The following is a 102058-nucleotide window of genomic DNA, read 5'->3' as shown; positions in this document are numbered from 1 at the left end:
ATGATTATACATGACAAACCACATGTTACTGGATATACAGGAGTTTAATGTAATGAATTAATACATGACAAACCACATTTACTGGATAGACAGGAGTTTAATGTTAAGTGATTAATACATGACAAACCACATGTTACTGATTAGACAGGAGGTTTAATATGTAATGATTATACATGACAAACCACAGTTACTGGATAGACAGCAGTTTATGTAAGATTATACATGACCAAACACATGTTACTGGATAGACAGGAGGATTAATGTAATGATTATACATGACAAAACCTACCATGTTGACTGGATAGACAGGAGTTAATGGAATGATTATACAGAACAAACCACATGTTACTGGATAGACAGGAGGAGTTATACATGACAACCACATGTTACTGGATAGACAGGAGTTTAATGTAATGATTATACATGACAAACCACATGTTACTGGATAGACAGGAGTTTAATGTAATGATTATACATGACAAACCACATGTTACTGGATAGACAGGAGTTTAATGTAATGATTATACATGACAAACCACATGTTACTGGATAGACAGGAGGAGTTTAATGTAATGATTATACATGACAAACCACATGTTACTGGATAGACAGGAGTTTAATGTAATGATTATACATGACAAACCACATGTTACTGGATAGACAGGAGTTTAATGTAATGATTATACATGACAAACCACATGTTACTGGATAGACAGGAGTTTAATGTAATGATTATACATGACAAACCACATGTTACTGGATAGACAGGAGTTTAATGTAATGATTATACATGACAAACCACATGTTACTGGATAGACAGGAGTTTAATGTAATGATTATACATGACAAACCACATGTTACTGGATAGACAGGAGTTTAATGTAATGATTATACATGACAAACCACATGTTATAGACAGGAGTTTAATGTAATGATTATACATGACAAACCACATGTTACTGGATAGACAGGAGTTTAATGTAATGATTATACATGACAAACCACATGTTACTGGATAGACAGGAGTTTAATGTAATGATTATACATGACAAACCACATGTTACTGGATAGACAGGAGTTTAATGTAATGATTATACATGACAAACCACATGTTACTGGATAGACAGGAGTTTAATGTAATGATTATACATGACAAACCACATGTTACTGGATAGACAGGAGTTTAATGTAATGATTATACATGACAAACCACATGTTACTGGATAGACAGGAGGAGTTTAATGTAATGATTATACATGACAAACACATGTTACTGGATAGACAGGAGTTTAATGTAATGATTATACATGACAAACCACATGTTACTGGATAGACAGGAGTTTAATGTAATGATTATACATGACAAACCACATGTTACTGGATAGACAGGAGTTTAATGTAATGATTATACATGACAAACCACATGTTACTGGATAGACAGGAGTTTAATGTAATGATTATACATGACAACCACATGTTACTGGATAGACAGGAGTTTAATGTAATGATTATACATGACAAACCACATGTTACTGGATAGACAGGAGTTTAATGTAATGATTATACATGACAAACCACATGTTACTGGATAGACAGGAGTTTAATGTAATGATTATACATGACAAACCACATGTTACTGGATAGACAGGAGTTTAATGTAATGATTATACATGACAAACCACATGTTACTGGATAGACAGGAGTTTAATGTAATGATATACATGACAAACCACATGTTACTGGATAGACAGGAGTTTAATGTAATGATTATACATGACAAACCACATGTTACTGGATAGACAGGAGTTTAATGTAATGATTATACATGACAAACCACATGTTACTGGATAGACAGGAGTTTAATGTAATGATTATACATGACAAACCACATGTTACTGGATAGACAGGAGTTTAATGTAATGATTATACATGACAAACCACATGTTACTGGATAGACAGGAGTTAATGTAATGATTAATACATGACAAACCACATGTTACTGGATAGACAGGAGTTTAATGTAATGATATACATGACAAACCACATGTACTGGATAGACAGGAGAGTTTAATGTAATGATTATACATGACAAACCACATGTTACTGGATAGACAGGAGGAGTTTAATGTAATGATTATACATGACAAACCACATGTTACTGGATAGACAGGAGGAGTTTAATGTAATGATTATACATGCACAACCACATGTTACTGGATAGACAGGGAGTTTAATGTAATGATTATACATGACAAACCACATGTTACTGGATAGACAGGAGTTTAATGTAATGATTATACATGACAAACCACATGTTACTGGATAGACAGGAGTTTAATGTAATGATTATACATGACAAACCACATGTTACTGGATAGACAGGAGTTTAATGTAATGATTATACATGACAAACCACATGTTACTGGATAGACAGGAGTTTAATGGAATGATTATACATGACAAACCACATGTTACTGGATAGACAGGAGGAGTTTAATGTAATGATTATACATGACAAACCACATGTTACTGGATAGACAGGAGTTTAATGTAATGATTATACATGACAAACCACATGTTACTGGATAGACAGGAGGAGTTTAATGTAATTGATTATACATGACAAACCACATGTTACTGGATAGACAGGAGTTTAATGTAATGATTATACATGACAAACCACATGTTACTGGATAGACAGGAGTTTAATGTAATGATTATACATGACAAACCACATGTTACTGGATAGACAGGAGTTTAATGTAATGATTATACATGACAAACCACATGTTACTGGATAGACAGGAGTTTAATGTAATGATTATACATGACAAACCACATGTTACTGGATAGACAGGAGTTTAATGTAATGATTATACATGACAAACCACATGTTACTGGATAGACAGGAGTTTAATGTAATGATTATACATGACAAACCACATGTTACTGGATAGACAGGAGTTTAATGTAATGATTATACATGACAAACCACATGTTACTGGATAGACAGGAGGAGTTTAATGTAATGATTATACATGACAAACCACATGTTACTGGATAGACAGGAGTTTAATGTAATGATTATACATGACAAACCACATGTTACTGGATAGACAGGAGTTTAATGTAATGATTATACATGACAAACCACATGTTACTGGATAGACAGGAGTTTAATGTAATGATTATACATGACAAACCACATGTTACTGGATAGACAGGAGTTTAATGTAATGATTATACATGACAAACCACATGTTACTGGATAGACAGGAGGAGTTTAATGTAATGATTATACATGACAAATCCACATGTTACTGGATAGACAGGAGTTTAATGTAATGATTATACATGACAAACCACATGTACTGGATAGACAGGAGTTTAATGTAATGATTATACATGACAAACCACATGTTACTGGATAGACAGGAGTTTAATGTAATGATTATACATGACAAACCACATGTTACTGGATAGACAGGAGTTTAATATAATGATAATACATGACAAACCACATGTTACTGGATAGACAGGAGGAGTTTAATGTAATGATTATACATGACAAACCACATGTTACTGGATAGACAGGAGTTTAATGTAATGATTATACATGACAAACCACATGTTACTGGATAGACAGGAGGAGTTTAATGTAATGATTATACATGACAAACCACATGTTACTGGATAGACAGGAGTTTAATGTAATGATTATACATGACAAACCACATGTTACTGGATAGACAGGAGTTTAATGCAATGATAATACATGACAAACCACATGTTACTGGATAGACAGGAGTTTAATGTAATGATTATACATGACAAACCACATGTTACTGGATAGACAGGAGGAGTTTAATGTAATGATTATACATGACAAACCACATGTTACTGGATAGACAGGAGGAGTTTAATGTAATGATATACATGACAAAGCCACATGTTACTGGATAGACAGGAGTTTAATGTAATGATTATACATGACAAACCACATGTTACTGGATAGACAGGAGTTTAATGTAATGATAATACATGACAAACCACATGTTACTGGATAGACAGGAGTTTAATGTAATGATTATACATGACAAACCACATGTTACTGGATAGACAGGAGTTTAATGTAATGATTATACATGACAAACCACATGTTACTGGATAGACAGGAGTTTAATGTAATGATTATACATGACAAACCACATGTTACTGGATAGACAGGAGTTTAATGTAATGATTATACATGACAAACCACATGTTACTGGATAGACAGGAGTTTAATGTAATGATTATACATGACAAACCACATGTTACTGGATAGACAGGAGTTTAATGTAATGATTATACATGACAAACCACATGTTACTGGATAGACAGGAGGAGTTTAATGGAATGATTATACATGACAAACCACATGTTACTGGATAGACAGGAGGAGTTTAATGTAATGATTATACATGACAAACCACATGTTACTGGATAGACAGGAGTTTAATGTAATGATTATACATGACAAACCACATGTTACTGGATAGACAGGAGTTTAATGTAATGATTATACATGACAAACCACATGTTACTGGATAGACAGGAGTTTAATGTAATGATTATACATGACAAACCACATGTTACTGGATAGACAGGAGGAGTTTAATGTAATGATTATACATGACAAACCACCATGTTTACTGGATAGACAGGAGTTTAATGTAATGATTATACATGACAACCACATGTTACTGGATAGACAGGAGATTTAATGTAATGATTATACATGACAAACCACATGTTACTGGATAGACAGGAGGAGTTTAATGTAATGATTATACATGACAAACCACATGTTACTGGATAGACAGGAGTTTAATGTAATGATTATACATGACAAACCACATGTTACTGGATAGACAGGAGGAGTTTAATGTAATGATTATACATGACAAACACATGTTACTGGATAGACAAGGAGTTTAATGTAATGATTATACATGACAAACCACATGTTACTGGATAGACAGGAGTTTAATGTAATGATTATACATGACAAACCACATGTTACTGGATAGACAGGAGTTTAATGTAATGATTATACATGACAAACCACATGTTACTGGATAGACAGGAGGAGTTTAATGTAATGATTATACATGACAAACCACATGTTACTGGATAGACAGGAGTTTAATGTAATGATTATACATGACAAACCACATGTTACTGGATAGACAGGAGTTTAATGTAATGATTATACATGACAACCACATGTTACTGGATAGACAGGAGTTTAATGTAATGATTATACATGACAAACCACATGTTACTGGATAGACAGGAGTTTAATGTAATGATTATACATGACAAACCACATGTTACTGGATAGACAGGAGTTTAATGTAATGATTATACATGACAAACCACATGTTACTGGATAGACAGGAGTTTAATGTAATGATTATACATGACAAACCACATGTTACTGGATAGACAGGAGTTTAATGTAATGATTATACATGACAAACCACATGTTACTGGATAGACAGGGAGTTTAATGTAATGATTATACATGACAAACCACATGTTACTGGATAGACAGGAGTTTAATGTAATGATTATACATGACCAAACCACATGTTACTGGATAGACAGGAGTTTAATGTAATGATTATACATGACAAACCACATGTTACTGGATAGACAGGAGTTTAATGTAATGATTATACATGACAAACCACATGTTACTGGATAGACAGGAGTTTAATGTAATGATTATACATGACAAACCACATGTTACTGGATAGACAGGAGTTTAATGTAATGATTATACATGACAAACCACATGTTACTGGATAGACAGGAGTTTAATGTAATGATTATACATGACAAACCACATGTTACTGGATAGACAGGAGTTTAATGTAATGATTATACATGACAAACCACATGTTACTGGATAGACAGGAGTTTAATGTAATGATTATACATGACAAACCACATGTTACTGGATAGACAGGAGTTTAATGTAATGATATACATGACAAACCACATGTTACTGGATAGACAGGAGTTTAATGTAATGATTATACATGACAAACCACATGTTACTGGATAGACAGGAGTTTAATGTAATGATTATACATGACAAACCACATGTTACTGGATAGACAGGGAGTTTAATGTAATGATTATACATGACAAACCACATGTTACTGGATAGACAGGAGTTTAATGTAATGATTATACATGACAAACCACATGTTACTGGATAGACAGGAGTTTAATGTAATGATAATACATGACAAACCACATGTTACTGGATAGACAGGAGTTTAATGTAATGATTATACATGACAAACCACATGTTACTGGATAGACAGGAGTTTAATGTAATGATTATACATGACAAACCACATGTTACTGGATAGACAGGAGGAGTTTAATGTAATGATTATACATGACAAACCACATGTTACTGGATAGACAGGAGTTTAATGTAATGATTATACATGACAAACCACATGTTACTGGATAGACAGGAGTTTAATGTAATGATAATACATGACAAACCACATGTTACTGGATAGACAGGAGTTTAATGTAATGATTATACATGACAAACCACATGTTACTGGATAGACAGGAGGAGTTTAATGTAATGATTATACATGACAAACCACATGTTACTGGATAGACAGGAGTTTAATGTAATGATTATACATGACAAACCACATGTTACTGGATAGACAGGAGTTTAATGTAATGATTATACATGACAAACCACATGTTACTGGATAGACAGGAGTTTAATGTAATGATTATACATGACAAACCACATGTTACGGATAGGAGTTTAATGTATATGAACATTGGATAGACAGGAGTTTAATGTAATGATTATACATGACAAACCACATGTTACTGGATAGACAGGAGTTTAATGTAATGATTATACATGACAAACCACATGTTACTGGATAGACAGGAGTTTAATGTAATGATTATACATGACAAACCACATGTTACTGGATAGACAGGAGTTTAATGTAATGATTATACATGACAAACCACATGTTACTGGATAGACAGGAGTTTAATGTAATGATTATACATGACAAACCACATGTTACTGGATAGACAGGAGTTTAATGTAATGATTATACATGACAAACCACATGTTACTGGATAGACAGGAGTTTAATGTAATGATTATACATGACAAACCACATGTTACTGGATAGACAGGAGTTTAATGTAATGATTATACATGACAAACCACATGTTACTGGATAGACAGGAGTTTAATGTAATGATTATACATGACAAACCACATGTTACTGGATAGACAGGAGTTTAATGTAATGATTATACATGACAAACCACATGTTACTGGATAGACAGGAGTTTAATGTAATGATTATACATGACAAACCACATGTTACTGGATAGACAGGAGTTTTAATGTAATGATTATACATGACAAACCACATGTTACTGGATAGACAGGAGTTTAATGTAATGATATACATGACAAACCACATGTTACTGGATAGACAGGAGTTTAATGTAATGATTATACATGACAAACCACATGTTACTGGATAGACAGGAGGAGTTTAATGTAATGATATACATGACAACCACATGTTACTGGATAGACAGGAGTTTAATGTAATGATTATACATGACAAACCACATGTTACTGGATAGACAGGAGTTTAATGTAATGATTATACATGACAAACCACATGTTACTGGATAGACAGAGAGTTTAATGTAATGATTATACATGACAAACCACATGTTACTGGATAGACAGGAGTTTAATGTAATGATTATACATGACAAACCACATGTTACTGGATAGACAGGAGTTAATGTAATGATTATACATGACAAACCACATGTTACTGGATAGACAGGAGTTTAATGTAATGATTATACATGACAAACCACATGTTACTGGATAGACAGGAGTTAATGTAATGATTATACATGACAAACCACATGTTACTGGATAGACAGGAGGAGTTTAATGTAATGATTATACATGACAAACCACATGTTACTGGATAGACAGGAGTTTAATGTAATGATTATACATGACAAACCACATGTTACTGGATAGACAGGAGTTTAATGTAATGATTATACATGACAAACCACATGTTACTGGATAGACAGGAGGAGTTTAATGTAATGATAATACATGACAAACCACATGTTACTGGATAGACAGGAGTTTAATGTAATGATTATACATGACAAACCACATGTTACTGGATAGACAGGAGGAGTTTAATGTAATGATTATACATGACAAACCACATGTTACTGGATAGACAGGAGTTTAATGTAATGATTATACATGACAAACCACATGTTACTGGATAGACAGGAGTTTAATGTAATGATTATACATGACAAACCACATGTTACTGGATAGACAGGAGTTTAATGTAATGATTATACATGACCAACCACATGTTACTGGATAGACAGGAGGAGTTTAATGTAATGATTATACATGACAAACCACATGTTACTGGATAGACAGGAGTTTAATGTAATGATTATACATGACAAACCACATGTTACTGGATAGACAGGAGTTTAATGTAATGATTATACATGACAAACCACATGTTACTGGATAGATAGGAGTTTAATGTAATGATTATACATGACAAACCACATGTTACTGGATAGACAGGAGTTTAATGTAATGATTATACATGACAAACACATGTTACTGGATAGACAGGAGGAGTTTAATGTAATGATTATACATGACAAACCACATGTTACTGGATAGACAGGAGTTTAATGTAATGATTATACATGACAAACCACATGTTACTGGATAGACGGGAGGAGTTTAATGTAATGATTATACATGACAAACCACATGTTACTGGATAGACAGGTGTTTAATTTAATGATTATACATGACAAACCACATGTTACTGGATAGACAGGAGTTTAATGTAATGATTATACATGACAAACCACATGTTACTGGATAGACAGGAGGAGTTTACTGTAATGATTATACATGACAAACCACATGTTACTGGATAGGACAGGAGTTTAATGTAATGATTATACATTGACAAACCCACATGTTACTGGATAGACAGGAGTTTAATGTAATGATTATACATGACAAACCACATGTTACTGGATAGACAGGAGTTTAATGCAATGATTATACATGACAAACCACATGTTACTGGATAGACAGGAGGTTTAATGTAATGATTATACATGACAAACCACATGTTACTGGATAGACAGGAGTTTAATGTAATGATTATACATGACAAACCACATGTTACTGGATAGACAGGAGTTTAATGTAATGATTATACATGACAAACCACATGTTACTGGATAGACAGGAGGAGTTTAATGTAATGATTATACATGACAAACCACATGTTACTGGATAGACAGGAGTTTAATGTAATGATTATACATGACAAACCACATGTTACTGGATAGACAGGAGTTTAATGTAATGATTATACATGACAAACCACATGTTACTGGATAGACAGGAGTTTAATGTAATGATTATACATGACAAACCACATGTTACTGGATAGACAGGAGTTTAATGTAATGATTATACATGACAAACCACATGTTACTGGATAGACAGGAGTTTAATGTAATGATTATACATGACAAACCACATGTTACTGGATAGACAGAGGAGTTTAATGTAATGATTATACATGACAAACCACATGTTACTGGATAGACAGGAGTTTAATGTAATGATTATACATGACAAACCACATGTTACTGGATAGACAGGAGTTTAATGTAATGATTATACATGACAAACCACATGTTACTGGATAGACAGGAGTTTAATGTAATGATTATACATGACAAACCACATGTTACTGGATAGACAGGAGTTTAATGTAATGATTATACATGACAAACCACATGTTACTGGATAGACAGGAGTTTAATGTAATGATTATACATGACAAACCACATGTTACTGGATAAACAGGAGTTTAATGTAATGATTATACATGACAAACCACATGTTACTGGATAGACAGGAGTTTAATGTAATGATTATTCATGACAAACCACATGTTACTGGATAGACAGGAGGAGTTTAATGTAATGATTATACATGTCAAACCACATGTTACTGGATAGACAGGAGTTTAATGTAATGATTATACATGACAAACCACATGTTACTGGATAGACAGGAGGAGTTTAATGTAATGATAATACATGACAAACCACATGTTACTGGATAGACAGGAGTTTAATGTAATGATTATACATGACAAACCACATGTTACTGGATAGACAGGAGGAGTTAATGTAATGATTATACATGACAAACCACATGTTACTGGATAGACAGGAGTTTAATGTAATGATAATACATGACAAACCACATGTTACTGTATAGACAGGAGTTTAATGTAAAGATTATACATGACAAAGCACATGTTACTGGATAGACAGGAGTTTAATGTAATGATAATACATGACAAACCACATGTTACTGGATAGACAGGAGTTTAATGTAATGATTATACATGACCAACCACATGTTACTGGATAGACAGGAGGAGTTTAATGTAATGATTATACATGACAAACCACATGTTACTGGATAGACAGGAGTTTAATGTAATGATTATACATGACAAACCACATGTTACTGGATAGACAGGAGGAGTTTAATGTAATGATTATACATGACAAACCACATGTTACTGGATAGATAGGAGTTTAATGTAATGATTATACATGACAAACCACATGTTACTGGATAGACAGGAGTTTAATGTAATGATTATACATGACAAACCACATGTTACTGGATAGACAGGAGGAGTTTAATGTAATGATTATACATGACAAACCACATGTTACTGGATAGACAGGAGTTTAATGTAATGATTATACATGACAAACCACATGTTACTGGATAGACGGGAGGAGTTTAATGTAATGATTATTCATGACAAACCACATGTTACTGGATAGACAGGAGGAGTTTAATGTAATGATTATACATGACAAACCACATGTTACTGGATAGACAGGAGTTTAATGTAATGATTATACATGACAAACCACATGTTACTGGATAGACAGGAGTTTAATGTAATGATTATACATGATAAACCACATGTTACTGGATAGACAGGAGGAGTTTAATGTAATGATTATACATGACAAACCACATGATACTGGATAGACAGGAGTTTAATGTAATGATTATACATGACAAACCACATGTTACTGGATAGACAGGAGGAGTTTAATGTAATGATTATACATGACAAACCACATGTTACTGGATAGACAGGAGTCTCAAGAGGATTAAAAAAACAAAAAGGAATAGGAGCATTTCCTGTTTGAGAAACAGTTAGTTATGGAATACAAGATCCTTCACCTGATTGAGTAAGTTAGAAACAAAAACATCATCAGGACCATACTGTATATGGAGCTGGTAGAAGTTTCACCTAACCACTGGTCCTGGGTCAGATCTTTTTGCATCCTCCCCACAGGAAGTTGGTGGCACCTTCATTGGGGAGGAAGGGCTCGTTCTAATGGCTGGAGCAGAATAAGTGGAATGGTATCAAATACATCTAACACATGGTTTCCATATGTTTGATACCATATAATTTGGAGTTGGCTAATCTGATCCTAGATCTCGTGTTAGGGGCAACTTCTCCCTCAAGCATGTGATAAATTATGCCTCTGAATATGACAACACCGTCTACTACTGAGGTCATAGAAAAACGAGAGGAATATTCAACTACAGGAAGTCTAACTGTTTGGACATTGAAATCAGACATTAATGAATGCAACACATAAACAATCAGAAGTATTTACACACAACGTTACCAACTACAGCCATTCAGGGAGATCAGTAGAAAAAGATAAATACGATCCATCCCTTCCCATGGCTTTGACAGGAGAGAGAAAAAACAGTAGCATAGAATATCAGTTTGTGTTTTTTATGACATCGCAATGCCGTTGAGAGGCACAGGGTATGCCACAGCGCAGAATCCCTGGAGCAATTTGTTGGAGCAGTAGAGAGTCTTGCTGTAGGGCACAACGGCAGATGGTAGCTGGGAACGGACACCAACAACCTCAGGTTACTGGCCTAAACCTCAAGGCTAACTGCCGCCAAATAAAGAGTCCAGTTTTGAGCACCCCCCCAAGAAAGTCCAGTTTATTTGAAACGAGAGAGAAGAGCTTGTCCAGTTCACATTTGAAAGAAGCGACAGTCCCATCCAAGGTAGATAGCATCTTCAGGAATACAAAACGTGGTATTAGATATTCGATAACAGCTTTTGAACAACAGCTTATATATTTCTTTTTTTACCACTGGTTAAGGAATAACAGATCATTCTGGACAAACTTCACATTCAAATAGGGCATCACAAGAAACTCAACCCAACTGTCAGAGAAATTACTACCTAAGCATGTCGTCTAGCTAAACATTATCACTACAGCACCTCCCCTCCCAGACACACATATGATACACACACAGATGGCACACATACATACTTGAATGCACACACCCCATAGCTAGTGTAATACACATGCACACACCCCATAGCTAGTGTAATACACATGCACACACCCCATAGCTAGTGTAATACACATGCACACACCCCATAGCCAGTGTAATACACATGCACACACCCCATAGCTAGTGTAATACACATGCACACACCCCATAGCTAGTGTAATACACATGCACACACCCCATAGCTTGTGTAATACACATGCACACACCCCATAGCTAGTGTAATACACATGCACACACCCCATAGCTAGTGTAATACACATGCACACACCCCATAGCTAGTGTAATACACATGCACACACCCCATAGCTAGAGTAATACACATGCACACACCCCATAGCTAGTGTAATACACATGCACACACCCCATAGCTAGTGTAATACACATGCACACACCCCATAGCTAGTGTAATACACATGCACACACCCCATAGCTAGTGTAATACACATGCACACACCCCATAGCTAGTGTAATACACATGCACACACAAGTCTATATGGTCAGGGGGGCAGAGGAAGATCTCTTCTCGTTCTTCTTCTCTTGTTGTATTTTTCCTCTTTCTCTCCCTCCTTTTCCAACATGTACTCCTCCTCTTCCATCATCTATCCTTCCTCCTCTTCCTCTGACAGTCACATGACACGGCCGGTGAGCTAATGGCGTGTCCTGGATCAGACGAGTGTGTGTGTGTTTATTGTGAGTGTGTGTATGCTGATTTTGTGTGTGTTCATTGTGATCGTGTATGTATATTTCTGTGCTGATCGTGTGTGTGTATGAATTGATCGTCAGTGTGTTTGTTTCAACTCGTCATGATTGTGTGTGTGTGACTTCCTCGATCCAGCCCCGGAACCGTCTGACCCGTGTGTAGAGCGCCGGGGTTGAGGGGTCGCTGCAACCGTAACCCCCGGAGACGATCCCGGTCAACACCCATCGCCCTCCCTCCCCCTGGCATACCAGCCCACCGCCCCAGTTGCCCTGGCAACCGTTGTTCCCGTGGAGACGACGTGTGTCAGGGGGGCTGCCGGCGCACAGCGTGCCGTGGGAGGAGTAACCATCGCCATAACGCTTCTTACACTGCCATGACGTCAGGAGGGGTACCCAGGACTGGAGCACAGCATCTGAGGGGGAAGAGGATATGTACAGTAGGGAGGAATAGGTTACTAACGTCTCAGCACTAAACCATATATCCTAAGAGGTTGTAGTTAAGAGGTAGTGGAAAGGGAGGCGTACCTGGGCCGTCCCAGCCAGCGGTAACCGCGGCAATGCAGGACAAGGGGGTCTTTCCCCCCGCAGCGTCCGGGGTGGGGAGGCAGGCGGCGTTGGTGTGAGGGTCAAAGGTCAAACAGTGATCCTTGGGGCTGGGCAGCCTCAGCAGGGCCAGGTCATGACCCCCAGGGCCCTGATCTGCTCTGAACTTTCTATGGACCACCACTCGCTCCGGGGTCAGAATTCGGTCAGAACCCCCCACGCGCACCACATACTGAGACGGGCCAATACCAAACCTGGGAGGGGGAAAGGGAGAGATAGCAGGTGTAAGTGTTTGGAAAACGGGGACATAAAATTAGATGGAAAGAAATGAAGGCTGAAAAAGAAGGTGTGAGCACTGAAAGTAGAAGAAAGGAATGACTAAAAAAAGGAAAGGAGAAAGGAAAAGGAGAGGAGGTCTCACCTGGTGAAGCAGTGAGCGGAGGCCAGGGCCCAGCAGGGAGAGATCAGAGTACCACTACAGATAGGATGGCCATCTTTCCCCTCAGAACCCAACCACACTGACACCTGCCATGGCCACGATGTCCTAGAGGAGAGGGGGAGGGGGGAGTGTCTGTGTGTGGTGGGTGTGCGCGTTAACTTATGTCTTCTCATGAGTCGTGTGATATTCTGTGTATCTACGCTGTACGTAAACCTTCTCTTACCTGAGTACATTCTCTCTTCCTCCTCCTCCACTCTTCCTCTCGTTCCCTTCCTCCACAATCTTCCTCACTCCACAGGTGAGCTCACTTGGCCTGGCCTTGCCCTCTGTTGCCCGGGGGGCGTGGTCACAGCTCACCCCTGCATCCTGTCTCCATCTGCAGCCGTCACGGCCCCGGCCCAGAGACGGACACTCCCCCAGGAAGTCCTCCTTCCCGGTACACCTCACCTGGTCCAGGTGGACAGGACCCTTCCCCCGACCGAACCCACCTGCTGCTACAGCATGACCACTGAGGTGGGAGGAGGAGGACAGGATGAAAAGGAGAACAGGAAAAGGGGGAAGAGTGTGAGAGTGAAAGACGGAGATCTAGAGAGATATTACAAATGCTGTATTAATTGAAGCTACAACACTCTTCAACACAAAGGTCTGTGGACACACACAGACACACTCACCTGTGGCCCAGCTGTCTGCAGACCACGGCAGCGTTCAGATCGTTCCAGCCTGAGTCACAGATACTCCCCCAGTCTCCATGGAGATAGACTTCCACACGACCTTCGTTATGGCTACCACCCCCAACCAGACGCAACAGAGGACCTGCAACACAAACATACTCGTACAAGCTAATGAAAAGGCCTGATGGTCGCTTGGCCGTATTGCTGTCGGAGTAAGCCTCACCTGTGGCAGGTGCAACAGCCGGCACCTCATTGGTCTCTTCCTCTTTAGCTCCGGCCCTGCATCGCACGCCCACGTCCTCTCCATGGGAACAATCGCTATGGCCCCAGGTGCCATGGCGACAGTCCAGCAGAGACGACTCCGTCCCCTCACAACGCACATCGTCCAACAGGACGATACCAGAACCCTCGCCAAACGTTCTGTCAGTCACCACCTCAGCATGCCCTCTAGAGGTGAAGATGAAATGACATCAACTTAAAAAGGTACAATGTGGTAGTTGTTGATGTGTAAACTGTTTACGATGATGTCACATTACTGAGTCTACATTTTAAACAGCTTTCTGGTTACAGGAATCATCAACGAGACTCTTCCCAGTGTAATCCCTAGGGCTGTGGCGGTCATGAAATTTAGTCAACCGGTTATTGTCATGCCCAAGACTGCCGGTCTCACGGTAAATGACCGTTAATTAACGTAGACAGTTAAGTGCCTCTGCGCATACAAGCCGCTGATGCAGACCTTTGAAACATTTACATTTTAAAAAGTTGAATAAATCTATTTAATATATACTATCACAATAAATCCTTGATTTATTTTATTCAGGTCTAAAGAAACATTATGACATGAAGAAAATGTGTTTCAGAAGAACAGAATATGGGTTGGCCTACTGTATGTTATCTGGCTATGCTCCATGCCATAGGCACTGGGACACAGGGCTTGTTCATTTAGCTGACATGATATGCTTATAAGTCCCGTGGCATTATTTTATATTATATGATTTTATAGTAAGAAGAATTTAATTGAACTTAACTTTCGGAGCAGAGTGAGCATATGAAGTGTCTACGTTGAGTGTAAAAGTGAACATTTGAACCAGGTCCTATATGCTATATTTACAGTTATTTGGCAACTATGTGAATGATACAAACCTTAGAATGTCTTAGAAATCAAAACATATATGGGCTGCATGATGTGACTATAGGCTATTCTTGCCCTTTGTGCTGTTGTCTGTGCTCAATAATGTTTGTACCATGTTTTGTGCTTCTACCATGTTGTGTTGCTACCATGTTGTTGTCATGTTGTGTTGCTACCATGCTGTGTTGTCATGTGTTGCTGCCATGTTGTGTTGCTACCATGTTGTTGTCATGTGTTGCTACCATGCTGTGTTGTCATGTGTTGCTGCCATGTCGTGTTACGACCATGTTGTTGTCAGGTGTTGCTACCATGCTGTGTTGTCATGTGTTGCTGCCATGCTGTGTTGCTACCATGTTGTTGTTATGTTGTGTTGCTACCATGCTGTGTGATCATGTGTTGCTGCCATGTTATGTTGCTACCATGTTGTTGTCATGTGTTGCTACCATGCTGTGTTGTCATGTGCTGCTGCCATGCTGTGTTGCTACCATGTTGTTGTCATGTGTTGCTACCATGCTGTGTTGTCATGTGCTGCTGCCATGCTGTGTTGCTACCATGTTGTTGTTATGTTGTGTTGCTACCATGCTGTGTGATCATGTGTTGCTGCTATGCTTTGTTGTCATCTTAGGTCTCTCTTTATGTAGTGTTGTGGTGTCTCTCGTCGTGATGTGTGGTTTGTCCTATATTTATTTTTTATTTTTAATCCCAGCCCCCGTCCCGCAGGAGGCCTTTTGCCTCTTGGTAGGCCGTCACTGTAAATAAGAATTTGTTCTTAACTGACTTGCCTAGTTAAATGAAGATTAAATAAAAATTAAAAAAATTAAAAATATTGGGCTCTGTTCCTTGCCCCAGGCCACACACGCTCTTCTGTCATCAAATTATCATATTTTCACTATTCTCAATTTAATCTTGTCTTTACTAATATGTCAAATTTGTTTCGATTTAGAATGGCCCATTATCAAATGGGCAGGAACAGGGCAGGGGAAAAACAACATGTCATTCATATGCACTGGAATAGCGAATGGAGGACGCTTTCCTGCTGGTTCAATACTCCTGCTCCGTGAGAGCGCTCTAACTCTGTACTAACTCTGTACTAACTCTGTACTAACTCTGTACTAACGCTGTACTAACTCTGTACGCCATGAGAGCGCTCTAACTCTGTACTAACTCTGTACTAACTCTGTACTAGCTCTGTACGCCGTGAGAGCGCTCTAACTCTGTACTAACTCTGTACTAACTCTGTACTAACTCTGTACTAACTCTGTACGCCGTGAGAGCGCTCTAACTCTGTACTAACTCTGTACTAACTCTGTACTAACTCTGTACGCCGTGAGAGCGCTCTAACTCTGTACTAACTCTGTACTAACTCTGTACTAGCTCTGTATGCCGTGAGAGCGCTCTAACTCTGTACTAACTCTGTACTAACTCTGTACTAGCTCTGTACGCCGTGAGAGCGCTCTAACTCTGTACTAACTCTGTACTAACTCTGTACTAGCTCTGTACGCCGTGAGAGCGCTCTAACTATGTACTAACTCTGTACTAACTCTGTACTAACTCTGTACGCCGTGAGAGCGCTCTAACTCTGTACTAACTCTGTACTAACTCTGTACTAACTCTGTACGCCGTGAGAGCGCTCTAACTCTGTACTAACTCTGTACTAACTCTGTACTAACTCTGTACACCGTGAGAGCGCTCTAACTCTGTACTAACTCTGTACTAACTCTGTACTAACTCTGTACGCCGTGAGAGCGCTCTAACTCTGTACTAACTCTGTACGCCGTGAGAGCGCTCTAACTCTGTACTAACTCTGTACTAACTCTGTACTAACTCTGTACGCCGTGAGAGCGCTCTAACTCTGTACTAACGCTGTACGCCGTGAGAGCGCTCTAACTCTGTACTAACTCTGTACGCCGTGAGAGCGCTCTAACTCTGTACTAACTCTGTACGCCGTGAGAGCGCTCTAACTCTGTACTAACTCTGTACGCCGTGAGAGCGCTCTAACTCTGTACTAACGCTGTACGTCGTGAGAGCGCTCTAACTCTGTACTAACTCTGTACGCCGTGAGAGCGCTCTAACTTTGTACTAACGCTGTACGTCGTGAGAGCGCTCTAACTCTGTACTAACTCTGTACGCCGTGAGAGCGCTCTAAATCTGTACTAACTCTGTACGCCGTGAGAGCGCTCTAACTCTGTACTAACTCTGTACGCCGTGAGAGCGCTCTAAATCTGTACTAACGCTGTACGCCGTGAGGGCGCTCTAAATCTGTACTAACGATGTACTAACGCTGTACGCCGTGAGAGCGCTCTAACTCTGTACTAACGCTGTACGCCGTGAGAGCGCTCTAACTCTGTACTAACGCTGTACGCCGTGAGAGCGCTCTAACTCTGTACTAACTCTGTACGCCGTGAGAGGGCTCTAACTCTGTACTAACTCTGTACGCCGTGAGAGCGCTCTAACTCTGTACTAACTCTGTACGCCGTGAGAGCGCTCTAACTCTGTACTAACGCTGTACGTCGTGAGAGCGCTCTAACTCTGTACTAACGCTGTACGTCGTGAGAGCGCTCTAACTCTGTACTAACTCTGTACGCCGTGAGAGCGCTCTAAATCTGTACTAACTCTACGCCGTGAGAGCGCTCTAACTCTGTACTAACTTTGTACGCCGTGAGAGCGCTCTAAATCTGTACTAACGCTGTACGCCGTGAGGGCGCTCTAAATCTGTACTAACGCTGTACTAACGCTGTACGCCGTGAGAGCGCTCTAACTCTGTACTAATGCTGTACGCCGTGAGAGCGCTCTAACTCTGTACTAACTCTGTACGCCGTGAGAGCGCTCTAACTCTGTACTAACGCTGTACGCCGTGAGAGCGCTCTAACTCTGTACTAACTCTGTACGCCGTGAGAGCGCTCTAACTCTGTACTAACTCTGTACGCCGTGAGAGCGCTCTAACTCTGTACTAACGCTGTACGTCGTGAGAGCGCTCTAACTCTGTACTAACTCTGTACGCCGTGAGAGCGCTCTAACTCTGTACTAACGCTGTACGTCGTGAGAGCGTTCTAACTCTGTACTAACTCTGTACGCCGTGAGAGCGCTCTAAATCTGTACTAACTCTGTACGCCGTGAGAGCGCTCTAACTCTGTACTAACTCTGTACGCCGTGAGAGCGCTCTAAATCTGTACTAACACTGTACGCCGTGAGGGCGCTCTAACTCTGTACTAACGCTGTACTAACGCTGTACTAACGCTGTACGCCGTGAGAGCGCTCTAACTCTGTACTAACGCTGTACGCCGTGAGAGCGCTCTAACTCTGTACTAACGCTGTACGCCGTGAGAGCGCTCTAACTCTGTACTAACTCTGTACGCCGTGAGAGCGCTCTAACTCTGTACTAACGCTGTACGCCGTGAGAGCGCTCTAACTCTGTACTAACGCTGTACGCCATGAGAGCGCTCTAACTCTCTACTAACGCTGTACGCCATGAGAGCGCTCTAACTCTGTACGCCATGAGAGCGCTCTAATACTGTACTAACGCTGTACGCCGTGAGAGCGCTCTAACTCTGTATGCCGTGAGAGCGCTCTAACTCTGTACGCCGTGAGAGCGCTCTAACTCTGTACTAACTCTGTACGCCGTGAGAGCGCTCTAACTCTGTACGCCGGGAGAGCGCTCTAATACTGTACTAACGCTGTACGCCGTGAGAGCGCTCTAACTCTGTACGCCGTGAGAGCGCTCTAACTCTGTACGCCGTGAGAGCGCTCTAACTCTGTACGCCATGAGAGCGCTCTAACTCTGTACTAACGCTGTACGCCGTGAGAGCGCTCTAACTCTGTACTAATGCTGTACACCATGAGAGCGCTCTAACTCTGTACTAAAGCTGTATGTCGTGAGAGCGCTCTAAATCTGTACTAACGCTGTACGCCATGAGAGCGATCTAACTCTGTACTAACCCTGTACTAATGCTGTACGCCATGAGAGCGATCTAACTCTGTACTAACCCTGTACTAATGCTGTACGCCGTGAGAACGCTCTAACTCTGTACGCCGTGAGAGCGCTCTAACTCTGTACTAACGCTGTACGCCGTGAGAGCCGTGAGAGCGCTCTAACTCTGTACGCCGTGAGAGCGCTCTAACACTGTACGCCGTGAGAGCGCTCTAACTCTGTACTAACACTGTACGCCGTGAGAGCGCTCTAACTCTGTACTAATGCTGTACGCCGTGAGAGCGCTCTAACTCTGTACGCTGTGAGAGCGCTCTAACTCTGAACGCCGTGAGAGCGCTCTAAATCTGTACTAACGCTGTACGCCATGAGAACGATCTAACTCTGTACTAATGCTGTACGCCGTGAGAGCGCTCTAACTCTGTACGCCGTGAGAGCGCTCTAACTCTGAACGCCGTGAGAGCGCTCTAAATCTGTACTAACGCTGTACGCCATGAGAACGATCTAACTCTGTACTAACCCTGTACTAATGCTGTACGCCATGAGAGCGCTCTAACTCTCTACAAACTCTGTACTAACTCTGTACGCCGTGAGAGCGCTCTAACTCTGTACTAACGCTGTACGTCGTGAGAGCGCTCTAACTCTGTACTAACGCTGTATGCCGTGAGAGCGCTCTAACTCTGTACTAATGCTGTACGCCGTGAGAGCGCTCTAACTCTGTACTAACGCTGTACGCCATGAGAGCGATCTAACTCTGTACTAACGCTGTATGCCATGAGAGCGATCTAACTCTGTACTAACCCTGTACTAATGCTGTACGCCATGAGAGCGATCTAACTCTGTACTAACGCTGTCCTAACGCTGTACGCCATGAGAGCGATCTAACTCTGTACTAACTCTGTATGCCATGAGAGCGCTCTAACTCTGTACTAACGCTGTACGCCATGAGAGCGCTCTAACTCTGTACTAACCCTGTACTAATTCTGTACGCCATGAGAGCGCTCTAACTCTCTACTAACTCTGTACTAACGCTGTATGCCATGAGAGCGCTCCAACTCTGTACGCCGTGAGAGCACTCTAACTCTGTACTAATGCTGTACGCCGTGAGAACGCTCTAACTCTGTACTAACGCTGTTCGCCGTGAGAGCGCTCTAACTCTGTACTAACGCTGTACGCCATGAGAGCGATCTAACTCTGTACTAACCCTGTACTAATGCTGTACGCCGTGAGAGCGCTCTAACTCTGTACCAACTCTGTATGCCGTGAGAGCGCTCTAACTCTGTACTAACTCTGTACGCCGTGAGAGCGCTCTAACTCTGTACGCCATGAGAGCGCTCTAATACTGTACTAACGCTGTACGCCGTGAGAACGCTCTAACTCTGTACGCCGTGAGAGCGCTCTAACTCTGTACGCCGTAAGAGCGCTCTAAATCTGTACTAACGCTGTACGCCTTGAGAGCGATCTAACTCTGTACTAACCCTGTACTAATGCTGTATGCCATGAGAGCGCTCTAACTCTCTACTAACTCTCTACTAACTCTGTACTAACTCTGTACGCAGTGAGAGCGCTCTAACTCTGTACTAACGCTGTACGCCGTGAGAGCGCTCTAACTCTGTACTAACGCTGTACGCCATGAGAGCGATCTAACTCTGTACTAACCCTGTACTAATGCTGTACGCCATGAGAGCGCTCTAACTCTCTACTAACTCTGTACTAACTCTGTACGCAGTGAGAGCGCTCTAACTCTGTACTAACGCTGTACGCCGTGAGAGCGCTCTAAATCTGTACTAACGCTGTACGCCGTGAGAGCGCTCTAAATCTGTACGCCGTGAGAGCGCTCTAAATCTGTACTAACGCTGTACGCCATGAGAGCGCTCTAACTCTGTACGCCATGAGAGCGCTCTAATACTGTACTAACGCTGTACGCCGTGAGAACGCTCTAACTCTGTACTAATGCTGTACGCCGTGAGAGCGCTCTAACTCTGTACGCCGTGAGAGCGCTCTAACTCTGTACGCCGTGAGAGCGCTCTAACACTGTACGCCGTGAGAGCGCTCTAACTCTGTACTAACGCTGTACGCCGTGAGAGCGCTCTAACTCTGTACTAACGCTGTACGCCATGAGAGCGATCTAACTCTGTACTAACCCTGTACTAATGCTGTATGCCATGAGAGCGCTCTAACTCTCTACTAACGCTGTATGCCATGAGAGCGCTCTAACTCTGTACGCCGTGAGAGAACTCTAACTCTGTACTAACTCTGTACGCCGTGAGAGCGCTCTAACTCTGTACGCCATGAGAGTGCTCTAATACTGTACTAACGCTGTACGCCGTGAGGACGCTCTAACTCTGTACGCCGTGAGAGCGTTCTAACTCTATACTATAGCTGCATGCCGTGAGAGCGCTCTAACTCTGTACGCCGTGAGAGCGCTCTAACTCTGTACGCCGTGAGAGCGCTCTAACTCTGTACTAACGCTGTACGCCGTGAGAGCACTCTAAATCTGTACTAACGCTGTACGCCATGAGAGCGATCTAACTCTGTACTTATGCTGTACGCCATGAGAGCGCTCTAACTCTCTACTAACGCTGTATGCCATGAGAGCGCTCCAACTCTGTACGCCGTGAGAGCGCTCTAACTCTGTACTAACTCTGTACGCCGGGAGAGCGCTCTAACTCTGTACACCATGAGAGCGCTCTAACTCTGTACTAACGCTGTACGCCGTGAGAGCGCACTAACTCTGTACGCCGTGAGAGCGCTCTAACTCTGTACGCCGTGAGAGCGCTCTAACGCTGTACGCCGTGAGAGCGCTCTAACTCTGTACTAACGCTGTACGCCGTGAGAGCGCTCTAACTCTGTACGCCGTGAGAGCGCTCTAACTCTGTACGCCGTGAGAGCGTTCTAAATCTGTACTAACGCTGTACGCCGTGAGAGCGCTCTAAATCTGTACTAACGCTGTACGCCATGAGAGCGCTCTAACTCTGTACTAACCCTGTACTAATGCTGTACGCCATGAGAGCGCTCTAACTCTCTACTAACTCTGTACTAACTCTGTACGCCGTGAGAGCGCTCTAACTCTGTACTAACGCTGTACGCCATGAGAGCGCTCTAAGTCTGTACTTATGCTGTACGCCGTGAGAGAGCGATCTAACTTTGTACTAACCCTGTACTAATGCTGTACGCCATGAGAGCGCTCTAACTCTCTACTAACCCTGTACTAATGCTGTACGCCGTGAGAGCGCTCTAACTCTGTACTAACGCTGTACGCCGTGAGAGCGCTCTAACTCTGTACTAACGCTGTACGCCATGAGAGCGATCTAACTCTGTACTAACCCTGTACTAATGCTGTAAGCCATGAGAGCGCTCTAACTCTCTACTAACGCTGTATGCCATGAGAGCGCTCTAACTCTGTAAGCCGTGAGAGCGCTCTAACTCTGTACTAACTCTGTACGCCGTGAGAGCGCTCTAACTCTGTACGCCATGAGAGCGCTCTAATACTGTACTAACGCTGTGAGAACGCTCTAACTCTGTACGCCGTGAGAGCGCTCTAACTCTGTACTAACGCTGCACGCCGTGAGAGCGCTCTAACTCTGTACGCCATGAGAGAGCTCTAACTCTGTACTAACGCTGCACGCCGTGAGAGCGCTCTAACTCTGTACTAACGCTGTACGCCGTGAGAGCGCTCTAACTCTGTATGCCGTGAGAGCGCTCTAACACTGTACTAACGCTGTACGCCGTGAGAGCGCTCTAACTCTGTACGCCATGAGAGCGCTCTAACTCTGTACTAACGCTGTACGCCGTGAGAACGCTCTAATTCTGTACTAACTCTGTATGCCGTGAGAGCGCTCGAATTCTGTACTAACGCAGTGAGAGCGCTCTAATTCTGTACTAACTCTGAATGCCATGAGAGCGCTCTAATTCTGTACTAACGCTGTACGCCGTGAGAGCGCTCTAATTCTGTACTAACTCTGTATGCCGTGAGAGCGCTCTAATTCTGTACTAACTCTGTATGCCGTGAGAGCGCTCTAACTCTGTACACTATGAGAGCGCTCTAACTCTGTACTAACGCTGTACGCCGTGAGAGCGCTCTAACACTGTATGCCGTGAGAGCGCTCTAACACTGTACGCCACAAGAGCGCTCTAACTCTGTACGCCATGACAGCGCTCTAACTCTGTACTAACTCTGTACTAACTCTGTACACCGTGAGAGCGCTCTAACTCTGTACAAACTCTGTAAGCCGTGAGAGCGCTCTAACTCTGTACTAACGCTGTATGCCATGAGAGCGCTCTAACTCTGTTCTAACTCTGTACTAACGCTGTATGCCGTGAGAGCGCTCTAACTCTGTACGCCATGAGAGCGCTCTAACACTATACTAACTGTATGCCGTGAGAGCGCTCTAACTCTGTATGCCGTGAGAGCGCTCTAACTCTGTACACCATGAGAGTGTGCTCTAACACTGTACTAACTCTGTATGCCGTGAGAGCACTCTAACTCTGTACTAACGCTGTACTAACTATGTATGTCGTGAGAGCGCTCTAATTCTGTATGCCGTGAGAGCGCTCAAAAGCTGTACTAACTCTGTACTAACTCTGTATGCCATGAGAGTGCTCTAACTCTGTACGCCATGAGAGCGCTCTAACGCTGTATGCCGTGAGAGCGATCTAACTCTGTACTAACTCTGTACGCCATGAGAGCGCTCTAACTCTGTACTAACTCTGTACGCCATGAGAGCGCGCTAACGCTGTACTAACGCTGTACTAACTCTGTACACCGTGAGAGCGCTCTAACTCTGTACGCCATGAGAGCGCTCTAACGCTGTACTAACGCTGTACTAACTATGTACGCCGTGAGAGCGCTCTAACTCTGTACGCCATGAGAGCGCTCTAACACTGTTTTAACGCTGTACGCCGTGAGAACGCTCTAACTCTGTACGCCGTGAGAGCGCTCTAACTCTGTACTAACGCTGTACGCCGTGAGAGCGCTCTAACTCTGTACGCCGTGAGAGCGCTCTAACACTTTACTAACTGTGTACGCCGTGAGAGCGCTCTAACAATGTACTAACTCTGTATGCCGTGAGAGCGCTCTAACTCTGTTCTAACTCTGTACTAACGCTGTATGTCGTGAGAGCGCTCTAACTCTGTACGCCATGAGAGCGCTCTAACGCTGTGCTAACGCTGTATGTCATGAGAGCACTCTAACGCTTTATGCCGTGAGAGCGCTCTAACTCTGTACTAACTCTGTACGCCATGAGAGCGCTCTAACGCTGTACTAACTCTGTACGCCATGCAAGCGCTCTAACTCTGTACTAACGCTGTACTAACTCTGTACTAGCTCTGTACGCCATGAGAGCACTCTAACACTGTACTAACACTGTATGCCATGAGAGCGCTCTAACGATGTACTAATGCTGTACGCCGTGAGAGCGTTCTAACTCTGTACTAACGCTGTACGCCGTGAGAGCGCTCTAAATCTGTACTAACGCTGTACGCCATGAGCGCTCTAACTCTGTACTAACCTTGTACTAATGCTGTACGCCATGAGAGCGCTCTAACTCTCTACTAACCCTGTTCTAATGCTGTACGCCGTGAGAGCGCTCTAACTCTGTACTAACGCTGTACGCCGTGAGAGCGCTCTAACTCTGTACTAACGCTGTACGCCATGAGAGCGATCTAACTCTGTACTAACCCTGTACTAATGCTGTACGCCATGAGAGCGCTCTAACTCTCGACTAACGCTGTATGCCATGAGAGCGCTCTAACTCTGTACGCCGTGAGAGCGCTCTAACTCTGTACTAACTCTATACGCCGTGAGAGCGCTCTAACTCTGTACGCCATGAGAGCGCTCTAATACTGTACTAACGCTGTACGCCGTGAGAACGCTCTAACTCTGTACGCCGTGAGAGCGCTCTAACTCTGTACTAACGCTGCACGCCGTGAGAGCGCTCTAACTCTGTACGCCGTGAGAGCGCTCTAACTCTGTACGCCGTGAGAGCGCTCTAACTCTGTACGCCGTGAGAGCGCTCTAACTCAGTACTAACGCTGTACGCCGTGAGAGCGCTCTAACTCTGTACGCCATGAGAGCGCTCTAACTCTGTACTAACGCTGTACGCCGTGAGAACGCTCTAATTCTGTACTAACTCTGTATGCCGTGAGAGCGCTCGAATTCTGTACTAACGCCGTGAGAGCGCTCTAATTCTGTACTAACTCTGAATGCCATGAGAGCGCTCTAATTCTGTACTAACGCTGTACGCCGTGAGAGCGCTCTAATTCTGTACTAACTCTGTATGCCGTGAGAGCGCTCTAATTCAGTAATAACTCTGTATGCCGTGAGAGCGCTCTAACTCTGTACTAACTCTGTATGCCATGAGAGCGCTCTAACTCTGTACTAACGCTGTATGCCGTGAGAGTGCTCTAACACTGTATGCCGTGAGAGCGCTCTAACTCTGTACTAACGCTGTACGCCACAAGAGCGCTCTAACTCTGTACGCCATGACAGCGCTCTAACTCTGTACTAACTCTGTACGCCGTGAGAGCGCTCTAACTCTGTACAAAATCTGTACGCCGTGAGAGCGCTCTAACTCTGTACTAACGCTGTATGCCATGAGAGTGCTCTAACTCTGTTCTAACTCTGTACTAACGCTGTATGCCGTGAGAGCGCTCTAACTCTGTAAGCCATGAGAGCGCTCTAACACTGTACTAACTCTGTATGCCGTGAGAGCGCTCTAACTCTGTATGCCGTGAGAGCGCTCTAACTCTGTACACCATGAGAGCGCGATAACACTGTACTAACTCTGTATGCCGTGAGAGCGCTCTGATTCTGTACTAACTCTGTATGCCGTGAGAGCGCTCTAATGCTGTACTAACTCTGTATGCCATGAGAGCGCTCTAACTCTGTACGCCATGAGAGCGCTCTAACGCTGTATGCCGTGAGAGCGATCTAACTCTGTACTAACGCTGTATTTCATGAGAGCGCTCTAACTCTGTACTAACTCTGTACGCCATGAGAGCGCTCTAACGCTGTACTAACGCTGTACTAACTCTGTACGCCGTGAGAGCGCTCTAACTCTGTACGCCATGAGAGCGCTCTAACGCTGTACTAACGCTGTACTAACTATGTATTCCATGAGAGCGCTCTAACACTGTATTAACGCTGTACGCCGTGAGAACGCTCTAACTCTGTACGCCGTGAGAGCGCTCTAACTCTGTACTAACTCTGTATGCCATGAGAGCGCTCTAACTCTGTACTAACTCTGTATGCCGTGAGAGCGCTCTAATTCTGTACTAACTCTGTACGCCATGAGAGCGCTCTAACACTGTACTAACGCTGTACGCCGTGAGAGCGCTCTAATTCTGTACTAACTCTGTATGCCGTGAGAGCGCTCTAATTCTGTACTAACTCTGTATGCCGTGAGAGCGCTCTAATTCTGTACTAACTATGTACGTCGTGAGAGCGCTCTAACTCTGTATGCCGTGAGAGCGCTCTAACTCTGTACACCATGAGAGCGCTCTAACTCTGTACTAACTCTGTATGCCATGAGAGCGCTCTAACTCTGTACTAACGCTGTACGCCGTGAGAGCGCTCTAACACTGTATGCCGTGAGAGCGCTCTAACTCTGTACTAATGCTGTACGCCACAAGAGCGCTCTAACTCTGTACGCCGTGAGAGCGCTCTAACTCTGTACAAACTCTGTCCGCCGTGAGAGCGCTCTAACTCTGTACTAATGCTGTATGCTGTGAGAGCGCTCTAACTCTGTTCTAACTCTGTACTAACGCTGTACGCCATGAGAGCGCTCTAACACTGTACTAACTCTGTATGCCGTGAGAGCGCTCTAACTCTGTACGCCGTGAGAGCGCTCTAACTCTGTACGCCATGAGAGCGCTCTAACACTGTTCTAACTCTGTATGCCGTGAGAGCGCTCTAATTCTGTACTAACTCTGTATGCCGTGAGAGCGCTCTAATGCTGTACTAACTCTGAATGCCATGAGAGCGCTCTAATTCTGTACTAACGCTGTACGCCGTGAGAGCGCTCTAAATCTGTACTAACTCTGTATGCCGTGAGAGCGCTCTAATTCTGTACTAACTCTGGATGCCGTGAGAGCGCTCTAACTCTGTACACAATGAGAGCGCTCTAACTCTGTACTAACTCTGTATGCCATGAGAGCGCTCTAACTCTGTACTTACGCTGTACGCCGTGAGAGCGCTCTAACACTGTATGCCGTGAGAGCGCTCTAACTCTGTACTAACGCTGTACGCCACAAGAGCGCTCTAACTCTGTACGCCATGACAGCGCTCTAACTCTGTACTAACTCTGTACTAACTCTGTACGCCGTGAGAGCGCTCTAACTCTGTACAAACTCTGTACGCCGTGAGAGCGCTCTAACTCTGTACTAACGCTGTATGCCATGAGAGCGCTCTAACTCTGTTCTAACTCTGTACTAACGCTGTATGCCGTGAGAGCGCTCTAACTCTGTAAGCCATGAGAGCGCTCTAACACTGTACTAACTCTGTATGCCGTGAGAGCGCTCTAACTCTGTATGCCGTGAGAGCGCTCTAACTCTGTACACCATGAGAGCGCTCTAACACTGTACTAACTCTGTACTAACTCTGTATGCCATGAGAGCACTCTAACTCTGTACTAACGCTGTACTAACTATGTATGTCGTGAGAGCGCTCTAATTCTGTATGCCGTGAGAGCGCTCTAACTCTGTACACCATGAGAGCGCTCAAACGCTGTACTAACTCTGTACTAACTCTGTATGCCATGAGAGCACTCTAACTTTGTACGCCATGAGAGCACTCTAACGCTGTATGCCGTGAGAGCGCTCTAACTCTGTACTAACGCTGTATTTCATGATAGCGCTCTAACTCTGTACTAACTCTGTACGCCATGAGAGCGCTCTAACGCTGTACTAACGCTGTACTAACTCTGTATGCCGTGAGAGCGCTCTAACTCTGTACGCCATGAGAGCGCTCTAACGCTGTACTAACGCTGTACTAACTATGTACGCCGTGAGAGCACTCTAACTCTGTACGCCATGAGAGCGCTCTAACACTGTATTAACGCTGTACGCCGTGAGAACGCTCTAACTCTGTATGCCGTGAGAGCGCTCTAATTCTGTACTAACTCTGTATGCCGTGAGAGCGCTCTAACTCTGTACACTATGAGAGCGCTCTAACTCTGTACTAACGCTGTACGCCGTGAGAGCGCTCTAACACTGTATGCCGTGAGAGCGCTCTAACACTGTACGCCACAAGAGCGCTCTAACTCTGTACGCCATGACAGCGCTCTAACTCTGTACTAACTCTGTACTAACTCTGTACACCGTGAGAGCGCTCTAACTCTGTACAAACTCTGTAAGCCGTGAGAGCGCTCTAACTCTGTACTAACGCTGTATGCCATGAGAGCGCTCTAACTCTGTTCTAACTCTGTACTAACGCTGTATGCCGTGAGAGCGCTCTAACTCTGTACGCCATGAGAGCGCTCTAACACTATACTAACTGTATGCCGTGAGAGCGCTCTAACTCTGTATGCCGTGAGAGCGCTCTAACTCTGTACACCATGAGAGTGTGCTCTAACACTGTACTAACTCTGTATGCCGTGAGAGCACTCTAACTCTGTACTAACGCTGTACTAACTATGTATGTCGTGAGAGCGCTCTAATTCTGTATGCCGTGAGAGCGCTCAAAAGCTGTACTAACTCTGTACTAACTCTGTATGCCATGAGAGTGCTCTAACTCTGTACGCCATGAGAGCGCTCTAACGCTGTATGCCGTGAGAGCGATCTAACTCTGTACTAACTCTGTACGCCATGAGAGCGCTCTAACTCTGTACTAACTCTGTACGCCATGAGAGCGCGCTAACGCTGTACTAACGCTGTACTAACTCTGTACACCGTGAGAGCGCTCTAACTCTGTACGCCATGAGAGCGCTCTAACGCTGTACTAACGCTGTACTAACTATGTACGCCGTGAGAGCGCTCTAACTCTGTACGCCATGAGAGCGCTCTAACACTGTTTTAACGCTGTACGCCGTGAGAACGCTCTAACTCTGTACGCCGTGAGAGCGCTCTAACTCTGTACTAACGCTGTACGCCGTGAGAGCGCTCTAACTCTGTACGCCGTGAGAGCGCTCTAACACTTTACTAACTGTGTACGCCGTGAGAGCGCTCTAACAATGTACTAACTCTGTATGCCGTGAGAGCGCTCTAACTCTGTTCTAACTCTGTACTAACGCTGTATGTCGTGAGAGCGCTCTAACTCTGTACGCCATGAGAGCGCTCTAACGCTGTGCTAACGCTGTATGTCATGAGAGCACTCTAACGCTTTATGCCGTGAGAGCGCTCTAACTCTGTACTAACTCTGTACGCCATGAGAGCGCTCTAACGCTGTACTAACTCTGTACGCCATGCAAGCGCTCTAACTCTGTACTAACGCTGTACTAACTCTGTACTAGCTCTGTACGCCATGAGAGCACTCTAACACTGTACTAACACTGTATGCCATGAGAGCGCTCTAACGATGTACTAATGCTGTACGCCGTGAGAGCGTTCTAACTCTGTACTAACGCTGTACGCCGTGAGAGCGCTCTAAATCTGTACTAACGCTGTACGCCATGAGCGCTCTAACTCTGTACTAACCTTGTACTAATGCTGTACGCCATGAGAGCGCTCTAACTCTCTACTAACCCTGTTCTAATGCTGTACGCCGTGAGAGCGCTCTAACTCTGTACTAACGCTGTACGCCGTGAGAGCGCTCTAACTCTGTACTAACGCTGTACGCCATGAGAGCGATCTAACTCTGTACTAACCCTGTACTAATGCTGTACGCCATGAGAGCGCTCTAACTCTCGACTAACGCTGTATGCCATGAGAGCGCTCTAACTCTGTACGCCGTGAGAGCGCTCTAACTCTGTACTAACTCTATACGCCGTGAGAGCGCTCTAACTCTGTACGCCATGAGAGCGCTCTAATACTGTACTAACGCTGTACGCCGTGAGAACGCTCTAACTCTGTACGCCGTGAGAGCGCTCTAACTCTGTACTAACGCTGCACGCCGTGAGAGCGCTCTAACTCTGTACGCCGTGAGAGCGCTCTAACTCTGTACGCCGTGAGAGCGCTCTAACTCTGTACGCCGTGAGAGCGCTCTAACTCAGTACTAACGCTGTACGCCGTGAGAGCGCTCTAACTCTGTACGCCATGAGAGCGCTCTAACTCTGTACTAACGCTGTACGCCGTGAGAACGCTCTAATTCTGTACTAACTCTGTATGCCGTGAGAGCGCTCGAATTCTGTACTAACGCCGTGAGAGCGCTCTAATTCTGTACTAACTCTGAATGCCATGAGAGCGCTCTAATTCTGTACTAACGCTGTACGCCGTGAGAGCGCTCTAATTCTGTACTAACTCTGTATGCCGTGAGAGCGCTCTAATTCAGTAATAACTCTGTATGCCGTGAGAGCGCTCTAACTCTGTACTAACTCTGTATGCCATGAGAGCGCTCTAACTCTGTACTAACGCTGTATGCCGTGAGAGTGCTCTAACACTGTATGCCGTGAGAGCGCTCTAACTCTGTACTAACGCTGTACGCCACAAGAGCGCTCTAACTCTGTACGCCATGACAGCGCTCTAACTCTGTACTAACTCTGTACGCCGTGAGAGCGCTCTAACTCTGTACAAAATCTGTACGCCGTGAGAGCGCTCTAACTCTGTACTAACGCTGTATGCCATGAGAGTGCTCTAACTCTGTTCTAACTCTGTACTAACGCTGTATGCCGTGAGAGCGCTCTAACTCTGTAAGCCATGAGAGCGCTCTAACACTGTACTAACTCTGTATGCCGTGAGAGCGCTCTAACTCTGTATGCCGTGAGAGCGCTCTAACTCTGTACACCATGAGAGCGCGATAACACTGTACTAACTCTGTATGCCGTGAGAGCGCTCTGATTCTGTACTAACTCTGTATGCCGTGAGAGCGCTCTAATGCTGTACTAACTCTGTATGCCATGAGAGCGCTCTAACTCTGTACGCCATGAGAGCGCTCTAACGCTGTATGCCGTGAGAGCGATCTAACTCTGTACTAACGCTGTATTTCATGAGAGCGCTCTAACTCTGTACTAACTCTGTACGCCATGAGAGCGCTCTAACGCTGTACTAACGCTGTACTAACTCTGTACGCCGTGAGAGCGCTCTAACTCTGTACGCCATGAGAGCGCTCTAACGCTGTACTAACGCTGTACTAACTATGTATTCCATGAGAGCGCTCTAACACTGTATTAACGCTGTACGCCGTGAGAACGCTCTAACTCTGTACGCCGTGAGAGCGCTCTAACTCTGTACTAACTCTGTATGCCATGAGAGCGCTCTAACTCTGTACTAACTCTGTATGCCGTGAGAGCGCTCTAATTCTGTACTAACTCTGTACGCCATGAGAGCGCTCTAACACTGTACTAACGCTGTACGCCGTGAGAGCGCTCTAATTCTGTACTAACTCTGTATGCCGTGAGAGCGCTCTAATTCTGTACTAACTCTGTATGCCGTGAGAGCGCTCTAATTCTGTACTAACTATGTACGTCGTGAGAGCGCTCTAACTCTGTATGCCGTGAGAGCGCTCTAACTCTGTACACCATGAGAGCGCTCTAACTCTGTACTAACTCTGTATGCCATGAGAGCGCTCTAACTCTGTACTAACGCTGTACGCCGTGAGAGCGCTCTAACACTGTATGCCGTGAGAGCGCTCTAACTCTGTACTAATGCTGTACGCCACAAGAGCGCTCTAACTCTGTACGCCGTGAGAGCGCTCTAACTCTGTACAAACTCTGTCCGCCGTGAGAGCGCTCTAACTCTGTACTAATGCTGTATGCTGTGAGAGCGCTCTAACTCTGTTCTAACTCTGTACTAACGCTGTACGCCATGAGAGCGCTCTAACACTGTACTAACTCTGTATGCCGTGAGAGCGCTCTAACTCTGTACGCCGTGAGAGCGCTCTAACTCTGTACGCCATGAGAGCGCTCTAACACTGTTCTAACTCTGTATGCCGTGAGAGCGCTCTAATTCTGTACTAACTCTGTATGCCGTGAGAGCGCTCTAATGCTGTACTAACTCTGAATGCCATGAGAGCGCTCTAATTCTGTACTAACGCTGTACGCCGTGAGAGCGCTCTAAATCTGTACTAACTCTGTATGCCGTGAGAGCGCTCTAATTCTGTACTAACTCTGGATGCCGTGAGAGCGCTCTAACTCTGTACACAATGAGAGCGCTCTAACTCTGTACTAACTCTGTATGCCATGAGAGCGCTCTAACTCTGTACTTACGCTGTACGCCGTGAGAGCGCTCTAACACTGTATGCCGTGAGAGCGCTCTAACTCTGTACTAACGCTGTACGCCACAAGAGCGCTCTAACTCTGTACGCCATGACAGCGCTCTAACTCTGTACTAACTCTGTACTAACTCTGTACGCCGTGAGAGCGCTCTAACTCTGTACAAACTCTGTACGCCGTGAGAGCGCTCTAACTCTGTACTAACGCTGTATGCCATGAGAGCGCTCTAACTCTGTTCTAACTCTGTACTAACGCTGTATGCCGTGAGAGCGCTCTAACTCTGTAAGCCATGAGAGCGCTCTAACACTGTACTAACTCTGTATGCCGTGAGAGCGCTCTAACTCTGTATGCCGTGAGAGCGCTCTAACTCTGTACACCATGAGAGCGCTCTAACACTGTACTAACTCTGTACTAACTCTGTATGCCATGAGAGCACTCTAACTCTGTACTAACGCTGTACTAACTATGTATGTCGTGAGAGCGCTCTAATTCTGTATGCCGTGAGAGCGCTCTAACTCTGTACACCATGAGAGCGCTCAAACGCTGTACTAACTCTGTACTAACTCTGTATGCCATGAGAGCACTCTAACTTTGTACGCCATGAGAGCACTCTAACGCTGTATGCCGTGAGAGCGCTCTAACTCTGTACTAACGCTGTATTTCATGATAGCGCTCTAACTCTGTACTAACTCTGTACGCCATGAGAGCGCTCTAACGCTGTACTAACGCTGTACTAACTCTGTATGCCGTGAGAGCGCTCTAACTCTGTACGCCATGAGAGCGCTCTAACGCTGTACTAACGCTGTACTAACTATGTACGCCGTGAGAGCACTCTAACTCTGTACGCCATGAGAGCGCTCTAACACTGTATTAACGCTGTACGCCGTGAGAACGCTCTAACTCTGTACGCCGTGAGAGCGCTCTAACTCTGTACTAACGCTGTACGCCGTGAGAGCGCTCTAACTCTGTACGCCGTGAGAGCGCTCTAACACTTTACTAACTGTGTACGCCGTGAGAGCGCTCTAACACTGTACTAACTCTGTATGCCGTGAGAGCGCTCTAACTCTGTTCTAACTCTGTACTAACGCTGTATGTCGTGAGAGCGCTCTAACTCTGTACGCCATGAGAGCGCTCTAACGCTGTGCTAACGCTGTATGTCATGAGAGCGCTCTAACGCTTTATGCCGTGAGAGCGCTCTAACTCTGTACTAACTCTGTACGCCATGAGAGCGCTCTAACGCTGTACTAACGCTGTACTAACTCTGTACGCCATGAGAGCGCTCTAACTCTGTACTAACGCTGTACTAACTCTGTACTAGCTCTGTACGCCGTGAGAGCGCTCTAACACTGTACTAACGCTGTATGCCATGAGAGTGCTCTAACGCTGTACTAACGCTGTATGCCGTGAGAACGCTCTAACTCTGTACGCCATGAGAGCGCTCTAACGCTGTACTAATGCTGTATGCCATGAGAGCGCTCTAACTCTGTACTAACGCTGTATGCCGTGAGAACGCTCTAACTCTGTACGCCATGAGAGCGCTCTAACGCTGTATTAACGATGTATGCCATGAGAGCGCTCTAACTCTGTACTAACGCTGTATACCGTGAGAACGCTCTAACTCTGTACTAACGCTGTATACCGTGAGAACGCTCTAACTCTGTACTAACGCTGTATTTCATGAGAGCGCTCTAACTCTGTACTAACGCTGTACGCCACGAGAGCGCTCTAACTCTGTACGCCATGAGAGCGCTCTAACTCTGTACTAACTCTGTACTAATGCTGTATGCCATGAGAGCGGTCTAACTCTGTACTAACGCTGTATGTCGTGAGAGCGCTCTAATTCTGTATGCCGTGAGAGCGCTCTAACTCTGTACACCATGAGAGCGCTCTAACGCTGTACTAACTCTGTATGCCATGAGAGCGCTCTAACTCTGTACGCCATGAGAGCGCTCTAACGCTGTGCTAACGCTGTATGTCATGAGAGCGCTCTAACGCTTTATGCCGTGAGAGCGCTCTAACTCTGTACTGACGCTGTATGTCATGAGAGCGCTCTAACGCTTTATGCCATGAGAGCGCTCTAACTCTGTACGCCATGAGAGCGCTCTAACTCTGTACTAACTCTGTACGCCATGAGAGCGCTCTAACGCTGTACTAACGCTGTACTAACTCTGTACTAACTCTGTACTAACGCTGTACTAACTCTGTACGCCATGAGAGCGCTCTAACTCTGTACTAACGCTGTACTAACTCTGTACTAGCTCTGTACGCCATGAGAGCGCTCTAACACTGTACTAACGCTGTATACCATGAGAGCGCTCTAACGCTGTACTAACGCTGTATGCCGTGAGAGCGCTCTAACTCTGTACGCCATGAGAGCGCTCTAACGCTGTACTAACGCTGTACTAACTCTGTACGCCATGAGAGCGCTCTAACTCTGTACTAACGCTGTACTAACTCTGTACGCCATGAGAGCGCTCTAACTCTGTACTAACGCTGTACTAACTCTGTACTAGCTCTGTACGCCATGAGAGCGCTCTAACACTGTACTAACGCTGTACGCCATGAGAGCTCTCTAACTCTGTACGCCATGAGAGCGCTCTAACACTGTACCAACTCTGTACGCCATGAGAGCGCTCTAACTCTGTACTAACTCTGTACTAACTCTGTACGCCATGAGAGCGCTCTAACACTGTACTAACTCTGTACGCCATGAGAGCTCTCTAACTCTGTACGCCATGAGAGCGCTCTAACTGTACTAACTCTGTACTAACTCTGTACGCCATGAGAGCGCTCTAACTCTGTACTAACTCTGTACTAACTCTGTACGCCATGAGAGCGCTCTAACGCTGTTCTAACGCTGTATGCCATGAGAGCGCTCTAACGCTGTACTAACGCTGTATGCCATGAGAGCGCTCTAACGCTGTACTAACGCTGTACGCCATGAGAGCGCTCTAACTCTGTACTAACTCTGTACTAATGCTGTACACCATGAGAGCTCTCTAACAAAATAAAAAAATTTAAATGTTTTTCTGCCGTGTGTAATATGCTGTAGGATATGTATTGTATAACGGCACAATCATTATTTTAATTCAGATTTTGTTTTTGGGCTTGGGTTCATATATAGGCCTATGGGTAAACTCTAATATGTTCTGGGTGTTTAGAATTTTTGGTATTTGGTATTTTATTAGGATCCCCATTAGCTGTTGCGAAAGCAGCAGTTACTCTTCCTGGGGTACATTCATCATTAGTCTATTAATCCATGAATCATCACCTTAGAAAGCGCAGTCCATTTCGTTGTGTTAAGGTTTTGAAAAGAACATCCACATAACCATGTTTTTCCACTCAGTTTCAACCTGTTGTTCTTCAAATTGATCAAGTCGAGGTGAGTTCTAAAAGCATGATACTGTTTTCAATAAGTGTTTGATGTGATTTTCAAAAGCATCTGTATTGATGTCAGAGTGGTTAGAGGGACAATAGAGCCCTGAGTACCAGGCCATTAGGACCTGATGGAGGGACAATAGAGCCCTGATTACCAGGCCATTAGGACCTGATGGGGGACAATAGAGCCCTGATTACCAGGCCATTAGGACCTGATGGAGGGACAATAGAGCCCTGAGTACCAGGCCATTAGGACCTGATGGAGGGACAATAGAGCCCTGAGTACCAGGCCATTAGGACCTGATGGGGGGGGGAATAGAGCCCTGAGTACCAGGCCATTAGGACCTGATGGACGGACAATAGAGCCCTGAGTACCAGGCCATTAGGACCTGATGGAGGGACAATAGAGCCCTGAGTACCAGGCCATTAGGACCTGATGGGGGGACAATAGAGCCCTGAGTACCAGGCCATTAGGATCTGATGGAGGGACAATAGAGCCCTGAGTACCAGGCCATTAGGACCTGATGGAGGGACAATAGAGCCCTGAGTACCAGGCCATTAGGACCTGATGGGGGGACAATAGAGCCCTGAGTACCAGGCCATTAGGACCTGATGGAGGGACAATAGAGCCCTAAGTACCAGGCCATTAGAATTTTACTGCGGTCATGACTCATGATTGCCAGTGTGGCGGTAATATGGTCACCACAACAGCCCATATCATGCCTGCAGGGAAAAGTACACACACACACACCTGTATCCGAGCTGTCGACAGACCACCTGTGTGTGTTGTTGAGTCCAGTGGTCGTCACACACCGTACCCCAGTCCCCAGAGTGGAACACTTCAACACGACCCTCCCATGGACTGTCTCCTCCTACCAACCGCACCACACCGTCTGGAACACACACACACGTTAAATCATATGTGTGCACGTTATATCTGTTTTTGGGATGTGTGTGTGTGTGTGTGCATGCGTGCGTGGATGAATTATGTGTGTGTACCTGTGTAGGGGCTGCAGGATACCCCAGCGTCTTCCATATGGTCACAGTTGTGTTGTTCCCAGTCTCCATGAAGACACTGGTCCAGGAAGACTTCATTTCCTGTACACCTCACGGCGTCCAATAGGATGGGACCTGAGCTCTGTCCGAAGTGGGCCCACGACCAGGCCTTCGCCACACCCCTAAACACACATGGGTCAAAACAACAATAATGACTCTTCCTCCAGCTTCAAGATATTTACTCCTACAGTGTCTCTCTCTCACACACACACACACACACACACACACACACACACACACACACACACACACACACACACTCACCCGAAGCCCAGCTGTCGACAGATCACCTCTGCATCTCTGTCGTCCCATTGGTCATCGCAGACAGAGCCCCACCTACCACTGTGGAACACCTCCACACGCCCCTCAAAGTATTCTTCTCCTCCAACCAATCGTAGAGGAAGACCACTGCCTGGGGGAGTAAACAATAGCACAATATGCATGCTGAGTAGGGGCACGAGGTACACACTGTGTTTCCTTCTCTCTAGCTTCCTACTGACCTTCTGGTGGAGCACACACAACTCCCGCCTCGTTTCCATGGCTACAGTCCCCGGTAACAAATGTCCTGCTCTGGCATTGGCTGACGGAGCTCTCATCACCACGGCAACTCAGCCGCTCGTAATGGAGTAGGCCGGAGCCCGAGCCGAACCTGGACTGCTGCAAAGCAGTGCCGATCTCACTGAGGAGACACACAGTCTTACAGTTGAAACGGAAATGCTGCGATGCTGCAATGCCAATCTCAATGAGGAGGCGCACACACACACAAACATACACACTCCTACAACTCTCTTACCCCAACCCCAGCTGTCTGCAGATCACACTGGCATCTCTGTCTGTCCAATGAGAGTCACACACCGCCCCCCACTGACCATTCAGGTACACCTCCACACGTCCACTTCCTGACGATGTCCCGCCCACCAGCCGAGCTGCACCTAAGAGAGGGGGAGAAGGACAGGTACATCAGCCAATCAATAGTCTGGAAAAAATAGAGTAGATACTCTGTACACAGCAGAGGAGGCTGATGGGAGGAGCTCTAGGGGGACGGGCTCAGTGTTATTACTACAGGGCTACCCTGGCAGTCGCAGTAGGCCCAGCATATAATACTGGATTTGCTTAGTATATTGTCTTGATGTATACATAAAGTATGTTTGCTATAAACCTACCCTGGTGGCAGTCGCAGTAGGCCCAGCCGATGGCCCCAGAGGTCTGTCTGAAGAAGCACCAGGGGTTGGACTCTCTGTCAGGGTTACGGCAGTAGCTGTGCTCCCCAAGGCCTCGACCAGGGTACTGCAGCACGTAGTCTGGAAACTCTGCCCACCGCAGGCAGGGGGAGCCAGAGTCCGTCTGAGACACAGAGCCATTATAGAAACCCAGCTCTGTAAAACCCTCCGAACAGGAGAGAGGGGCTGACAAGACAGAGAGAGAGAGAGAAAATTAAGGAAGACAGAGAGTGTAACATTGTCCTTTCTCTCAACTCTATCTGGAAACCCTTCAAAACAGGAGAGAGAGAGAGAGAGAGAGAGAGAGAGAGAGTGAGAGAGAGAGAGGATACGGTCATAACTATGACTCCCTCTGAACAAGAGAGACAGATGGGATGGGAGGTTTATAGCAAGAGAGGAGATAAGGAGAGGAGATAAGGAGAGGAGATATGGAGAGGAGATATGGAGAGGAGATAAGGGGAGGAGATAAGGATAGGAGATAAGGAGAGGAGATAAGGGGAGGAGATGAGGAGATAAGGGGAGGAGATGAGGAGATAAGGGGAGGAGATATGGAGAGGAGATAAGGGGAGGAGATATGGAGAGGAGATAAGAGGAGGAGATAAGGAGAGGAGATAAGGAGAGGAGATAAGGATAGGAGATAAGGAGAGGAGATATGGAGAGGAGATAAGGGGAGGAGATGAGGAGATATGGAGAGGAGATAAGGGGAGGAGATATGGAGAGGAGATAAGGAGAGGAGATAAGGGGAGGAGATAAGGGGAGGAGATATGGAGAGGAGATAAGAGGAGGAGATAAGGAGAGGAGATAAGGAGAGGAGATAAGGATAGGAGATAAGGAGAGGAGATATGGAGAGGAGATAAGGGGAGGAGATGAGGAGATATGGAGAGGAGATAAGGGGAGGAGATATGGAGAGGAGATAAGGAGAGGAGATAAGGAGAGGAGCTAAGGAGAGGAGATATGGAGAGGAGATATGGAGAGGAGATAAGGGGAGGAGATGAGGAGATATGGAGAGGAGATAAAGGGAGGAGATATGGAGAGGAGATAAGGGGAGGAGATATGGAGAGGAGATAAGGGGAGGAGATATGGAGAGGAGATAAGGGGAGGAGATATGGAGATGAGATAAGGGGAGGAGATATGGAGAGGAGATAAGGGGAGGAGATATGGAGAGGAGATAAGGAGAAAAGCATAGGATGAGAGTCAGGAGAAGAGTGAAAATGTCCTTATTCAAAATCCCCTTGGTTCCTCTATATTCATGTACAGACAGTTACGTATTAATACATACTATCAAATGGACACAGCAGGAGACGTCTATAATACACTACCTCCCACTCCCACCCTATACACCCTATACACTCTGTAGTCTGAGAATCCCTTAGGAGTATACACTCTGTAGTCTGAGAATCCCTTAGGAGTATACACTCTGTAGTCTGAGAATCCCTTAGGAGTATACACTCTGTAGTCTGAGAATCCCTTAGGAGTATACACTCTGTAGTCTGAGAATCCCTTAGGAGTATACACTCTGTAGTCTGAGAATCCCTTAGGAGTATACACTCTGTAGTCTGAGAATCCCTTAGGAGTATACACTCTGTACTTTACAGGTGGAATTAGTAGAGGAGGCATAAACAACAAACAAAGACTAAATGAAACTGCTGCTGACGCAAACATAATGCTGAACCAAAGACACACACACACACACATACACACACACAGGCAGCAAGAGAGAGAGAGGCAGAGAGAGAGAGAGCGAGGCAGAAAGAGAGCAAGAGCGAGGCAGAGCGAGAGCAAGAGAGAGGCAGAGAGAGGCCTGAGAGAGAACGAGGCAGCGAAAGAGAGAGAGGAAGAGAGAGAAAGAGGCAGAGAAAGAGAGAGGCAGAGGAAGAGAGAGGGGAAGAGAAAGAGGCAGAGAAAGAGAGGCAGAGAGAGAGAGGCAGAGAGAGAGAGACAGAGGGGCTGAGAGAGAGGCAGAGAGAGAGGAAGCGAGAGAGAGAGCGAGGCAGAGAGAGTCCGGGAGAGAGGCCGAGAAAGAGAGAGACAGAGAGAGAGGCAAAGAGAGAGAGGCAGAGAAAGAGTAAGAGAGAGGGAGGCCCGAGAGAGAGACAGAGAGAGAAAGAGAGGCAAAGAGAGAGAGAGAGAGAGAGAGAGAGGGAGAGCAAGGCAGAGAGAGAGGCCGAGAGAAAGAGAGGGAGGCCCGAGAGAGAGAGGCCGGCGAGAGAGAAAGAGAGGCCCGTGAGAGAAGAAGAGCGAGGGAGAGAGGCCGAGAGAGAAAGAGAGGCAGAGAGAGAGCGAGGGATAGGCTGAGAGAGACCGAGAAAGAGAGAGGCAGAGAGAGCGAGAGAGGCAGAGAGAGAGAGGCTGAGAGAGGCCGAGAAAGAGAGAGACATAGAGAGACAGAGAAAGACGCCCGAGAGAGAGAGAGGCTGAGAGAGAGAGGCTGAGAGAGAGGCAGAGAGAGAGAGGCAAAGAGAGAGAGAGAGCAAGGCAGAGGGCGAGAGCGAGTCAGACAGAGGCCGAGATAGAGAGAAGCCAAGAAAGAGAGACCCAAGAGGGAGGCCCGAGAGAGAGACCCGAAAGAGAGAGAGTGTCTAGCGAGAGAGAGAGAGAGAGAGGCCGAGAGAAAGAGGTCGAGAGAAAGAGAGAGAGAGAGAGCCAGAGAGAAAGAGAGGACGAGAGAGAAAGGGAAGCAGGGAGAGCGAAAGAGAGAGGCTTAGAGAGAGAGAGAGGAAGAGAAAGAGACAGAGTGAGAGAGCGGCAGAGTGAGAGAGAGAGAGGCCGAGAGAGAGGCCGAGAGAGGGGACGAGAGAGAGAGAGAGGGGCCGAGAGAGAGGCAGGGAGAGAGAGGCAGGGAGAGAGAGAGAGTCAGAGAGAGAGAGAGAGGCAGAGAAAGAGAGGCCTAGAAAGAGAGAACTCAACCCAGTCTCTCACTCAACGAAGCATCAAAGCCAAAGGAACTGAATAATATTAAGAAATGCTATTGATGGAAGTAAAGCAGTGTAGAAACCTACCAAAAACAACAAATTCAAGCCTTTTAGACAATTTCCTGAACAAAAGGTTCCACTGTAATAGTGAAGGTGTAAACCTGGCAGTAGAAAACCTGAACAGTATATTTGACCTCACAGCTTCCCTATCAAATCTAAACATGTCAAGTAGACAACCTAAGAAAATGAACAACAATGACAAAAAGTTTGATAAATGCAAAAACCTAAGAAAGAATTTGAGAAACCTGTCCAACCAAAAACAGAGACCCAGAAAACCTGAGTCTACGCCTTCACTATGGTGAATCACTAAAACAATACAGAAATAAAGAAAAACCTTTCTACATTGTAGAATAATAGTGAAGACATCAGAACTGTGAAATAACACATATGGAATCATGTAGTAACCAAAAAAGTGTTAAACAAATCAAAATATATTTTAGCATCTAGATTCTTCAAAGTATTCACCCTTTGCCTTGATGACAGTTTTGCACACTCTTGGAATTCTCTCAAAATACCCCCCCCCCCCCCCCCCCCCCCATACACACACACACACACAAACTCCAATAAGCAATATTTAAACTCCTTAACATCATCCTCAGCTCTGGCATATTCCCCAATATTTGGAGCCAAGGCCTGATCACCCGAATCCACAAAAGTGGAGACAGATTTGACCCCAATAACTACTGTGGGATATGCGTCAGCAACAGCAACCTTGGGAAAATCCTCTGCATTGTCATTAACACACACAAAAAACGATACATACCTTGGCCTAAACATCAGCGCCACAGGTAACTTCCACAAAGCTGTGAACTATCTGAGAGACAAGGCAGAAAAGGCCTTCAACGCCATCAAAAGGAACAGAAATTTGACATACCAATTAGGATCTGGCTAAAAATACTTGAATCAGTTATAGAACCCATTGCCCTTTATGGTTGTTGGGTCTGGGTTCCGCTCACCAAGCAAGAATTCACAAAATGGGACAAACACCAAATTGAGACTCTGTATACAGAATTCTACATGCAGAATTCACTGTGTACAACGTAAAAACCAAATAATGCATGCAAAGCAGAATTAGGCCGATACCTAGCTAATTATCAAAATCCAGAAAATAAGTGTTCAATTCTACAACCACCTAAATAAAGGAAGTGACTCCCAAACCTTCCATAACAAAGCCATCACCGACAGAGAGATGAACCTGGAGAAGAGTCCCCTAAGCAAGCTGGTCCTTGGGCTCTGTTCACAAACACAAACAGACCCCACAGAGCCCTAGGACAGCAACACAATTAGACCCAACCAAATCATGAGAAAACAAAAAGATAATTACTTGACACATTGGAAAGTATTAACAAAAAAACTGATCTAACTAGAATGCTATTTGGCTCTAAACAGAGAGTACACAGTGGCAGAATACCTGACCACTGTGACTGACCCAAACTTAAGGAACGCTTTGACTATGTACGGACTCAGTGAGCATAGCCTTGCTATTGAGAAAGGACGCCGTAGGTAGCTCTCAAGAGAAGACAGGCTATGTGCACACTGCCCACAAAATGAGGTGGTAATGAGCTGCACTTCCTAACCTCCTGCCCAATGTATGGCCATATTAGAGACACATATTTCCCTCAGATTACACGGATCTACAAAGAATTCGAAAACAAACCCTATTTTGATAAACTCCCATATCTACTGGGTGAAATACCACAGTGTGCCATTACAGCAGCAAGATTCGTGACCTGTTGCCACAAGAAAAGGGCATCCAGTGAAGAACAAACACCATTGGAAATACAACCCATATTTGTTTATTTATTTTCCCAGAGAGAGAGAGGCAGAGAGAGGCAGGGAGAGAGAGAGGTAGAGAGAGAGAGAGGCAGAGAGAGGCAGGGAGAGAGAGAGAGAGGCAGAGAGAGAGAGGCAGAGAGAGAGAGAGAGGCAGAGAGAGGCAGGGAGAGAGAGAGAGAGGCAGAGAGAGAGAGAGAGAGAGAGGCAGGGAGAGAGAGAGAGAGAGAGGCAAAGAGAGAGAGGCAGAGAGAGGCAGGGAGAGAGAGAGAGATGTAGCAGACGTTCCATAGAGTAGCAGGATCAGACTCTATTGTCACTGAGCTGAATCTGACTACAGAGTTCATGTAGCACACACTCTGGCAGACACACACACATGCAGGCTGACACACTTACACACTTGCACACGCACACACACACCCTGTGATTAATGGCCAGGGCAGAGAGAGGAGCTGCAATAGTTATCTCTCACAAAAACACAGCTTGGCTTTCCTTGAACATCATCTAACCATGCCAAACACACACACAGTCTTTCCCAGAGGCTGTACCCCTCATACCTCATTCCAATCTGGAAGACGAAGATAGATGAAGAGAGCAAAAGAGGGAGAGGAAGCGAGAGAAAGAGGAAGAAAGAGGAAGAGAGTGAAAGAGGAAGAGAGAAAGAGCAAGGGGAGTCAAAGAAAAAGCAGCCTAGCCCCGGACTAAAGAACTCCGGACTAAAGAGCCCCGGACTAAAGAGCCCCGGACTAAAGAACTCCGGACTAAAGAGCCCCGGACTAAAGAGCCCCGGACTAAAGAACTCCGGACTAAAGAACTCCGGACTAAAGAGCCCCGGACTAAAGAGCCCCGGACTAAAGAGCCCCGGACTAAAGAGCCCCGGACTAAAGAGCCCCGGACTAAAGAGTCCTGGAATAAAGAGCCCCGGACTAAAGAGTCCTGGAATAATGAGCCCTGGAATAAAGAGCCCTGGAATAAAGAGCCCTGGAATAAAGAGCCCTGGAATAGAGAGACATGGACTCTCCATTGAAAGTGATTCTTAGTCCAAGACTAGGTTTGATCTGTATCCAGGAAAATGGCCTGTTATGTTAGAAGCTAAACCATCATCTTGTCAGTAACAGAGATTCTGTTTTATTTTTCCGACTGTATTCCTCAAAACGTCAATGGCTTATTAAAGCAATTGACACGTTAACCTATGTTTCTGAGAATCTGACAGAGCCGGTTGCAGGCATAAGCGGTTGCTTAAGGGGTCTAGACAATCTATACAAACGGAGCCGGCGGAGATCCGTTTGCATCACTCTCTACGTAGTTCTACGTACGTTTGTGCGGCTGAATTTTTGGAACGCGATGCCAACGGACCTCCGTCAGCTCCGTTTGAGTAGACTGTCTAGAAAACTCAGTCGGGTTCTCAACTTACTATGGCAAAATGACTTGAATTTTATGAAATGTGTTATACAATTGCAGTTCTCTCTACGCCCCATGGGAGAATGTGTAGAATTGCAGGAAATCAACTTAAACTGGAAATGTTTCTTTCCACTGTAAAATTTGCCACGAGTTTGCCCCGCCCCCAACCAAATGTCACGTAGGGCCCCCAGAATGCTAGAACCTGAAAAGAGTATGTGAGGAAAACCCTCAGCAGAGACTTTAGACAGGCATATGAAATATCAACGCTGTCCCTTTAAGAGCAAAGATATGCAAAGAGCAGATAAGGAAGGAGTTGACTGACGTCGCTTTGCTGAAGTGAAAGTTAAATATAGATGAGGAAACTGCACACAGAAACAACCATTATCCTGTTCCTCAGAAAGACAACATTGGAGCTTAAGAGTCTACCTTTGTAGAGAAATTAAAGGAAAATATAAGATTTTTAGGTGAGTAAGAGAAATAGACACAGAGGGAGATGGAAAAACCTTGACAGCAGTACCGCAACTACCATTCAGGATACCGAGGTCACTGTGAGAGTGAGAGAAAAAAAACACCAGTTTACGGTCTAAATGCTGACTCATTCTAGGACTTGTGTTTGCTCTGTTATTGTGCTCCAGAAATGGCGTCCCCTAGCCGTCTCCTGTCTGAAGAGCAGTTCCAGTGCTCTATCTGTCTGGATGTGTTCGCTGAGCCTGTCTCCACTCCATGTGGACACAACTTCTGCAAGGCCTGTATCAGCGGATACTGGGATAGCACTGACCTGTGCCAGTGTCCAATGTGTAAACAAATATTCCACCAAAGACCAGAGCTTAAAACCAACACAGCATTCAGAGATGTTGTAGAGCATTTTAAGATGATCAGAATCAGAGACACAGACGAGTCCCCTGCCGAGGCTGGAGAAGTGTCCTGTGACGTCTGCACTGGGACAAGGCTCAAGGCCCTGAAGTCCTGCCTGGAGTGTCTGACCTCTTTCTGTGAGACTCACCTGCAGCCTCATCAGAGAGTCACCGGCCTGAAAAGGCACAAGCTAATAGACCCCGTGGAGAATCTGGAAGACAGGATGTGTAAGAAGCATGACAGACTGCTGGAGCTGTTCTGTAGGACCGACCAGACTTGTGTGTGTCAGTTCTGCATTGAGACAGACCACAAGAATCACCACACTGTCCCTCTAGAGGAAGAGTGTGGAGAGAGGAAGGTTCAGCTGGGGAAGACGAAGCGACAGATACGGCAGATGATCCAGGAGCGAATGCAGAAGGTTCAGGAGGTCAAACATTCAGTAGAGCTCAACAAGAGAGACGCAGAGAGAGAAATAGCGGACGGCCTGCAGGTCTTCACTGCTCTGGTGTATTCCATTCAGAGAAGCCAGGCTGATTTCATGGAAGTAGTTGAGGAGAAGCAGAAAGCAGCAGAGAGTCGTGCTGATGGGCTCATTAAAGAGCTGGAGCAGGAAATGACTGAGCTACAGAGGAGAAGCACTGAGCTGGAGCAGCACTCACACACTGAGGACCACCTCCACCTCCTCCAGAGCTTCCCATCCCTGTGTACCCCAAAACACACAAAGGACTGGTCTGAGGTCAGTGTTCACAGTGATATGTGTTTGGGGGGACTGAGGAGGGCTGTGTCTGAGCTGGAGCGGACACTTCAGGAAGAACTAGACAGAGTGGTGAAGAGGTTGTGTGATGTTGAGCTGAAGACAATTCAGCAGTGGTCAGCGGATGTGACCCTGGACCCTGATACAGCACATCCATTCCTCATCTTGTCTAGTGACCGGAAACAAGTGAGATATGGAGGCACATGGCAGAAACTCCCTGACAACGTAAATAAATTCTATAACCCAGAGAGGTTCTTGAATCCCCTCTCTGTCCTGGGAAAAGAGAGTTTCTCCTCAGGGAGATTCTACTATGAAGTGCAGGTGAAGGGAAAAGCTGAGTGGCTTTTAGGAGTGGCCAGGGAGTCCATCAACAGGAAGGCTGACATAAATATGAGCCCTGTCGATGGCCTCTGGACTGTGTATATGAGGGGTGAGGATATCTATGAGGCCTACACCTCTCCCCATGTCCCTCTCTCCCTGAGAGAGAAGCCCCAGAAAGTGGGGGTGTTTGTGGATTATGAGGGGGGTCAGGTCTCCTTCTACAATGTGGAGACCAGGGCTCATATCTACTCTTTCATTGGCTGCACCTTCACTGAGAAACTCTATCCATACTTCAACACCTGTGACAATGAACTTGGTCCAAACTTAGCCCCATTTGTCATCTGTCCTGTCAATCACACAGACTGAATGTAATGTTGTACTTTAGCACATGATATTATCTGTAATTAGTATGGACATGTAATCCCATGGCGCAATGATGAGAAAAAATAACATCTGGAGTAATATGGTGTTATGTACAGTTGAAGTCGGAAGTTACCATACACCTTAGCCAAATACATTTAAACCCAGTTTTTCACAATTCCTGACATTTAATCCTAGTAAAAATTCCCTGTTTTAGGTCAGTTAGGATCACCACTTTATTTAAAGAATGTGAAATGTCAGAATAATAGTAGAGAGAATGATTTATTTCAGCTTTTATTTCTTTCATCACATTCCCAGTGGGTCAGAAGTTTACATACACTCAATTAGTATTTGGTAGCATTGCCTTTAAATTGTGTAACTTGGGTCAAACGTTTCGGGTAGCCTTCCACAAGCTTTCCACAATAAGTTTGGTGAATTTTGGCCCATTCCTCCTGACAGAGCTGTAACTGAGTCAGGTTTGTAGGCCTCCTTGCTCGCACATGCCTTTTCAGTTCTGCCCACAAATTTTCTATAGGATTGAGGTCAGGGCTTTGTGATGGCCACTCCAATATCTTGACTTTGTTGTCCTTAAGCCATTTTGCCACAACTTTGGAAGTATGCTTGGGGTCATTGTCCATTTGGAAGACCCATTTGCGACCAAGCTTTAACTTCCTGACTGATGTCTTGAGATGTAGCTTCAATATATCCACATCATTTTTCTTCCACATGATGCCATCTATTTTGTGAAGTGCACCAGTCCCTCCTGCAGCAAAGCACCCCCACAACATGATACTGCCATCCCATGCTTCACGGTTGGGATGGTGTTCTTCGGCTTGCAAGCCTCCCCCTTTTTCCTCCAAACATAATGATGGTCATTATGGCCAAACAGTTCTATTTTTGTTTCATCAGACCAGAGGACATTTCTCCAAAAAGTACGATCTTTGTCCCCATGTGCAGTTGCAAACCATAGTCTGGCTTTTTCATGGCGGTTTTGGAGCAGAGGCTTCTTCCTTGCTTTGCGGCCTTTCAGGTTATGTTGATATAGGACTCTTTTTACTGTGGATATAGATACTTTGTACCTGTTTCCTCCAGCATCTTCACAAGTTCCTTTGCTGTTGTTCTGGGATTGATTTGCACTTTTCACACCAATGTACGTTAATCTCTAGGAGACAGAACGCGTCTCCTCCCTGAGCGGTATGACGGCTGCGTGGTCCCATGGTGTTTATACTTGCGTACTATTGTTTGTACAGATGAACGTGGTACCTTCAGGCGTTTGGAAATTGCTCCCAAGGATGAACCAAACTTTTGGAGGTCTACAATTCTTTTTCTGAGGTCTTGGCTGATTTCTTTTGATTTTCCCATGATGTCAAGAAAAGAGGCACTGAGTTTGAAGGTAGGCCTTGAAATACATCCACAGGTACACCTCCAATTGACTCAAATGATGTCAATTAGCCTATCAGAAGCTTATTAAGCCATGACATCATTTTCTGGAATTTTCTGAGCTGTTTAAAGGCACAGTCAACTTAGTGTTCTGACCAACTGGAATTGTGATACAATGAATTATAAGTGAAATAATCTGTCTGTAAACAATTGTTGGAAAAATTACTTGTGTCATACACAAAGTAGATGTCCTAACCGAATTGCCAAAACTATAGTTTGATTAACAAGAAATTTGTGGAGTGGTTGAAAAACAAGTTTTAATGACTGCAACCTAAGTGTATGTAAACTTCCGACTTCAACTGTATATAGTCTATAGATAAATGGGTATGTACTGGGTTGAAATATGACTATATAACTATAAATGTGGAGGCCAGGTCTTATATCTACTATTTTACTGGCTATACCTTCACTGAGAAACTTTATCCGTACTTCAATCCCTGTGATAATTATTACGGTACAATGATAGCCCCATTGGAAGGATCTGTGGTTCAAAACGTTGATCTGACTAGGTGAAAAATCATCGACGTGCCCTTGAGTAAGGCACTTATTAACCTTAGTTGCTCTGGATAAGAGCGTCTGCTAAATGACTAAAAACTTCTACTCTCTAGCCTGCTATACACACCATCTCTTATCCCCCAGTCCCTCTGCTTGTAACTAACTCCTCTTCTTTCCTGTATCCCTCCATCTCCATCTCTCCCTGTAGCATTGATAAGAGAATTGTATTATATTCTGTAGGTCTAATAAATGTTACTATTTTGTCAAGATTCCATAATGCCTATTTGAATTTCATTGGAATAATAACTGACCATTGAATCAGTTTGTAAACTCAAAGCTCCAATCACCACATGCAGACACACATACCAACACCGATCGCTAGGACAACAATACTGCGTTGCTACGACAACCGCACTCTCCTCCATCGCTACGGGAACCATCACCATTCTCTCAGCTCCCATAATCCATTTAGCGTTCTCAATGAGCATTTGACACGGTTCACAAACACACACAGAGAGTTGAGACCACATGGGGGTGGGGGGGTTGGTGTGTGTCTGTTGAGACCATATGGGGGGGGTTGGTGTGTGTCTGTTGAGACCATATGGGGGGGTTGGTGTGTGTCTGTTGAGACCATATGGGGGGGGTTGGTGTGTGTCTGTGCTCTAACACACAGAGAGTTGAGACCATATGGGGGGGGGGGGGGGGTTGGTGTGTGTCTGTTGAGACCATATGGGGGGGGTTGGTGTGTGTCTGTTGAGACCATATGGGGGGGTTGGTGTGTGTCTGTTGAGACCATATGGGGGGGTTGGTGTGTGTCTGTTGAGACCATATGGGGGGGTTGGTGTGTGTCTGTTGAGACCATATGGGGGGGTTGGTGTGTGTCTGTTGAGACCATATGGGGGGGTTGGTGTGTGTCTGTTGAGACCATATGGGGGGGGTTGGTGTGTGTCTGTTGAGACCATATGGGGGGTTGGTGTGTGCCTGTTGAGACCATATGGGGGGGGGGGGTTGGTGTGTGTCTGTTGAGACCATATGGGGGGGGGGGTTGGTGTGTGTCTGTGCTCTAACACACAGAGAGTTGAGACCATATGGGGGGGGGGGGGGGGGGTTGGTGTGTGTCTGTGCTCTAACACACAATAGTAAAGCATACTGATGTACTGGACACTAATCAAACCAAGGAGGGCCTTTCGCATCATCATATCCCAGACAAATCTTCACGCACATTTCATCCAATCAGAACCATCCCCTGCCCAGTTAGAGACTCATGCCTTCATGTTTTAACAAAATGATTTAGACCAGGATGAGGGAGAAAAATGTTATGTGTTTACATGCAGTGTGTTTTGATGTTGGTTTAGTGTGATTTGTTGTGTGTTGTAAATAAACAATTGTTCATTTAAAAAAAAATTATAATAATTTTTAAAGACTCTTCTGTCTGATTGGCCAGAGGACAGTGGGAGGGGTTTATTTTCCCTGATGCGGTAAAATCAAAAGGTCTCAATGAATCATTAGCACTGCAGGGATTTGGCTGCTTGTGTGTGTGCATACAGTATGTGTGCTTTGTGGATTTTGACACTTGGAGTGAGACCAGAAATGATGAATCAGCTGGTCTTTGCAGTGAGCGAGAGAACCCCACCCCCATCACAACCACCAGCCACAGAGAGAAAGAGGGAATAGAGATGGATGGAGTAAATGGGAGGAGGGGAAAAAGAGTCTAGAAGGACATGAGTGAGTAGGAATGGAGACTATATGAGTAGGGGAAGAAGGGGTGGGACATTTTATGGAACACAAAGAAATGGGGAGAGGGAAAGGGGGAGGGAATAGGAGAGGGGAGGGGGAGGGTATAGGAGAGGGAAAGGGGGGAAATAGGAAAGGGGAGGGGGGAGGGGAATAGGAGAGGGAAAGAGGGATAGGAGAGGGGAGGGGTAATAGGAGAGGGGGAGGGGAATAGGAGAGGGGGAGGGGAGAATAGGAGAGGAAAAGGGGGATAGGAGAGGGGGAGGGGAATAGGAGAGGGGGAGGGGATAATAGGAGAGGGAAAGGGGGATAGGAGAGGGGGAGGGGAATAGGAGAGGGGGAGGGGAGAATAGGAGAGGGAAAGGGGGATAGGAGAGGGGGAGGGGAGAATAGGAGAGGGGGAGGGGAATAGGAGAGGGAAAGGGGGATAGGAGAGGGGGAGGGGGATAGGAGAGGGAAAGGGGGATAGGAGAGGGAAAGGGGGATAGGAGAGGGGGAGGGGAGAATAGGAGAGGGGGAGGGGAATAGGAGAGGGAAAGGGGAATAGGAGAGGGGGAGGGGAATAGGAGAGGGGGAGGGGAATAGGAGAGGGAAAGGGGGATAGGAGAGGGGGAGGGGAATAGGAGATGGAAAGGGGAATAGGAGAGGGGGAGGGGAATAGGAGAGGGGGAGGGGAATAGGAGAGGGGGAGGGGAATAGGAAAGGGAAAGGGGGATAGGAGAGGGGGAGGGGAATAGGAGTGGGAAAGGGGGATAGGAGAGGGGGAGGGGAATAGGAGAGGGGGAGGGGAATAGGAGAGGGGGGAGGGAGAATAGGAGAGGGAAAGGGGGATAGGAGAGGGGGAGGGGAATAGGAGAGGGAATGGGGGATAGGAGAGGGGGAGGGGAATAGGAGATGGAAAGGGGGATAGGAGAGGGGGAGGGGAATAGGAGATGGAAAGGGGGATAGGAGAGGGAAAGGGGGATAGGAGAGGGAAAGGGGAATAGGAGAGGGAAAGGGGGATAGGAGAGGGGGGAGGGAGAATAGGAGAGGGAAAGGGGGATAGGAGAGGGGGAGGGGAATAGGAGAGGGAAAGGGGGATAGGAGAGGGGGAGGGGAATAGGAGATGGAAAGGGGGATAGGAGAGGGAAAGGGGGATAGGAGAGGGAAAGGGGGATAGGAGAGGGGGAGGGGGATAGGAGAGGCAGTGGGGGATAGGAGAGGGGGAGGGGATAGGAGAGGGGGAGGGGATAGGAGAGGGGGAGGGGGATAGGAGAGGGGGTGGGGGATAGGAGAGGGGGAGGGGGATAGGAGAGGAGGTGGGGGATAGGAGAGGGGGTGGGGGATAGGAGAGGGGGAGGGGAATAGGAGAGGGGGAGGGGAATAGGAGAGGGGGAGGGGGATAGGAGAGGGGGAGGGGAATAGGAGAGGGGGAGGGGAGAAGAGGAAGAAGAGAATAGAAGGATTGTTAGCCTACCTGCGTTTTGCACCTCGTTTAAATAACTGTCATCAGCTATCACCTGACAGGAGAAGAACACAGACATTGTTTCAGATTCACACAACGTCAGATAAGACAACCTACTGTCAACATTTCACATCATATCTGTTACACAACAAATAAATAAAATATTGACCCTCAGAGGGAAAATTGGGTTTACCACCAATAAAAGACAAAAGTAACCAAAGTGGTTTGTTGGACCCCGCTCGCATGATGAATGACCTTGTCTAACAGGCTTTAGCTCAGTGGGCTTGTCTTGTGATGTGCAGACGATGCAGGTTAAATCCCTTCCTGTCACATGTACAAACATTTCAGACACACAGGTATGCAGAATACAGAGACCTAGGTCATGAAGAAGCAAGTATTAGACAGTTTCAGATAGTATCTGACAGAATGCTGTGTAGTACAGTTTCTCATAGTCACAGAAACCAGGTCAGAGAGGAGAGACGAGAAGAGGAGAGGAAACTGGATGAAAGAGGACTCAGATAACATCTATAAACATTTCATCCTCTTCACCTTGATTTCGACAGTACATTTCCACAAGGGAGTTAGAATGCAAGCGCACGCGCACACACACACACACACACACACACACACACACACACACACACACACACACACACACACACACACACACACACACACACACACGTCACCTCCCAGTGGTAATGCCCTGGCTAATCATATTACACAGTGAACAGGTGTTTCTGATGAAAACCTAACATGCTGATGATTTCTCCACTCATATCAATCTTCCAGTTATCATACTGTTACAGCAGCAGATCAGATGTTACCACAGCACAGCTGAGACCAAACCAACACATTTTCACACTAACATGCCACTTAGAATGAATCAGTGTACTGGACATGCATTCTAAATGGTCAAATTGTGTTGGTATTGGAACCGATAGCCTCCAACCTGTATACTACCACACACAGAGACAGGGTTACAGAACAGGTACAGACACACACAGATATCCACCATAAGACAGTCAGCAGAGCCCGCTAAGCTAAAGCCTAAGCAATAGCTCTAGGAGCTAACACAAGTCTTCAGGTCTCAGGCAAGGTTTCGAGTGTTCACATGACTCACCAAACCAGTTGTGTATCATTAACACCACACTGGCTTCCCCCCTGACCCTCCCACAACCAGTAGTGGCCTACACACACCTCAACAGACAGAAGTTACTATTTGTAGCAGGTTAGCAGAACTTAAGCAGCAGGTTAGGAGAATTAGGTCAAGGTTAGGAAAATGATTTGGTTTAGCTAAAATGCTCTACTAATCTACTACGAAAAGTCATTTCCATCCATAGCTGTAAACCATCTAGCCACAACCCACCTCACCTCGCCCGCCCAATTTCCTTAACTTAAAGATGCTTGTTGAGGGATCCATGAGACAGTAATATAGTACCAACTCGGAATTATCTGCGAATCTGGACCAACAGTTCTAGGCATATTGAGAAATGAGGGGGGCTGAGGAGGGCTGACAGGGGGTGAGGGGGGGTGAGGGAGGGTGAGGGGGGCTGAGGAGGGCTGACTGGGGTGAGGGGGGCTGAGGAGGGGTGACGGGTGAGGGGGGGTGAGGAGGGCTGACGGGGGTGATTGAATTGCTGCGACAACGGGAAACAGCGCGTGGTGCAACTGTACATCCACGCGCCACCAGGGGAAAACAGGCAGGGGCTGGTTCCTATGATACCCCGCCGTGAGGGAACCGTGCCTGAGTGGTGTGCGTGTGTGTGTGTGTGTGTGTGTGTGTGTGTGTGTGTGTGTGTGTGTGTGTGTGTGTGTGTGTGCACGCGCCTCGCTTTATCCGCTCAATTAGACAAAGACATAAAACAGACTCCTGTGTGCAAACACTGACGCAGAACAATAATGTATATTATTAATGCCTGACTAATAATAAAGGCTATCTAAGGCATGCATGCACCTACATTCAAACTACTTCGTCCAGCACAATGAGCCTCTCTCTACCCCTTGTGGTACCTATAGGCTAAAACGAAGTATTGTTGAATGAAATGATAATGAAAAACGCAACAAAACGTAAATAATGTTCCATTTGAATGAAGAATGTGATTCCAACCATTATGAAACGGATCCTATAGCACCTAGCCTAATGACCGTTATGTCGGTGGAGAAAATATGGGGCGCACCTTCAAAAAGGGGCACTGTTGTTTTATTTGACCGTATTTCTCAAGGTTAATTTCATTTAGATCAAATCTGTTTTGCAAGATAGGCTTTTTCCAAGATATCCGCAAGAGTAAACATAGTCTACGTACGGGATATGAAAGTGTGAGAAAAAAGGGCTCACCTTGAAAAGGAACGCAATTATAGCACATAGGGGCCACTAAATTGGCTACTGATCGTAGTAGCTTACCTCTGAAAGCACTTGGAGCCAGAGGCAGCTGAGGCCGATCAGAAGCATCATTTTCCGGGTGTTTGGATCCATCCTGGCCGCTGTGTCAGTGTCACAGCCTGGTAAAGAAATGACACCCATCTCCCATCTCTGTCACGAACTGACCGCGAGGTGGATCGCTATTCACCACCGCGCACGGACTCGACAGAGGATGCCAAGAGAGCGCACGAAGGTGTAGGCCTGGTAAACTGGTTTTATGAATGATACGACAGAAACATCTCCCGTTTCAACCAAAACCTCTCCTTTTCTTTTCTCTCTCTCTGGTGATATGAGGTGTCGGGAAAAAAACACACACCCACACACCCTTCGAGTGAACACACACCCACACCACCTCCGCGCCTTGAGTGGAGGAGGCGACTAGCGCCACTTTCGGTTGAGATCTAATTGTTCCATGAGTTGATCCTGACTCTCAAACTGACAAGTTAACCACACCACGGGGATACGGCGCCTACTGCTGCTTCTCATATACCTGGACCCCCTGAGCGTTCTCTGCGCCGCCACCGGAGGCAAAAAGGTGAAGCACAAGGCGATTGAACCCAGCGTCGCCGCGGCGATTCCCACCGCTTCACCTGCAGGACAACACTCGACCGAGGACCACGAGACGTACCTGGGTTACTACATGACGTGAGCGGACAATATGAAAAAGAGTTCGAGTGTCTCAACACATCTCACCCCTACTGCTGTGAGGTCTATTACCACTGGTACTGCTGTCAGTTCAAAGGAAGACTAGCCTAACATCAGGACAGCCTTTTGACCCGAGTATGGACCAGACCAACACTGCGGTGCACATCACTTTTGCAGTTCTGGCGTAAAAAAAATGTTTTGTGGTGAGAGTTTCGGCTAAAGTTGCCTATGATGAAGCCACAGAGCCCCCTCCGGAAAAGAATATCAATAGATATGCCATAGAGAATATATATTCGTAGAATGAATCAATTCATTAATAGGATGTCCAATTACAAAAGCATATTTTGACCATTGGTTAATTGTGTAAATAATCCTCTAAGAAAACCAACAGTCCAAACCTCATGTCTCTATCATAACCAGTTCAAAAGTTATTGGAGTTTTTACCTTTGTAGGATGGCCAGAATTACGGTGACTAAATCAAGGGTATTTAACCAGGGGTCCGCGGGCACCTAGGGGTCTACAGAGGTACTGCACATTATTTTATTTTAAAAGTGGATTTTAAAAAAAAAGTATTATTTCACTGTTTTTATGAATATCGCTAGTGTCCTGTCACAAATAACTTTGATATTCCTGTTTATTCAAATCACTGAACTAAAATACAGTTTATTTGGTCTATTTGGTTACATCAGAGGTCATACACATGTTTTTATTTATTTAACTAGGCAAGTCAGTTAAGAACAAATTCTTATTTACAATGACGGCCAAACCCGGATGACAGTGGGCCAATTGTGCACCGCCCTATGGGACTCCCAATCACGGCTGGATGTGATGCAGCCTGGATTCGAACCAAGAACTGCAGTGCCTTAGACCGCTGCGCCACTCGGGAGCAAGGCCAAAAGTATGTCGACACCCCTTCAAATTAGTGGATTCGGGCCTACCAGCACGGACCAAGCTACAGGGCCTACCAGCCCGGACCAAGCTACAGGGCCTACCAGCCCGGACCAAGCTACAGGGCCTACCAGCACGGACCAAGCTACAGGGCTTACCAGCCCGGACCAAGCTACAGGGCCTACCAGCCCGGACCAAGCTACAGGGCCTACCAGCCCAGACCAAGCTACAGGGCCTACCAGCCCGGACCAAGCTACAGGGCCTACCAGCCCGGACTAAGCTACAGGGCCTACCAGCCCGGACAGAGCTACAGGGCCTACCAGCCCGGACCAAGCTACAGGGTCTACCAGCCCGGACCAAGCTACAGGGCCTACCAGCCCGGACCAAGCTACAGGGCCTACCAGCCCGGACCAAGCTACAGGGCCTACCAGCCCGGACCAAGCTACAGGGCCTACCAGCCCAGACCAAACTACAGGGCCTACCAGCCCGGACCAAGCTACAGGGCCTACCAGCCCGGACCAAGCTACAGGGCCTACCAGCCCGGACCAAGCTACAGGGCCACGAGAACGCTTGACGCTGAAGACTTCACAGAGCTGAACCAAGCATACAGTATGTGATCAGTAGCCTTGCTCAAATATGTTTTATTGAACGCACACAAGAATGGTGTATAGGTACCTTGTAGTAAAGACAAGTATACAATTCTTATATAAACATAAAAGAGCAGTCAGACAGAAAAAGAGAGTTATAGGTAAAAAAATATATATATAATACAAAATAAGATATACAGAACAATGACAGGTAAACAGAAAGAGGAGTGGTGTCCACATACTTTTGTATATATAGTGTTCTATATTGAACTCTTCGGTTCTTTTGTGTGTGTGCGTGCCTGTGTGCCAGTAAGGGGATGTTAAAAATGAGAGATTTGGAGCTTTACTTGTCTGTTTCCATACCAACGGTTTTAGCGTGGGGATTGGCTCGTTTCGATGAGACGGTTTGGGAATGGGGAGTGTGGTCGGTGGTACTGGGATTGGAGCCAGAGCCTCTGGGTTGAACCTAAACCTCTCTCACATCCATTCTACTGAACAGAAACACAAGGACTCTTGGAAGATTAGTCCAAAACAGGCCGGAAAGAGATCCTAATCAAATAACACACCACCACTGCACCTTGAGGAGACGAGCACCACTTTCAGTTGACAACTGTCCCATAAACCACTGCAGAGTTAGAATTGGAACCATTGGAATTGACCCCAGTCCTGATCTAGGCACTGTACAGCCCTTAGGATGTTGATGATAAACTCCTATTATCGTCATCTTAGCTTTAGGACACCCACACTTGCCGTTGTTTTATTGGCTACATGATCTTTGGTTTGTAGCTTGCGCTCTTATGACAATGTGGCATGTCATGTCTCTATCTCACCCTCTCTGATAGCCAGTAGCTGCCTGGGTGGCTGTTTATTGATAGCCTACACAGGATAGTCTAATGTCATTGACTATATTAACATTTGTATGCTTGTTGTTCTAATGACGATTCACTCTTTTACACAGCGAAGATGAACTGTTCTGATCATTTCCGATTTCAACTCTGTGACAACCTTTTACTGTCGGTTTTCTTTCTGACATTATGCCTCGTCACTGGCTCTACAGAAAGCTGAGTCTTTGGATGGATTTCTTGGCATCAGCTCGATGCTCCTGTTTATGTGCACATTAGTAGGGGAACATGTCAGCCTGGCTGGTTTTCTATACCATACTCGGCTCTGAAATGAAACCATTGGATTTTAGTATTGTGAATGAGAGGTTATCCTTGAACCTGGCACATAGGACTTACAAGTTATTGAATTCATATTGATATCTGATTTACAAAAGCAGTCAGTGAGGTTTGGATCTCAATCCCAAAGTTGTGATTTTGTTATGTTTGTTGCATTCCACAACTCTGTCTTCAGAAACACAACAGTGACTTGGTTACAGAAACCATGTAGTCCATGTTTGAAGATGCAGCAATGTCTCTATTTCCTGTTAATAGATTTGAACACATTTCAGTTGCATGACCCTTACTGGTTTAGAATTTTATATTTAACCAGGCAAGTCAGTTAAGAACAAATTCTTATTTACAATGACGGCCTACCCCAGTCAAACCTGGATGATGCTGAGCCAATTGTGCACCACCCTGTGGGACTCCTAATCACAGCCAGATGTGATGCAGCCTGGATTCAAACCAAGTACTGTAGTGATACCTCTAGAACTGAGATGCAGCGCCTTAGACCCCTGCGCCACTTGACTACCCATACTATTAGAAACTTTTATGACCTGTCTGTTGAGAACATGGAAATCATTTTGAAACCAAAGTCAGAAACCTGCACACATAAGTTTGAAAATTCTAATCCGATATGAACCTACATTTTAATTTTCACATCACATAGACAGATGTCACTACATTCAATGTTGTTTTTCAACTGTTTTACATAACAATGTTTTGTCTGTTCCTATTCATCTAAACTTGATCATTTATTTATGGTTTTAATATTTTCAAGGCAAATTTCCTTTCAAGAACGGGGAAGCTAATTCAATCTAAACTTTAATATTTCCTTAAAGAAAAATGTAATACTTCTGATAGTGTAACTTTAATGATGCATTCCTATTTTATCTCTATATTTTTTTTCAATTAAATTTTACCCCCAATTTAGTGATATCAATTGGTATTTACGATCTTGTCTCATTGCTGCAACTCCCCAACGGCTTGGGAGAGACTGAAAAGATTTGGCATGGGCCCCCAGATCCTCAAAAGGTTCTACAGCTGCACCATCGAGAGCATCCTGACCGGTTGCATCAACGCCTGTTATGGCAACTGCTCGGCATCTGACCGTAAGGCGCTACAGAGGGCAGTGCAAACGGCCCAGTACATCACTGGGGCCAAGCTTCCTGCCATCCAGGACCTATATAATAGGCGGTGTCAGAGGAAAGCCCATAAAATTGTCAGAGACTCCAGTCACCCAAGTTATAGACTGTTTTGTCTGCTACCACACGGCAAGCTGGACCGGAGCGCCAAGTCTAGGACCAAAAGGCTCCTCAACAGCTTCTACCCCCAAGCCATTAGACTGCTGAACCATTCATAAAAATCGCCACCGGACAATTTACTTTGACAAAAATAGGCCATAATGGCCATAATGACCATAGTTATTTTGGGAGAAAAAAGGGGGAGCCTTGCAACCCAAAAACAACATCCCAACCGTGAAGCACGGGGGTGGCAGCATCATGTTGTGGGGGTGCTTTTCTGCAGGAGGGACTGGTGCACTTCATAAAATAGGTGGCATCATGAGGATGGGAAATTATGTGGATATATTAAAGCAACATCTCAAGACATCAGTCAGGAAGTTAAAGCTTGGTCGCAAATGGGTCTTCTAAATGGACTTTGACCCCAAGCATACTTCCAAAGTTGTGGCAAAATGGCTTAAGGACAACAAAGTCAAGATATTGGAGTGGCCATCACAAAGCCCTGACCTCAATCCCATAGAACATTTGTGGGCAGAACTGAAAAAGTGTGTGCAAGCAAGGAGGCCTACAAACCTGACTCAGTTACACCAGATCTGTCAGGAGGAATGGGACAAAATTCCCCTAACTTATTGTGGGAAGCTTGTGGAAGGCTACCTGAAATGTTTGACCTAAGTTAAACAATTTAAAGGCAACGCTACCAAATACTAATTGAGTGCATGTAAACTTCTTACCCACTGGGAATGTGATGAAAGAAAGAAATGCTGAAATAAATAATTCTCTCTACTATTATTCTGACATTTCACATTCTTTAAATAAAGTGGTGATCCTAACTGACCCAAGACAGAATTTTTACTAGGATTAAATGTCAGGAATTGTGAAAAATGTTGTTTAAATGAATTTGGCTATGGTGTATGTAAACTTCCGACTTCAACTGTATCTGCATGGCATTTAGTTTTAATTTTGGCCGATTAACTCATGTTTATTTCTGAAGATTAACTCATGTTTTTGCTCCGTTTTTCTTCTCAGGCCAGGCAACAACCCATACTGCAGGCCTACTGTTCCATAAAGGAGTCAGCCAGCGTTTGTACCAAGATTAGCATGGGCCATCATTCAAACAAAGAGATGCCTCCCTGGCCACCAGTACATATTTCCAAATTACGTTAGCATTACCTGATCTGTGTTTAATGTGACTGTGATGACAATACAATCTAAAAACTATGCTGGTAGTCTTTCATCCATTCCTTAATTATTTATTATATTTTTGTAATTTTAGTGCACTATTTTTGTTTAATCGTGATTAATCACGTTGTCTGAACGTGTTCAAAACACACTGAAAACAATGCCATGTAAAAACAAGTTGACATTGAGGTTAAAGAAAGTGTGCTTTTTCAATTGACCTAATTTTGCTAACCGTTACTTTTGGCAACATCAATATGTCAATATTAGTGTAATGTTTTTATATGAACAAAATCTTAATTTCAGAATTTACGATTAATCGTAGTAAATCCTGTGATTAACTCAATTACATTTTAATAATTTGACAGTCCCAATTTTAATATATTCTTTGCTAGAAATATTACTATTCATTAGTAGTAGCCTTAATTAATAAATTGCACCATACAGGTACAATTTATATTGCACTTATAAATAGGGCTACCTTTGGTTCAGTGAAGAAGAATCCCTAGGGTTCTGATGAAAGAACCCTACAAAAGGGTTCTAGAACTTTAAGGGGTATGAAGCAAGCAATAGAACCCTTTTCGGTTCTTTATGGAACGTTTTTTTCTTAGATTGTAGAGAGATTAGTAAAACTACTCCTCTTTTTTAGACTTTGTTTATCTACCAACTTCAGGGCATAAGATCCCTCATGAAATTAAAAGCTAAATGTGTTTTTGTCTTCACAAGACTTTGAAGTTTGGTGTTCATTGTTAACGGTTTGTTATCTCTAACCCAGATCTCTGTTCTGCCTGTGTGAGTGAGTGTGTGTGAGTGTGTGTGTGTGTGTGTACTGAGAAGGCAACTGCTGACTCTCTGGTTAGCTCTGTGCTGAGCTGTAAGCCAATGCAATGTGTAGATGATTATCTTCTCTCTCTCTCATCCAACTCTCCTTGTCTCCTTTCCTTCACCTCCTCCAGCCTGTCAATGTGAAGATGATTATCTTCTCTCTCTCTCTCTCTCTCTCTTTCTCTCTCTCTCTCTCTCATCCAACTCTCCTTGTCTCCTTTCCTTCACCTCCTCCAGCCAAAGAAGAGGCATGGTTCAAATCATATAATTTGCACCCTTCCTTTGGCTCTTGTTGACTCTCCTTATGATGGAGGCTAGTGAGGGGATTGGAATCGGGCTGAATAACACCTACCTATTACCTTGTTACTACTCAGCAAAACAGGGCACACTCACACACACAACCTGTCCATGTTTCTTTGTTGCTGTTGTTCCATACCCATCTTGTACCTCGCCTACTACACAAGAGTCACATGGTACAGTGCTGATTTTACAAATGCCGGTTGTCATGGCAACACAAGGGTTACTACATGTCTGAGTGGTTGACAGAGCGCTCTCCAGTTCCTATTGCTAATTTGAGAACCTACAATAGCACTCATACTCTTCGACAGGGGAGGATGTGACCACGGATAATCCCGTATAGAATACATTAGAATTAGAATTTAGAATTAGACGGCAGAATTAGAGTTAGACGTGGAATCAGGCCATGAGTCGGCTTCTGTCCTATTCTGATGGATATAGTCACTGGGTCATAATAGGCGGAGCTTTGAAGATTTAACTTCACTTAACACACAGGCTGAGTGATGACAGCACACCAATCCCATTACCCCATCCCCAAACCGTCCCATAAAAAAACGAGCCAGCTCCCACAGCTAAGACAGTTGTTATGGTAACGGATCAGTAAAACTCCAAGTCTCTCCTTTTTAACACCCTTCCCTCTGAGGCAACCAGACACACACAGTACTAACCCTCCCTGTGTGGGTTGTAAGGATGTGTGAATATGCTGCACTGCTAGAGAGAGGGAGAAAGAGAGCGAGGGGGTACAGGGACAGACAGACAGACAGACAGACAGACAGACAGACAGACAGACAGACAGACAGACAGACAGAGAGTCAGACAGGAAAACAGGAAAACAGACAGGTACAGAGATGAACAGAGAGCGAGGCGGTACAGGGACATAAAGACAGACAGACAGACAAACAGACAGACAGACAGACAGACAGACAGACAGACAGACAAACAGACAGACAGACAGACAGACAGACAGACAGACAGACAGACAGACAGACAGACAGACAGACAGACAGACAGACAGACAGACAGACAGGAAAACAGACAGACAGACAGACAGACAGGAAAACAGACAGGTGCAGAGATGAACAGAGAGCGAGGGGGGGGTGTTTGTCTTCAGCAGCACTGTGTAGCGACAGATCGTTTATCATCTCCTGCCACCGGCACGGATGGTGTTCAGCGATATCATCCACCGCAGAGTGTGTGTGTCTGTCAGCAGATGTTTACAGGAACTCTCTCTTCCACCGGCATCTCCACCCCCTCCATATGGAGTCAGCGATGAGAAGAGGTGTGTGTGTGTGTGTGTGTGTGTGTAAACTTGAGTGAGTGGAGATTAAAGTGTGGCCACAGCCATTTTAAGGTCGATGTCATACATAACCATTACTTTCCAAATGTAACCTCTGACTGAACCGGAAATTCTGTACGATTATGGGGCAAAACACTAACACTGTACTATGAGCCCCAGGTAGTCACAACAGGAAATGAGGTGAGTCCACACGAAACCAGGACAACAACAAAAAAATACCATGATTTGGGGGATTTTCAGGAAATCTAATTCATAGAATGGTAATATGGAGGAAGGATTGTTGACATATATCATTAATTAATGTAAGAAAATTGTTGTTGAAATAAAAATGCTACTCATATTCCATATATATTTATTAGACCAATATCTGCTTTGTAGCACCTACAGATGAAATACTGTGGAGTCTTAAAGAAGGCCTGGGTATTGCCAAAATGTCCTAAATATGCCAAAATATGAATTATATCTATTGTGCTTTTAGATACAAATGTAAAAAAAATGTGAACAAGACTTCTTTTGAAGGACTATGTATTAAAGTTAATGAAAATCCCCCAAAATACACAGTACCAGTCAAAAGTTTGGACACACCTTCTCATTCAAGGGTTTTTCTTTATTTGTACTATTTTATACATTGTAGAAAAATAGTGAAGACATCAAAACTATGAAATAACACATGTGGAATCATGTAGTAACCAAAAAAGTGTTAAACAAATCAAAATATATTTTATATTTGAGATTCTTCAAAGTAGCCACCCTTTGCCTTGATGACAGCTTTGCACACTCTTGGCATTCTCTAAACCATTTTCATGAGGTAGTCACCTGGAATGCATCTCAATGAATTGGTGTGCCTTGTTAAAAGTTAATTTGTGGAATTTATTTTCTTCTTAATGTGTTTGAGCCAATCAGTTGTGTTGTGACAAGGTAGGGGTGGTATACAGAAGATAGCCCTATTTGGTAAAAGACCAAGTCCATATTATGGCAAGAACAGCTCAAATAAGCAAAGAGAAAGGACAGCCCATCATTACTTTAAGACATGAAGGTCAGTCAATGCGGAACATTTCTAGAATTTTGAACGTTTCTTCAAGTGCAGTCGCAAAAACCATCAAGCGCTTTGATGAAACTGGCTCTCATGAGGACCGCAACAGGAAAGGACGACCCAAAATTACCTCTACTGCAGAGGATAAGTTCATTAGAGTTACCAGCCTCAGAAATTGCAGCCCAAATAAATGCTTCACAGAGTTCAAGTAACAGACACATCTCAACATCAACTGTTCGGGGGAGACTGCGAGAATCTGGCCTTCATGGTCGAATTGCTGCAAAGAAACCACTACTAAAGGACACCAATAAGAAAAAGAGACTTGCTTGGGCCAAGAAACACAAGCAATGGACATTAGACCGGTGTTCTTTGGTCTGATGAGTCCAAATTTGAGATTTTTGGTTCCAACCACTGTGTCTTTGTGAGACGCAGAGTAGGTGAATGGGTGATCTCTGCATGTGTGGTTCCCACCGTGAAGAACGGAGGAGGAGGTGTGACGGCGTGGGGGTGCTTTGCTGGTGACACTGTCTGTGATTTATTTAGAATTCAAGGCACACTTAACCAGCATGGCTACCACAGCATTCTGCAGCTATACCCCATCCCATCTGGTTTGGGCTTAGTAGGACTATAATTTGTTTTTCAACAGGACAATGACCCAACACACCTCCGGACTGTGTAAGGGCTATTTGACCAATAATGAGAGTGATAGAGTGCTGCATCAGATGACCTGGCCTCAACAATCACCCAACCTCAAACCAAATGAGATGGTTTGGGATGAGTTGGACCGCAGAGTGAAGGAAAAGCAGCCAACAAGTGCTCAGCATATGTGGGAACTCCTTCAAGACTGTTGGAAAAGCATTCCAGGTGAAGCTGGTTGAGAGAATGCCAAGAGTGCGCAAAGCTGTCATCAGGCAAAGGGTGGCTACTTTGAAGAATCTCAAATATAAAATATATTTTCATTTGTTGAACAATTTTTTGGTTACTATATGATTCCATATGTGTTATTTCATAGTTTTGATGTCTTCACTGTTATTCTACAATGTAGAACATAGTACAAATAAAGAAAATCCCTTGAATGAGTAGGTGTGTCCAAACTTTTGACTGGTACTGAATATATGTATATATATTGTGAGTGTTGTGTTAGATGGTAGGGTATTTGCATATTCATGTATTTTTTCAAGCAAAGTATAAGGGAGTTATTCTCCAGTCTAGTAGGTGGCGGTAATGCAACCTTTATTGGATGCCAACCACCGTTAAACCTCATCAAAGAAGAAGAATAAGATCTAGAGCTGATTTGCAACCCGCCGAAGCAGGTCTGGAGAAGAAGGAAAATGTCTACTGTCTCCACACGCACCGTTCTAGGATCAGCTGGCCGTTAGGAAAACGCAAACAGTAAAGTGGTGAGTCGGAAAACCCTCACTAGTTGCACTGCAGTGAAGGTTTGCGCGAAAATGTTGCGCAACCTGTTCTGAATGTGTTATATTATAATTTCGGTTGGGCCTTATCAAAGGCGCAACCTTTCCCTTTGAGGCCTAGCCAGCCATGTTTAGATTTAGACGAAAATAGCGAATTTTGACGGTTTACTTTTCACTAAACAGAATTGCGACTGCGGTTCGGGTAACTTGCAACGGTAGCAGTTACTGTGGAGTTATAACAAACTTTATTGGGCCCAATCTATCATCTGAGTAGCTAGCTACATGCTTTTAATGAATGCACTGTGTCGGATTTACATAGGAAGCAGGTGTCCTTGCCAAATAGAAGATACCTAGCTTGCTAGCGACGTCCGGCCGGAGCGCCTCCGGTGTGCGCGTGGGTGACCAACAGAGGGCGATTTAGAATGTGACGTCAAAACTCCTAATGTTGTTTTTTTGCATGACGATAAATCGTTCTTATTACGAGCCCACAGTATGTCATACAAATGTTATAGACATTCATTATTTACCAGAATAGAATCTTAAATATAAGTAATATACATTGCTGAATTGGAGAGGGTGGGAAAGAGGATAAATATCTGCGACTGGTGGGAATGATTTATTTAATTGGTAGTTGAGTACCTCAACTCCATGATGATTCACGAGTTGGGCACAGACTAGAGTTTTTGAAACGAACCTCTGACCCGCTGTGCAGTCGATACTTCGAAAGTGAAAATTCTTAAACTCTTATTATGTACCTATGTTTCTCATCTGCGTGCCTTTGTTTCCTGAAATACATACTTTTTAATAAACCGTTATTCAAAAACAACCACCGACTGCTTTCTCATTGCTGTTCCTCTAAGATGGCAACTCGGCACTTGCCAATTGAAAATCAACAAGGAAACAGTCTGTCGTTGTATTTTATTAACGTTTTAAAAGGTATGGATTTCAGCAAACAAAAAATGGCGAGCTAACGTAAGGTTTAAGAATTCACATTTTTGATGCATCGACTGCATAGCGACTCGATGAGACAGAGATTCATAAAAACAACAACCCTAGTCTGGATGTGAGGTACTTGGGGAATCTATTTTTTTATTATTGTAATGACTTATTAATGATGACTATTAATCTGTAGACTACAGTTTGATGTCTGTTTTTTTTTCTGTCCTATAGACTTTACCCATAACTGACCTTAGAGCAGTGTGTAAGCTCATTCTCATCCTACCCCGGACGCTGCGACAAATACAGAAAGGTTCAGGAGAAACTCTTCCGCACTCCAAAACAGTCACCCAGGAATTGAAGAGGAAGTGACATCAGAGCAGATGGAATCAAATCCCAGCCTGGCGGGGGTGGACTCCCAGGGCAACATGGTGTTCAGAGTGGTTAAACCTGTCATGGGCATCTTCCAAGTGTCCTCAGAACAGACCAACTCTGTCGGGCATGGGGGGCCGCAGCAGATGATGGTTGGGGGGCTGACAGGGTTACAAGGGTTATCCAACCTCCCCTCCATGGTGCTGGGGGATGGACAGGGTCAGGGCCAGCAGCGAATGGGGGACGTGAACCAGATGCAAGCCCAGATTCAGATCCCGGCAGAGGACATGTCCCAGACCCAGGTTGCCGCTCCGAACCACAACCACGTACCCCATGTTCCGTTTGCAGAGGTGTCGTCTCTCTTGGACCCCAACATGAAGAGTTCCAAGGCCCGTAAGTACCACAGCCAGAGATGGAGGGAATCAGGCCAGGTGTGGCCCCTCCTACTGGAGACCTCTCTTCCTGCAGGATGTTCTTGGGCTCCTGAGTGGCGCAGCGGTCTAAGGCACTGCATCTCAGTGCAAGAGGCGTCACTACAGTCACTGGTTCGAATCCAGGCTGTATCACATGATGGGGAGTGTGATGGGGAGTCCCATAGGGGGGTGCACAATTGGCCCAGCGTCGTCCGGGGTAGGCTGTCATTGTAAATAAGAATATTTTCTTAACTGACTTGCCTAGTTAAATTAAGGTTAAATTGAAAATAAAAAAAATACTGCTCGAACACACCTGGTTCTACTAATCAGCTGATTCTCAGGACCAGTGCTGGAGCAAAACCCTGCACACCCAGTAGCTCTCCAGGTGGAAGGTTAGCCTCACCTGCTGTAGTGTGGAATAAGTAGAAAACTCAACACAATGTGTCTGTTGTTCCTCTGGTCCTAGGTAAGTACCTGATACCCTATGACGAGATCAAGCGTCGTCTGGAGGCTCCAGAGAAGATGTCTCTGCGTTCGCTAGCAGCCTACACCAGGGTCAGCCGTGGCCCGGCCAGCAAGAAAACCCTGCAGGAGTCTCTAAATATACTGGGCCTTACACCTGGTACTACTACTTCTGTGTCCTCTTCCTTTTCCAAGCTCACAGAGGGTAAGCGTCTGTGCGTGTGTGTGTGTGTGTGTGTGTGTGAGCATCTCTCGTGCTTTATAGATTGTTGTGTTTTCCAGGTGACACCAAAGCCCTGTGTAATGACATGAAGGACTTTGCCCATGACTACATAGACTTTGGCAACATGGCAAAGCAGCTTATTCCAGAGACCAACACTGTCCAACACTGGTCCAAGGTCATAGAAACCAGGTTAGTGTGGTTACAGCACGGTGTAATCACGAGTTAACTATGTGAGACAGACCCTAACACACCTTTGTTCTGCGATAGGAGCCACCTGGAGGCGATGAGAAAGTGTTTTCGTGACCCGGTCAACAGTGCGTCGTTCGACAACGTGACTCATGGCTTGGGCCTCGGGATGCTCGACGCCGCCCTCGACATGATTACCATGGTGATTGACAAACAAATTCGCATCCTGTCCGGTGCTGCGGCAACCGATCCCGTCGACACCGGCCCTCCAATGAGACGCATCCGCCGCCGCCACCGCAAGCCCCGAGACACCGGCAACGACAAACCGCACCGGTCGTTGGGCGGGGTTAAAGGTCAAGACAAAGGGTCAGGGAAGGGCAAAGGGAGGGGCAGAGGCAGGAAGAAGATGCGGCTGCAGGAGTCTGGAGCTCCAGTTGGTGTTGCCATGGATACAACCCAGCAGCAGGATCAAGAGCATTGTCAGCCGGAGGATGTGGAGAGCAGTGTTCTCACACTCGTCTCTGTTGGTTACGAGACTATCTCCAGCGGGCTCAATGCCACAGGGCAGATCTGAAGACGTTTAACGGTTGAACAAACAATGCTTAACGCGGGAATCGGACTTTGCTTAATATTTTCCCATGGGGAAGCTGGGAGCAGAACTGTCTTAGTAACGTTGTGGAACATTGTGGAACGTTGTGATGTTTAGACGCAACTCTGCTCTGGCCCACAGAACCCCAAACACTGAGAGGGAGGCATTCAGTGATGTCACAGCATTCTGGTTTAGAGTTTTGTTTTTGAGTGTTGCAGCTCTTGCCTACTGATAAATTCAATCAGTTGAATTTAGTTTTTTTTGTCAGTTAGCACAGAGGTGATGAACGCAGCTTTGTTGAAGTGGAATTCAAGTCAATCCAAAGATAACTGATTATATTGAAAAACCTACAATGTAGAAATTAGTCTTAATTCTGGTCTTTGGTTAAGGCAATCCCTTCATTCCACCTACTCATCTGGTATTTGATAGCTCTGTTAAATTTATATCATGAGTGGACTAGTTATAGCCCTCTCAATCTCCATGATTGTAACATGGGGAACACATCATGCCAGTACTTTGTCAATGATTGTATGTTTATATTGAAACCTGGATTGCTGAAATACTTGTATTAAAGCTTTCATTTTATTAACCAGCATGAATTTCTTTATTTCTGACAGAATCAATGGCATAGTTTCTGATCTATTTCACTGAGGGAGTTTGACTAAGCTGAACCGGGGTGGCCTGTGACGTGACTGGGAAAAAGCGATAAGGAAGGAGTGCCCATCTCAAATTGAATAGTAATCTGTGCCGCCCGGTCATATTGTCAACAAGGCAGCATCATTCAGAAACATGGTGCATCTTTTCAAAGTAATTTTCATTGAGAAGGCAGATAAAGTACATCATGTGTTTTTATCACGACAACAAAAATGTTTTTCATGTGAAACCTTGGAATCTTAAGTCATAACTCCACGTGCTTGACATACGGGCAAGGCGGTGTTATGATACTGGTGGTTTGTACGGTTGTGGCTACCAGTACTGCTCCATCTAGTTGTCTGGGATAACAGTTATTAACAACTGTAGCATTTTAGCTAACCCTTTTCCTAACCTTAACCTCATTTGGGTGGCAGCGTAGCCTAGTGGTTAGAATGTTGGACTAGAACCGCAAGGTTGCAAGTTCAAATCCCCGAACTGACAAGGTACAAATCTGTCGTTCTGCCAGTGAACAAGGCAGTTAACCCACTGTTTCTAGGCCGTCATCGAAAATAAGAATTTGTTCTTAACTGACTTGCCTGGTTAAATAAAGGTGAAATCCATTTTTTTTATTTTTATGAAGCAGCTAACTGGGTACTCGGGCATCTTTCTGACCACAGTTGTCTTGAAAGCACCAAGATGCCCAATGTTATTTGTCGCATGCCTGAATATAACAGGTGTACACTGAAATGCTTATACAAGCCCTTAACCAACAATGCAGTTAAAAAAAAAATAAACGTAAAAAAATATATATAAATAAAAGTAACAAATAATTAAAGAGCAACGGTAAAATAACTACAGCGAGGCTATATACAGGTGGTACCGGTACAGAGTCAATGTGCGGAGGCACCGGTTAGTCGAGGTAATATGTACATTTACGAAGTTTTTTCAGAGATTTCCGAGTTCCGGAGTTGGAAGTTGTTGTGAACGCGACATTTATATTCACTTTGAAGAGATATGATTGGGTCGTTGTAGATTCAAGCCAATCAATGTGCACTATTATTTTCCGCGTCAAACCAATCAGACGGCAGATATTTTTGGCCGCACATCAACGTTATTTTATAGCGCATCATCAACATGGAGCCCTCAGGTAGCTTGCTAAATTATTTCACCTTCGCATAAACTTACTAGCGATTGGGAGTGCATGGATATTATTTAGTAAATATTAACGTAACTATTTACATTTCACAAAGTGTTTGTTAGCTAACGTTACAATCTGTTTGCTAGTTAACTGTAGTACTAGCAAAGTAGCTAACAAGCTAGCTAACAAGCGATAGCTAGTTTGTGATACTTGCTTTGCTTCGCTTTGCTAGCCAGTCAGAAAATGAACGAGTTTGTGACTGTTTGCATTTCAAATGCATGCATTTATGTGTTAGCTGTATGCTAGTTATTGCCTATTAGCATGATGTTGTCGCTAATTAGCTAGCTAGTTGGGTATGATGATGATATCACAGCTTGAACAATGATCCAGATGTTTCACCGGATGTATAAATCTTAAGCATCCGGTTGGCGTTTCCAAATGCTGATGAAAGGAAGCCCAGTGGCCGGCAGTGGGAGGAGATGGAGTGAGATGGATTTTGGCTGACATTCAGATCATTTTCTCATCAATTAAACATTAGATATCATTACAGTTTTCTGTTCCCAAAACTAAAATCTGTTATGAACAGAGTTGACAAAGTTTTGTAGACTTTACCGAAGTTTCTAAAAAAGTGCGTTGTTTAGGATTGCAAGGACGAATTGAGTTATTACGCACTTCACAGGGTTTCATAACGGAAATATGCAAATAATTCTAGAATGCGCCCATAAGATCTCACTGGCTTGTGCTTGGGTCTGCCCACCCCCTTGCTTGTTCTACCTACTATGGTTAATTTGCTCTCATTGGAAACGACAGGCTGTGGTCTATCTTGGGTTAGTTATAAAAATCTTTGATATGTCTGGACCGTTACAGACAGAGCAGGAGGAGAGAGAAAAGGATGGCGCTTTCAAGACAACTGTTGCCGCGTTCAAAACAACTGGGAACTGGGAAATCTCAGACTTCAGTGCTTTCAAAACAACTTGGAACTGAAGAAAAAAAACAAGCTTTGACTGGGAAAAATCAATTTGAACGGTCATCCTACTCAGAATTCAAACTCGGGAGCTCTGGCCTTTTTCTGGAGAGCAGACTTTCTGACCTGAAGATCACAGACTTCATGATTTGACATGGAGTTGTTTTGAACGCGGCTTGTGAACTTCGAAAAAATGAGGTCAAACCATGATGTCAGTGATCTTCAGGTCGGAATGTCAGTTCTAGAAAGATGCCAGAGTTTCTGACTTGGGAGACCGTTCAAAAACGATTTCACCAGTTGATTAGGTGTATGCATTGACTTGCAACGCTTCCCTCGTTCTAGGAACCCATAAGGGTTGCACATTTACATTTTAACTGTGCACTGCCAATAACACACCTGACCTGACAAACTAGTATCAACTAATGATTTAATGTGTTAGTACTGGACAATAATGAAATGTGTACACATCTCCAAAACCAGGATTGATAAGAATCCCTGCTTTGCTGGTGACTAAGGACTTCTCTCATTTAATTGCAGGGAACAGAAACCCTGAGGGGAAGGATATAATCCATCTGACCAAGGATGCAGAGAAATATGCAGGTATGTAGATGGCTAACCTATACATTGTCTGAAGCATGAATTTAAGGTTGCCTTATTAATCAGACTTTTGAAAACACATTTCAATGCTTGATGTAAAGTCTGAAACTTATCCCTGCAAAATTGTCAAAGTTTTCCTTAGAAGCCAAAATGTTGACTAAAATGACATTTGAACTTACTCTACCAGTTGTCTGAGCAGTTAGTCCTTCAACCACTCAAAATTTGATACAAATGTCCACAGGGAATAGTTGTTAACCCGACTTTTTAGAGAGCCGGTAGATATATGGTTCTCTCGACTTGTATTTTTGTGACTAGAGAAAAGGCAGAGCATTTAGCATGAACTTGGAGGTGCTGGCTGAATCCACTTTAATAAACGAATGAATACTGAAATTTGAAACAAATTGCAAAGTACATGTTGTCAGAAAACAACACAGTTACTGTGGATTTAAATGCTTTTACTTCCCTCCCACCTGCCAGGGCCTTCCCAGGTCCCGACTCCAGTTGTGGTCGTGACCCACTCTCAAACATCAGTCGGTGTCCCCAAGAAGCGCATCTACGTAGTACCCATGCCCCGGCGGGCTCCTAAAGAGCCACAAATCCAGATTCAGACTCCCGCTGCAGATGCAACCCAAACACTGACTCCAGTCCCATCCACAAAACACATCTTTATTGTATCCCAACCTTTCTCCGCTCGGGGCTCGACGCAAACCCAGGTACCAGGCACTAGGAAACACATCTACGTAGTAGCTCAGCCCCAGAATGCTGCTGGGGTCAGGACCCAACCCCAAACTACAGCCAGGATCACGACTCAACCCCAAACTACAGCTGGGAAAATAGACCCACTTAAAGTGCCAGGACAGTCCCAGATCAAGACTCCAACTGGGGTCACAGTTCAATCCCAGATTGTAGCCAGTGTCAAAGCCCAAACCCAGCCTGCAGTAGGGAGAACAGACCCTCCTAATGCTCCAAGGCAGACTAGGAAGATGGTTCACTTCCAATACCAGCCTCCGACAGCCAGGGGTGCAGCCCCAACCAAGGCTGATGCCCAGACTCAGACCCCTACCGTCGTGGCAGAGGTGGTCTCTATGCTGCAACACGGAGATGTGAGACCTGCACCGCAGCCATACCTGGTCCACAAAGAAGAGGTAATAGTAAATATCATATACTGAACAAAAATATAAACGCAACAATTTCAACTATTTAGGCCTCCCAAGTGGCGCAGTGGTCTAAGGCACTGCATCGCCGTGCTTGAGGCGTCACTACAGACCGGGTTCGATCCCGGACTGTGTTGCAGCCGGCCGCCACCGGGGGACCCATAAGTTGGCGCACAATTGGCCCAGCGTTGTCCGGGTTAGGGGAGGGTTTGGCCGGCGCTCTAGTGCTCCTGTGGCGGTCCAGGCGCATGCATGCTGACACGGTCGCCAGTTGTACGGCGTTTCCTGGCTTCCGGGTTAAGCGAGTATTGTGTCAAGAAGCAGTGCGGCTTGGCAGGGTTGTGTTTCAGAGGACTCATGACTCTGGACCTTCGCCTCTTCTGAGTCCATACGGGAGTTGCAGCGATGGGACAAGATTGCAACTACGAATTGGATATTAGGAAATTGGGGAGAAAAGGGGCTAAAAAAGTTTTTATAAAATAAAGTTACAGTTCATGTAAGGAAATCAGTCAATTGAAATAAATTGATTAGGACCTAATCTATCGATTTCACATGACTGGGCAGGGGCTCAGCCATGGATTGGCCTGGGAGGGCAGAGACCCACCCACTGGGGAGCTAGGCCCAGCCAATCAGAATATGATTTTCCATACAAATGGGCTTTATTACATACAGAAATACTCCTCAGTTTCATCAGCTGTCCTGGTGGCTGGTCTCAGACGATCCTGCAGGTGAAGAAGCCGGATGTGGAGGTCCTGGGCTGGCGTGGTTACATGTGGACTGCGGTTGTGAGGCCAGTTGGATGTACTGCCAAATTCTCTATAACGGTATTGGAGGCGGCGTATGGTAGAGAAATTAACATTAAATTCTTAATGCAACAGCTCTGGTGGACATTTCTGTAGTCAGCATGCCAATTGCACGCTCCCTCAACTTGAGATATCTGTGGTATTGTGCGACAAAACTGCACATTTTAGAGTGGCCTTTTATTGTCCCCAGCACAAGGCGCACCTGTGTAACGATCATGCTGTTTAATCAGCTTCTTGATATGCCACACCTGTCAGGTGGATGGATTATCTTGGCAAAAGAGAAATTTGTGCACAACATTTGAGAGAAATTAGCTTTTTGTGCGTATGGAACATTTCTGAGATCTTTTATTTCAGCTCATGAAACATGGGATCAACACTTTACATGTTGCGTTTTATATTTTTGTTCAGTGTATATATTGTTTTAATTTAATTTTAAAGGTACACTTTGGGATCTGAGACTGTTCAATGGTCATTTAAATTATTGATATTTACCCATTGATTGATAGGTGCTGAGGAGGATGGATGCGCCAGAGAAGATGTCAGTGAGGACATTGCTGATGTACACTGGGAAGAACTCGGCAGACCTAGACAGCAAGAACAGATTGGTGAAAAACCTGATTAAGGCTGGAATCTCCCCTGTCGAGACCCCTGCCTATATCACCAGTGCCTTCACCAGGCTCACCGAGGGTAAGGGGGAGAGAGAGATTTTCTCCAGGTGACACAAGAACGATGGGTAGTGGCATGTCCCTAGCTACCTAAAATGATTACCTCAACTTCTGTAACGTGTGTGTGTTCCTTCAGGCGACACCACAATGCTGTGTAGTGACATGAAGTCCCTAGCTATCAAACACCTCAACTTCACCAACATGGCCAAGCAGCTCATAGAAGAGACCAACCCTGTGCAGCACTGGTCCAAGATCATCGATATCAAGTAAGCTCTCATAGATGTATACTGTCTGTTGGATCCAAGGTCATCCATTCATCAATACCAGTTACTACTGGTATTTCAAAGCATCTTAACTTCTGAATATGTCCCATAGATAGGAGAATGATGTATCCGTCATCGTTTTAATCTTTTCCTATTTGTCAGTTTGTTAATTAGTCCTCTCACTCCTCCCCCACCCCTCTCAGAGCCCAGCTAGAGGAGATGAGACTGTGTTTCAGGGACCCAGCTAACAGTCGTCTGATGGACAACGTGACCCACGGTATGAGCACGGGCGGGATGGACGCCGCCTTCGACATCATCTCTACCCTCATTGACTACCAGGTGCAGCTAATCGCCTGTCTAGTAAACACCATGCCTTCACACCAAACTCCCACTAGGACGGCTGTCAAAACTAGGCCTTCCCCGGCCCTTCAGACTTCCGTATCCCTTGTCAAACCCCCTGTTATCACCATTCCGACGCCCGTGGGCCCATTCACCTCCTTACCCCCCTTGAAACGGCTCTATGTGATAGCCCAGCCCCACAACAACGGGACTCAAACCCAGCCCCTGCTGTGCTGCCAAGAGACCCAGAACGGGACCCAGACAGACACCCAGCTCCCTAAGAAACCACTGAAACAGCAGAAGGGTCGAGGCGTCCAGCTTGTCCCCAGGGGATCTTACAGGAAGAGAGCCGCTTCAGGGGCCTCAGACAGGAAACAGGAAGCGGCTCAGGAGAAGGGGAGGGGTAAGAAGGTTAAGCTAAACCCCTCCCCACACGTTGCCATGGATACCGAGGAAGAGGGGAATGCAAAGATGACCAAAGAGAGAACTCCTGTCAACACAGAAGGAAACTGCAGCTGGATGTTCACAAACTAATTGAAAAGTTAGAGAATGTGCAGCTGCAAACTCCAGTAGAAAGGAAACCCAAACAGTTGCGCCAACAGAAACACAGCCTCGTTCCAGAAACAATTTCTGGCTCCTACACTTGTGTAGGCCTAGATATGAGGGGATTGAATAGGTCAAAGCAATTGGATAGGTATAGCAAATCAAATTCTATTTGTCACATGCGCCGAATACAACAGGTGTAGACCTTACCTTGAAATGCTTACTTACAGGCCCTTAACCAACAATGCAGTTCAAGAAAGAGTTAAGAAAATATTTACAAAATAAACTAAAAAATTAAATGTAACACAATAAAATAACAATGCTATGTACAGGGGGTACCAGCACTTGGTCAATGTGCGGGGGTACAGGTTAGTCGAGGGGGGGTCAATGTAAATAGTCTTGTTGGCCATTTGGTTAATTGTTCAGCAGTCTTATGGCTTGGGGTAGAAGCTGTTAAGGAGCCTTTTGGACCTAGACTTGGCGCTCCGGTACTGCTTGCCGTGTGGTAGCAGAGAGAACAGTCTATGACTTGGGAGACTAGAGTCTTTGACAATTTTTTGGGCCTTCCTCTGACACCGCGTAGTATTTAGGTCCTGGATGGCAGGAAGCTTGGCCCCAGTGATGTACTGGGCCGTACGTACTACCCTCTGTAGCGCCTTACGGTTGGATGCCGAGCAGTTACCATGCCAGGCGGTGATGCAACCGGTCAGGATGCTCTCAATGGTGCAGCTCTAGGACTTTTTGAGGATAATGGGACCCATGCCAAATATTTTCACTCTCCTGAGGGGAAAAAGGTGTTGTCGTGCCCTCTTCACGACTGTCTTGGTGTGGTTGGACCATGATAGTTTGCCGGTGATGTAGACACCAAGGGACTTCAAACTCTCGACCCGCTCCACTACGGCCCTGTCGATGTGAATGGGGGTGTGTTCGGCCATTCTTTTCCTGTAGTCCACGATCAGCTCCTTTTGTCATGATCACGTTGAAGTAGAGTAGAACAGCATCCTCACAGGAGTTCCTTTTGTTCAGGTGGGAAAGGGCAGTGTGGAGTGCGATTGAGATTGCGTCATCTGTGGATCTGTTGGGGTGGTATCCGAATTGGAGTGGATCTAGGGTTTCCAGGATGATGGTGTTGATGTGAGCCATGACAAGACTTTCCTAGCACTTCATGGCTACTGATGTGAGTGCTACAGGGCAGTAGTCATTTAGGAAGGTTACCTTCGCTTTCTTGGACACAGGGACTATGCTGGTCTGCTTGAAACATGCAGGTATTACAGACTTGGTCAGGTAGAGGTTGAAAATGTCAGTGAAAACACTTACCAGTTGGTCCGCGCATGCTCTGAGTACACGTCCTGGTAATCTGTGAATGTTGTCCTTGTCTTAAAGATCTTGCTCACATTGGCTACGGAGAGTTTGATCACACAGTCGTCTGGAACAGCTGGTGCTCTCATGCATGCTTCAGTGTTGCTTGCCTCAAAGCGAGCATGTGGTGTACCGCAGGGCAGCTCTCTAGGCCCTCTACTCTTTTGATGATTCAACTGTATGCGCATCAGCAACCACAGGTAATGAAGTCACTGAAACCCTTAAAGAGTTGCAGTATGTTTTGGAATAGGTGGCCAGTAATAAACTGGTCCTGAACATCTCTAAAACTAAAAGCATTGTATTTGGTACAAATAATTCCTTAAGTGCTAGACCTCAGCTGAATCTGGTAATGAATGGTGTGACTGTTGAACCAGTTTAGGAGACTAAATTACTTGCCGTTACCTTAGATTGTTAACTGTCATGGTCAAAACATATAGATTCAATGGTTGTAAAGATGGGGAGAGGTCTAGCCGTAATAAAGATGCTCTGCTTTTTTGACACCACACTTCAAAAAGCAAGTTCTGCGGGCTCTAGTTTTGTCTAATCTTGATTATTGTCCAGTCGTGTGTTCCAGTGCTGCAAGGAAAGACCTAGTTAAGCTGCAGCTGGCCCAGAACAGAGCGGCACGTTTTGCTCTTAATTGTATTCAGAGGGCTGATATAAATACTATGCATGCCAGTCTCTCTTGGTTAAGAGTTGAGGAGAGACTGACTGCATCACTTCTTATTTTTATAAGAAACATTAATGTGTTGAAATCCCAAATTGTTGCATAGTCAACTTACACACAGCTCTGACACACACACTTGTCCCACCAGACATTCCACCAGAGGTCTTTTCACAGTCCCCAAATCCAGAACAAATTCAAGAAAACATCTGATATTATATAGAGCCCTTATTGCATGGAACTTCCTTCCTTCTTATATTGCTCAAATAAACAGCATATCTGGTTTTAAAAAAACAGATAAAGCAACACCTTGCGGCACAACGCCTCGCCCCTATTTGACCTAGATAGTTTGTGTGTATGCATTGATATGTAGGCTACATGTGACTTTAAAAATATGTATGTACAGTGGGGGGGGAGGGAGTAGTATTTGATCCCCTGCTGATTTTGTACGTTTGCCCACTGATAAAGGATCAGTCTATAATTTTAATGGTAGGTTTATTTGAACAGTGAGAGACAGAATAACAACAAAAATATCCAGAAAAACGCATATAAAAAATGTTATAAATTGATTACATTTTAATGAGGGAAATAAGTATTTGACCCCCTCTCAATCAGAAAGATTTCTGGCTCCCAGGTGTCTTTTATACAGGTAACGAGCTGAGATTAGGAGCACACTCTTAAAGGGAGTGCTCCTAACCGCAGCTTGTTACTTGTAAAAAAGACACCTGTCCACAGAAGCAATCAATCAATCAGATTCCAAACTCTCCACCATGGCCAAGACTAAAGAGCTCTCCAAGGATGTCAGGGACAAGATTGTAGACCTACACAAGCCTGTAATGGGCTACAAGACCATCGCCAAGCAGCTTGGTGAGAAGGTGACAACATTTGGTGCGATTATTCGCAAATGGAAGAAACACAAAATAACTGTCAATATCCCTCGGCCTGGGGCTCCATGCAAGATCTCACCTCGTGGGGTTGCAATGATCATGAGAAGGTGAGGAATCAGCCCAGAACTACACGGGAGGATCTTGCCAATGATCTCAAGGCAGCTGGGACCATAGTCACCAAGAAAACAATTGGTAACACACTACGCCGTGAAGGACTGAAATCCTGCAGCGCCCGCAAGGTCCCCCTGCTCAAGAATACATATACATGCCCGTCTGAAGTTTGCCAATGAACATCTGAATGATTGAGGACAACTGGTGAAAGTGTTGGGGTCAGATGAGACCAAAATGGAGCTCTTTGGCATCAACTCAACTCGCTGTGTTTGGAGGAGGAATGCTGCCTAATACCCCAAGAACACCATCTCCACTGTCAAACATGGAGGTGGAAACATTATGCTTTGGTGGTGTTTTTCTGCTAAGGGGACAGGACAACTTCACCGCATCAAAGGGACGATGGATGGGGCCATGTACCATCAAATCTTGGTTGAGAACATCCTTCCCTCAGCCAGGGCATTGAAAATGGGTCGTGGATGGGTTTTCCAGCATGACAATGACCCAAAACACACAGCCAAGGCAACAAAGGAGTGGCTCAAGAAGAAGCACATTAAGGTTCTGGAGTGGCCTAGCCAGTCTCCAGACCTTAATCCCATAGAAAATCTGTGGAGGGAGCTGAAGGTTCGAGTTGCCAAACGTCAGCCTCGAAACCTTAATGACTTGGAGAAGATCTGCAAAGAGGAGTGGGACAAAATCCCTCCTGAGATGTGTGCAAACCTGGTGGCCAACTACAAGAAACGTCTGACCTCTGTGATTGCCAACAAGGGTTTTTCCACCAAGTACTAAGTCATGTTAAGCAGAGGGATCAAATACTTATTTCCCTCTTTAAAATGCAAATCATTTTATAACATTTTTGACGTGTTTTTCTGGATTTTTTTGTTGTTATTCTGTCTCTCACTGTTCAAATAAACCTATCATTAAAATTATAGACTGATCATTTCTTTGTAAGTGGGCAAACGTACAAAATCAGCAGGGGATCAAATACTTTCCCCCCACTGTAGTTCTGTCCTTGAGCTGCTGTTTTCTATTGATGTTCTATATTATGCCATTCTGTATTATGTTTTGTGTGGACCCCAGGAAGAGTAGCTGCTGCTTTTGCAACAGCTAATGGGGATCCTAATAAAATACTAAATACCAAAAAAAAGGCATTTAGCTTGTCTGGTAGGCTCGTGTCACTGGGCAGTTTGTGGCTGGGTTTCCCTTTTGTAGTCCGTAATAGTTTGCAAGCCCTGCTACACCCGACGAGCGTCAGAGCCGGTGTAGTAGGATTCATTCTTAGTCCTGTATTGATGCTTTGCCTGTTTTTAATAGTTTGTCTGACGGCATAGCGGGATTTCTTATAAGTGTCCCGCTCCTTAAAAGCAGCAGCTCTAGCCTTTAGCTCGTTGCGGATGTTGCCTGTAATCCATGGCTTCTGGTTGGGATATGTACATATGGTCACTGTTAAGACGATGTCGTCGATGCAGTTATTGATGAAGCCAGTCACTGAGGTGGTATACTCCTCAATGCCATTGGATGAATCCCCGAACATATTCCAGTCTGTGCTAGCAAAACAGTCCTGTAGCGTAGCATCCGCATCATCTGACCACTTCCGTATTGATCGAGTCACTGGTAATTCCTGCGTTTAGTTTTTGCTTGTAAGCAGGAATCAGTAGGATAGAATTATAGTGAGATTTGCCAAATGGAGGGCGAGCTTTGTATGCATCTCTGTGTGTGGAGTAGAGGTGGTCAAGAATATTTTTTTGCCACTGGTTGCACATGTGACATGCTGGTAGAAATTAGGTGAGGTAAAATGAGGTTAAACGGTATAAAATGTGCCTGCATTAAAGTCTGGCCACGAGGAACGCCTCTTCTGCATGAGCATTTTCTTGTTTGCTTAGACCTTATACAGCTCGTTGATTGCAGTCTTAGTGCCAGCATCGGTTTGTGTTGGTAAATGGACTGCTACGAAAAATATAGATAAACTCTCTTGGTAAATAGTATGGTCTACAGCTTCTCATGAGGTACTCTACCTCAAGCAAAGCAAGCAATACCTCGGACTTCCTTAATATTAGACATCGCACACCAGCTGTTATTGACAAATAGACACACACACCCATCCCTCGTCTTACCAGACGTAGCTGTTCTGTCCTGCCGAGGCACGGAAAACCCAGCCAAATGTATATTATCCGTGTCGTCGTTGCTGAACGACTCAGTGAAACATAAGCTATTTAGTTTTTAATGTCCCGTTGGTAGGACAGTCTCGAACGGAGATCATCCAGTTTATTTTTCAGTGATTGCACGTTGGCCAATAGAACCGATCTCCGCCCCCTGTATTTCAGTCTTTTCTTCACGAGAATGACAGGGATTTGGGCCTGGTCTCGGAGAAACAGTATATCCTTCGCGTCGGACTCATTAAAGAAAATATCTTTGTCCAGTTCGAGGTAAGTAATCGCATTTCTGATGTCCAGAAGCTCTTTTCGGTCATAAGATACGGTAGCAGCAACATTATGTACAAAATAAGTTACAAACAATGTGAAAATAACACACAAAATAGCACAATTGGTTAGGAGCCCGTAAAACGGCAGCCATCTCCTCCGATGCCATTATTATACCTAGGGGGTAGGGGCCAAGTGTTGATTTGGGAAGTGGACTTAGCACTCAGTGATGTGAGGACAGAGAAATGGAAGAAGGATATAAGAGGCAAAAGCGTTTAAGTGCCTTGGAACACATTGACTAAATTGTAAATTACTGTAATATATTTACATTGACTATTGGGACAACTTTATATTAAAGTTGTAATTTTCCAAAGCATGGTGATTCCTTTGTGTAGAGAGAGCCAAGCCTAGATCAGGGTTCTCTGACTCTGGTCCTGAAGAGCTACTGCTAACACCTGATTCAGATAATCAAGGTCTTGATGAACAGACAATTAGTAGAATCAGGGGTGTTAGAGCAGGGATGGACCAAAATCCTGCACATGCAGTGGAGTTTGAGAATACTTTTCTATAGAGTTGCTGAAGCTAGTTGATGTCTCTATCTCACTGTTTTGGCGGTTGGGTGTTTTAGTACATTCAGAGAGATTTTAGGGAGCGAGGAGCTCTGCCTCAAACGTAGAGATAGGTGGTGGACTAGATGGATATAACCCGTTTTAGCATGGACATTGCCATTGAGGCAGAAAATATATGTGTAGCCTAGTGCAGACTTTCTACTCTGTAAATTGACGTGGTTTGGTAAATGTTTCACATAGGCATGTCTTTATACTTTTTAGCTCTTGGTTACTTCTGTTTTGTTTACAATTATAAATAAAACGTTGCTTCCACAGAAGACTTGAACATGTCTCTGACTTGCCTCGTTCACGTGCTAGTCCGAACTAGGAAAGTCAGTAATGTCCCACTCGATTGTAGTTGTACACGTGCCGCGTTCAACCAAATTTCAGAGTTTCCTATGTCTGATTTAGCGTGTGTTTAAATCCAACCATCAAAAGGTTATTGTGCGTAACAACAGGCCTGAGATTGAAACTAAGACACAGTGGCAATCTGGTTCTGAGTTTGATGAAGCGCTAACAGACTGACATGCCTGTCTAATTAGTTAGATTATCATATTGATGGTTAGAAAGGTTGGGTTTATTACACATTTAAAATCAACAAATCCAACAGCATGCAAGGCCAAAAACTGCCTGCGAGCCTAAGCTTCAATCATAGCCGTCGAAGGCTGTACATCCATTTTAGAACAGCAAAAGTTAAATTGGGAGGGTTAATTGCTTTTTCACTACATATAAAAAAAACATGTACATCTAAAGAAAATGTGGAATGTTTATCTATAAACTAAAGACAACCAGACAGTAACCATAAAACCCTAATATTCCTGTCACTCATTGATTAATTACTAACAGTCAGCCTCTGGCTGTATAAACACACACTCATTGGACTATAAAGGCTAAACCTCAAGTTAGATAAACAGATGCTGCAGAAATCTTAAAGTATTTAACGCATGAGATAAACCTTCCTCCCATCTGGACAGGCAGGATCATAGATCACTCTTTCCTGCTGTTCTCACTGCTTGCAGTAGGGGAGTTATTTACCTGTAGAGGGCTTCCACCATTTTAAAGTAAACTGGGTGGGCATTCCTATGGGTTGGGAGCGATCAGACAATGATCAGAGCATTATTAGCCTTAAGCTTTTTTTCAAAACACAAATAAGGAAATGTACTACTTTAAAATTGTTTGAGCAAGATGCTGTGCAGAACCACTGATCTACAAATCGTCCTGCATTCTAAAGAATTACGCAGTAAGAAATCCTCACTACAAGGATTAGTGAAACACCTTGCTCAGTCAGCCAAATGTAAATCGGTCGAGTCAACCAAGCCAAGGGCCTATCAAGCCCCATAAAACTGGCGGTCAAACAGGGAAATGGTTCCAATCCTTTTTCTACCATTCATTGTTCCCAAAGGGGATTTTAGAAATGCCTAAAATAAGGGCTGTGTTTCATGTAGGCTTACCCTGGCATGGCGTTTTGATAACCACGTAAATCTCTTTTGGACAAGGTTGACTTTATTCAATATATTCGGCTCTGATTCAAAATTGCTAATTAACATCAAAGTAGACATAATGCAAGACTATAAATCCCTGCCAAGTCCTGCACCTCTTCTCTAGCTGACACCTTTGCTAACAGGTATTGTGTCAATTTAGAACTTGCACAAGACAGTTCAGAATTGTCAATTTAAAGAAATGTTGCCAATTTATTCATTACAACATTTAGCTAACTTTAGATAGTTAATCCAGAGATGTTTAATTTTGCTTCGATTTGGCAGCCTCGTCCAGATCATCATGGCATTTGTAGTTCTTTATGAAAGCCACATTAGCAGCTAATCAGCATTTCATTTGACGAGGGTAAATACAGGCAAATATATTGATACAAGGAATTGTAAGTGTTTCTAAAATCCCATAGAAGAATTATGGGTAGAAAAACGATTGGAACCATGTCCCTGTTTGACCGCTAGGTTGTAAGGATATGTTTACTGTGGTACTGTACTACCTGCCAACACAGCGGGTGAAAGGGAGGGAGTGACCGAGGGAGAGCAGCTTTGCAGGGAATTAGGATTTACTCTGTATTAGTGTAGAGAAGGAGGGAGGGAGGGAGGGAGAGCACAGGAGTAAAAGTAGGAGAGAAAGAAACACGCCTGAAAGAGCGGGAGTACGGAATATGTAACATAAAAAGCAAGAAGGAAATAAATGGATTCGGGGCTTGCTGAGCTTATCATAGAGAAATGGACAGTGAGGAAGAGAGACGAGGTAGAAAGAAAGGAGAAGACGGTGTCTGAAACAGCAACAGACAGATGTTCCAGAAAGCTGGCGAAGAGATACGGATAAGAAAAGGGGAAAGGAGGAGAGGGGAAGTGCAGAGAACATTGTTTGGCTGACAGAAGATTTGAGAAACGACTGCAACAAAAAGGCCGGATGGGAGTCTATACTGACACATATGCACGCATACACACCCACAACACACACATGGATAGACTGCGGCCGACCAGTGACTCCGGTCGACTACTGCCAGTGGTACCCAAAGGTGAGTGATTAATGTTGGTATGCGCGATTGTTGAGTAGAATTGCATTTTCTTTTTAAGTTTGGTGTGTGAAGATGGACACTACGCTGTGTTGGACTGAGCCACACACCTACCTACCTAAACATACTATTGAGCACTGAGCATTACACCACGGATATCGCTCCATTTGATATGAACAGTAGCATGGCGCCAGTGTGTGCAGCGTGCCACGGGAGAGGAGATACTATGTGACCTGATGCTGTTGCTATGGACACTTCTTTATCAGTACATTATAAACTGGGTGCTTCGAGCCCTGGGGTATGACTAAAGGTTTATTTTTTACTGCTAAATTACGTTGGTAACCAGTGACACCAGTGGCCAATATACCACGGCTAAGAGCTGTTCTTTTGCACAACGAAAAGCGGAGTGCCTGGATACAGCCCTTAGCTGTGGTATAATGGCCATATGCCACAACCCTCGTACCTTATTGCTTAAGTATACACTGACATGGTCACTTATGTTTATACTACTCAGTAGGGTACGTGTTGTATGTGTCACAGGCGGGGATCTGAACCCGGGTCTCCAATGGGAGAAACCAACGTCTTGACCGTTAAACCAAGAGGTAATTCCCTCCTGGGCTGAAGGTGAAACTGATTTTGAAGTCGCGGGCGGGGGTACCTCATCACCAGGCCATGAGTCCGATTCATGTCTGCAACGTTTGCTTGTGGTGTCTATAGCGCTGTCATGTATATGTGGTACAATGTTATTAATTTCAAATCAGTACTTGAAGTGGGATGAAAACGATGCCAGAGCTCACCATCATTTTACTGTACCAGGTCTCCCAGCCCATAGCCAAACGTATTAACCAATGCTGTAATATGGTTATAGGGAGATCGTAACAAGCGAACTGGTACAGGAAGTATTCATATTCAATCATCTCTCTCTCTCACCCTCTCAGACCCTCTTACTAATGCATTAGATGCCATTGTGGTCAGCACTGATCTCATCGAGGATGCACTCCGACCTCACCTGGAAACAGTACTTACTGTCATACAGGAAAAACGTGAGTCACACACACACACACACATATGACCACAGCAAAGAGGACACTACCTGCCAACAAAACCAAAAATTACACAAAAACGTGGCCTTTCCTTCAAGGGAGAACTTCGATTTTGTCTCTTCTCCAAAATTATATTATGTACAGTAGCCAAGCCATTGTTAAACAGGATGGGAGGGAGGGTTTCCATTAGTTACCACAGCCACAAAGTCAAAATATCGTAGAAATTCATGAACACCAAAATGAGCTTTTTGGTCTTATTTTAGGTTAGGGTTAGCAGTGTGTTTTTCAGTTTAGGGTTAAGGTTAGGTTTAAAATCACATTTTAAGAAGAGAAATTTGTGGTAACAAGTGAGGAACAAGGGAGAGAAGGAAGGAAGGGGTTGAGAGCGGGAGAGTTGGATGCGTGACCAATTGGACAAACAGTCGCTAAGCCATTTGTGTCTGAGAGAGAGGGAGGGAGGGAGAAAGAGAGACGAAGCGGGAGAGAGAGGAGAAAAGGTCACAGGGTTGATTAACCTGCCTGGATTAAACTCACACACTCGTAAACAAACCATGCACAATGTACATAAACTCAGCAAAAAAAGAAACGTCCTCTCACAGTCAACTGCTTTTTTTTCAGCAAACTTAACATGTGTAAATATTTGTATGAACTTAACAAGATTCAACAACTGAGACATAAACTGAACAAGTTCCACCGACATGTGACTAACAGAAATGGAATAATGTGTCCCTGAACAAAGGGGGGTCAACATCGAAAGTAACAGTCAGTATCTGGTGTGGCCACCAGCTGCATTAAGTACTGCAGTGCATCTCCTGACCGTTCCACAGGTGCATGTTCATTAATTGTTTATGGTTCATTGAACAAGCTTGGGAAACAATGTTTAAACCCTTTACAATGAAGATCTGTGAATTTATTTGGATTTGTATAAATTATCTTTGAAAGACAGGGTCCTGAAAAAGGGACGTTTCTTTTTTTGCTGAGTTTACATGGCACACACAGTATTCACACAGTCACGTACACACAGTATTCACATGCATGCCTGGATGGCTTGTAGGTAAATGGAGGGAGAATACAGTAAACAGTGTATATTGCGCTTGTTAATATGATGCTGTGCATTTAATCTGTTTGTGTGTGTGGTGTGTAGAGCGTGGGGCTGCGGAACAGGTGGCAGTGAGTGGTGTATTACCTACTCTGGCTCAAGCCCTTAGGAGGAGAGGACCGCTTACTTTAATGACTGCTAAACTGGTGTCAGAACTGGCCAGAGAAAGTAAGTCTCTCTCTCTGCCTCTCTCGCTCTGCCTCTCTCTCTCTCTGCCTCTCTCTCTCTCTGCCTCTCTCTTTCTTTGCCTCTCTCTCTCTCTCTCTCTGCCTCTCTCTCTCTGCCTCTCTCTCTCTCTGCCTCTTTCTGCCTCTCGCTCTGCCTCTCATGGTTGTCATTCACTGCTTCTTTCTCCATCAGCGGTGATCAGGGAGAGGTGTGGTGAGACAGGGGTGTCATCTGCTCTGCTGTCTGTGCTGCTCTCCAGGGATCAGGAGCTGCTGATACACGCTGGCCGCGCTATCGCTCGTATCTGCTACGAGAGCCGTGAGTCATCGCTAACCACTGACCCCTAACCCTCGACCACAGCCTTATCTCTAACGCTTCAAGTCTAAGCCCTTAACCTAACCTTTCTTACACATATCTCTCTCTCTCTCAGGGTGTCAACAGGAGCAGTTGTTGCGTTTGGGGGCGGTCCCTAGGCTGGTCGGAATCCTGCTGGGTTTTAAAAGCAACCAGCCTCTGGAGGGTGTGTGTCTTGTGGCCCTGTGTAACCTAGGTGACATGGGAGAGGGGGGGGAAGATGGAGGTATATCGTGGGAGAGAGGCGTGTCGCTATGTCCCGAGGAGTCTGTGTTTCGTGGCGTGACTTGTCACTCCTGCGGCTTTGGCTCCATGGTTACAGTCGTCAGACTGACCCAGTGGTCGCCCGGGCAACACACCGTCAGCATCGAGGTGTTATCCCGTTACTCCATCGGGTTCTGGACAATGCATAACAACCGCCGGACAGTGCGACGTTCGCCACTCTCTCACCTGGGAACGTGTCCTAGGTTCTACAAAGCCATCAAGTACTCCGTCCAGAACATTCCCAACAGTAGAAGCCTCAAGTCACTGATCTTCCACATCTTCCTTTGAGAGGGGAATGGACTACAAACACGGCAGCATATTATGGACTACAAACATGGCAGTGTCATGACGTTGCCCTGTCTCTGGGGACAGAGAACACAGTTGAACCCCCTCCCTCTGCACCAGGCCTTTTCTATGCACTATCCCCCGACCTCTTCTGACACTGCTGTGGTGAGAGGGGTCGTAAAATTGTAAAGGAGAGTGGGGTATGCAAAATGGGTCAACTTTGAGCACCTTTATCTTTTGAAGGTTTTGGCATTCAGGTCCAAAATGTCCCTTTCTGACCACTTCTTAAATGGACAAACATTGTATGAAACATTTTGCTTAATCAAAAGTGATGCTGTCAAAAAGTGATTAAATTGAAATGGATTTCCATACACACACTACTAGGTCCGTATCGCGGCCGACAGGTTTGTTCATAACATTCATTATACACAATACAATCTTAGACTGAACTTCTTACTGTGTAGCTCTTTCTCTCTATCTCTAGGTTTTGTATCATACACAATGTTTAAAATGTCAGAACAGTAGTTTTGTCATAAAAAATGTCATATGTAAGAACGGGTGACACTTGTAATTTCTGCTGTGCCATATTAAACCATGTTTTTCACAATTCGTTAGCCAATTTTACTACTCCAGTATTTCATCCTCATTCTGCATAATTTTAACCTGTTGAATGTTAATGTTAAGTGGATGGCCTTGTAAAACATATCATCATGAAGACCATGAACAGTACCTAGTAATGCCTTATGCTGTTAGAAGGCTCAGATTTTGTGCTTTTTTTATTAGGTATTCATTATTTGTGATTTTATGCATTTTTGCAGTAGTATGCACTGCTATAATCCGCCACAGGTCACGTGTCATAATACCGATAAAAACACGGAAATGGTTCCAATGGTTTTCCTGCCATTCATTTTTCACATTATAAATAAATAAAAAAATATAATTAATTGTGTTTGGTGTAGGTTTACCTTGGCATGACGTTTTAATAGCCGTGTAATTCTCAGACAATGTGAGTTTTATCAATTATTCGCCTCAATTTACTCTCAAAAATTCGCAATGCTAATTATTGATGAAAGTTACCTTGTCAGAGAGAGATTTGCGTGGTTATCGAAATGTCATGCCAGGGTAATCCTACACGAAACACAGACCTTATGTGAAGTAGTTATAAAATCCCAGATTGAACAATTGGAACCATTTGCGGGTTTTATGACTCATACTGTGACACTCAACAGTAAATAGTATGAACAATAGTAAGTAGTATATTTCATTTTCACATTTCATATGCTATGAACAACCTATTAATTAAAAATGGCAAAATAGGGCTTAACACGTTTTAAATAATCTACATATTCTCACAATTTTACAACTAACATGCTGTAAGATTTCAGCTGAATTATTACTGTAAGAATGTTTATATTTAATGGCCAGGGAAAATCTAACTCATTTCCTGGTGAGATAGCACAGCCACAAAGCCAGAATTGGCTATATCGTTAAAATTCATGAGATATAAGGTTAGCAGTGTAGTTAAGGTTTTAAGTCTAGTATAGTGTCACCTTTTGTACCTGTGATATTTGCATATTTCCGTTGGGAAACGCCTACTGTGAAGTGCGCGTTTTCAATAACTCAACTCGCCTTTACACTCCTAAACAATGCCATTTTTGAAATATTGTCAAAGGGTGGAGTCTACAAAACTTAGTTCACTCTGTTCGTAGCATATTTTAGTTTTGGGAACGGAAAACTGTATTGAGATGAAATGTTTCGTCGATTAGTAAATTAGCAGAATGTCGGCCAAAATCCATCTCGTTCCATTTTGTCCAACTGCCGTTCACTGGGCTTCCTCTCACTACCATATGTGGGAACGCCAAACGGACGTTCCACATTTATACATCGGTGAAATATCTGCCTCATTGTTTTATCTGGGAGTGGGGTGTGTCGAATGTGCTCTGCTATTAGGTTAGAGGATTTTGATTGAGCTGTGTTTTTTTTCTTCTGTTTCTTGCCATGAAACTACCCTACATTGAGCTACCATACCGCTAGAGTTTGGATGAGTCTGAGTCGTATTTCACTGTTAGTTTTACACAAATAAATGTACAATTTTATTTATAAAACTGACAATTGTTTAATTTTAAATTGAAGTATTGATGATGACAAATGTTTAATTTATTTGTATTTAACCTTTATTTAACCAGGTAGGCCAGTTGAGAACAAGTTCTCATTTACAACTGCGACCTGGCCAAGATAAAGCAAAGCACAGCAGTGCGACAAAAATAACAACACAGAGTTACACATGGAATAAACAAACATACAGTAAAAAATACAATAGAGAAATCTATATACAGTGTGTGCAAATGTAGTAAGATCAGGGAGGTAAGGCAATAAATAGGCCATAGTGGCGAAATAATTACAATTTAGCATTAACACTGGAGTGATAGATGTGCAGATGATGATGTGCAAGTAGAGATACTGGGATGCAAAAGAGCAAAAAAATAACAATATGGGGATGAGGTAGTTGGGTGGGCTATTTACAGATGGGCTGTGTACAGGTGCAGTGATCGGTAAGCTGCTCTGACAGCCGATGCTTATAGTTAGTGAGGGAGATATTAGTCTCCAGCGTCAGTGACTTTTGCAATTCGTTCCAGTCATTGGCAACAGAGAACTGGAAGGAAAGGCGGACAAAGCAGGTGTTGGCTTTGGGGGTGACCAATGAAATATACCTGCTGCAGCGTGTGCAATTGGTGGTTGTTGCTATGGTGACCAGTGAGCTGAGATAAGGTGGGGCTTTACATAGCAAAGACTTATAGATGAACTGGAGCCAGTGGGTTTGGCGACGGATATGTAGTGAGGGCCAGCCAACGAGAGCTTTTGGGGCGACAGGTAGCCTAGTGGTTAGAGCGTTGGACTAAAAACCAAAAGGTTGCAAGATTGAATCCCCGAGCTGACGAGGTAAAGATCTGTTGTTCTGCCCCTCAATAAAGCAGTTAACCCACTGTTCCTAGGTCATCATTGAAAATAATAATTTGTTCTTAACTAACTTGCCTAGTTAAATAAAGGTAAAATAAATACAAGTCGCAGTGGTGGGTAGTAAATGGGGCTTTAGTGACAAAACGGATGGCACTGTGATAGACTACATCCAATTTGCTGAGTAGAGTGTTGGAGGCTATTTTGTTAATGACATCGCCGAAGTCAAGGATCGGTAGGATAGTCAGTTTTACAAGGGTATGTTTGGCAGCATAAGTGAAGGAGGCTTTGTTTGCGAAATAGGAAGCCGATTCTAGATTTAATCGCGGGCAGCGATCGGTTGAAGAACATGCATTTAGTTTAACTGGCATTTAAGAGCAGTTGGAGGCCACGGAAGGAGTGTTGTATGGCATTGAAGCTCGTTTGGAGGTTTGTTAGCACAGTGTCCAAAGAAGGGCCAGATGTATACAGAATGGTGTTGTCATGACGTTGGCCTGTGGGTAAGGTTTATGACCCCCCCATAAATACCTTCTCCCTTCCCCTCTCTCTCTGACCCTACTGAAGGACTGGAATAGCCTGTGTTAAATATAGAGAGTCTGGGAACATCAAACAAATAGGGAAAGGAACCATCTTTTGTTAATAAAACCAGTTGGAAATATGCTTGATAACGTAATGAGTATGTATGTCAGTTCATTGTTATCTGAGACATTATGATTGATGGCAGGACGACATAAACTGTACCGGAGAAAGTATACACTCTCTAGTTATCAGAGTCACATGGAATTGTTATGCAATTGAAATGTTTGATATTGAAATTGTTTGTTAGGAGATTAAATGTAATTTTAGCTTCCAATGAATTCCAAACCCAATTTTACAGTGCCTTCTCCACTGTTAGCCCAGAGTATACTCTGCTTTCTAAGAATTTAACATTGTTCAATGATCCGAAAAGGGTCTGAACAGACATTTATGGCGCCCCCTGAGAGGACTCTAAAACTAAGACGCACGTTGGGTCAATGTGATAATAACATAATGGAGCCCCCGTGCGAGGAATCTAAAATAGGATGAAGCTTTCATTTTGATTCAGCCTATATAAAATTGAAAAACAGATTACATAATATACCAAGTTGATTATATACATTATGGGAATTGTAGATCGGAATTATTGGTGCGTGTGTGCTCTGGAGAATCGCCTCAGTGTTGTGCTCTGAGGTAGTCAGTGGGTAGCATACCCTATACAGTTCTGTATGAGGGCTGATAAAGCTATCTGATAAATAGCGCGTTTGGCCAAACGCTGGGCTATTTCTGCCTCGCGCGTTTCAGACGCGTGTTGGCTAGGTCATTATTAATTTCTCGAGCGAGGACAAAGACCCAGCCGATTGAAATTTAGGAGAGATTAGCTTGACCAGTTTATAAGTATCTCTTTGTCTGTCTCTCGCGTTTCGATGCGAGGAGACCACGGTGCATTTTGTTGTTTACCGCGAGTTCCGGTTAAAACATCGTCAAATATCGCCGAAAAGGTTTTGAACATAATACGTTATAAGTAAAACCTTTCCCTTGCCAAGGGAATCCTATGTGAGCATTTCTCAGGCATCATGTAGCATTAGCTTGCTCGAGATGCTAAACTAACAAAAGGGAAAACAGCCATTTTGTTTGTGCCACATTGTAATTCATCCGACTTGCGGAACGAAAGTCCTGCCCTGGGTACTTCCGTTGATTTCAACGTGTGCCAGCAGACTCCCCTATGAGAGTCACCAGTACTTTCCTTCAAATAATTAGTCAGGTGACACTCAAGTCGTTACTCATGATATCCAGACGGATATCGATGTCTTATTCAGTTGAACTAATAAGTGAAATTGCCAGATTTACATTCTCAAGTGGATCTTTTAAAAAAAAAATTATCCAAATTGATGAGTTTTCTAAATGAGACATTGTAATCTTTTTTTTCCACATTAACCTAGATGAATAAACCTCTCAGGTTAATTAAAGTTTAAATCCCAAATAGCCTATACAGGTTTGATTTATCATTAAAATTGATCAATCAGTAAAATTTGGTTTTTGCAAAACCCATTCAGTAATCCAGTACTGACAGAAGTCCCGCCCCAGCGGGAATCCCATGTGGCTTCGGCCCAAGGAAGAAGTGTACCATAGTGGGAAGTGTTCCCAACATTTAATCTACTGTTTACACTTATGATATCCAATCACTGGAGATGGCACGGATTATCATCTCATTCAATTTAATAAGTTAAATTGTTGAACATACCTTAATGTTCTTGCAATCAAATGAGACACTTTTAAACTTCCCAGATTAACCTGGATGAAGCAATCTCAGGTTAACTCAAGTTTAATACCCAGATAGCCTACCCAGGTAGGATTAATCATTGGCATTGATTAATTCATTCAATTTGCTTTTGCAAATTCATTCACATCCAACTTCCACATTACTGGTACAGTACTGATGGTTCGTCAACATCTATAAATAGATTAAACTTGTCTTTGCAGCTTCCAATGAATTCCAAACCCAAACATTGAAAAAAAAAATAGTTACATTCTTCCTCTAAATTTTTCTAATAATGTGCAAGCTACCAAAGGAGGTGGTCACCACTACTCCACTAATTAGTGAACCTCCACCCATAAAAGGATTGATCTCTGACCTCAGCAGCGATACCAACCCTAATTATGCCATTAGTGAAAAATCAGCCGAAATTGCGAACGCTGTCCAAAATCAACCATCAAACACAGGCTTTGTGACGGTTCTCTCCACTTTAGCACTTATGTATCGCCATCAAAGGTTGGCATCGATCCAATACCACAGTGCACAGCTGAAGCACGTGCAAGACATGGCTAACATGAGGGCACAGGTGGAGAGAACTGAGCAACTATTGACAAAAGCAGGAAATGGAAACATTCTGCTAGTCGAGGAACTGCGTTTGAAATCGGAACAATTAAAAGTAATTGCAAATACTTATGACGATGAACGAGCACAAGCTCTTCAACAAAATCATGGGCTACAGGAACAACTCGATTTAGCTAAAACTAAATACGATGATGTCCACGCCAAACTAGATAAATCTGAAGAGTTATCTACAAACAGGAGCGCTCAACTTGACAACATGCATGCTGTTTTGTTGAATGTTACTCAAAATAACACGGTGCTCCTCAAAGCGCTGCAGACCAAAGACGATCAGTTAATGAACACAGTGACAAAGTTGGATGATAAATCAGCAGAACTTATTGAAGTTGCTGACCAATTGAATGATGAGAGAACTCAGGTGATGAGGATGGAAATATTGATTTCTAAGCAAGCAGAGGAAATCTCATCACTGAATCTCTCGCTCCGTACTCGAGACCTCTATCTGCAAACCATGACTGATAAGTTTGAGACCGAAAGGAGCAGGTGTGACACTCACGTGTCCAAAATTGGTACTCTAAGCGCTCAAGTGGACTCTGCAATGCAGCAGAAGACCACCCTTAGGTACCATCTGGAGGAAATCCAGAATAGTCACGCTCTACAGCATGACTACCCATCCAAGCAACCGGAGTCCTGTACTCAAAGGAGTGAAGACGATAGGTTTCAGACATTGCATCCATCATGTGTCCCTCAGTCTTCTCCTCTTGGCCAACAAAGCCAAAGCTTGGCTTCTCCTCTTGGCCTTTCGGCCCCAATTTCTCCACAGGATGAAGCCAACCCTCTCCGCCCGCTTGGCGCGGAATACCTTGACAAACTCGTCAAGAATTTCCCCACCTTTGACCCCGTTCCAGGTCAGCCAAACGATACTGAGACGTTCCTAGCTGACATAGAGGACGCGTTGGATGGCTACCCGAACGCTACGGGTTCTGACAGGGTTTACCTGTTGAAGCGAACGTCGAATAGACACGTGACGAGGTTCATTCGCCTACAACAGCAACACGTGCTAAATGACTACGCTAAACTTGCCACAGCTTTGAAATTAGAATTCAGTGGTTCTGCGACTCGCAAACACGATAGCTCACTGGCTAACACGGTCAAACAAGCTCGAAACGAACACCCACAAGCTTTCTATCATAGGCTTCGTTCAGCTTACTTTGGCCTACTCACAGAAACAGGAATGGAAGAGCTGTTACCATTCAAACAAATGTTTCTGTCGAACATGTATCCCACCTTCATTACCTACTTGGGCCCTGCAGCCCACGTTGGCTTGCCTATCTTACAACTCAGAGAGCTTGCAAGCACAGCTTTTGAGGCATCAAAAGCTCGCAACGCTAAGAGCCCTGACAACTCGGTTTTGAAGTTTGACCAGGAGCACTCACTCCAGTTAGAGGGTGCATTATCAGGTATTGGAGCGTCACAACAACAGTTTCTACCACGAAACCATGATTCCAATAACCGCCGCGGTCGAAATAACTGTAAAGTACATCGCCTTCAAAACGACTACCGCTACAATCGACCTGTTCGCTACGTTCCTGTACCCAACCCACACAAAGTGTCAGAACACAAGGGTAACAAAGGGTTGAAGGACGATCAAAACGTAGACCAATGTTCTCCAGAAGTCCCACTACGGGAAGAACTAAAGCGAGAACAATTTGAGAAAAGGGTAAAAGATAAGTCACAAGGACTAGACGGGGAATTACCGGACACCAGGTCCGCAGGAATTAACACCCATAGCAAGGACGTTAAAGTTCAAATTTCTCCCGCTCTCATTCAAGACCCTATCCAGGGCCCGCTTGATCAAGAAACAAGCCCCCGGGCTCGGTCTATAGACTCCGATACAAAAGTTGCGAAGGTAAAGGTCAAACGCTTAGTTAAAGCCAAGCCCACTCAAAATCGGAAAAGTCAATCTGCTTCCATCGTGAACAGACATGGCACATCACGTCGTTGCGAACGACCACTCCACTTTGTGGGGAATATGTCCACTAACCACGAATCTAAACGGCCATACCTGGAAACAGTCCTGGAGGACTGCTTAGCTTGTCAGGCGCTAATTGATTCGGGTGCGACAATATCACTCATCTCTCAAACATTGTTTGATGAGCTCAAAAGGGCTTTGAAGCCAACTAAACGTTGGTTAAAAGTGGAACGATGCGACACTACACTTCGAGGGGTCACTCAGACTACCTCGCCTCTCACATTGAGAGTCATGCTGAAACTACACTTCCAGGACGTATCGCTCGTTCATCCTGTGTATGTTACCAGCCTCGAAACTGTAACCCTGCTACTTGGAGCAGACTTGATGGATCGGTTACTCCCATTGATGGATTGGAAAACCAACCAGGTATGGTCACAGGCCACAGTGCCTTCTCCACTGACCACACTGTCTTCCCCTAACGCTAGCTGCAACGCAGTCCTTCACGAGGGGTATCTGTCAAAAGCACCCCTTGGGAAAAAGACGTGTAGAAACCTCTTGGTGCAGAATCCGATCCAAGGAGATATTACGATATCTCGACACATTCCATCAGCCAATCTGATTGACCATTCTTTTCATGATTTCGAGCCAGCTGTCTCTGTGAATGAGCAACTTCCCTCCTTCTTGCAGTCGTGCAATACGGTAGTTGAGATGAACTTCTCTGGCCCTTCGGACACTTCCGCAAGCACTGCGGCCGTCTCAGCAAGAAAAACATTGATGTGCAGAGTACACTCTGCTTCCAATGATACACCTGCAGCTTTGTTGGGGACTGTCACCCCTTACAATGACACTAATGGCGTCAGTCCAGCAACTGACCCGATGACTCCCATTGGTGAAACACTTTGCGATATCACAGACCGATATCCTCGTCTCAGTTTGCAGGTACTGAAGAGGTTGCCACACGCGGACGCGGTGGTGACTGACAGACCTCGACAGCCACTGAGGGTGTTGAAGCACAAACACCAGGAGATTTGGTTGAAAGGTTACAGCCATTCTCATAATAACGCGGCCACTGACAACTCGTACATAGGGTCCGACCTTCTCGTTTGCGCCTCGGACACCAACACCACCCGCTGGTGGGGGGGTCCCGAGACACAAAGGGGGGGAATAGTAGCCCAGACCCATGATGAGCCTCATCGAGGCCGGTGGGGGGGTCGAGACTACGGACAACACCGTACGAGGCCGCCAGAGCATAAATCAAATCTAGTTGTAAACTCCCCTATGAGAACAGTGAGGAGCAGACAGGCCCCTAGACGGGGATTATCTTAGAACACATCTAAGATAGTACTGAGGTGTACCACACTGGTCGTAAAGGAAGTCCAGTAAACTTGTCCACCTCCAAAACAAATGGCAACAATAATCATTCCTTGCCATGTGTAGGTTCAACTACAATACAACTAGTAATATGCTCCAATCATGTGTTCCGGTAGATAATATTTCAGAATAAATCGGTAGGACAACTGGACCCCTTGAATACCAGTACCAATACCACAGTCAGTCCAGCAACACTCAGTAAGAGGATTAGTAACCTCACAAGTTAAATTGCTATTGATAATAGCGACATAGGAGTCACTCAGAGTGCAACACGGGGAAGGGAATCTCCATTGCACTCCTCCAATGGTTAACACATGCCACTAATAAATAGAACCCTCCGTTCAGGAGAAAAGTTATTAGAAGTCATGAACCATGATCACACCACGTACGACTGGTCTAATACTTAGAGTACTTCCGTCGTGAGGTTAGCTCCTCCGTGGATAACATAGCTATGAAATAGACTTCATACCTACCGCCACTACAATAGTTGAAGACACCGTGACTTGTAGAAAACTACTACAGACTCCCTTGACACCAATTCTGACTGACCTCCAGGCATTGACCTGAAAATTACCTGACTACGTCAGACTCATTCTGAACAAGTTGTAATCTGCCAGGATACTTGGTTATCTTCCCTTGACATGCGCGATTGTGTAAGCATAAACGCACATGCACAACGGAACATCCAATTAGGATTTATGCTAGGATCACTTAAGGGTCCAAACAAAATACCAGCCTTAGTAAAGTTGAACATTTACTTCTAGGCCTTTGACTCTACAGCACTCACCAGTTTTCTAACCAGAAGTCCATAGGTCATCCTGTAGACTGCCCAAACTAGTGCCTCACAGCTGTAGACTTATCATATAGTTGTCAACTTAGGATAGTACCCTAAGCGCCACCCCGCAAATTAGGAAAGCCCTAGATATGACATTAGACAATGCCATGATAGGGTCATTTTGCCAAGACCATGGACGTAGATAGAATACAGTCCAATTAGATGATTAAGGTGGCATAACTATTTTGTTTTGTTTATGCTTTCATTAATTTTGTTTCATTTTCTTTGGCACATAGAAAGTGATAGAGCCATAAACAACTCCCCCATACAACCATCAGTTAGTGCCACAACGCCGCTCATTTGGGAGGAAATGTAATGATATATTTCATGAGTGTGTGTGCGTTGTTAACCTCTGCCTAAGTTACTGCCCAGATATTCCAGTCTGGACGACCAGACGACGGGTCCGGAACGGCGATCCCAACCCGGACATCCGCTGCCGAGTCATGGAACGGACATCTTCATTTGCAGAGACCCTACCCGGGTCGACCACCAGAGGGGGGACTGCAATAGCAACCACCAACTGGACATCTGCTGCACAGCCTTGGAGCGGACTTCTTCATTTGCAGACACCCTACCCGGGTCGACCGCCAGATGGGGACCACAACGATGATCCACAACCAGGACAACCCACGTTCATTTTTATGTTGGTTTACAACATGCAGGTTAATCGCAAGATTGAACCCAACATGGGGGGACTGTCATGACGTTGGCCTGTGGGTAAGGTTTATGACCCCCCCATAAATACCTTCTCCCTTCCCCTCTCTCTCTGACCCTACTGAAGGACTGGAATAGCCTGTGTTAAATATAGAGAGTCTGGGAACATCAAACAAATAGGGAAAGGAACCATCTTTTGTTAATAAAACCAGTTGGAAATATGCTTGATAACGTAATGAGTATGTATGTCAGTTCATTGTTATCTGAGACATTATGATTGATGGCAGGACGACATAAACTGTACCGGAGAAAGTATACACTCTCTAGTTATCAGAGTCACATGGAATTGTTATGCAATTGAAATGTTTGATATTGAAATTGTTTGTTAGGAGATTAAATGTAATTTTAGCTTCCAAATGAGAGAATTGGGTTTTCATAGGGAAAGTGCCCTGCCGATCAGTGGCCAACCCTGTGAAGAGACATGGGATTATAAACGATGAAACCCCTCCTTCCCCCTCTCCACTATATAAGTCTTTGACGAAAAGACATTCCGAGTTCCAGTACGGGAGGACTGCAGCCTCTACGTTATAAGGACAGACACATATCAAGAACAGAACTAAGCCAACCTCGGCGTGAGCTATGGTATGAACTGGTATGAACTTTGAGCTTATTCACTACAGAAGTGATACTTCCTAGCCGTTGAGTTAGCCGCTGCTAACGTGGGCTAGGAAAGGACGGACGACGGATCCAGTCTAACAACCAGACGAAGATACCACCACCATTGACATTCTTCCACTACACAACAGGAAGATCTGTTGGCCAACCACGGCCAGCATCTACGACCAATCTACCGAAGCGCAGCTCAGAGTAAATATTTATTGCATTTTCCTTTTCCAAATGGGCGGTAATTTAGAATGCATAAGATAATGTATTTACGATAGCATAGCTGCTGTTTCTGTGTTCCTAAATCTTCCCGCTCTTTCATTCAAGCCCAACCCCCTTTTCCTTTGTGTAACCAGCCATGATACAGGCTCAGTCCACCAGGACATTTTCTGTATGACATCATATGAATTCTGTGTATTTGTAATTCTGTGTGATTAGTTAGGTATTTAGTAAATAAATAATTAAACCCAATTTTGTATTGCTGATTCAACTTGTTAGCCAGGGTTCGTGAAGATAACCAAGAATTTATAACTTTCATGATGAGATTGAAAATAAGATTAGATTGACTGCTATCGATGTAAAATATTACTAAGTATTTTAAGAGTTTATTCAGAAGATAACAGCTCTATAAACGTTCTTCTGTGGTGCCCCGACTTTCTAGTTAATTACATTTACATGATTAGCTTAATCAGGTAATATTAATTACAGAGAAATAATTTTATAAGTTAGCATGTCATATCACTTAATCCGGCATAGCCAAAGACACGACAGTGTTGTCTGCGTAGAGGTGGATCAGAGAATCACCAGCAGCAGAGGGACATCATTGATATATACAGAGAAATGAGTCGGCCTGAGAATTGAACCCTGTGGCACCCCCATAGAGACTGCCAGAGGTCTGGACAACAGGCCCTCCTGATTTAATACACTGAACTCTATCTGAGAAGTAGTTGGTGAAGCAGGCAAGGCAATCATTTGAGAAACCAATAAGAATGCAATAAGAATGCGGTGATTGACAGAGTCGAAAGCCTTGGCCAGATCGATGAAGACGGCTGCACAGTACTGTCTTTTATCGATGGCGGTTATGATATCGTTTAGGACCTTGAGGCGTGGCTGAGGTGCACCCATTACCAGCTCGGAAACCGGATTGCATAGCGCAGAAGGTACGTGGGATTCTAAATGGTCGGTGATCTGTTTGTTAACTTGGCTTTCAAAGACTTTAGAAAGGCAGGGCAGGATGGATATAGGTCTGTAACAGTTTGGTTCTAGAGTGTCTCCCCCTTTGAAGAGGTGGATGACCGCGGCAGCTTTCTAATCTTTAGGGATCTCAGACGATATGAAAGAGAGGTTGAATAGGCGCTCGAACTGGGCAAAGAACAGCAGCAGAGTTTGTTACTGTCCTGCCTGGGGACAGTGACACTGGAGATGCGCCTTCATGTGAATTCTCCATTTTGTTCTTTCAGTCTTTGAATGAATACAACGTCGCCCAGTTGGAATATTATCGCTATTTTACGAGAAAAATCACATTAAAATTGATTTTAAACAGCGTTTGACATGCTTCGAAGTACGGTAATGGAATATTTTGAATTTTTTTGTCACGAAATGCGCTCGCGCGTCACCCTTTGGATTGTGACCTGAACGCACGAACAAAACGGAGCTATTTCAATATAACTATGGATTATTTCAAACCAAAACAACATTTGTTGTTGAAGTAGAAGTCCTGGGAGTGCATTCTGATGAAGAACAGCAAAGGTAATCCAATTTTTCTTATAGTAAATCTGAGTTTGGTGAGGGCCAAACTTGGTGGGTGTCAAATTAGCTAGCCGTGATGGCCGGGCTATCTACTCAGAATATTGCAAAATGTGCTTCGCCGAAAAGCTATTTTAAAATCTGACACCGCGATTGCATAAAGGAGTTCTGTATCTATAATTCTTAAAATAATTGTTATGCATTTTGTGAACGTTAATCGTGAGTAATTAAGTAAATTCACCGGAAGTTTGCGGTGTGTATGCTAGTTGCTAGTTCTGAACATCACATGCTAATGTAAAAAAGCTGTTTTTTGATATAAATATGAACTTGATTGAACAAAACATGCATGTATTGTATAACATAATGTCCTAGGAGTGTCATCTGATGAAGATCATCAAAGGTTAGTGCTGCATTTAGCTGTGTTTTTGGTTTTTGTGACATATATGCTTGCTTGAAAAATGGCTGTGTGGTTATTTCTGGCTATGTACTCTCCTAACATAATCTAATGTTTTGCTTTCGCTGTAAAGCCTTTTTGAAATCAGACAATGTGGTTAGATTAACGAGAGTCTTATCTTTCAAATGGTGTAAAATAGTCCTATGTTTGAGAACTTTGAATTATGACATTTTGTGGTTTTAAATTTGGCGCTCTGATGTGTCACTGGCTGTTGAATAGTGCGGGACGATTTCGTCCCACCTACCCTACTTCCTGACTGATGTCTTGAGATGTTGCTTCAATATATCCACATAATTTTTCTTCCACATGATGCCATCTATTTTGTGAAGTGCACCAGTCCCTTCTGCAGCAAAGCACCTCCACAACATGATGCTGCCACCCCCGTGCTTCACGGTTGGGATGGTGTTCTTCGGCTTGCAAGTCTCACCCTTTTTCCTCGAAACATAATAATGGTCATTATGGCCAAACAGTTCTATTTTTGTTTCATCAGACCAGAGGATATTTCTCCAAAAAGTACAATCTTTGTCCCCATGTGCAGTTGCAAACCGTAGTCTGTCATTTTTTAGGGCAGTTTTGGAGCAGTGGCTTCTTCCTTGCTGAGCGGCCTTTCAGGTTATGTCGATATAGGACTCTTTTTACTGTAGATATAGATACTTTTGTACCTGATTCCTCCAGCGTCTTCACAAGGTCCTTTGCTGTTCTGGGATTGATTTGCACTTTTCACACCAAAGTACGTTCATCTCTAGGATACTGAACACGTCTCCTTCCTGAGTGGTATGACGGCTGCGGGATCCCATGGTGTTTATACCTGCGTACTATTATTTGTACAGATGAACGTGGTACCTTCAGACGTTTGGAATTTGCTCCCAAGGATGAACCAGACTTATGGAGGTCTACAAATTTCTTTCTGAGGTCTTTGCTGATTTCTTTTGATTTTCCCATGATGTCAAGCAAAGAGGCACAGAGTTTTAAGGTAGGCCTTGAAATACATCCACAGGTAAACCTTTAA

The 102058-nt window shown here is 44.5% G+C and overlaps 5 protein-coding genes and 1 long non-coding RNA gene across 12 annotated transcripts; 5 read left to right on the top strand and 1 right to left on the bottom strand.

Annotated features, from left to right (window-relative positions):
• Positions 1 to 13140: 13140 nt before the first annotated feature.
• Positions 13141 to 55340, bottom strand: LOC115156717 (neurotrypsin). Of its 2 annotated transcripts, none has more exons than XM_029704336.1 (14): positions 54913 to 55340; positions 52521 to 52563; positions 38903 to 39145; positions 38533 to 38671; positions 38240 to 38418; positions 38004 to 38151; positions 37683 to 37861; positions 37435 to 37576; positions 15171 to 15394; positions 14948 to 15089; positions 14500 to 14784; positions 14259 to 14408; positions 13820 to 14091; positions 13141 to 13707 (listed from the first exon to the last, which is right to left on the bottom strand). In XM_029704336.1, exons 1-14 carry the CDS (start codon positions 55030 to 55032, stop codon positions 13397 to 13399), a joined length of 2577 nt encoding a protein of 858 aa, XP_029560196.1. In that variant the 5' UTR covers positions 55033 to 55340; the 3' UTR covers positions 13141 to 13396. The 2 variants fall into 2 exon arrangements, with proteins under 2 accessions (XP_029560196.1, XP_029560206.1); XM_029704346.1 differs by having other exon boundaries at positions 14259 to 14381.
• On the top strand, positions 45248 to 47482 carry LOC115156724 (E3 ubiquitin-protein ligase TRIM39). Its single transcript, XM_029704356.1, has 2 exons — positions 45248 to 45569; positions 45741 to 47482. Exon 2 carries the CDS (start codon positions 45743 to 45745, stop codon positions 47399 to 47401), a length of 1659 nt encoding a protein of 552 aa, XP_029560216.1. The 5' UTR covers positions 45248 to 45569; positions 45741 to 45742; the 3' UTR covers positions 47402 to 47482.
• Positions 55337 to 60669, top strand: LOC115156730 (uncharacterized). 2 transcript variants are annotated; one of them, XR_003868316.1, is made up of 2 exons: positions 55337 to 55778; positions 60478 to 60669. It is a non-coding gene; the product is annotated as an uncharacterized LOC115156730 (long non-coding RNA). The 2 variants fall into 2 exon arrangements; XR_003868317.1 differs by lacking the exon at positions 55337 to 55778 and adding an exon at positions 56536 to 57072.
• A 4681-nt stretch (positions 60670 to 65350) lies between these two features.
• LOC115156708 (uncharacterized) lies at positions 65351 to 69267 on the top strand. 2 transcript variants are annotated; one of them, XM_029704313.1, is made up of 5 exons: positions 65351 to 65479; positions 66665 to 67195; positions 67682 to 67882; positions 67960 to 68089; positions 68168 to 69267. In XM_029704313.1, the coding sequence occupies exons 2-5, from the start codon at positions 66814 to 66816 to the stop codon at positions 68658 to 68660; spliced, it is 1206 nt and encodes a 401-aa protein (XP_029560173.1). In that variant the 5' UTR covers positions 65351 to 65479; positions 66665 to 66813; the 3' UTR covers positions 68661 to 69267. The 2 variants fall into 2 exon arrangements, with proteins under 2 accessions (XP_029560173.1, XP_029560182.1); XM_029704322.1 differs by lacking the exon at positions 65351 to 65479 and adding an exon at positions 65547 to 65918.
• A 1131-nt stretch (positions 69268 to 70398) lies between these two features.
• On the top strand, positions 70399 to 76032 carry LOC115156702 (uncharacterized). Its single transcript, XM_029704301.1, has 6 exons — positions 70399 to 70455; positions 71948 to 72010; positions 72485 to 73152; positions 74471 to 74651; positions 74766 to 74895; positions 75096 to 76032. The coding sequence occupies exons 1-6, from the start codon at positions 70443 to 70445 to the stop codon at positions 75763 to 75765; spliced, it is 1725 nt and encodes a 574-aa protein (XP_029560161.1). The 5' UTR covers positions 70399 to 70442; the 3' UTR covers positions 75766 to 76032.
• Positions 76033 to 83712: 7680 nt separating this feature from the next.
• Positions 83713 to 87705, top strand: si:dkey-21e13.3 (rap1 GTPase-GDP dissociation stimulator 1). 4 transcript variants are annotated; one of them, XM_029704287.1, is made up of 6 exons: positions 83713 to 84338; positions 84876 to 84937; positions 85274 to 85378; positions 86523 to 86645; positions 86838 to 86963; positions 87076 to 87705. In XM_029704287.1, exons 2-6 carry the CDS (start codon positions 84901 to 84903, stop codon positions 87549 to 87551), a joined length of 867 nt encoding a protein of 288 aa, XP_029560147.1. In that variant the 5' UTR covers positions 83713 to 84338; positions 84876 to 84900; the 3' UTR covers positions 87552 to 87705. The 4 variants fall into 4 exon arrangements, with proteins under 4 accessions (XP_029560147.1, XP_029560136.1, XP_029560119.1 ...); XM_029704276.1 differs by having other exon boundaries at positions 84850 to 84937; XM_029704259.1 differs by lacking the exon at positions 84876 to 84937.
• The last annotated feature ends 14353 nt before the right edge of the window (positions 87706 to 102058 follow it).

Source organism: Salmo trutta, chromosome 2, assembly GCF_901001165.1.
Source record: "Salmo trutta chromosome 2, fSalTru1.1, whole genome shotgun sequence".
NCBI classification, from domain to species: domain Eukaryota; kingdom Metazoa; phylum Chordata; class Actinopteri; order Salmoniformes; family Salmonidae; genus Salmo; species Salmo trutta.
The sequence above is the reverse complement of the archived record's forward strand: the minus strand, read 5'-3'. Positions and strand labels throughout refer to the sequence as shown.

Excerpts from the sequence above, each read along its gene's own strand:
- LOC115156717 (XM_029704336.1), bottom strand. The coding sequence starts at position 55,032 with ATGGGTGTCATTTCTTTACCAGGCTGTGACACTGACACAGCGGCCAGG. Across the intron at positions 38,419-38,532 it reads TGCAGACAGCTGGGGTTGGG|TGAGATCGGCACTGCTTTGC; the intron begins GTAAGAGAGTTG and ends GTGTCTCCTCAG. Across the intron at positions 37,577-37,682 it reads ATCCTGCAGCCCCTACACAG|ACGGTGTGGTGCGGTTGGTA; the intron begins GTACACACACAT and ends TGTGTGTTCCAG.
- LOC115156702 (XM_029704301.1), top strand. Across the intron at positions 74,652-74,765 it reads CTTCACCAGGCTCACCGAGG|GCGACACCACAATGCTGTGT; the intron begins GTAAGGGGGAGA and ends GTGTTCCTTCAG. Across the intron at positions 74,896-75,095 it reads TCCAAGATCATCGATATCAA|AGCCCAGCTAGAGGAGATGA; the intron begins GTAAGCTCTCAT and ends CACCCCTCTCAG.
- LOC115156708 (XM_029704313.1), top strand. The coding sequence starts at position 66,814 with ATGGAATCAAATCCCAGCCTGGCGGGGGTGGACTCCCAGGGCAACATG. Across the intron at positions 67,196-67,681 it reads CATGAAGAGTTCCAAGGCCC|GTAAGTACCTGATACCCTAT; the intron begins GTAAGTACCACA and ends CTCTGGTCCTAG. Across the intron at positions 67,883-67,959 it reads CTTTTCCAAGCTCACAGAGG|GTGACACCAAAGCCCTGTGT; the intron begins GTAAGCGTCTGT and ends TGTGTTTTCCAG.
- LOC115156724 (XM_029704356.1), top strand. The coding sequence starts at position 45,743 with ATGGCGTCCCCTAGCCGTCTCCTGTCTGAAGAGCAGTTCCAGTGCTCT.
- si:dkey-21e13.3 (XM_029704259.1), top strand. The coding sequence starts at position 84,230 with ATGGGAGTCTATACTGACACATATGCACGCATACACACCCACAACACA. Across the intron at positions 84,339-85,273 it reads ACTGCCAGTGGTACCCAAAG|ACCCTCTTACTAATGCATTA; the intron begins GTGAGTGATTAA and ends TCACCCTCTCAG. Across the intron at positions 85,379-86,522 it reads TACTGTCATACAGGAAAAAC|AGCGTGGGGCTGCGGAACAG; the intron begins GTGAGTCACACA and ends TGTGGTGTGTAG.